The sequence below is a fragment of the Pyrus communis genome, chromosome 2 (assembly GCF_041283825.1).
Source record: "Pyrus communis isolate YQ-2024b chromosome 2, ASM4128382v1, whole genome shotgun sequence".
NCBI lineage: Eukaryota > Viridiplantae > Streptophyta > Magnoliopsida > Rosales > Rosaceae > Pyrus > Pyrus communis.
The window spans coordinates 18,688,019-18,802,053 of NC_142566.1; the positions used below are offsets into that span (position 1 = coordinate 18,688,019).

A 114,035-nucleotide genomic window follows, 5' to 3' on the forward strand; every position below is an offset into this window, starting at 1 on the left:
CGTTCCTGACCCGTAACCAGTGTCCAGGCTCCGCCGCGAGAAATTCGAAGACGACCCGGCCGATTTCTCGCTCACTGATCTTTGCTTCTTTAGGATATACGGGTCCGTCTCCGATTTCCGAAACAATGACTCCCGCTCGAAGAAATCGGATAGATCCAACCCGCAACAGAAGATCCGATTCTCGTCGACGAAGAAGATGGGGTTCCCCGCCAAACAGGGGTTGCAAGGAATGTAGCAATGTTTGAAAATTGGTATCAAAAGCGGGGCTCTCTTCAAAGCGGTTCTCGCGACCCGCAAGGCCTTTTCCGGGTCGGACGGTCTCGGACCCCAGGACTTAGACCAAAGGGTGTTCCTAGCGATTTGAAACGAAATCGCAGCGATCGGGAGGTCGAGCGAGGCCTTGAGACCGAGGCGGGCACCGGCGGCGCGCCAGTCCGGGAAACCCGGGCCCACCGGCAACCCAGCTGAGAGAATGGCTTTGAGGTCGGGAGGGAATACGAATCCGAACTCAGCTTCTGCCCGGGCGAACTCGGATTCGGACAGACCCGGCTGGACCTGGAAACCGGAGCTTTTGAGGTGGGATATGACGTTGTCAGCTAAAGAGGCGAAGGAGAGAAGGCCATTCCGTACGGGAAGGGTGGATTTTGAGGCGGTTGTCGGGGTTGGTGGGCCTGCAGCGGCTCGGGCGGAGAGGCGGCGGAGGCCGGCTACGTGAGCCGGGTTGAGGCCGGTCATTCGCCGGTCGACGTCGACCATTGTGAATCGGACGGAATCGGATGGGATTTGGAATGCAGGTGGCGTGTTTGTGAAATGGTCCGAGTGAAGTGACAGAAGGGGAAAGTGTGCGGGAGAAGGTGCCGACCGTCGAGTGGGGAGTGCTTTTGGGGGTAGAGAAGATGGAAGGACTTGGTTGTGAAAAGCAAGATTGGATATTTATAGCCGCTCTAATGTGGACCCCATTCAGATTTTGGTCTTGTTTTATTTTAATATTTTCATCTTTCCAGCCTAGGCGTTACTAAATTTACTAATTAATTTCCCTTGGATTTTTTTTATAATGACTAACCCACTAAATTTACCAATGTATTTGGTTATTTGATTGACCACATTAATTGACCATGATCCGATAGAGCATGACCTATGAAGTTAGACATGCTTGTGAATCGGTAAAGATCTGTTTATAATTGTATCTAAAGTTCGGCGTTTGTTTTTCTTTTATATTAATTCAAATGATTGAAGTTTCACCGTAAAATTAATTAGTAATATAAAGAGTAGTTTAAAATCATATAAGAGTATGCAAGGTCCTTCATCTCATCAATGTAAGATTCATTCTCAACATTCCTCCTCACGCGTGACAAATTTTTTAGCCTAACACGTGAACAACACAACTCGGGTGAGGTGGAGCACATGTGTCATTTGGGCTTCACATGTGGGACAACCTACTCTAATAGCATGAAGAAAGTTGAGTTTTCCACCATAAAACCAATTAGTAAAATGGCGCTCTTATAAGCCCATACCAAGTTCCTCCCCTCATCAATGGGGAATTCATTCTCAACATTAATATTGCTCGTAAAATACGAATTATGAAATTAGCTTCCTAGAGTACAGGTCTATGCAGATCGGAGGCACATTGTGTTGAATGTAAGGTCTAGATGAGACATCAAATATAAACGGTTTTCAATTTTATGTACTTTTTTATTCTTAAAACCACAAGCTCAATATACTTTGTTGTTAAAATATCAAACATGAAATATTGCTTTATTTTGAGGGGTAATATTTATGTTTTTTTCCGATTAAGTATAACTTTCTTTTTTGGGTTCAATAAAAAAATTTCTGTCGAGATTTTCTTTAAAAAAAAAAAAAAAAAAAAACGCATGAAATGTTGCTTAGATGAAATATTCTTCTGTATATGATTCTAATCATCAAATCCCGTAAATTGTTTGATAAAAGAATTGATGTTTTTTTAGAAATATATAATTTTACCAACTTATTGAGCAACGGCTAAAAGTTAGAAAGTGTGGTATTTGGGGATTTGATTGTGCTGTGCTGTGAGGCTGTCTCTTTTCTAAAGGGATTTTAGTGCAACAAATTCCTTGACCTAATTATTAAACAAAAAAAGCTTTGTTTGTGCTAATTGGTGTTTTTTTTTCACAATCGATATTATCTTCACTAAAAAAAAGGCGGTGGCATGAGTCTCACAATGAGCTAATATAATGTAGTTTAAATTTGTCTTTGATGAGAATAAAACCTAAGACTTGATGCCTTTTGGGATATCACTAGATTGTCCATAAAAAAGAAATATCATTAGACTGTAATATTAAGTGGTTACTAATTAGTGTTTTAACAAATAAATAAAAAACAGAAGACTTGATGCCTTCTTTCTTTTGCTATATATGAAAAAGTGGCTCATAAATAATGATGCGTTTTGGGTTTGATTTCTTGGCCAAAAAGATAAAAGGGAAGGAAACCATCATCATGATCAAACCACGACATTGCTGTACACTAGACGTTCAATTGCTTTCTAAATATTTTATTTAGGAAAACAAAGCAATTTTTTTTTATTTTTTTCTTTTAGCTGCGAAAATATTAAGATCCCTAATCATTGGTCATCAGAATAATAAGACCAACAAGGAGATTGATGTTCCTCAATGTGAGAGCATGCTTAATTGGATCATGAGAACCGGAAAGAAGATTATCTTAAAAGTCGAATTCTTTGTCATTTCATATTTTTAGCATAATTAATGTTTTATATGTTAACACGGAAATTAAAATTAAACTGTAAAATATCAGAGAGTCAATGAAGAATCTCCCTTTAAAAGAGTCTTCTTAGCATTTCTCATTAGACCGTCATTGCCCTGACAAGTATCTGAGTCCCCTCCAAATAAAGCTCTCTCCTTATCAGTTTCGGTAATGTTACAAGTTAAGATTTCGTCAGTTGATTAAGTTAGGGTTTTTTTTTATTTTTTTTTTATGGGAAAATGAAATAGTTTTAAAATAAAGAATTGTCATTCAAATCTACTTATTTAAGAGTATTCACTTTTGTATATGAGAAATTGAATACTAAGTTATACATTACTGAATGAGTTCGTGTAAGAAGAAGTACATCATTGGTTCAGTTAGGAATCTTAGGATCCTATTTTGTACGCTTTGTTTTGGTGGTTATGGTATTACCGGAAATTCTACTATACTTCCATCTGTGACATGCACAAATGCACTTGATGTAAGAATCATTGAATTTGCAACCAAGGTCCAATAGTTAAGCATTCAACTACCACAAAAGTCATTGTATAGTATACACGAGTGTGTACCAAAAACTCTCATGGTATTATTACTCATGTTTACATATGTCTCTAGCAACAAAATCAACAAAAATGCTACTTTTATTGTATATTTGTACTATATTTTTAATAAATATAAGACTCACATATATTGATACAAATATGTGGTAAGTGTCGCATTATTTTGGAATCAAATAGCCGCTCACCAAAAAATAGAATCCAAATTGTGGTACCATGCAGAGGATTTACATTCAGAAAGTCAGAAACAGTGGCCATGGGTGCTTCCTGGCAAGCAGGCCAAAGCCTGCATATTCAAATTCGGAAGTCTGGTTTTTCTACCATTGGATGTTGGATTTACATTCTCTCCCACTAATAATAAATTATTACATAGTTGAATATTTTCCATGGCATTAAGGACATGTAAGTCATGTTTGATCCGGTTAATTGCTTGATATAAGATAGGTGACTAAAAAAAAAAATTTGTACCCCTCTTCAAGAAACTATAGGAATAAGACAGATATAGGGATGAATTATTTCGAGTTGTCATCGTTTGGTACACCAAAATCTTGTCTAAATAATTTATTTTATTTATTTTGGCCAAAGCATTTTACTCTCACGTTAATAGAAAAGTTTGAATCTTGCTTTGTTTTTTCCTCTACATTGATCAAACAATAAAACGAAATTAAATACCACAAACCTAATTACTTAATCCTGCCAAAGTACACTACTGGGTCGATGTGCTTTTGGGAGAGCTAAAAGCTATTCTTAAGGCGTAAAACCTTCATTTGACAATTGGTTGTTTGGAAAAAAATTTAAAACTACTTTGGATAAAAAGTAGAAGCATTTGAAATGGTTTTTGAGAAGCACCTTAGAGGTGCTTCCTCCTAGAAATGTTGATTAAGGAAAAACACAAGGACTTTGAGCTGTGTAAAACTTTTTACAAAAAGTCCAAAATGCGTATAGAATTTCATAAAATGACAAAAGTATCTTCAGACTCTATCTCACTCTCTTCTGGGGGCAAACGTCGACCAGATCTCCAACGGCAACCGTCCTTCACCCCCTACATCTCGTCCCCGACCTCCCAAGCCTCCTTCCCGTGGAATTCGTTTCCACCCCATATTCCCAAGCCTCTTTCCCGTCGAATTCGTCTCGACCCCCTATATTAGGTGGTTTGAGAGGGATAGGTCGGATATCCTTAAAACAAATTATACAAGTATCCAGACCTTGAGAACATCCAAGAATAAACTTTTCAGCATGAACAATCTCATATTAATGGACAGGCATAAGTAATGTAAAGAAGAAATTGTTGGGTTCTAAAAAATAGACTTATTATCAAAAGCACTTTTGTATGGTGTAAAAACATGTATTTGGTTGTTAGCCGAACATAAATTGTTTTATAAAAGCGCTACATAAATTGTTTTATAGCACTCCTAAATGAAAACGACTACTTTCTCAAGTTGAGCACATAATGGAAACACTAATATTTGACCTAGACAACAAGAAAACATACTAATTTAAACGGCTACTTTTCTCAGGAGAAGGCTAGCTAGGGTTATTGTTCTTTCTTTGGGCAGCTTAATTAAATAATTCACCTCACCATCTCAGAATCTCAGAACATGTGAGATTGGCCTTGAATTTCGTTTATTTCAATAAGATAATTTTGATTTTTGAATTTTGTCACCATTTTATATTACTCAGGTCGATCAGTGTATATGCATGTGGCGAGTCAATGGTTTGATGGTGGCTGCAGTAGACTTATATAATCTCACACTGTAATTTAATCAAATCATATAATATAAATAATATAAAATGACGACATAATACACACACATATATATATATATATATATATATATATATGTGTGTGTTGTTGCGACTGTAGAAAACCATGCGGGTACGTAAACGGTAGACCCGATAAAAGAAATTTAACATGATGAAGCAAATATCAACTTGCAGCGTCTTAGTTTGGAAGTAACTTCGACGCCACTCATACGCGAGACTCTTGACTTTTTGGACGTGTTAAATAAAGCTGCTTTGCATGGGCCACACGCCATGCGATGCCAAGTTACTAAGCAATAAACGCCTCCAAATTAGTATATAAACATGCAGCCCTTTATACAAAGGGATTTCGATTTTGATAAAAATGAAAATTAGTTGTAGGACTCATTTCATGGCTAACTTCAACGAAATGAATCGTTTATTTGGTAAGTTTCGATTGATAGATCATCCTTACAAAAATTTAATTTAATCCGAAACAATTTGTCTATTTAATTATCACGGCGAAATTTTATTGTTTCACGTAAAACAATTTCTTTAAATTTAATTAGATGTATAAAATATTTCATTTAGCTTATATTGTGTAAGGATGATCTATGATGTCTAACTTGGAAAATAAACGGTTTAGATCGTTGAAGTTTGATGTGATTGAGCCTCACAACTAATTCCCATTATTAAAAAAAAAAAATAGCGATCCTTCCCTTAAAAGCCTCCTATAAACATGAATATACATACATACATTTGTATACGGATATTTGCATACTTAAAAAATTTGTATCCAAAACATTTGAAGAGCATGAATGTCAAGTGTGTAATTATAAATAATTGGGTTACTCATAATATTTAATTTATCGTGTGTAGAGTATGAATCTTACATCAAAAAAAAAAAGGACCTTGCATGTGTTTATGAGTTGCTAAATTACTCTCTATATTACCAATTATGGATAAGAATTCATCTGCTCGAATAGATCGATTTCAGTTTTGACTAGTTTTTAACTGAAATCCCTTTGATCGAGAAACTTGGCAGAATAATTCACAACTGAAAGTCTTTCAAGCCATACCGAACAACTTTAGATTGGTGTGTGAATTTCAAGGGGATGCTTAAGACTTCAGAGAGTCGAGCTACATATTTCTATCATCGAACTACAAATGCAATAATTCTCTCTATACATATGGCATTCAAAAGCTTGAAATTTGTGTACATTAGCATTGGAACACAATTATTGTCCAATGATAAGAGCCATTCAAATGTTTACCATTTTTTTTCAAAGCTAAAAGCAACTTGATTGACCTTCAATTTCGCGGCCAAAAAGTCTTCAACCATACCTATAATTGGCTTGAGATTGGCACTGAATCTGCAGGGGCTGTAATTAATATTAAGGGTAAAATGGGTATATGCCATGTCAGTTGTCCACCTCAGCATTATTACTTGTGATGAAGTTTATGTGAGCTAGTTGTAGGAATTGGATCCTCTCCGAGGCAAAGCCTCGGGATCCTCCTGACAAGACAACACGGACCGTTGAATTTTGATCCAACGGCTACAAACAAGGAGATCCATCTAAAGTTATAATAATTGTAACCGTTGGATCAAAATCCAACGACCCGTATTGTCCGGTCAAGAGAACCCCGAGGCATTGCCTCGGAGAAAATCCAATTCCCTAGTTGTAATTGTAATTTATACAGCTAATGAAATCGTTTCTACCCGTTCTCTCTCTAGCTAGTTCTTCACCTTTCATCAATTCATCTTTCTTGAATTCTTCTGATGTAGTTAACACTTATTTGTTGAACTATATATTTCTATATAAATATATACACACTAACTCTGACACTGAAGTTTGAATCTGGTTGTGTCTAATGAACCAAACTTTTCAATGTTTAGCTCAAGGTTCTGAAAAATGTTAGGCGCTAATCGGGCGGCGGGCTGGCGCCTAGTGCCTAGGCAGTTAGGCAGGGTCTAGGCAGACGTCTAGGCAGATTTAGGTAAATTTGTTATATATCTTGTAAATAAGTGCATATTGACACTTACAAAAAATTATAGTTGTATGAAATCCATAGATAAGATAATCAAGGTTCTAAAAACGTTAGGCGCTAGTTGGGTAACAGACTGGGATCTAGCACCTAGGTTGGAGCCTAGGCGGATTTAATTAAATTTTACTATATATTATATAAATAAACATCAAATAATACTTATATTATTTTTTTAAGGAAATAACGCAATATTTATATAATGTGAGAGTTTAATTTAAAATGAATATGGTGGAGTCTTAAAATAGAAAACAGAATAAAGAAGGAAAATAAAAGTTACAAAGGATAAATAAACAATCTATAAAAATGATAAATGGATAAATAAACAACAAAAAGAAAGTTGAGGTCATGAAGTGAAAAATAAGGGAAAATGGGTAATCAAATGACAAAAGAAATGTGGGTTTAGAAAGATTAGAAAAAGAATAAAATGGTGGGGTGTAGATTCTGTTCGGTCGGTTTAGAAAACCAAGGTATACAAACGAAAAGTCAGCAAAATTAATCGACATCTTTTGCAAATACCCCATTTAGGTAAAGAAGGCGGCTTCGTCTTCCCGCCTTCTTCAGCGAGTTGTTGCTGCTCTGCAACTCTTTTTTTTGCAAATTTCGGTTTCCACATAAACCCGCCTAACCCGACACAACTCCGCCTAGCCCCACCTAGCGCCGCCTAATCCCACCTAACTTCGTCTAGCTGCCGTCTAATTAGCTATCCATTTTTGGGTCTGATTATAGGCAAATCGCATCAATTGACGACTAACGCCTAGACCGTTTTTTAGAACACTGGTTTAGCTAGGTCCTTCTTTTTAATCATATATGCTGCACAAAAATCAGCTAAATATCACAAATAGTTAAGGTTCTACCATAAAATTAAGGGAGTTTTAACGAAAAGCCCGTTGTACTGTTCACTTTAACGAAAAACCATATTTTTACACTAAAAATTCAATCATGATATTATTCACTTTACCCTTTATTTTGTCCTTATCGTTAAAACTCAAAGTTTTCAAACCATTTTCATTAGTTTTCCTTAAAATTAATTGAGAATATAGAGAGTAGCCCTACTTCTATAAGCTCATGACAAGTTTCCTTTTTTCTTCAATGTAGGATTTATACTCTCAACATGTTGACAAACTTTCGATCCTCACATGTAGACAACACAAATTAAATAGGTAACATTGAGCACGTGTGGCTGTTGGGCATCACACGTGCGCCAATTTGGCTATGATACGTACATAAAAGATGTTGAGGTTCTATCATAAAATAAATTGACAATAACTAATGTCACATCCTGGCCCGGGGTGGATCACTTCCCGGGCCCGCTCCACCACCGTAGTACGATATTGTCTGCTTTGGGCCCCAACTACGCCCTCACGGTTTTGTTTCTAGGAACTCAAACGAGAACTTCCCGATGGGTCACCCATCCTGGGAGTGCTCTCGCGCGCTACTCGCTTAACTTCGGAGTTCCCATGGAACCCGAAGCCAGTGAGCTTCCAAAAGGCCTCGTGCTAGGTAGGGATGAGAATATACATATAAGGATCACTCCCTTGGGCGATGTGGGATGTCACAACTAAAGCAGTTCAAGTCCTTATAATCACATGTAAAATTCTTTTAATGTGGGATACTCTCTACAAATATAAGAAATCGTTGAGCTAATTGACTTTTTTAAACTGACGATTAATTGCGGGATCCACTCCGCATCAAATTTTAACAATCTGAACCGTTTACTTTGTAAATCTCAATTCATTGATCATCCTTGCAAACTTTCAATTCAATCTAAAACAATGTGTCCACTTAATTATCACGATGAAATTTCAATGTTTCTTATAACATACTGTTCGTCAATTTCTTTGAACTCAATTATATCCTCATATATTTCCGATTTAACTAAAAATTTGCAAGAATGATCTATAATGTGCAACTTAAATAATAGACGATTTGAACTTTGTTGAAATTCAATATAGTGTAGGCCCCACACGAGATCTCCATTTTTTCTCTTAAAGACTCTCTCGAGAAAATATCCTCATCTATGAATCTTACCCCCAAAAGGATTCCAATTTAACTTACTATAGGAAAGATCAATCAAGAGGAACCTAAAACATGGATGGTCATTCCAATACATTGTGGGGTGGCCCCAACAACGACGTCCACGAATTTTATACTATACATCCATACATACATATTGAGAATTTGTTGTACATGTAGATATAAACATTGGACCAACAAGGATCTCAAAAAAGCGAGGCAGGTCGGTATTGGCTTAAGATTTATGGGAGTTAGAGATAAGGACCATGAAGCATGGTCTCTTAACGTACATGAATTTAATACAAATTAAAGTTGAATTTAGATTTGTAGGGCTTTTGAAGAGAGGTCCTCGATCGATCGCATGGCATGGACCAAACATATAGCTTGGTCAGCAAACCATATGAGAAATTACAGAGATGTCTAGGTCTTGTCTTCGATGGTAAACTGAACGTGGATGTAAGATGCCACTTTGCATGGAAGCCATTGGAGTATGCCACTGTCATGTACGTAGAATAGAAGACATGGTGAGGTCCATGCATACACTGATAAAGCACTTCTGAATCACCGATATCAACCCAGTGGACGTATCGATTTAGTGGGCAACTTTGCTTATTTGTCTTCCTCAATCCCGCATTATGTTCCCTTAAACATTGATTAGTCAAGCTATCAATTCTCTTGCCTTGTCTGTAATCTTTATTTGTTGTGAAAAGCTAGTTTTCGATATGTATACACACATTTGTACATATTAATAAATCAAATGAAAGATACATTTGCTTGATATAAAATCGATAATCTGTTTAAAATATTAGCATACGAAATAATAACGTTGTTTTGTCACTACTACTAATTAAGGCATCCCTATCTACCAACAGGGACTGATGGAGACTAGTATGGAATCAAAGCCAGCCGTTCTAAAAGTTTACCAAATATTTTGGAAATTTGGTTTATTAGATTCATGTTCTTTAAGTTTTTTAATACAACCTAAATTTTGTTTTTAATACAACAAGGTTAATTAGGAGATTAGACTAAGTCACATAAGGACACTAATAATGTAATATCAAATTCCTTATTTATAAAGTTGAATCTAAAACCTTACTTATGAGTAGAAATAAATATTACTAAACTAACCTAAAAGTTGTATGAGGTAAAATACTTGGCTTGAACTCTAAGGGTAATTAAGATCAAAGTTATTTGGTTAGTTCCTTCCGCTTGCAAATTTTTGAAGTGAACTCTTGGGGTTTGGTTCGACGTTAAACTCCGTCAGCGAGCTTTCCGTTCTCCAAGCGCTTGGGGGTACATGGTATGCCTTCTAGGGTGCCCAATTCTTTGCCTTTCTCCTTGTGCGTTTGAAGTCAAAGTTAATACTGATGGTGTGGCTCGTGGCTTTCCAGGCAATGTTGGATTTGGTGGTAATTTATGAGACTATTTGTCATTGTCTAGGGTGCTTTGCGGGATCTTTCGGTATTGTTACTGCTTTAGAGATGGAGCTTAAGGCTATTATTCATGCTGATAGAATGGCTACGAAGAAGTTGACATTCTCTTTGGATTGAGTGTGATTCTGCTTTAGTAGTGCATATTCTTTCCAATAGATCTATCAGGTGCCTTGGCGTTTATTAGTTGAATGGTCTAACTGTTGCACCATTCTCTCTTCTATGCAGATTCGAGGTTCTCATATATATCGTGAAGGTAATTAGGTGGCTGATTGTTTAGCAAATTTGGGGTAAATAATGTTTGGATTATTCATTAGTGGGATTCTTTTCCTCCGTCTGCAACTGAAGCTTTTGTTCATGATCTTCGGGGCTTTCGAACTTCCGCTTCTCTTAGGTGTTGTTTTAGTGGTTTTCTCATTCTCTAGTATTGAGTGTCCTTGTTGGTTTGAGCCTGGGTAATTCTTTTCAGCTCTATCATTTTCATTTTTTGTTATGTTTAATGGCTTTTTGATATTGTGTTAACGTTAGGTTTCTTGTCTCCCTAACTTATTGTACTTTTAATTTTATTTTAAGATGAACGTTAGCTTGGAAGTGTGGGGTTAACTGTCCCTATTTGCCTAATTCTAGATATATGGTCATTTTCTAGTTTCTAGTGGATGAACATGCATGGCATTGATGCTTGGCCCCATCTAGGGAATCCTAGAAATTCTCTTCTTTTCGTAATCTTTAAGTTTTTTAATACAGCTTTGAACTTTTTATTAGTGACAAAATTAAGATAAGTGGAAGTTAATTACATGCATGAAACACTAAAGTGTCAGTATCAATATTTACATAAAATTAACCAATCTATCAAAGTAAACAACTAGTTTTGTCTTCACTCTGCTGGCTGCTTCATCCCCCTTCATTATCATCCTCATCTTGTTTAAAATTATCTAACAACAAGTATATCTAGATGTGTCACTTAATTAATTAATTAGTTAAATGAAGATCTGTGACCGTGTGACATCACTATGATGTCGAAGATGCATGGAGAGGTGAGAGGAGAGGATGGGAGTTTTAAGATTCGATTTCAAATAACTGGGACAGAAGGAAACAAAGGGAATATTTTTGCACACCACACTTAAGTGATGTTGATGCTCATTACTTTATTTGTCACTGTTAGATATTCAAGATCTATGTGGATAGACACAAATCTTAAAATTTAAATTCATCTAATGATGATATAAATAGAGTGATGAGGATTGTCACAACTTGAAGATTGTGAGAAAATTGCACTTGAAAACTAAAGAAGATTTGCAGTGGTTCGTTGTGATTGGGATGATGATATAATATAATATCAAGGCCATTAAAAGATGGGAATGCATTCTCAGAAGAATAAAATCATTTTGTAGGGCAGTGACTGGCCTACGATTAATCTTATTTTATACACTGTTGGATTGAAGATTCAAAATAATTTATAGGTTGATCCAAGAAAGATACACCATCCCATGTGCTTCTCTTAATTATTAAGTTTAAACATATTTTATGGTTAATTTGGAACAACTAAACAGTAATTGTACCTAATTAAGGTTTCTAGGAAGAATGGGGTCATATATTTAAGCCTTGCGCGGGTGGGATTAAGGAGGAAAAAATAAATGAATGGGATTTGTGTTCATTTTCTTCGTTTTAGGTAGAAAGTGGGAAAGGCTTAAGCATATAATATTTGATAAATGAAGAAACCTGAAAGAGGTCATTGATTGTTGTCGGATCCTTTTACTTAAAGTTTGTACTAGACGATTAGGGTTCGGATTAATGAGAATATTGAAACTGAAGGTTATGTTTTCAGTAATATTTTCGATGTGTGAGGATGTTAATTTTGATATGATTCAAATAAATTTCACTTTACCAAAACTTTGGAGTTGATTGGCCAATCGATGACACAATATACTATATCGTTTTGGAAAAGGTTATTTTTCATGCTCATCAAATACAGATTTGTTAAAAAAAAAACCATCAGCGCATATGTCTAGTCTTCGAGGATGAATTTTAGACATGTATTTCGCTCGGCACATTCTTAGTTCGATTCATGGCGCTAGTGAAATCACACGACGGTGACTAAAGGAAGGCTGAAATGTCTTTGTGGATCTCCTAACCCCCAAAAGAGCGGACTACCTTGACGAAACCACCAATTGGCCCATTATTTTAAAAAAGTACAGATTTGTTCTTTCGGCTAATTAGTATTTTAAAATGAGACAAAGGGTACCCTATTCCTAATTGTATTTTTGATATTCCCCAAACCATCAGCATTAACCAAATTGCAAATCTACCTACATCAGTAGCTTAGATGCGAGTGGTGGGGATTTGAATGGAAATTACTTTCACATCAAATTATCATTCCACCACAAAGTTTAAAGGGAGTTTATGATTAGATTAGAGGCTCCCTCATGTGTCGGTAAGAATTCTTCTAGTTTTATATCACAACTTTCTCTCCTAACATCAAGTTGCTGGGAAGGTATTTAAGTAAAGGTAGGGTTTGATCGAAGATAAAAGGTAAAGTTGATGTGAATATATGGGGTCGAAAGAGATGGAATTAGCATCACTTTCACAGAGTGATGGGTACGTGCGTGTGATATGGATGGAATAAAGGGGAAAGGCAGATGGAGGTTTAACTTAAATCTGATCTCTGTGATGGCTACGCTTTAACCTAACAGAAACCCAGAACAATTCCGTGTAGCTCACGGGATGCAGGAAAAAAGATTAAAGTGCTTACAAAGGAAGACGGTGGATGCTTCTATACCATGCAACTTGAACTTTGCCTTTGTCTTCATTCATCTTTACAATCTTTCCTTTGTTCCCATTACAACATTAAAATCTCCGATGGAAATTTGATATAGAAGAAAGTTGAGGCTCTAACATACATAATACAGGAATAGTTCAACTACTTATAAGTACATGCAAAAGTTTATTATTTTTTCGATGTGGGATTTACTCTCAATATGCCCCTTCATGCACGTGTGACAAATTTTCAAGCCTAACACATGAACAACACAAATTGGGTGACGTGAAGTATGTCTGATCGTTGGTCTTCACACATGGGACAACCTTACTCTGATACCATGAAGAAAATTAGATTCACCATAAAACCTATAACAATATAAGGAGTAACCGAACTACTTATAAGCACATGCAAAGATCTCTCTTTTCTCTGATGTGGGATTACTCTCCACATCAGAGGTCCTCAATGATTTAGAAAATTACGAATTCATGCATGCTTTAATTAATAAAAGTTATGTACGAGGCGAGTTGTTTAGACATCTATGCTTTAACAAATGCGTACAGAAGCATTGTCTGATAAGGAAGTTGGTCCCGATATTTTCCTCATTTCCAAAAAAAGGTTTTTCATTTAGAAGTCTTTAACACCATTTTATTAACAAACACTTCGAACTCAATACTTTAATAAACAGTTTTGCTGACCTTTTACAAATAACCAAAAAGAGAATACGTGTAATATAACCCATCATTTTGTTAGTTACAAAAGTGTTCTTCCATGAAAGAGTTCACAAGCAGGATTGGCTTCATAAAGAAACATGATGCACCTTCGAATTCAATGCCTGCCTTTACTTGTTGAATACCAACCACCGCAATAGTTTTTGGGTAAATTTCAACGTCACTGGTAAAATTCAAGCACGAGAAGAATGCTCATCATCCATCAGGCTATTCGACAAGATCGATCGGGATCGGGAGCATAACTTCAAATTCTCTAGATTCTAATGTGATTTCTCAAAAATATTGTCTGTCGACAATATCTTGCTTCCGAAGAAACATCTCACTTTGCATAAATGTGTTGAACGGTAGTTCCATCCAGCTCTATTTTTCCCTTTTCAACACGGATATAAAAATAACAAAACCACGCATCAAATCCATGTTCAAAATTGGATTAGCACAGATATGCCTGCAATCTTGAACAAATCATGAATTAGACAATGCAAACTCAACCAAAATTTTGGCCCAAGATACCTAATTGAGCCAATTTTTTTATTTCTAGAACCGAAAAATTACAAACCCAAATCAGAACATAGTCCAACCGTTATATCCATTGCCCTCATTTTTTTTTAAACTTCAACGATCCGAACTGTTTATTTTATAAGTCTCTATTCATTGATCATCATTGCAAAAATTCAATTCAATCGCTAACCATTTTGCCTATTTAATTATCACAATAAAATTTCATTATTTCTTATAAAACAAAATATTCATCAATCTTTTTGAACTCAATTAGATGTCTTAAATATTTCCGATTTGGATAATATTTTGTAAAAATAATCTATGAAGTGCAGCTTGAAAAATAAAAAAGTGCAAATCATTGAAGTTCGATATAGTATAGGCCTCACGACTAATTCCCAGTTCAAACAATAAAAAAAGTGCAAATCATTGAGGTTCGATATAGTATAAGCCTCACGACTAATTCCCAGTTCAAACAATCTTCCTTTTAAGGACTTTCTATGTATATCAGCCTATTTATAAACATTACCAATATGTAGGCATCGTGTCAATCATTAAATTCGATAACTCCAGATTTTCAACCTAAGTTACAGGAAGAAGTGGATGTCAATTTTCAAATCTTGTCCAAGTCGAAGATAGAAACTGGATTAGTCATAAAGGCAACTTACCTCTTCTAATTCTCACAAAAAGTAGCAAAGAGAAAAAGTTCGATTCTTGACGAATCCATGTTCTACCTTCAACTCAGTACAAAATTTGGACGCTGACATCCATTTCTTCATGGAGCATACAATGAATCCAATCCAATCCAAGACACCAAACGAGATCAAACATTCGTTTCGTGCCATTATATTAAGGAAGAACTTCAAACAGGTAATGTGATTAGCCTTATAGAACAAACATAAACCACATCATCCATTTAATATATTATTTCATATACAAACAAGTTTCGGATATCATCTCACAGATGGAACCACAAACGTAGGAATCAAAGTAGTGACCAGTGCTACCTTATAGAACTACAAGTACAGAAACACTCGAGCACAAGTATAAGAAGCACCCCGATCACCTTGTTCAATATATCCATCAATATCTTGAACGGCTCCTAACCCTGTAAGGTCAGCTCTCGAAATCAATCCCCAGGAGTACAAATAGCCCAGGCAACAAAAGCAAAAGGAACACAGTGGAGTCACCTTGGCGAGCGGGAATAAGTTCGTGAACGATTACGAGTTCGGGAGGGGGAGCGAGATCGAGAATGAGACCGAGACCGAGACCGGGAACGGGAATAACGCCTTCGCGAACTCTTGCTTCTGCTCGGACTTCTACTACGTCGGTGTCTTCTGCCATTAACACATCTTCACAGTCATGGGAAAGACTATAATTACAGCATAGTGGTACGCATAAATTTTTGACCCGCCAGACAAGACTATAACATGATTTGGTTATCAGACTTATTAAATTCACATTGCAGCCAGCACCTATTATATAAAAAGAAAATTCAACTACCTTGGAGGAGAGCGGCTGTAGCTCCTACTGCGACTACGACGCCTAGATCGACTTAATCGGCTTGTTTCTGCAAGTTTTTCCAGCCTCTGGCGCTCCTGCTCTCGCTTTTTAGCTATTTCAGCAGCTGTATCTTTCTTAACTGAAGAAGCAAGTTGTCATATTATATACCACGAGTCAGGCACTGATAACAAAATTCAAAAAACGATCAGATGTTTAACGTAAGAAATGCATTAAGTTGTCGGACATACTCTGTTTGTTCAGCTGCTTACTCATAATCCTTTTAAGTCGTTCTTGAGGAGTTTCTTTCTTCTCCACTGGTTGCTGCTTCAATGGCCCAACAGAAGTACTTCCCTTAGTTAACTTAGCTATAGCCGAAGATGTGCTGTGAGTTGAGAAAAAATACACTTTAAAAAGTGACAAATATATAGTTTTAAGGATACAGAAGAACCGGGTGATAAAAGCAGAGATGAAAACAATAAGCACAATGATTAACAAAGTCTTCAATCATTAAGTTTCCTCAAAGATAAAACGTGAAAAAAAAAAAACAAAAGATCTTCTGATCCGGGCTTCGTGAGATACCTTGCTGGTGGTTTCACCACTTTAGTGCCTTTATCCTTCTCAAGGGATGCCCCAGATGCAGGATCAACATGCAGAGCCTCAAGTATGAGACCAGTTGAAGGCCTGCAGGAAAGAAGCAGCATTAGGAATAACAATTTCGGGGAACAAAATGGGCTTCAGAAATGAAGCCTCCTTCCCTCTTCCTCTTGGCAGTTAGATAACCCTAAGCCTGAACTATTCTAAACCACAATATTTTGCCTCAGGTAACAAAATGGGTGAAAAGCTGCAGCAGAGTAAAGAGTGTCCAATGAATCTTTGCAAGAATAAAAGGTCGAGTGCTCCGACCGGTTTAACATATCGGTCTGTGAGGGAGGAGATGACGGTGGAGAGAACCCTTCACGCTTAGATCCATCCTTGTCTCCAGATCCCCCGAATTCAGTAATATATTCTATTTTAGCATTTGTTTGTTTGCTTCGATGACCATCATCAGAATGTCGTCCGCGAGGATATCTCCGTGAGTATGATGGTGAATATGATCGAGATCTTGATCTGCACACGCAAATAACAAGAGGCATCAAGCAAAGTCGTTATGTGAAAAAATATAGATATGCACAGCAATGATATAAATATTGTACCTTCTTGAGCGAGGGTAAGCTTCATATGTTGGACTTCGTCTAGTTTCACTGCATACACAGAGTGTGCAATCGTATCATAAGTGTTATGGGAAGCAAAATACCACCATTTGGCAATGGGAAGACAATTAGTTTTGGAAAATAAATTTTGCATTTTTTACCGGTATGGGTCATGGTGGAGCACCCTACTTCCAGTTACACGTGCAGCTTCTCTTTCTCTCTCCCTTTCTATCTGAGAGGCCTTCCTTCTTTCCTTGCGACTCAGCTTCCTCTACAGAGTTTTTTGCAAAATCAAATAATGCATTATGACTACTAGAACAGAAAGCACATGTAACCCACAATTGTGAGAACTTACAATTGCAGGATCGCCTTTGATCACTTCTTTTTGCCTTTTCTCCTCCTCCTTAGCTTTCTTATCCATGTAAACAAGCCAACCATATCTTTTTACACCAAACTCTTTTGCTATTTTATCCATTCCTTCATCACTGCTGTCATCACTGTTGAAATCATCATCATCCTCATCTTCATCATCATCTTCATCGTTATCATCAGGGTCCGAAAACTGGGCCTCATCTTTTCCATCCCCTTCATAAGAGTACCCCACCTGCGAATAAGAGCCCTTAACAGCAGAAGGTTGTTGCACCTGAGACCTGCTACACGTGCATCAAAACACAAGATATGATGCCACAAGCAAGACTATCGTAGTATCCTTGACCTTATCACTATCGAACAAATTTATTTAATGCACTATACGAGAAGACCTGCACATGGAAATATGCAAAAGTAAAAGTCAAACCTCTTAGGAGCAAAAGGAGCGGTAAACTTGGCCTCTATCTCTTGATCCACATGTAGCAAACCCTCATCATCGGTAACTGTTAACGTAAGAAGCTTAAACCGTGAAAATCTTAAACTAAAACCCAATATCGCATTTAACATTTCAAACATCAAAGATTGATAATTTTTGTCTTCCAATGGTAACATTTTGCATTATTTTAGCCTTTATAGATACAGAAAAACAATGTATAACCTATGAACTTGAGACCGTGATATAGCTAATTAACATAAGCATGGTCAGTAATCTACAATGTAATCCACAGTTAAATGAATACACACGATAAGAAATTAAAATAAAGTACCGACATCCTCTACGATGATGCTTAATTAAATCCCGATAACGCTCAAAATTAACAAACTCTTCTAATTCCTCCTCTTCTTCGGACTTTTCTTGAGCACGCAAGTGCCGGGTATCTCGAATAAAATCGAGCAGAGCTCGGCCATCAAATCTGCATTTCACATTACCAATACACAATTCAAGCTAAAAAAACTTCACAAATTTAATATAAAATCGACAGTAAAACGAAAAAAGAATTGAAATTTATACCTATCGATCAGAACATCCTGCTTCCCATTCCAAGGAATCCTGAAAGGAATTGAATTCGAACAAAACGACGTCGTGAATATACATACAATACACATATGCAAACTGGAGCTGAAAGAAGAAGGAGAGTTGAGGGAAAGAGGCATTACAGGCCTTGCTGGTCCTCGGCGGCTTGGTAGAGGCCGTCGTCGCGGTACAAACGGCAGCGGGAGCCGACGACCTGGATCGACTGCTGGGGGTCGCCGCGGCGCTTGGCCAGGAAAACGGCACGTCGTTGAGCTCGCTTTCGAGCGGCGTCCATCATGTCGTGGACCTTCCGCTCCGACCTCCTAGCTTCGTGCCACATCTTTCCACCGGATTCGATTCGATTCGCGTCGACTGGTTCAGTTGCGAACCTGACAGGAGCCCTAACCCTTTTGGTAGTTGTTGCACTTTGCCTCCTCTGTCACCGACTTATGCCATGAGAACGATGAGCAGAATTTACAGGACTTTGGTTTTTTGGGTTTTTTCAAGCCCACATGTTTTGATATTTTGGGTCTTCGGCCCACATTTACTCGAGCCCAAGACTGTCATACTTTTGCATCTCTACTTTTGGAGAATTTGAACAAGGATTTTATGCAGGGGCGCAAGTTGGATTGCGAATTCCAATTTTTTCATGAAAAATTAGGTTTGGAATTTGAAAACTTTTGAAAAAATTGTACGGATTACCATAGTGTGGCCAACATGTTTTGTCTGATTGCAGCTCTAGTGGAACTTAGGTTACAATAATGAACGAAGGAAGACAGAAACCACTTGTATCGTAAATTCGACCAGTTGGTGGGTTAGGTAGACGTATCGCTCCATCACGCCTTCAAACCTTACAACCTCTATACAAGACAGCTAATTTGGCTCACATTATTATGTCTTGACTCATAACTATCCGACTAATAGTCCATTGTTTGGCAACTGGTCTAATCTTCCTATGCCTAATTTCCAACATCAATGATGACCCAATTTTCATAACAATCTTCGATCAACAAGGAAGAAAAATTACATGTAACGAAGTGCATATGGGGCTGAGCCATAAATTTAACTAAAAAAGGACACCTTAAAGAGTTCAAGCTCCTTTTTGGTGAGGAGGCCACCTCGGCTTCGTATTGGAGCCCTTTGATTTTATACAAGGCCCAAAAATTAATGTGTAACGTTATATATATTTTACTGATTGAAAAATGAAAATTACGGCTCGTCCCTTTTTTCCAAGACTTCTTCACGTGATGCTTTCTCTTCAGGCTTCTTCATGTGTTGTGCAGCAGCACCCTTCCCCCAAAAATTTCCTCTTTTTTCCGAGTTTTAGTGTGTTTGTTAAAAGTTTAGGGAAGAGATTGGTTACACTCATCATTAGCGTCAAGACATATCTATAATTTTGAGTTGGAAAGATTTATGTGTGACACCTAACTGACAGTTGCTACTTGTATTTACGTAGGAATTTACAGATTACACAGTAACGAGGACTGCAGGTAGAAAGGCTCGAATCTTAATGGAACGATACACAAAGCAGGAACCTTACCGACTGAGTCAACTATCGTTAGCTTTTCTTTCAATTTTCTGTTTGGGAGAAAGGGAAGAATTATTTTTCAAAAAGCAAGAAGAAAATTTTTTGAATGACATTAAAAATATATATATTATTTAATTACTTATTAAAAATAACTCTTTTAAATTTCTACTTTAAGCGCCACTTAGTACTACGGTCTATGTATTTCTTTTCACTTGTAAGTGACATGCTTTAAATTTGATTTTTGCTCAAAGCGAATTTGAATCAAATTATTATAGCTAGCTTATTGTGGTTTAACCCATTTTTTCACTAATTTCTCTTAATGTAGATAATATTAAATGTATTTAAAAAATTCCTCTTAAGAATCATTTCTTATAGGGATGGCTCTGCCTCTGCCCCAATTCGTCTCTTTTGCGACATAATATACCTATTAACAAACCAATGAGTTAGTCCTCCAAAAGCAAATAACAAGGCGCCACCCTATGTCATCAAATTTGTTACTTGGTTTTTGTCGTTAAGTACCCAGATACATGAAAAGTCACACGTTAATGATTCAAGTCAAATATTAGCTTGGGATCCCAGGACCGAATGATGGGTGCCTGCCTCCTCTTTTTTTCCGGGAAACAAACTTAAATTAAGGTATCAAAAAGCACTTCCATTGATAGCTTTTGGCTTTAGAATTTAGGTGATGCTGCACGGATCATTATAAGTAGAAACCCCACGAAGCAGAAACCAATTGATGTGTCCTTTAAACTGCTGCTTTTGCTCAAAATCTATAAACCAATATGTATTGAAATGAACTTTTTTTATTTTTCAAATGTGCTGGCTTGATTTTCCGCCGACTAGAAACTGCTGCGCTGACCAATGACTACTAATTAGAAAGTGCTTTTGGGTTAAATTTCAAAAGACATGGGACACCTGACATGATAAACGGCACTTTGCATAATTCCCATGTCACTATTTCCTCAGCTTTTAGTTTTAGGGCTTGGAAGGGTCGAGACATGGGACTCCAAAGTCATAACCATCAAACACACAGCTGCAAATTTCCAATTATAAAATATCATAATTCATACAATATTTGATGTAATGCATAACATATGACATATCATATATCATATATGGTATGTAAAAGTAGGCAGCAACTTGTAATATACTGCTATTGTAACATTTTATATTAATGGTAAAATAATTTGTAGACAAAAATTTACACATGTTTTATATTATTAATACAAAACGTTACAGTAAAAACGTACTTATATCATATACGTACTCCTAAAAATAAGAACTTTGGCATATAGCAAATCGGCATCCACCTTCTCTTCTTGGTCAAAGAATTAATGAAAGAAAATTGCATGGATTCACCCCTCTATCATATATGACATTAATTTGTCCAAACTCTCCGGAACTTATGCGACTTATTGGAAATTAAGCCGCCAGAGACCCATGCACGCAACCTCTTGCAGGTTGCTGGGTACGTGAAGTAATTGGCATGTATTATAGCTTAACAGTGATCAGTTGGTAATTTATACAGAGGTTTGCGTATTGGATTGTTTGATTAAAGAATATGTTATAATTAAGCTTTAGCAAACTCAATCGTGAAATTGTGAATTAAAATATTATGGCGTGTTCTATCTGTCAACCAACTATATATATAATACAAATTAAGCCTGCTCGTGTACTTAATTACTCTCATAATTAATTATGTATTATCACAATACCATAGTTCCTACCCAAAATAAAATAATAATTAATTGTGTACTATTTTAATTTCTTTACATGCAAACGTAGGTATAAAATAATTGAAGTTTGAGCAACCCTGGTTAGTTGTGACCCACTCCATTAACATGAAAATGAAATAAAACTAAACGGCAAGTTGAACTAATTGAAAATGAAACAAAACTAAACTGATTATCAAGTTACTTAATTAATGTCATAAATGAATGCACCAATTGAAGCATATTCCCTTCTATTACGTACCGTGTGTGTCAAGTTACGTAATTGTGCATCCAACCCTATCTCAAGCTGTTAGTGCATATCCTTTGTATTGGCATTTTCCTAACAAGTTGAGACTTGATGTTAGGATCAACTTTACTCAAGCTCTAGAAGATCAAGTCCAATCAATGGTCGTTGTTCTACGGTTTCTATGTCACAATCTCAAGTTTAGGGCGGTAATTAAGTAAGACTTAGAGATGTACATGCATTCTTAGACGGTTTGGAAGCATGAAAATGTTTTTCTGCGTGTGCAGGATTGAAGTGTCATTTCATCCTATGGTGTTTTGGAAGCTAATTTGGTCTAATTAAATTAAGCTAACTGGTCTAATTAAATTAAGCTAACTCAGTTATTTTATATAATCATATTAACGTTTCTTTTAAGGCTTATAATTTTGGCCTGGATTAATATGAGTGGCAGGTGCAGGTCCTTATTAGTTTTAGATGTAAGGCTTTGAAAAGAAAGCCCCTCAGCCTTGAAGGGTTGGTGCTACGGTTTACACATGAAACATTATCTATAGGCCAGCTTGTTGCCCAGAAAGTTGTACACAGAATAGAGAGAATCACTTATACTTTAGAGAGAAAATATTCTATGCTTGTAAACCGTTTTTGATGAGTGAGTTCATGTGCATATATCATGTTCTTAGAAGATATGTTCTGTGTTTGAGATTTTTCCAGGGTTTCATCACAATTCCATATCTTGAGATTATGTGTGGAAGATCCTGTGGAGAAGAGTCGTGAAGCGAGATTGTCATAGTGGCGAAAGACAAAGTAGCAGTTGTGCAACTCCTGGGAGTCTTGGGGTGTCCTTGTGTGCTAGGCTAAGGTTGCGTCATGGTGCTTGCATAAGTCTATTACATGAGTCTTCTAAAGTTACTTTTCTAATAGTGGATTTGTTTCATTGGTTGTGTGCCCGAGGATGTTTCTCCATATATTGATGTTTTACCTCGCAAAACCCTTGTATCCTATGATTTAGTTTATGCACTTTATTTATCTGTGTAATAAGATTGATATTTGCTTTCAGTCCTGATGTCTGATTATTATTTGCATCGCTTGTTACACTTGTTAATCAAACTTATTTTCTATTTCTACTGTATACATAATTAACGTGATTAATAATTCAAATTTATGAAAATTAGATTAAGCTTATTCACCCCTCCTCTAGGCTTTGTGTTACAACCTATTGTCTTCACAAGCTCAATCCACTTGCAGCTTTTCAACAATTTTAGCTTCACTAGTTATGAGAGCCTTTCAGTGTAATACTGTGATTACCTACTTCAATTCCAAGACAGCCAACTTTGTGTTGGTAAATCTAACATCACCCTTTTCTTTAAATACAATAATCCAATTTTGTATAAGTTTGTCATATGAGTAACTTCATTTTAAGTATTGTTAATTGATTCTTGCATACTTAATCATTTGAGGCCAACATAATTTTTTTAGTATACGATATACCTAGAATGGGCTCCATATATTTTCTCCAAACCCATAAATCCTAAACATGTAAGTGATTTTCACACTCTCGTTTTTTTTTCTGGTGCGCTTATTTTTTTAATTTATTTTGTAGATTTTTTTTTTTTTATTCATTCAATTATACGACTAAAAACAATGACATAAGTGCAAAAAGAGAAAGAAAAAAAAGAGTGCGAACCATTTCCCCTTAAAGCATAATCACACATTAATCCGTCACTTCTTCATGCATATCATATATTTACCTTAATTAAAACTAAAATACAAGGTGGTGGGTGTACCCGTTTAACCACTTTTACTCATGTGAAGCATCAAAGACGAGAAGTTTCCAAACCCTTTCCTCTCCAAACATTTTCCCCAGAACCAAACAGAAAATAAATATTACCAAAACACTCGAACAAGGATAAAAAATGAGAAGTTTCCAAAACCTAGTGAAGAAGCAACAATGGGAACAGGTCATCATGACGAGGACTAACCAAAGCAAAGTCTCTACTGGGCCACACCATCCACCTCCCCCCCCCCCCCCTATTAAACCCTCTTCCTTCATAACAAACCAAAAAACGCCAACCAAGCCATAAGCGCTCCAAAGAGCCCCCAGCGCGCGAGGTCCTCCGACCTCCGCCGCACATCCCCCCACCCACAACGCCCGGGGTGGTGGCTGCGCCCATGTCTGAACCCCACCTGCCGCCTCCTCCTCCACCGCTCTACAAGCAGCGGTCGTGGTCCCCGGACGCATACCGCGACGAGGCATGGCACCGCCGCAAGAAAATCAACGGCAGATCGAACCTCCAGCGGAGCAAAAGCGTCACTGACGAAGACCTCGACGAGTTGAAAGCCTGCATCGAGCTAGGGTTCGGGTTTGACTCGCCCGAGTCCGATAAGCGACTCGCTGACACTTTTCCCGCGTTGGGACTTTACTACGCGGTTAACAAGAATTACTGTGACTCGGTTTCTAATAAGTCTACGGCAACTCCAACGACGTCGTTTTCCCCGACGCCGTCCGAGTGCGACTCGGTGACCTCCCCCATCGGCAGCCCCCATACCATTATCGGACCAGGTATGTATATATATTTTCACGTGATTTTAAAAACAGACAGGGTTTTGTTTCTTCTTCATTTATTCATCATGTTTATGATTCAAGTTCCTTACTTTCTGTTTGTTTCTCGGGAAAATGTAATGTTGGGTGCAGGAGATACGCCGCAGACGGTGAAGACGCGGCTGAGGCAGTGGGCCCAGGTCGTTGCTTGCACGGTGAGACAGGGTTCGTGAAATCAATGTAACCAAACCAGAGTTAAAATTGTAACCAAAACATCAACGTCAAACTTCGTCAATGATTGTTGTTTATGATTCCAATTTCCCCCTACCCCACCGACTTTGCTTGCATGGATTAAAAATAAGGCCAAATGGGATTAATGGTCACAATCTTTCTAATACACTATCACAGGACCATTAATCTGATTTGGCCTAAAAATAAAAACTGGAGGGATTAAAATTTTGAAAAGTAGTTGTTTAGAGTTATGTGAACCAACTTGTACTAGGATGGATTGACTTTTTGCTTTTGGTTTTTCTTTGGCTGGAAATTTGGCAATGTTCTCATTCTATTTGTCTGCTCTCTCTCTTTTTTTTTTTTTTTTTTCCTTTTTTTCTTTTCTCATTTAGTTGAATTAATTAATCAGTCTGTCTGTCTGAATGTTTATGTCCGACACTTTGATTCTGTAATTTGAATGTAACAAATTATAATATACAATGCACTACAACATGATGTCTTCTTTTTCTTTTTGTTTGTTTGTTTTTTTAAAACAATGCATGCTTAGCTCTAGCTCGCATAGAACTTTCCAAGAATATTCCTCGTCTTAATTTTTGATACTCCGGTTTAGATGATGAATATATAAATCTTTTAACAAAAGCCGTAGAATTTTCATTACCAAGAACAACAAGTATAATAGGTATGGGTACATATTTTTCAGTAACAAATTTTTTGATTTGGAGATAATTCGCAAAAAATATAAATGAATTAAACCCCTATACGGCTACCGCAAAAGACCATTATAACCAAGAGTGTTCTAGAATAGATTTGTCACAAAAGACGATAGACGTGACAAACTTTAACACCGAGACCCTCACACAAAGCTACTGCAAAAAGCAACGCTACCAAAGATAGTCGAGGCAACACAAAACTGCTTATACCCTTCACTTTAAAGTGATTTTGAAAATGAGTCGCAACATTTTAAAATTCTCATATTGCATCAGAAGATATTGAAATTGTATCCGCTTATCTTTTTTAGTCTAATTGAATGTTTGATCCTTCAATAAATTGATGAAGCGATGAGCATGAGACTAACATATGAGCTGAAGCGATATGTAAACTACATTTGCACCATATTTATAAATAAATAAAAATGCATCAATTTAATGGATCCTCATGACCCATTTTGACCAATAAAGGTCTAAATTGATTACAATTTCAAAATTTTATAGTGTAATGTGAGAAAATTGGATCCTCATAGCCTATTTTGAAAATTGGATATTAGTCCCATAAAGCGTGGGAACACTTCGTGGTCTTTACCTGAAATGAAAAAAAAAAAAAAAAAAAAAAAAAAGCGCGTTCCATTCCTAAGGGATATAAAATATAATTAGCCCTAAAATAAATGTTAAATTACATGACACTGTTAACCACAAGGAATGTTTTGTCTTTTACTTTTGCACGGTAAACTAAGGAAACTGAACAGGAAAGAGGAGGGCGGCTAGAGTCATGCTTTTTCTTGAAGAGGAAGGCAGTGAAGCTAACTGTATAAGATTCTGTTCACATGTTATACTGTAATCTTAAGGAAAACAATTGAAAATGGCTTAAAAATTTTGAGTTTTAATGATAAGGACAAAATAAAGGGTAAAGTAAATAATATCAGGTTTGACTTTTTAGTGTAAAAATATAATTTTTCGTTAAAGTAAACAGTACCGTGAGCTTTTCGTTAAAACTCCCTTAATCTTAATCCATTAAGGTTTAAGATTACCTATTAACAAAACATTTTAGTTGGGTCGGTGATATAGTGCATGGATACTTTAGCTTGCTTATCGTGGGTGTTACAGTAATTTACTCGATAATGCTTAAATCGGCAGATTACTTTAAAAAGCCATTCAACTTCAACAATGTCAATGAATATGTGGTTTTTAGCCTATTTAATTAAAAGCATTTGTTTTTGCAATCAACTTCTCGTTTGAATTTCCTCCCGTAATTTAAATAAATTTAAGAGTAAATGATCTTATTTTTCTTTTAAATATATAAACTGAGATTGAAGTGTTAATCTCAATCGAAATGGTGTGTATGCTGCGTTGGTCTTTTGTTATGACTATTGAATTTAGGCGGTGGATTTAAATTAAAGTGAAGAAAACAGGTTGGCTCCAACAAGCACTACCAAAAACACTAAGCATATGGCCTTTATCGTTGCCAAGATTATTAAAACTTTAAAAACATGCTCATGCCTATGACTTTTTATATGATGTATGCATACTGATTTAAAGACATATTCTCCTGTAGCTGAAAATGGTACCAATTTTTTTACATGATTTTTGACACACTTTTTTGTGAGTCCACTCCGTAATATATTTTTAATGATCCGAATTGTCTATCTTTTAGAACATCATTCATAGATCATCCTTGCAAAAAATTAGATCAATCCAAAATGATTAAGACATTCATTTGTGGTGAAAAAAAAGGCTTTTTAGCCAAAGTGGTCTCTGAGATTTGCATAACTCCTCACTTTGGTCCATGACATTTAAAATAGATAGAGTTGGTCCCTGAGTTTGTCCACAATCAATCACTTTGGTCATTCGCTGAAAAATCTCCATAAAATAAGAATAAAATGATAAAAATACCCTGTCAAATCATTTTGGCCTATTGTTTATTAAATTGAGGGTAATTTTGTCATTTTGATCATTATTTAACATAATTTTTCACTCAAGGACCAAAATGATTGATAGTGGACAATCTCAGAGACCAAAATGAGGAGTTATGCAAATCTCAATGACCATTTTGGTTACAAAGCCAAAAAAAAAAAGAAAAATACGGCTCTACAAACAAACCCTAAACTCTTAATCCGTTTGTCATATGAATTCGGTTTGAGTGACTTTTGGTAGACATGATATCTGAGGGAATACCTAACAAATATATGGTTCGGATCGTTGAAATACATTACGAAGTGGGATCTACAAAAATGTGTGTCAAAAGTAGTGTAAAAAATATATATTTTGTGGCATAACTTTTGACACACGTTTTGGTATACCGAAAAATCACACGAATCCGAAACCATATGACCGTTGGATCAAAGGTTTAGGCTTTCTTTGTAGAACCGTATTCGTCCATTTTCTTCACTACAAATGAATTTCTTAATGATTTTGTATTTGTCTAATTTTTTGCATGCATGATTGATGTTCTAAAAGATAGACGGTCTAAACTGTTAAAATACATTATAAAGTGAGCTCTGTAAAAAATTATGTAAAATAGTGTCACGAATCTGCCCATATATATCCTTACATGTCTTAAATTTACTAAGTGAATGTGATATTATTTTAATCCACTACATTCCAAGTTTTGTTCCGTTAGTATTAAAAACCTCACATAAATACTACCCTACAAAAGAAAATGGCATCTAAAATTCCAAATCATTACTTGTAATTATCATGGTGGTGGTCCATTCATTAAAATTTCCAACCAATTTGCCATTGGTGTGGGCCGACCTGGGCCCAGAGTTGTGATCTGTTACAAGATGTCTGCAGACCCAATATCGAAATATGTAGTTGGTTGTCATGATTTTGCCTACTTCTCAAGTCTCTGCAACACAATGACGTTGTACACTAACACTTGGGCACAGCATCTTGATCGGTTCCTGACACGCTGTGGCGATTGCAGTGATCGTTTTGAACACATGCATTTGATTATTAGATCATATATATGATTGCCCATGGTCATCTGAGTTTCTGGCTCAGGTGACAAGAAAAGGTCTAGGGTTGGATTCTTATATTCGATGTTAATAAGTTTATCCTCTGCCGAAAAAACTACCATTCCCACCTTTATTGCAGTATTACTGTGTTCTTAATTTTTTTTTTTTTTTTTCCTTTCTTCTGATTTATGTTTTTTTTATGTAATAAATGAGAAGGGGCACAAACATTGACGCAAGTGTTGGTGTCAAAACTTGGATAGTGCCTGACTAAGTTCAACATGTTATTTGTTCCAGGTGTTGCTATCGGTCTCAATGCCACGAGATGACTTGAGAAAAACAGAAAATAGACGTGTGGTTATGTAGGATCACATAGGTTTGCACTAAGGTTAGACTTCTTAACCAAAATGAATGTACACCTAATGAGACTCTAGTTCGGTTAAGTTCTTTCTTATGCCTAAAGTGAATGAAGACTTGAAATCCAGTGTGAAATATGTGTTTGTCTAAGTTTGTTGATGAAAACTGATTGTATTCATTCATGATTGAGTCAAGATTACAAACATTCATAAGCAACGCAGGCTGATAAGCCAATTTACATAGTGAAAAGTAAATAGACTTCAAAATGTAAAGAAAGCAGTAAAACTCTAGCAAGATTCAAGTCATGAAGGGCAGGATAATGCTAGAGGAGTCCGTCAATATTGCTAGTATCGGGCTGACCTGGAGGGAAGACATAGCTTCAAAGAGGTGATCTAGGTTCGTAGAAATGTTCGTCAGCTAAACCATACTATGTGCTGTAAAGCAGTAAGAGTTTTAGATCTCATGAATCATAGGTTGGATTCACTTTGAAGAAAATTGGGATTGTAGTTGAAGAGCTAAGAGATTTGCTGAAGAGCAATTGGGTTGTGCTGAAAAAAAAAAATTTGGTTGATTGAAGAATCATTTGAATTTTGTAATCGTAGAGATGGATTTGACAAAGGTTTTGAGATTGAAAGCCTCTGGTTCTATTTGGTGAAGGTCCTCGATCATATCGATGAGCTGGAGCAGGGATAAATCAATTATTTGATACTGAAAATAACTACAATTTGTGGTTGGTGGCCTTCTTCTAAGATTCATGGCGGTCGCATGCTGCTATGGTGCCGTAAACTTGTCTGGTGACGTGTTCCTAGTCATTTAAGGAAGTGCAAAATTCTCATGCTTGGTTGTCTACGTGGTAGATGCGCTCCGGGAAGAGATGAACCCGAGCTCTAGAGGGGTTGTTGTGTGCTGGGAAGTAGTTATCTCGAGCCCCAACAAGCTAGACTGAATTGGGAAGTGAATGGATGAGTGTTCCACGCCTTTCTGTACATGAAAATAGATTGGTACTATAATAAAATTTGTTTTTATTTTTGGCCCAAACAACAAATGTAACTACTCTCAGTCACTTAAGAAGCACAAATATTTTTAGGTCGGAGAGCAACAGTCCTAACCAGAACAACTCAACTCATTAATATTCATTCTTCATAAATCATGTATACAGTCCACTAGCTCACTTGCATATGTTCTTTTATCTTATATCACTATGGCCCATGGGTAATAATGTTCTCTTGACAGTTACTTTATATCATCATGTTAATCAAAATTATAAAGTGTGATGTATAATGTAATTTCGATAATTTGACAATGCATGCATGACTCTCTTCGATTGAATTTTCCTACCAATTTCACATTGGTATTGTATTATTTACAAATCAACGGTACAGATTCAAAGTTGTGCAAGAAATTTAAATATCCTTGTATAAAATATCTCAAGTTGTTATAAAATAACCCTTATTGCTAATTGTAGAGGCTTAAATCATTTTCCAAAGCTTTCAAAGTTGGTGTGAGTTGACATTCCCTTCCCGTCTTAGTTCTTATTTTATTCCTTTGGTTGGAACCATTACATGGTACCAAAATGTATTTCATCAAAATTTCAAATAGTTGATCAGTACATCCTTGACAATTATGTTATTCCTATATCACATGCGGCCCACCTAATTTCTATCTGATTTTCCTCCATGTCTAAGCCGATTTTTAGAACAGAATATCACATTCGAACATAAATTTCTTCTAAAAAGTTTCAAATAGTCTATAAAGTTGAACTTCTTGACCATTTTAATTGTTAGGATAACTATCTTTGAATTTTCATCCCAATTGTTGGCTCCCTTATGGACTGATTCGGATTGCCTCTTTTCTCTCCTTGTCGTTTTATTGAACGTTTTGTTCAAAGACGCATCTAACTTTGTGTTTTTGAAATTTCGTACATGGCTTACAGTTGCAGCTGTCTACTAGAATTCATTCAAATAGTTAATTGTTTTTTTTTTATTTCAAGGAAATGCAACATTTTTTTTTTACACTTAATTAATAAGTGATTTTTTTTTTTGTAGGATATTACTATATTATACCTCAAGGCACGTCGGTCTCCACATGACCGTTTCAATAGTCATAGGTTTCATGGTCTGTTCTTGATTTTGGCCTTTTTCTTGTTATCATCTCCACATAGACTTCATTTCCATCTACAAGAATGATGTTGGATTGGGATTCAAGTAGACAAAAAATAGTCTACAGTCCTCTAAAGGTATTCTTCAAATAAGCTTATTTGAGGAATCTCTTGTAGGGCTAACTCTACAATGTATCTCAATAATTTCTATCATCTATAATTTATATCTCAAAGGTTATTCCTATAAAAAAAAAATCACCCAGCTTTGAAACTACTATTGAATTAAACGGAATGGGACTTGGTGTTTCTTTGAAGAATCGTATTCATTCATTTTCTTCACGACAATTGATGTTTTAATAGTTTATGATTTATCTAATTATTTACAAGAATGATCTATATGAATGACTAATTAAACTATAGATGGTTCAAATCGATGAAAAAAATTATAGAATGTGTACCACAAAGTATAACTTGAGGGATCCCCAAATAGAATTGGACTGTTGGCCCTTTATGCAATTATACATATTAGCCTTTACTTTGTTCCTAATTTATGTGTATTATTTGGTCCTCTCTTTGACTGCTTGGGTATGAAATTTCAAAGCCGCAGGTTCATGCAAGTCCTGGAAATTTTCTATGGAACAGTATATTTAATCAGAGAAACGGTAGGAAGACTGGCATCACCCATTTAATTACTGTGTCAACAAAAACCTTACGATGACCCTGTTCGACAAGCACATGCAAATTTAAAGTATTTGTCGCTGAAAACGACTTCCATAATTCCACTAGAATTATATTAGTGCGTTTGCAACTTTCAAACGTTCGATTCACTGATGCGAGAGAGGCCACTTTCATTGAATTGTGAGGACCAAATAATTCATGTACACGTACTTCGAGTGCAGAAGACAAAATCTGTTCAGATTATGCAAATTTTCAAACAAGATTAGTTAGGCCTCATGTACAAGTTTATATGCCTCATGAAACGATCAAGCCGCTTTTGGGGATTTGGAGGGGGAGGCATGGCACTTTAGGCCTATACGTGGCTCTCTCCAAGGGCGTCCAACTATCGTGTGACCTGTGCGGTGACACTAGATATATATCAACAATCTGTGATAAAATTATATATGCTAATAAATAATAAATGCGAATAGGAAATTAACAGAGTATGAACAAAACAAAAATATAAAACAGACAACTTGAAGATCGGGGCTTGCGTACCGCAATGTCCTTGAAATAGAAATTTCGTCCCTACTCAGTGCTTGTAGTTCTATGGACGTCTGCTTCACCAGAATTCAACGATCAAATTAGAATTCCAGCATTGAAAAACTTAACTTCTAGCGAATTTATGTGTGATTCTCTCAGTAAGAAGGTTTAGGAATGTAGAAGAAGAATTTGATAATTTCTGTGTTCTAAATGCCATACAGATGAATGTATATATAGTGGGATTATGCCTGTTCGCAATAGAGGGGTGTTGTGCTCTCTGCGTTTTTCCATTGGCTTCAAACTTCATCTGAAAAGATGAGTCTGTTAAAAAATAATTTAATTAAATTCGAAATTAATTAATTAAAGAATTTAATTTTCAGGGCCTTCTTTTGATAATTAATTATTAATTAATTAGTACACCCCAAAGCCCAACCCCAAGGTTGAGCCCAATTTCATTCTCAAATGTCCATTACTCCAATCACTATCTATAAGAGGCAAAACCTTATAAAGTGAGGAAACCTTTTAGGAATGGCCAATGCGGGACAATGAAATTTCTATTCAAAATTTCCAACAGACACCACTTGCATACCCTCGAGCCGATTCTAGGAATCTACACATGAAAATAATATAGGAAAAAAAAAAAAAAAACCAGTTGTCAACTGAAGCACCATGCTTATGACAGTTTGATTAACAACACGCTGATCAAATTGGTAACAGTTGGTTACTCGAAAAGTTCGGACGTTGATATAGAGAAATTTTTAGAAACCTAATATGGGAAGGACTCTCCCACTGTATTTTCGCAATTTAAATCCTATTATTCTTGCTTTCTTTGTGCTTTTGATAAATCTTCGAAAGTACTTAAAAGGGATATTGTTTGACTCAAACCCAAAATAAGCTTTACCAATTAGGTGTAAACGCAACAAAGATATAATGAAGTGTCAACACAAGGAAAAACACAGCATGCTTTTCCCACATGTCATTGTTTAGGGGGAAAAAAAAAAGAGAGAAGAAAAGATAGAGGATGGAAGAAATTTGAGAGGTAGATGAACAATGAGACAAGTGAAACCGAAAAGAAGTTGAGCACACATCCGCATGCTATTGTTAGCCTGCCTTTGATTCAATAAAGATTTTTCAGCTCCTGGAAAACGAAAGTTGGCCTGTTTCTTCATTTCTAATTAAGTTGTGACAGAGACAAAATTTTGTTGTTATTCGCAGGATTTTTATCAACCTTCCTTCATGAGAAAATTCTAATTGCAGTACTCATACTTTTCGTCGAAGAAATCTTGTGGTGATTTTCGTTGTTATTGATTGATACTGGAAATAAATTGAAAAGTTGAAACTTGTTCTTAATTAGAATTATCAAATGTTTTCACCAATTTTAAAAATTGGACTTATCCTAAATATTTTGGTTCTTGTAATCATGTAACTTAACTTGTATAGCATACTATGCAATCCTATATATACTCCTAAAGGAGAAGAGAAATACGATAAAGTATATTTCTCCATAGTGTATATGTATGTACGTACCTTCGGTTCCATCCTAGTTATTAAAAATAGAATGAGAGAAAGAAAATATACATCACAGCTAAATACAACAAAGTTACGCTACTACAATTAAGCTAGCCATGATTAGGTACTGAACTTACACAATAAGACCATCCTTGAATCTACGTGAGTCAAACCTTGGAGACGTACTATCACTGGACCAACAATTAGTTATTATATGTATATATAGTTACTTTAAATTTTAATTCCACAATCATTCCAAAAAGGATGTATCCATTGCATTTTAACTTGGTAATGAAGTTATTTAGCTATTGATAAGGTTGTTTGCATTCAGAAAACACTCAAATCAATTTGAGACAGATGAACCTGATAAAGATAAGTGTCTATCTATCTAATCATGATAAAATTCCTTACTCATAGTGACATGTCGGCATTTATTTAACTTAAGAAAGAAGATGTCTCACTAATACTCCAATAACTAATTATCAAATTGCATGGTGACAAATAAACGGGAAAGAAGAAAGACAAATTCAATAGGTACCCAATATATTAGTCTAAAACTAGAAATTTTTAACTGATTGGGAAGACTAGTAACTAACAAATTAAGGGAAGCGATCATGACCTATATTTAAACTAATAGGTGGAGAGCTTATATGAGATAATAATTTATAAAGGGATGTGCTATTCACACACCTCATTTTACTTCTCACACACCCTTGATAATTTCTGTTCATTGATATTCTTCAATTCATCTGATTCAATGACCGAAAATTAAAAAGGTGTGTGAGAAGTAAAATGAGATGTGTAAATATCACACCCCAAAACATTAGCAATGATAGAGTTATAAGCAGAATTTATTCAACAAGCATCAAACATGATGATGAAAACAAATACGAGAGTGCATGAAGAGGAGGAGTTGTGAAAATTTATTTTCTTAGTCAAGATGATAATATGTACGTATTTATCATATATACTCTCAGCCCTTATATCTATCATGTTTTGATGACAATCCGTGACAGCAGTTTTCTTAGACAATTTTTTACATACATTTTTGTGAGGCTCACTTTATAATGTATTTCAACGATATGAACCGTTTATCTTTTAGATATTCTCTCAAATATCATATCTACTAAAAATCACCCAAATTTAAAATCATATGACCGTTGGATTAAAGGATTATGATTTCTTTGTAAAACCATATTCGTCTATTTTCTTCACTATAAATGAATGTCTTAATCTTAATAGTTTTAGATTTGTTTAATTTTTTACAAAAATGATCATTGAAAACATTTCAGAGTGGGCTTAGAAAAACGTGTGTAAAAAATTATTCAAAAAATAGTGTCATAAATCTGCCTCCTTATGTTTTATGTGTATTATTAAAGTCAAAGTAATAAGTCTATGTTGTTAAATAATATTTCGTGCATGATGATTGACCAAATTTTTTTCGTAGTATAGATTATTACCGAGTATATTTTTTTCTTTGAAAAAAATCAAGATTAATGAAAAAAGAAATAAGTAACGAAGAAAGGAAGCAATTAATCAAGGGTTGCTTAGCAAATAAATAAATAAAAATTAATCAAAGTCTAAAAGTAGTAGGTGAGGAAAGAAAAGGCTCTTGGGGAGGCCAATAATTATTTTAATGTTAGAACTTGCTCTTCTTGCAGGTCCTTCTAAGCTACATGCTTCTTTCTTCTTCCACAGCCTACCCATATAAAAAAGCGGAAAATGTTGAAAGCCACGCGTACGGAAGTTGATTGATACAAGAAGGAAGACCCACACTTTTAGAAATGTAGTAGAAGCTTCCTTTAAAGAACCGATCAAAGAACTCCCACCCATTTCCCATTAGAAAATTTAAATCCCACCTCTCTCAGTCTCTCTTTCATCATTTTCTTCAAGAAAGAAAAAGCTTGTCGTTTGTCCCTTTGTCCCAATATCGATCTCATCTTTCAAACACGACTAAAGTGGGGCTTGTGTGGTGGGTTTTGTTTAATGTATGAACTTGTTACCAAAATTGCCATGTTTTAGGACTTTTTATTTAACAAAAACAATTTTTTTTATAACGAGTTAACAAAAATACAACCCATTTTATAACTGATTAATAATGAATTAACTCGGTTGCAAGTAAGATAACTAAGGCTCATTCGAACAATAAAATTTTCAGGCGTGCAGTGTCATATTTAATCAGATTGTAATTTGACACACTAAACTTAATGTGACATGACAAATAAAATGCAATCCAACATTAAATATTTCATGCGTGTTGTGCATGCAACCAAAGTTCTAAAAGATGTTAAGTGCTAATCGAGTGACGAACTGAGACCTAGCACCTAGACAAGAGGCTAGACGGATTTAATTAAATTGATATAACATATAAATTGTTGCCTATGTACACTCTGAAAAATTATACTTGTATTGAACAAAGTGAAAGAAAAATATGCAATAACTATGCAAAAAAATAATAAGTAACACGACACAGCATGTTAAAAAATTTACTTACTTTACTCATTAACCACCTGTTATTTTAAAAGAAAAAATCAATTAAAATAAATAAATACCATACATTTTGCAACAGAAGTCACTATAAACCATTACATATGAACATTCAAACAACTTAGATTCTGCCACTTAGTACTACGTTATAGTGATATTTTTTTTTTACTTTGAAATGAGAAGTCCATAGGAAGAGGTCAAAAACGAATTTGGACTATATTATTACTAGTCAATTATAAGACTAAACCCTACACCCTCCACTTTAGTATAGGTAATATCGTTTAAAGAAAAAACAAACTTGGATTATTTCCCTATGACGTTTCTATTATCTTAAAGAATAGACGCTAATTTCGACAAAATAGTTTAGCTTTGTTCCTATTTTTTATAAGGTTCATGGTACTTTAGAGCTTCAACTTTTCAAGTATCGCATGCCAAACTGCACACAATTAACTTATTTATTTATTTATTAAGATACGATATTTCATTAGTTGAAAGAGGTACATTATAGAGACATATTCATGAACAATTAAAATGGTCTCTACAAACTAGATTTAAAATATTACAAGAATCATGACTAATTGCAAAGCAATAAGCGATTTCAAGCGCTTCATTGAAAGCCGAGCTCATCGAAAACTGCAAGATTACAAGGGTTAACGAAATCGTTAATTTTCCTATTACACGAAGATCATGTGACAACAAACTCTCAAATTGTATTGGAATAGGAATTATGAGGCCCAAAAGTCTAACCGTATATCTATCAAACAGCACCCCTTTCATGCATAGATCTCAACTGAAAATCTAGAAAAAACACTTCTACTAAATAGAGAAATCAAAACTATCAAACTCCTAGTGAGAATCTGGAAACTATTAAACATAATCAAAATTAAAAGGACAAAAATAGTATCACCCCCCTTATCCTCCCGCTACACCAAAGAGAATGTGTCCTGCTAGCTAAATCCCAACCCGACGCAAACCTGACTGATTCCACACTCTGTGGATCCAAACTCATATTAAAAAGTGCAAATTGGAGTTAAAATTTTGTGTTTGATGTGTGCGTGCCCCAAAAGGCGATAATTATTGACGGATACAACGTTTCATGACGACAATTGGATTAAAAAAAACAAAAGTAAGTGGAAGACATGAGAAGAAAGAGACCAAGAAGATTTTTTAGAAGGGTTGCCGCCGTAGGCCGAAAGCAAGGGCCGGCGGCGAAGAATGATCACCTTTGCTTTTCTCTCTAGACGGCTAAGGTTTATGGCTATTGCAATTAACCTTTAAGTATCTTTAAAAGAATCAGTATAATTTTTTTCTTACAAGAATGACACATAAAGCTTAAAAGAATAAATCATATCAATGAATGAGATTAGAAAAAGGCTGAGTAGGATTGAAGTTATCTCGGAGTATCCGTTTGTTTAAATTTAAAGTAAATGTCTTGTAAAATGTCTAAATTATATGTAATGAGAAAATTTGATGTTTCTTAACGGATCACTAATAAATTTTACGGGTTAACAAAAATATGACTCATATTTTAGCTCAGATCTCACTGGTTAATGAAAACACGATATGTTTGGTTAACTACGAGTTCACTCTATTTGAACAAGACAACTAATGCTCATTTGGAAATTAAAATTTTCAAGTAGGAAGCGCGAAAATTAGTTAGATTCGTAGTCTGGCACACACTAAACCCAATATGAAAAAAGACAGCTAAAACGTAATCCAAACATTAATTTTCATGAATGTTGAGCATGTAGTCGGAATTCACGGTTTGACAAGATAAGTCTGTAACCCGGATAAAAATATAGGAACAAGACTTTGCTGCTGAAATTTCAGCAGGAGGTCCTGCTTACACTCAATTTCAGATGAACACGTGTTCAAATTTTAATTAAAATAATTAAAACTTGTATACTTGTCCACTCGAAATTAGATGTAAGCAAGAATTCCTTCTGAAATATTCAGCAGCGAAGTTAATTCCAAAATCTACCCAAAAAAAGAAAAATAATTAATTACCATTCATATTTTATATATTTCATTATGTTGTTTCTAAGAATTTCTAGAACCCACGTCGCTTTCAACTTTTGTCCTATATAATAGGCATGTCCACGAACGCGCAAGAAAGAAGCTGCGTTTCTCTTTTTGTTTTTGTGTCTTGAGGAAGGGATTGAAAGAAGAGAGTTATGGTCTTGGTTTTTCTTCCACCTCAAAACCACCACAACCACCGCCATGGTACCTGGTAGGGGCAAAGCTCGAACCAACACTGTTCTCTCTCGCTTCTTTCTCTCAGGATTTTACTGCTGGGGTTGGGACTTCCTCACTGCCCTTCTCCTTTTTAGTAGCCCTACCACCTCCTCCTAAATCCTAACTAACCCATAATTTAGTTCAATCCCAAAACCAGAATAAGGGTGGGTTTTTAGCTCAGTTACATAGTGTTAAAGCCAAAGTTTTTTTCTTTATTTTTTTGTTAATCGGGTTTTTTCCATCGGAAAAAATGGCGCAAAGGTCCGTTCCGGCGCCGTTTCTGACGAAGACGTATCTACTGGTGGATGATCCGAGCTTGGACGACGTGATATCATGGAATGAAAGTGGGACGACGTTTGTGGTTTGGAAGACTCTGGATTTTGCAAGGGACTTGTTGCCTAAATATTTCAAACACAACAATTTCTCAAGCTTCGTCCGCCAGCTCAATACCTATGTAAGTTTTTTCGCAATTATATATATATTTTTTTTGTGTATTTTTATATAGAAGATTGTTGTTAGCATTTTAAAATTTTAATTAAGCATTCTAAATTTATTTATTTATAAATTAATAATAAAAATGCACTTAAATTTTTAGAATACTAATAACAATTTTACTTATATTTATCTTTAGTTTTTAATAGTTCATAAATTAGTTTTATGTTTTTGTAAAAACAAATTAGAGGACAAAACTAAAGACCGTTGAATGATTTCCATAGAGATTCTGGTTTTCTTTTCCTTTTTTTTTTCTTCAATGGTTGGTGAAGATTGCTTGAAAATAAATAAAAGAGGCTTTGATGTCAACCAAAAAAAAAAAAAAACAACCCTTGTTTTTTTTCTTCAATGGTTGGTGAAAATTGCTTGAAAATAAATAAAAGAGGCTTTGACGTCAACCGAAAAAAAAAAAAAAAAGAGGCTTTGATTTGATGGATCCATGTGAACACATAAAAAAAAAGCCACATAAAAGAAAATAAGCATTGTCGAAAATGTTCCCAATGGTCAATAAAATAATTTTTTTTGTGGTAATTCTTTTTTTAAAATGTTTTAATAAACTAAAATAATAATGAGCCTATTTCCCTGGAAACTTCCAATTAATAATTTTTTTTTACAGAAGAAATTTTTATAGTTTAATTTTTGTTTTCAACCGAAAAAAAGTTGGTGTGTATTAAAAGTATATATATTAATGAAAGATGACGACACGGTGGAAGCATCGAGATCGCAGCCCATTTTAGAATTCTACATTGTCCGCGGACCGAAGGAGCCCATATCTACTGTACCCATTATTCCTGTGCCCACCCTGTGACACTTTTTCATGGATTTAACCTTAGTCGTGAGAGAAATACTAGATAGACTAAATTAGTAATCGAAATTTTAAAGATTATATAGTATGAAATCTAATGATTGAATTATTGCTTAAATATTGATAAACCTATTTACTTCTTATTGATGACACATTATTTAATTTACAAACTTTGTTTATAAATTTAATCTCTTAGAATTACTTTAAAAAAAAATTATAAAATAAAAAAGTGGATCTGGTTAGGGTATTTTTCGTCGACAGGTGTCAACTGCTTAATGCCGGCAGAGGGTGGGCAGAGGGTTTTTGCGCGCAGCAGATCTGCACCCGGCCTGTACCCAATAGATAAGTTTGCAGTCCGGTCCCCCTGCCTCCAATTTTCCAAATCGGACAGCGGAAAATTGAACTTTCTAGAAATTACTCAATTATTCCATAAATGATATGTTAATTATTAATAACGAAATAATTAATCGATTTTTTCGGTTGTTTTAATTTCAGGGATTTCGAAAGACCGTGCCGGACAAATGGGAGTTCGCGAACGAGAATTTCCAGCGAGGGCAGAAGGAGCTCCTGTCCGAGATCCGCCGCCGAAAACCGGTGACATCAACGGCGGCCCAGGCAGCGCTAGGTGAAAAATCTGGAGGGCCATCGACACCGTCGAACTCAGGGGAGGAGCTGGCGTCGACGTCGACGTCGTTGCCGGACTCGAAGAATCCGGGGTCGGTGGAGACGGCGACGCTGAGCCAGGTGGCGGATTTATCGGACGAGAACAAGAAGCTGAAGCGGGAGAACGAGAATCTGAACTCGGAGCTGGCGCAGACAAAGAAGCAGTGCGACGAGCTGGTGGGGTTTCTGGTGGAGTACGTGAAGATGGGGCCCGAACAGATCAACCGCATCATTGGGCGTGGAAGCTATGGGCCCACCCGCGATGATTTTGAACCGGACGATCGTGGTCTTGCTCTTGATATGGACGGTGGTGATGATGACGAAGAAGAGAAGGAAGGACTGAAGCTGTTTGGGGTTTGGGTGAAGGGGGACGAGAAAATGAAGGGGAAGAAAACGGGGCGAGATGAGAAATTCGGTGTTTGTGGTGTCGGTGGTGTTCCCCGCGCGAAGAGGATGAAGGGCGGCGTGGATTTTCACGCGCCGATGATGAGGAGCGGGAAGGTGTGTAACTAGGCTAGCCGAGCAAGTCCGAGCCAAGCGGAGCTAGCGGGAAACTGGGAGGTTTACATGGTAACTACTGTGCACCTGCCCGCATGCAGTTTGAAAAATTTGTAGAAATGTAAGTTTTTATTTTGCATAAAATATGGATAAATACCGAAAAAAAAAAAAAAAAAAAAAAAAACATAGTAGTTCCATAAAATGCAATGGATAGACAAAAATTATGGCGGTGTTATTATGTAGTTGTAATAAGGAATTGGGTTTTTGAACCTTGTTTGTACAATGCTGGAAAATGGGAATTAAAAGTGTCTTTGCTTTTTCATCCTTTTGAGAAACTTTATTATTTGCTATTTTACATGTTGGGGAAGCCTTTCTATGATCAATTTTTTTTTTTTTTTTTAAGAAGTACGCTATTCATTAATTCATAAAAGATAACGTACATTATCGGAGGAAAGTATGCTTACATGGGCTTGATAAAACCTTGTTGGAATTTTCAACCCGATTAAAGGTAAAATAATGTCTTGCACATGAGTTACCTATCCTTTAGAACAAATGTGAAAATAAAATTGAATAGAGGCATCCTCAAAGAAAACATCAGTTATGAAATTCGGTGGTTCCTCAAACCACATTATCTCCTGCTGACATCCAATGCATGCCCCTTACAAGTTTATGAGCTACATTATTTGCTTCACGTCAAGTCAAATTGAAGTTCTTCTAGGAGATGTCTCTTATAAAAGTTTTGATGTCATTAATAAGGGACCCAAGGAAAGAGGTATCATCCCCGTGATTCTTCATGGTTGCCAGTGTCAGACTCGAATCGCCTTCAAAGATTATTCGGCAACCATCCTCAAAATGGTCCTGGATAAATAGTACTGCCCTTCATGCAGCCACAAGCTCGGCATGCAGCGGCAATGAGACTGCGTCTCATCCTTCTGATAAAGCCTCCATAAATTCTCCATTGTTGTTGCGGCACACTACTCCAACTCCACCACGTCTTAATGCTTCATGACATGCTCCATTGAAGTTACACTTGACCCAACCCTTAATGGGTTTACTCCATCTATGTGGTGTCCTGACTGTGGCAGTCTTGCGGGGCTGATGCCAGCTATGGTATGTAGCTAGCCATTCCTCAACACTCAAAATTATTTCTCTAGGTGGCTTTTGTTTACCGTTCCATAAAAAGGTCATTTTTGGCCTTCCAAATCCCTTATAAAATCTTAAGTACTAAATCAAAGGATCAATAAATACATTAGTATCGCTAGTTAGTACTGCGGTTGAGTGATATTCTCTTCAGTTGTAAGTGGGAAATCATATGTTCAATTCTTGTCATTGGTGAATTCAAATCAAATTATTATGGCTGGTTTATTGTAAAATTTAACTTCCATTCTCTTAGTGTAGATAATATCATATGTATTTGTTTGGGCCCGAAATAACGCTTTGGGCCGAGCCTAGAGTTATTCTCAGTCCAGAAAAGGATACTGGGAATATTCTGTCATGGGCCGAACCCAGTGGAGTTTGGTCGAATCCTATCAGGAGATGGTTTTATCTGGATAAGGGTTAGGTGATCAAATCCCAGTACAATAAGGATTCTCGAAAATTAAGGATGCTTTGGGTCAGAAAAGATGTCGAGAATCAAGGGATGAATTTGGATGATTAAAGAGTTTGGTTCAGAGTCTTATAGGAGTTAGGATTGGTCGAGACCTGAAGAAAATGGATCGAGGAATTCTACCTCGTCCATGGAGGAGATCATTACTATAAGTAGAGAAGGGAGTGCATCATTCAAAACCCCCTCAAATTCAACACATAACTGCCATGCGCAAACCTCGCAAACACCTTGAAAAATTTATTGTCTTTTTTCCCACCAACACATCTTCAGTTTGGATAAATAGCATTGTGAAAGCAATCGGCAACATCTTCAGTTTGGATAAACAACACTGGAGTTGTAGAATCAGCCGACCGAGGAGCACCTTCAGTTTGGATAAACAACATTGCTTCGAGACCCACTGGTTATTATCTAAGTCTCGATCAACAAGGATTTACGAGTCCTCGTTGGAAGAGGTCATCTCATTAGCCTTCTCGGCAAAGTGAGGTGTTACCAGTTACTGTATTCGGCACACTAAAAGTCGAATCTGATATTGAACTTTGCAGAACTAGCAGCTTTCCCTTCAGGCTCTAAAACCGAAGGTCGAGACGTGTTCCTTCCTCGACTGCAGTCACAAGATTAATAAGTCAGCAGCGCCCAAAGCCACATCAACACATATTTTATTTTTTGACTGAACTCAGCCGCCGAGTTGGCACACCTCTCATTCGATCGAAGGACGTAGTTATCTTATTAATTACTCGGCTTGCGCGCCACGTATGTAGTTTTTAGGGTCAATATTTTGCTATGCCCTTCAGTGCTTAAGCTACAAAGTTCATGACCATTGAAACACAGTGAATAAAAAAGAAAACAACTATGGGCAAGTCGACCACCAGTTTAGCACCTATATTTCAGAGTCAAGTACAAATTAACGCGTTGCAGGCACATAATCATCCTGTTGCTGTGATGCCTGAAGCTACAATTGGGCCGCGCCGGGAAAAGGAAGTTAATCTCGGCGGTTAAAGTCATGATGCCATAGTCTTCGCCTAGACTACCAAGACGACAAAAGATGTTTTTATTGAAGGTCTGGTAGAGGATTTCAATGACGACGATGAAATCTCTGGTTCACCACCTAAATCTTTCCTCCGGCGACAATTGGAAGAGCAATCTCAGCACTAAAACATACCTTTGAAATTTAAAAATCCTCACTGAAACATACCGTTGAAATTTAGTGATGAGGTGCTAATGAGTGTTTCCTTGAGTTATGACAACTTGGTAGCAATGTACTACCAAATGACAAGACTTGTCGTTTTGTATTTTAGGTTCAAATTTCGTGAATGATACATTTGATACTAGTTTTTTCACCTACCCTTTAATATAAATATATCTTTGTATATAAAAAAAGTATCGTCTTAAGTTCGTAGCTAGGAGTAATATTTTATTTATATGTGTGCTTATGGCTATATTCTTGACTTCTTTGTTTTTTTTCATCATAAGCAATAGTTATAACTCATTGATACAAAAAATATGATTACAACACAAATACGAGGGTGCCAACTAAGTACAACTTCTCTAGTAATCAAATCCTTGATCTGGAAAGAATAAGCACACAACCAAACTTAATTAATCCTTCATATCGCAACCACAAAAAACAACGAAACTCATAAGAACCGCCGCTATTGATTTCCACAATAAATTAGTGGTGGTAGTTCTAAACCTAGGAACAGAAAAGCCATCACTTAGAAGTAAGCCCACACAAATCGATAGGCGACAAAAACATACATAAAACATAAATAAGCCGAGAAGAAAATTATCGTCAACTTTTCTCCACAACGACAAAGCAGGGCACGCTGGTCCCGAACATTTGCAATGAAACTAGATCTGCATCGATCATGAGCCAGTAAGGTGTATTGTTATATATTTGTTCATGGAAGGCGACTTGATTATAGATTTGGCTATGGGTCTAACACCAGCAGAACAATCCCCAATTTTGTTGAAAATCGACATCTTTCATTCCTCCTATGCAAATGTGGGAAGTCTGAGGGAGGAAGGGTAGTCTTTTCGATGACAGATTAAGAATTCGTTGTTGGTGAGGTCGTCGAGGCCGAAGAAGAATTTGAAATTTTCTTCGGGGGAGTGAGCTGGGTTGGGGCGTGAGGCTAGTTGCAAGCCCATTACTTTAGAGGAATCAAAATTGAAACTTTCTGGCCTTAGATTGGCGGAGTAGACTTGTAGCCAGAGTTGAAAGACCCATAGTGGGCTGTTATGATACTGGTTAATTTTCCCGATAGTAGCATCGGCGAGACAGTGCGTGAGGTTGGCGAGGATGGTAGGGCCTCGACCACTGGCATATTCTCGGCAAGGCATTTGTTCGACTTGGTACAAAAAATGAACTTATTATACCAGTAGAACAAGAAAGCTTCGTGTTCTCTTTTCTTGAGGCCTTCTTTTTCTCGGCCGACGAAGTGATTGATAAGCATGCTGTAATTAAAGAAATTTTTGTGCAGCTTGTTCACTTCGTCTTTCGGTACTTCATCTTGAGTGTTTTTCTTCAAAACCTTGGCATTGTATTTTTCGAAGACGTTTGAAGGTCTAAGTTGAATTGATACCGAGAAATGACGATATCAATTGGAATACCAGATAGAGGTGTGCTAATGATGGCTGTTATATCATGGACATTTGGTCCGATGGGGCCGAGAGGGAGTACCATAGTGTTGGTGACCGAGCATTAGAAGTTCAGAGCAGCTTTCAGGAGTTCTCGATCCATGTTAATTTTGATGGTCGAGAGCTTGATAGGATTGAAGATGCTGAGTGATTTTCAGGCCCCACCGAAGTGAGGTTCTAATCGGCTAACCTAAATAGCCTAGGCCACAAGGATCAAGGGCCAGGTTCCTTGTGGTTTGGTCAACTCTCATTTCTACTAGTCATGTCCCTAAGTGAGATGGCTTAAGCAATGGGCCTTCAACATTTCAGTGATGATTTCTGGAACCTCGTCTTTGAACAAAGGACCTAGGATTTGGTGAGTGGCAACCACGTCTCCTTCAAAGCGTAGTGGTTTGATAGCATTGTGGTCAATGAAATTACGACACTTGTCTCATTCCTCGATGAGCTTGGTGATGAAGATATTGGCAGCCATTGAAGCAAGAGTTTGGAGGTTGTTGTTTGGGTTTTAAAAGTTGGTCTTTTCTGGGTTTCGAAAGCTCAAGAGCAAAACGACAAGAGTTTTGAGAATTTTGGAAACGTGAAGTTGGAATGAGGTTGGAAGTGATATTTATAAGCAACTGGAAAAGAAGATCGACGGCTTCAATTCAAAAGTTGAGGGATAAATCCAGCCGAAATATTTTGCAATCATTACAAAATATTTAAAATCCAGGCGAAGAGATCGAAAAACACGCTAATTGAGGTTGCACAATTGCTTGTGACGGTGAACTTTAAAGCATGATCATTATAAAGAGATGTTTCGCGCGTCGGGCGTGAGGCGTGTGTGTTGTTGAATCCAGGCAGTCGTGACGAGAAAACATCACTCGTCAAACAGTTGTGATTATCAAAGACAGGCATGTAGTAGGAGATTGTGCATGATAAATGCATTTGAGTGGATAAAGAATATTCGTTTTTCAAGGATCTTTTGAGCGACCACAAAGTATAGGTTGAAGGTTTATTTCTCGATTAATAATGGATCACTTCTTCAAGGTCGAAGTTCGGCCAGTTATTGTAGGCCGAAGACCTGAAAAGCGATGGGGCAATGTTTGGGTTCGAAATAACGCTTTGGGCTGAGCCTAGAGTTATTCTCGATCCATAAATAGATACTGGAATATTCTGTCATGGGTCAAGCCTATTGGAGTTCGGCTGAATCCTATCAGGAGATGGTTTTATCTGGATATGGGTTAGGTGATGAAATCCCAGTACAATGAGGATTCTCGAAAATTAAGGATGCTTTGAGTCATAAAAGATGCCGAGAATCAAAGGATGAATTTGGGTGATTAAAGAGTTTGATTCAAAGTCCTATAAGAGTTAGGATTAGTCTAGACATGATGAGATTGAGTTGAGGAATTCTAATCCAAGTGGAAATCTACCTCGACAATGGATGAGATCATTACTATAAATAGAGAGGGGAGTGCATCATTCAAAACACCCTCCAATTCAACACACAACTTCCCTGCGTAAACCTCTCAAACACCTTGAGATTTTTATTTTCGTTTTTCTCGCCAATACATCTTCAGTTTGGATCAACAACACTGTGAAGGCAACCGACAACATCTTCAGTTTGGATAAACAACATTGAAGCAGTAGAATCAACAGACCCTAGAGCACCTTCAGTTTGGATAAACATCACTACTTCAAGACCGATTGCTTATTTATCCAAGTCTCGATCAACAAGGATTTCCGAGTCCTCGTTGGAAGAGGTCATCTCATTAGCCTTATCGACGAAGTGAGGTGTTACCAGTTACTGTATTCGGCACACTGAAAGTCGAATTTGATATTGAACTTCGCAAAACTAGCAGCCTTGTCTTCAGGCTATAGAACCCAAAGGTTGAGACATGTTCCTTCCTTAGCCGCAGTCGCAAGATCAAGAAGTCAGCAGTGCGCCTAATGCCACATCAACACATATTTTTGACTTTCTGGCCGAACTCAGTTGACAAGTTGGCACACCCTGCATTCGACTGAAGGACATAGTTAGCTTATTAATTACTTGGTTTGCGCGCCACGTAGGCTAGGTAGTTTTTAAGGTCAACAGTATTAAAACAATATACATTTGGATCAGAAGTTCTTTACTTGTGCGATACTCACAATACGGGCTTTTACACTTGTCAAGTTTGAGGTGGTTTTGAAAATGGGCTATGAGATTTCAATTTTCTAACATTGCATCATGAGAATGTCAAAATTATTTCAATCGATTCAACTTTATGCATTATGTTTGTTTGAACGTCTAAGATTCCGCTATATTGATGGTGTTCCATGTACGAGGTGTTGCTAGGCTAACTTATAAGCCACACTTTGACAATTTAGATCAAATTGTGCGATTAATAGTTACTATGGAATACAAAGCATCGATTTAGGAGAAACTGAAACTCCATGGGGAGGGTTTGTTATATCATATTAGCCCATAAGATAACATGTGTAACCCCGTGGGTTAAAACTTTAAAATTTATAGATTATTAAAGAATGATTTTAGCCTCTTTTTTATTTTTTTGCATCTTTTCCAAAAATAAAATTTATGTAGATTATCTTAATTTATTTTGTATGAACATTTTAACTAAAAAATATTTAAAATTCGATAACTCTGACATGATCTTTTGGCATCTTGAAAAATTTAGAAATGGGAAGAAATCATTTTAGAAGTGGGTAGAAAGAAAAATAGAAGAACTGTATGAGGACAATGTTTGTTTGTGTGGATGTTTAAACAAATACATAGATATTTAACTATTTAAAGACTTTTTAGTATGAAATTTGAGTTAAGTTTGGACCGTCAATTTTTTTTTTTTTTTTTTTACTATTGAATTTTCTTATATTCAATCACAGACGTTGCTTAAATGTAACTATATAAAAAAGTTGGATATGAACTGTTGGATCTACCAGCTTCCCTTAATGTTGGTTGTTGGATGTACAAAAGAGCAGTTGGGCTTCGACGACAACGCTGCAATGCTGGGTATCAATTGCAATCAGCTTGTCACTTGCGGCAAGTGGGGCATGTGAAGGAAGCCTTGCTTCCTTTTTTTTTAATCCCATGTGCAGTAACAGAGTTAGAAATTTGTGAGAGAGCCTCTCACATATATAGGCAGTTTAAACATAGAACATGAGAAATTGAAGTATTTGCTTAAAAATTGAAAGATCCTAAATCAATGTTTGTGTGGAGGTCATGTGGAAACAGTGGAGCATGTCCTGCGGGATTGTCAAGTAGCTAGAGCGGTGTGGTTTCGAGGATTGGGCTTATGTGTGGATGCTGGGCACGGTGTCAATCTCATGAATTGGTTAGCCCATCTCTGTTTACAGGGCTATGCGTCGGGTTTTGAACTTTGTTTAACGTTGATCTGGTCATTATGGCACAACCGGAATGAAGTGTTATGGAATGGTAAGCCTTTAAATCCTTTTGAGATTGTGCTTCAAGCTGAAGGGTGGTTGCAGGAATTTCATAGATGTAACAAGACGAATGCAAAGCAGGGAAGACATGAATAGCAGAAGTGGAGTAAACCTGAGGAGGGATGGGTCAAATGCAACTTTGATGGAGCATGGATTCCAAGCCAAAAGCGAGGTGGATTTGGAGTGGTGATACGCAATCAGGTGGGGGATTTTCTCGGTGCTGCAGCAGGTCCTTTTGAAAGGATCACGTCGGCATTGCATGCCGAGTTTATGGCAGCTAGGCAACCTCTGCTGCTGGTCAACATGCTCTACTCGACCGATGTGCACGTACAATTCGAAGGTGATGCGGTTATAGCGGTGTCAGCGATGAAGGACCAAGGTGTTGACAGTTCAGTTTTTGGCCCCATTATAAATGATTTGCGGTGTTTTCTTAGGAAGTGGTCAAGTTCCAAGTTGAGTCATGTCCAACGGGAAGGAAATTCAGTGGCGCATCGCCTTGCTCGGTTTGGAGTTACTTGTGCCCAGGCGGTGGTTGTTGGGTTCGAGAAACCTCCGGATTTGATTAGCGATATTATTTTTGAGGAAGGATTGTAGGTTTGATTGTTCATTTGAGGTCTTCTGTTGTGTGGGACACTCTTTTCCTTCGATCGGGTTGAAATCCCCAGCAAAGTTTTTATCGAGGCCCATTATGCACACTATTCTTAGTTTGTACGTATTCTGAATTGTTAAATGAATATCATATTTTTGCTCAATAAAAAAAAATAGATAGAATTAAAAATATTGCACAAACCTAGAAACTCAAATATGAGGAATATAAGTTAAAGTCAAAGAAAAGTTGATAGAATAAGGAAGGAAGGTGAAGATTGCACCATAATAAGAGGGATAAAGAGAAAAATGAGTAATGGCTTGAATAGAAAAGAGTTTGCATTTGGAAAATACTTGAATTTTAAGGGTATTAGATTGATATACAACACCATTGATTTATTATAGTAGCAAGAAGAAAAAAAGACAGCATGGGTCAGAGACCATTCTGATCCATAAATGACTTCGTCATCGCCGACACATGGTCTCAACATGTCTCATACTCATAACGTCATCAATTTAATTGAGGATCAAATAGTGATACAACTTGCTGATATAGATTAATATGATTTCATACTACCTAACTCATCTTGAAAATAATAATATGAAAAGTGAGAAATGTAATTAGCCCGAATAATAAAGATGAGCCGATGGGGTTGAAGCCCGTAGTAAAAATGCAAGCTGGGTTTGAAGTATATGAACCCGTAGGGTACTTGTAACCCAGCCAAGGCCCGAGACTTAAAAGAGATTGTTGGATATTTGGTTAGAGTTAGAAATTTATAGGGTAAATTGTGTTCGTTTTGTTATGATTTGGAACATTTTTTTAGGATGATGTTGGACTTTATTACCCTATATTTTAAATAATTTTAAGTATAATGATGAGTTAATATTATATTATATATTTCATCATATTCTTAGTATAATTTGATAATTATTTTGATAGAATTTTGATACTTTGCTTTATATTCTTAATATAAGACATTCGACTTCCTCCAGAGCAAAACATGAACAAACGGATGAATTTTGGAGTGATTCAAATTGAAGGACGTTCGTGTGTCTCTTGGCTTGTTGGTGTCAAAATTTGGGATTTTTTTACCAAGCGGTTATTTTCTGGCGATTAAATAAAGGAGCAGTGCGTGTTGCTGGAAAATGACGTTTCTGGGCTTAAACTGTGTTTTTGGAGTCCAAGATGACTTCAGATGAGTTCATGGCTTTCTGGAGAAGTGTTCAAAATAGTCCAAGCTTTAAATCCAGGTATTTTGGGCCAGTTTTGGAGCTGATTTGGGTTCAAAACGTGGCTGTGCAGATTTTTAGGCGAATTTACCAAGTCAATTTAGGATTATGTTTTCTATTTTATTTCAAGTTTTTAGGTTTCCTAGTCTTATTCTAAGACCTTTTACTTGGAGGATTTTATTTAGAGTAGTATAAATAAGCCTAAGACTTAGGGCTTTCTCTTCTACGTATGCAACTTTTGGGAGAAGATTTTGGCTAGAGCTTAGAGATTTCAAGACTTGTACTTTCAGGTGTTTTCATTCTTTTTCTAGTTTAATACAATTATGTTGATTTTAATTATGAATATGCGTAACTAATCATTTTTGCTAGGGTGAGGCCATGATCCTTAACAAGAATATGTAGTTTCTTTTTAATTTTTTTATGAATTTATGCGTGCAAGTTTTGGATTGTTAATCACTGTACTTTAAACTATCTATTTGTCTTAGTGATTTGCGACTGTTAGGATATTTAGAAAAGTAATTTGATGTAATTTTGACGGAGGGTTGACCCTAAAATTGGCTAAGACTTCTTGTGGTTAATATGTGTAACCTCTTAGGATGAACGACATGTTTTAAGGGTTATATGGTTTTTCAAAGGGTTTTCATAAAACTTAATGAGTCTTGCATGTTCACATTCGATCTGGACACAACGGACGGATTGCATGTTAGATATACGTTCTATGTTGGAGGTTCCAAGTAGAATATAATCTAGGAAAACCTAACCTTCAAAATATGCATGTATGGTTCGTAAGTAATTTAGAAGAGTTACATAGGATTGTTAGGGTGACGGTGGAACCCTAGTACTTTCTCACTTTGAATTCTAAAATTTGTTTCCTTTATCCTTCTTTAAAGTTGTGGTTTTTAAGTAATAATTAAATTCGTTTTTCTTATTTTAGGTCATTAAATCACCTCTTCCAAAAACTTTGTTTTAATTAGTTAGTTGAGAATTGATTTCGCTTTGATCTTTTTAAATTGATCATTGTGGAGAACGACTTTACTTGAGTCAATTATACTACAATAACCTTATTTCTCTTGCAAGTATTTTATGTGTTTTTAACCCTTTTGCGTAGGTGGTAAAAATCCTATCATATAACAACTGTGGTATAATTGTACAAGCATCATACCTAATTATTTGTAGAAAAAATATTATGAATGGTTAGTAGGACGTGATATATTAGTAGCGCACTGTTTAGTTAGAAATTAAGTTATTGCTCATTTTCATTCGCTCTATAACTTTAATTTCATTATCCAAACTGTTTATTTTTGGGTCATAAATCAAGGATCATTCTGGTAAAGATTCACCTAACCATAAATCATTTAGCTATTTGATTGTCGTCTTCAACAAATTTGTTTTTTTTTACAACACTGTTTGCTTATTCATGTAGTTAATCGGATAACTAATATTTTTTATTTAAGTGAAATTTTTACAAATATGATCATATTTCAAAATGACCAATTCACATCATCATTAGGATTATTGTGAAGCAGATCAGTTAGCTTAACGTAGTTATTGACTTAATGATAAATTAACTTACTAACCAGTTAGCGCTTTTGTATATAGAATATACAAATTATCTTTTACTCTTGAAGTTTAAAGATTTATGAAACAGTTTTTATTGTTATATATGGTTTAGGAATGTGAATAATTTGTTCTTCTTAATTGACTTTCATATATTTTAGATTGATTTCATATTAGGAAGCTGGTTGCACTGTGAGCTACCAACATGTGGAGTACTAAACATTACAAGTCTCTCATCGTAGCTGAACCTAACCACAGATGCACCAAACTTCCTGCTTGAGCTCATCCAGAGCAATCCAACAGCCCTAGTCCTTATCCTTGACCTGCCTCTAAGAAAAGACCTAGTCATCCACCCTGACTGCCTCCAAACATTTTATCAAGACAACCAATTCGACACACCCTGGCTGAATCTTAAGAAACATGCTGATGTTAAACCCTACTTCTCTTCCTTGCTATACATCCGAAGCATAGTGTCTCCAACGGCGATTTGGTTCGGATAGAAGTGGAGGCTAGCGGGTAGGGAAAAGGCTTGGAGGAGATTATAGAAAACAATGCGAGTCTTGTTCGAATCTTAGAGACTATGATCTCAATTTTGGAAAGATGTAACAAAAATGGTGATGAAAGGTTTTCTGGATTTTCACAGAGATTGCAAAGAGAGAATGTTCCTCACATAATTGCTCGCACTCGTTCACACCTCACACCAAACGTGTGTGAGAGGGTATATTACAATTAAAGAGAGAGAGAAAGAGAGAAAGAGAGAGAGAGATTCTCACTTTCCATTACAATCAAATCCAACCATTCATGTAATCTACCCTATAAGATAGTTACAAGTGTCAACACAAAATCACTAACTTTAAGATTACATCTTAACTGCACATTTGGAATGTGATCCAACGACTTACATTAAAACTGGAAAACTAAGACTTAATCAAATACATATCTAGCACAAACACTTATATTCCAACACTCTCTTCTAAGTTTTGTGCTGAGATTACTCCAAGTGCCTTCCTCATGTAGTCAAATCGATCTTTGGCCAATGCTTTGGTAAAAATATCTGCTACTTGCTCCTCAATCTTGCAATACAACAGATCAATTTCTCCATCTTGTAAAGCATCTCGAGTGAAATGAAACCTTCTGTTTATATGCCTTGTTTTGTGATGATGCACTGATTCTTGGTTATAGCTATAGTCGAAGTATTGTCACATAGGATCTGTGTTGGTTCAACTCATTCTTCACCAAAATCTGAGAGTACAAACCTCAACCAGATTACTTGGGCAATGGCTTCTGCTGCTTTTGCAGTTAAGAGAGTAACACTACTGTGCTTGATTGATGCTCAAGAAAATACTCCAGAACCAAGACTAAATGCATATCCAGAGGTACTCTTCATGTCATCCTCACTCCTTGACCAGTCACTATCATAATAACCGATTAGCAATGCTTCTTTCCCCTTTTCATAGGCTATTCCATAGTCAAGTGCACATTGAATGTACCTAAGCACCCTTTTGGCTGTTCCCATATGTTTTTTGGTAGGTTATGCATGAATCTGGCTAACAGACTTGCTGCAAACATGATATCTGGTCTTGTAGCAATTAAATAGAAGAGACTCCCAACAATCTGTTTATACAAACTCTCATCAGCTTATTCACTTCCATCAACTTTATACAGTTTTTCATTCATTGCAAGAGGAGTAGCAACAGCCTTGCAATCCTTGAGAACAAATTTATCCAATAAAGTCTTTGCATATTTCTTTTGGTGCAAGAAAATGCAAGATTCAGTTTGTAGAACATCTAATCCTAGGAAGTGATGCAGCAATCTAAGGTCAGTCATTTCATATTGTATCATCATCTCAGTTTTGAACTTCATCATATCATCTTGTGAACTCCATGTGTATATGATATCATCTACATACAATGACACAATGAGTATTCCACTTTTAGAGGTCTTGATATATAGTGTTGCCTTACTAGGACTTCTATGAAAACCAGCCTTAGTGAAATATGAGTTGATGTCTTCATGCCAAGCTCTTAGAGCTTGTTTAAGGCCATACAATACCTTGTTGGGCTTGTAAACTTTATCTTCCTTGTTTTTAATCCCAAAACCAGGAGGTTGATCAACGTATACCTCATCATATAATACTCCATTCAGAAATGTTGACTTCGCATCCAAAACAGTTTACACCCTTTCTGTGCAACAAGTGCAACAAGTGTCCTAATTGTATCAAGCCTTGTAACTGAGGCAAATGTCTCATTGAAATCTACCCCTAGTTTCGGAGAATAGCCCTTTGCAACCAACCTTGCTTTGTTTTTCTGCACTAACCCTTCAAAATTTAATTTGGTTTTGTAAACCTATTTGACACTAATCACTGGTTTATCAGATGATCTACTAACCAACTCCAAGTATTATTCTTCTCTATCATTGTAATTTAATTCTCCATTGCTCTCAACCATGCTTCATCCTTGGCAGCATTTTCAAAAGTTTCAGGCTCAATAATGCACAAGTTGCAATTCTCATACACTTCTGCAATACTTTTATACTTAAGTGGAGTATGATCAAAATCTTGTGAACTAGGACCTCCACTTTGTTATGTAGCATCTATCTCAATTTGTGATTCTTCAAATCATGCATTTCTGATATCACAGCTTGAGCTAAACTTGATTCACATGTCTTTCTTTCCTTCTCAATGGACATTTCAACAAGTAGAATTGAAATACTTCTTTCTTCTTGTGCACTCCAATCCCAACATGTTTTTTCATTAAACAATACATCCCTGGAGATAATAACTTTTCCAGATTCAATATTGTATAGCTTATAGCCTTTCACAACTTCCATATCCTAGTAATACACATCTTGTGCTATATAAATCAAGTTTCTGCCTCTATTGTTCTGGAACATGTGCATAGCACAGTCAACCAAACATGCTTAAGTGCTTAATCTTTGGCTTTTTTCCATTGTAGGCTTCAAAAGGGTTTTTCTTATCCAAAGCTTTAGTTGGACTTATGTTTAAAACATTCACAGTAGTGTTAGCTACTTCAGCCCAAAACTCAAGTGGTATTTCTTTTCAAACATCATACACTTGGCCATTTCCACAATGGTCCTGTTCTTTCTTCAGCTACCCCATTCTGTTGTGGTGAATAAGCTACTGTGAGTTGTCTCTCCATTCCTATTTCTTCACAAAACCTGTTGAACTCCATGGATGTATACTCTTCCCCTCTGTCACTTCTCAATTTCTTCAACTTATAACCACTTTGCAATTTAACAGTAGCTTTAAACTTCTTAAATACATTGAACACTTCATATTTATGTCTCAAGAAGTAAACCCAACACATCCAAGTACAATAATCAATAGAGGTAAGAAAGGACCTATTTTTAGCTTTTGTAACAGTTTGCATTGGTCCACAAACATTATTGTGTACTAATTCCAGTGGGATAGTAACTCTACTTATTAGCTCTCTTGGAAAAGTATCTCTGCAATGTTTCCCAAGAATGCAGCCCTCACACACTTCCTTGGTGTTCTTGATCTTTGGTAAGCTAAGTACCATTTCTTGCTCCTGAAGTAACTTCAAACTATTCACATTTAAGTGTCCCATTCTTTTATGCCAGATCAATGTTGACTTACTCAGATCTTCCCTCAAAGCAAAGTGTAAGTCAGTCTGCAGCTTCAAAGGAAAACTTCTGTTTCTTTTCATTGGTACTTTAGCAACCAAATTGGAAATAGTGAGGTCATCATAAATCTTAACCTTGTTGTCACCACAAATAAAAAAATATCCATGCTCCATCATCTGCCTTACATTGAGTAGATTCTCTAGAAACTAGCATAATTTCGCTGATCTATCTTCTTGCTATTTTAGTGTCAACCGTTATGCTTCCTTTTCCAATAACATCAACTATTTATCCTGTGCCCATTTATACCTTTGCAGTTATGCTTCTATCAATATCAACTAGTACACCTTCTTTGCCAGTCATGTGGTTATTACAACCACTATCCACATACCACATACCTTCAATGGAATTCATATTAACTGCATTACTGGCATAAAACATAGTTAGAGTAGAGGATACCTGAGTTGCATAATTCAGCCGCTAAACATTTTTCTTGTTGTTGTAGTCCTTTGCAATATGACCAATTTTCCCACAACTGTGACATTTAGGTTTGCCTTTAAGAAAACATTCACCATAATGATACTTATCACAATACCTACAAGGATTTCTACCACCATTAGCAGTTGTAATTTGCTTCCCAGATTGATAAGTAAGCTTTTGAGCCCACTTTTTGAATTTTGGTTTCCAATTTTATGGTATCGATTGTTTTGATTTCCAGAATAATTGGTATGGTTGGGGTTCACACTGAGACTAGCAAAAGCTTTTTCAGTTTTGTTCTCATTATGCCTCTCCAGCCTTTGTGCAAAGCTCTTCAATAAGGCAACAACTTCTTGAACCTCAATCACATTTATATCCTTTGAATGCCCAATCACAGAACATATAGGATCATATGCAGAAGGCAAGCTAATTAACATTTTCTGCACAATTCTTTCTAGCCAATTCCTCTATAGCTTCTCATTTGATTAACTAGATCAAACAGTTTTGTAAGATACAGTGGCGGAGCCAGTAATTTAAGACAATGGGGGTCAAAAAATAGCTTTCAAAAATCGATATACTGTCATTTATAATTGTCCACGACGTGTTCTCATATTTTGGAAACGTTGTATTGCAACATCATTATTAATAGAATCATATACCTCTTTCTCAATGTACACAACCAAACTATTATTCAACCATTGATCACCCATCCTATTACGATGTGAATTCTTCACAATTTTCATCACCGAAAAAGCTCTTTCAACTAAAGCAGTTGCAACAGGTTAAATCAATGCTCATTTCACTAGCAAGTACATCAAGGGATACTGTCTATCCTTTTTTGTGTCCACCAACTTTTGTGCAAGGCTATTAATTCCTTTCAACGCAGAAAATTCATTATGCAAACGCATATCAAAAATATAATTCTTCAATTCATCTTCAAGAAGTGTGAGCTCCATATTAGAAAAATCTTTTGGATAAAATTGAGCAAGTCGAACTAACTTTTCAATGTCAAAAGATGAGAATAAGTCATCTGGGCTTAAGCATGCTACACAAAAAAGCAACTCTATACTTGTCTCATTAAAATGACTGTTCAACTCTTGAAGTTGCTTATCAATAACATCAATAAAGAGATCAACATGGTAGTGATAAAGGTTTGTCAAATTTTCAACTCTACGCCGTGACCTCCCTCGAGCTACAAAGATATCATTCATATCAGGAATATCAATATCATGCTTGCTACAAAAAGAAGAAACTTTATCAAGCCAATCATCCCATCCATTATCCCTCATTGCTTGTAGTTGTTGCTTACATGCTTTGACTAAAGCCATAGTGCTCACTATATCGAGATCTTTCTTTTGCAATGCATGTGACAACAAATTTGTGATTCCCAATATTTCTTTCATCAGAAAAAGACTAGAGACAAAATCAAAAGATTGCAAAAGATTTAACAAAATATCCGCTTCACCTATTTGATCAAGACTTACACCATCATCTACAATCATCTCAAGCACCTCAATTACAGAAGAGAACATATTAATCAAGCTTACCAAGGTACCATAGTGTGAGCCCCAACGTGTATCACTTGCACGTTTAAGACTAGTTTCTTGGTTCAAGCCTTGCCCACTTGGAAGCTTATAATTTTGAATAGCTTCCATAACTTTGGCTTGTTGTCTTTCTCTAACAATATCTTGACGTTTACATGATACTCTGACAATAGTAACAACATTATTAACCAAGCAGAAAAAGAGCCAATTTGAATATGATTTTTCGCCACGGCTACAAGAGCAAGTTGAAGTTGATGTGCAAAACAATGAAGATAAAATGCACTTTCATTTTCTTTCAAAATAAATGTCTTAAGGCCATTAAACTCACCTTGCATATTGCTAGCCCCATCATAACCTTGTCCATGCAATCTAGATATGCTTAATCCATTTATAGAGAATAACTGATCAATTGCCTCTTTAAGTGAAAAAGCAGTGGTATTAGGAACATGCTTTATGCCCATAAATCTTTCAACTACTTGTCCGTTGGTATTCACATAGTGAAGTACAACTGCCATTTGCTCATTGACTGATATATCACGCGATTCATCAACCAAAACAGAAAAGAAGGCATCATCACCAATATCAAACATGATACCATTGGTGGTTTCACATGTTGCTGCATACACAAGATATTTTTGAATTTCAGGTGATATTAACTTGAGATTTTCAGGAGCATTTTTAAACACCACATCTTTAATACCCTCATTATGATTTGCAAGAAACTTCAAAAGCTCAAGAAAATTACCCTTATTGCTTGAATCTTCACTTTCATCATGACTGTGAAAAGCAAAACCTTGTCGCAATAAAAAGCAAATGCAATCAAGTGATGCATTCAAACGAGTGCGATAATCAATACGTGCTTGATCTGACTGCTTGTGGACAATTGTTTTAATATGTTGATTTTGATTCATTAAAGCTTCACAATGAAGTAAAGCTTGGTTGTGAGCACTATTAGGAGCTCCAACATGAACTCGAAATCGACATTTTTTCTTCCAATTATGAAACCCTTTGCTAGTAAAATTGTCATTACCCGCTTGCTCTAGAATGTCTAGCTTGAAGAGATAACAACTTCGACAAAAAACAACATTTTTTGATATGCTATACTCCAACCAAGTAGGAAAGTCATCGAACCATTTCGGATTAAAACGGCGTTGTATTCTTGCAAATGACGTATATGGAAATTGATGGGTTCGAGGTTGAACCAATTCCCTTTGTAAATAAGCTCTTCAGACTTGATCTCTAATATTTGGATCATATTCTAATATCCGGAGTCAAAGCCTAGGATCTCTGGAAGATTTGTCATTATACTTTCTATGTTATTTTCATTTGAACTTTCAGAAATATCCGTTGTAGAGGGTGAGAGGTTATCTTCGGTTGATTTTCTCTTAAAATACCTCTCCATAACTATTTTAAATAATACCAAAAAGAGTTAACAACATAATATAAATTTGATCAAATTAACAGAAGTAGAGTTCACATAATCACAGACCAAGACAACCCCCACAAACCTTAAGATAAACCCCACAATTAATCTACATAATCAGTTTGCAGTATTAATCTGCAGCATCATCTGCAACATCACTCTGCATAATCAGTTTCCTACATGCCATGTTGACTTCAAGTACTATATCAATTGAGCATAATTTATGGATTCTTTCAGGTTAGTGTTTTTAGTTGTTTATGAAATATATTAAGTCTAATACCCAGACCTCCTCCTTCCTTAATCCATTCTATTATGCAATTCAGATTTCATTTTACATGTGATTGAATTTGTTTTATTCCTTTGTTTTCCATTTGATTGCCTTATCTTTTTCCTGCTACAACTTCATCATCGTATGTTAAAATCTTATATTGTTATCATTCATTTTGGTTTAGAATTACAATACAGGAATTAACATGAGTGAATTGATTCAATTTTTCTTATGTTGGTTTCAAATTTCCCACCCTTCTTTCACTCAGATTCTCCCCTCTCCAAATTTAAAAACTCAAACAAATAAATAATGAAATTTTAGATTAGAGAAACTTACTAGAGGAAGGACGTAGAGCTGAAAGAATGCAACCTGGAGAACAAGAGAGATCGTTAGGCCGTAAGAACGCACCTGGAGAACAAGAGAGATCGCTGGGTTCTGGTGTGGACTAGGTTATGGGAAAAGTCACTTTTCTAGTAGCGTGAGAAATGGGTTCTGGGAAAAGTCACTTTTCTGATAGAAGAGGGCGGGACTAGAAAATTGAAAGTTTATTAAAGGGGTCAAATATTTTTTAAAAGGGATAACTTATAAATCTATTGGGGTCAAGGAAGCCCAATGCCCCCGCATTGGCTCCGCCATTGGTAAGATAAACAGACAAGGACTCATCATCTCTCATTTCGGTATATTCATCCTTATACTCCAGAATTCATAGTTCTCACCATTGAAAATCAGAACTCTCAGCTTACCACCTCCAAATCCTACTATGTTAGACACAGATCACGCAAGCAATTTCTTCGAGTGTCAGACCATTTTGTTCACAGATTCAAACGCCTAGTATCAAGCGATCGAACATGGCTCTAAGGCCATGTTAGAATCTTAGAGACTATGATCTCAATTTTGGAAAGATGTAACGAAAATGATGATGACATGTTTTTTGGATTTTCACAGAGATTGTAGAGAGAGAATGTTCCTCACAGAATTGCTTGCATTCATTCATACCTCACACCAAACATGTGTGAGAGGGTATGTTACCGTTAGAGAGAGAGAGAGAGAGAGAGAGAGATAATTCCATTACAATCAAATCCAACCATCCATGTAATCTACCCTGTAAGATAGTTACAAGTGTCAACACAAATCACTAACTCTAAGATTACATCTTAGCTGCACATTTGGACTGTGTTCCAACAAACCAATTTTCCAAGACTATTTGGGGCTGATGCTGCAGATAAAGTATTAAGTGCCATTAGATAAGTTTATAGGGTATGATTATTGCTGGAATGTGTGCTAATCTGACCACTGTAACAGATGATAAATAATTGTACAAAAGTTGAGGATAAGTAAGGCAAGTCAATTTCAAATCAACTTTATGCATAAGGCAAGTCAATTATGAGTTCTAGTAATGTTGATAGAATAAACTAATCCAATTCAAAACGAATATTGCCACACTATATGTCGTTTGTTAAAAAAAAAAAAATTTAAACGCATATTGTGAAACATTATATAGAGTATCATTTTTGGAGGAAAAAAAGACAAACTTATTTTATGTTTTGATATGATTTAATAAATAAAAATAAAATCTCGGGTAAATTATATTTTGCATATAGTTTGGTTGAAGCCTTTTGATTTTTTTTTTTTTTTGGCTAAAATGACCTAATTTCAGCCCAGGACTGCTGAAGTTTGTAGTATGACATCTATTTCTCATTACTCTGTATCGTTGATATTTGGTCGATATCTTAATATATGATTTATATGTTATCGATAATTACTCTTAATTAGTTTAGCAATCAAAATTTAATTTTTTTTCACTTTATCAAAAGTCCATTAAACATTGACACTTTATTATCGTGAAGTTTCAAATTTGTTACGTAGCAAAGTATAAGTAGTTCATAACTCGTAAAACTTGTTATGTAGGAAACAAGACAAAAATCTCATAATTTTTTTGGATTCCTTCAAAGCTTTGATAACAATGATGAGGTGAGAGACATGGTTTATCTTGTGCAAGACCTCCGTGCGTGAATGATCTTTTTAATATCAAACAGATTACGTAATGAATGTTGCATGAACACGATGTTTTATATTTCGCACGACATGAACCAAAGTTTCTCATCTCAACTTTTATGGAAGTATTTCTTTTGTTCATACTTTGACCTACTGTAAAACCTTATACATGTGAGGTGGTAAATTCACTGCGGTCCCAACCCTCCTTGCTAGAACACCTTCGAGTTTTCTAGCACTACCATAAACCGTAGAGATTGACATCTCGAGTTTATTAGGGACTGTCCAGCTCGAGTAGCCCCTATATTCTACTACTTTCCACGTCCGCATCACCGACTTAAGGCCCCATGTGGTTTGGTAGAGGCCATGGTCACCGTCCGATGAGACTTGTCGAAGACCGCTAGACTGTCCAATCTGCTACGGGCGGCCAACGTATTCTGCATGGAACTGCCCTTAGACAAACGAAATCGATAATTATAGTGCTATTTTTTTTTCATGATTAATAAACATCGATATTTTAAGCAAATTAAAAAGACACTCATTACATCTGATTGGCCAAAAAAAAAAAAAAAAAAAGGAAAAAAAAAAAATGTTATGTATAGGTATTTCATCACGTTTTGCCAAACTCTTTTCTCTGAATTGATATTTTACGAACGTCCACTTGTTGCGGATGGAAATGAGTTTTTTTGCGTATATATTTCTTCGATTTCTGTTGTTTTCATGGAACTGTACGGACGCTTTTGTTGATATAGCTAGTGTAGTAATGATTCTTAAACAAGTTGGATAACAACATATACGAAACCGCAGATAATTTTGGGTGGAACAAAGAGTTTCAGTGCTTTGGCTCGATTGATCTAATGTTGACCAGACCTTTTTTAAGTGCTCGCTAATTGATGTGTATGCGCGCGCGCGCGTGTGTAAAAATGAATATCGTTTTCTTATTCACATTGTGACTAAAAATTTGCTGTTATTTTTGTGGTCTAGGGTTATCAATTTCCAAATTTTTTTACAAGTAGCTTTATATCATTTAGCGGAGGAAGAGGTTATGTATTATGATCTATTCCCCTTTCCTTAAGTCTAGAATATAGTGTGTTGAGAAATGTCCAAAGTATAGATAATTAAGAGCCTAAGAAATGAGGAAAGAAAACTAATTTGTATTCTTTATTGGGTCACTATCAAATTTTGTGGGTTAACAAAATTTCAACCCGTGTTTTAACAGGTCAATAGTAAATTCATTCAATGTGAACGAGATAACCAAGACTTAAACGATCCAGATATTAAAAATTTTATGCATGTCGTGGCATCTCATCCAGATTTGTAATATGACAAGATAAGTATGTGATTAGAATCAAGTTAATTAAAATACGACTCATTTTAACTGGTTAACAATGAGTGAACACTTGGTGTGAATAAGACAACTAAGGTTACCATGCGTCATTATGTTAGTCAGATTCACAATCTAACTCATTGAAATTTATGTAAAAAAGACAACTGATGCGTAATTCGGACATTAAAATTTTCATGCGTGGTATACATAATGTAACCAAGATTCTTGATTTAACAAGATAAGTACGTAACATGGACATAAATGTATCAAAAAAGAAATAAAAATTAACTACCCTCAATATTTAATATTTTGTTATAAGGAAGAAAGTATTTTGTTGCTCAAAGTTTCAAGAATGTACGTTGTTCTCTTCAATATACTGTGGCTTCTTCATTTAACTATTTCTACTTTTTTCGGCTCATTAGCCTCATCTCACCAGAATTTTTTTGGCTGGGTCTCTGCCGGATTCAAAATCTAATATCGTTGGACCTAAAATATGAGTGGGAAAAAGAGTATCATCGGCTGTGACTTGATATAAAGTACATATTGAAAAAAAATATATATTAAAGAAACATCTATCGCCCACAATTCCAAACTAGGGATTGATATGGAAAAATGGGTGAAATGCAAACTTCACCCTATATTGACGATATTTACCAATTCACTACGTAAATTTTGCCGAAACCTATTGTAGATTTCGAACTTTAGATTCCTTTTTTTTTTTTTTCCTCTAATTTCGACTAAATCTGAATGAGTTGATATACCCAACCATTGTAAATTTTCGTCGAAGGCAACCAATATGGATATCGGTATATGCATCAATATTTCCATAAATTTGCATATTGACATTTCCAATCGATATTTTAAACACTACCTACTGCTCAACTAGATCTTAAGTGACAATTGTTGTTCAAGTCTGAGGTGGTGGTTTTATGATTTGTGCGCTTGGCAAGGATTATGCGGATGAAACTCAATGTTTGTTAGAGGTGACTCATAGTAGAGATTTGCCGACAATTGCAAGATCATCAAAGGGCGGTGCGCTCTTTAGGTCGTTGTAGTGGTCCGAGAGATTCAAAATCATGTTTTCTTCTTGTTGCAAAGTCTTCAGGTGATGGTACAATGTTTATCTTGTGTTTCTTGGCGGTATTACGTCTGAATCGTAGGGTTTAGGCTTTGTGAGCTTATCTTTCCTATTGGTTAGGTGCGGGTCTCTTATCAGTGAAATAGGAATCGTACCTGTGAAGAGTTTATTTTGTCTTGTGTCATATATATATATATATATATATATATATATATATATATATATTTTTAATTGGTTTGTGGTTTCATTGTTTGTTTGCCTAACAAAGGACTATAAGAACATCTTCGTAATGACTCATAGCAGGGCTTCTTTGCTGAATGAGCGTCTTCTTTTGTAAGTTCATTAGAAAGTGATGCAAAGTTTTGTCCTCGTGATTGTTATCTTTTGCTTGGTTAAATATGTTACTCATTTATTCGATTAATGAAATACTTATTACCTTTAATTAAAAAAATAGTAATTAACAACTCTAAAGGTTTTTTTTTTTTTTTTTTTCTTTTTTTTTTTTTTTTTGTTTTTGGCTAAATAAGCAATTGGCAACCGTTTTGAGAGGTAAAATTGTGGGTTGGTTTGGACACTGGAAAGTTGTGCAACCAGGTCGGGCAATCAGACATTGGCCCTGGCAGGCTAGCCACTGTCCACTGAAATCGGGTGGCAAAGAATAGTCGAATAACTCACAAATTGTCACTACCTGCCTACAACTCCGATATAAATAAGCATAGCCATATTCATTGGACACAATGTCCTTAATCATTTACTGCCTTTAGCTATATCGATCAAAGAGAGCAACATGTATATTGTTTTTCCTCTTTACAATTTTCTTCTCATTGCTCTTTTTCCATTCATCTTATTACTTGCAAAACAAGTGAGATCACGGAAACCTAGAGCCAATCTACCTCCAGGTTCAATGGGTTGGCCCTATGTAGGTGAAACCATGCAACTATACTCTCAAAACCCTAATGTCTTTTTTTCCTCTAGGCACAACACGTAAGTAATTAAATCCACTGCATACGCTTATCAAGACGGGATGAACTTAATTTTTTTTTAATTAAATTTATGTTAATTAATGTTAGGTACGGAGAAGTTTTCAAGACTCACATACTTGGCAGTCCTTGTGTGATGCTGTCTAGCCCAGAGGCTGTGCGGTTTGTGCTGGTGACTCAGGCACACTTGTTTAAACCCACATACCCTCAAAGTAAAGAAAGATTAATTGGTCCCTCAGCACTTTTCTTCCACCAAGATGACTACCATGCACAGATTAGAAGATTAGTCCAAGGATCTTTGTCCTTGGATGTTATCAGAAGCTCGGTGCCAGATATTGAAGTCATTGCCATTTCTACCTTAGACTCGTGGTCTGGAAAAGTTGTTAACACCTTTTATGAGTTAAAGAAGGTTGGTCAAGGTTTATCATTTTATTTATAAATATGTATGTATATTTTAATTTTTTTAGTAATTTACTTCATTGTTTGAATATATATATATATATGTGTGTGTGTGTGTACTTTTGTGTCGTGTGTGTCTGTGTGTGTGTATGTATGTATGTGTGTGTGTGTGTGTACTTTTGTGTTGATGCATACGTATAGTTTGTGTCTGTAACATCAACTTGAAAATGGCATAATTTTACATGAAATTTAATATGCATGCATAAGTTACATTTATGCATGTGCAACGATAAACTATCCCCTCGTACAGTGAAAGTTTTAGTTTACATATAAAACAGTCGATTTTTTTTTTTTTTTTACTGCAAAAGTTTATAAACAATTCTCTTTTCGGTTCTTTTAAACTAATTTTAGAACCTCCAAACCAACAAGCTTTTGTTTACTACTAGAGATTTTTTAGGGTAGTGGCATGTGGTATTACTAAAGGAAAACTAACGAAAAATAAAAAAAGCCTTCCCTTTTAATGAAAAGCCCATTTTAAAGGTATAGTGAATAGTACCAGGGAAATGTATAAATGTGGTTTTTCATTAAAAGTGAACAGTACCGGGAGTGTTTTGTTAAACCTCCCTATTACTAATTCAATCATGCTATGTAACTGATCTTTTTTTTTTTTTTTTTTAATGTGTAGTTATAAACTTATTCTGACTATGAGTTTTTAAACTTTTTTAATTACTGTGTTATAAGTATTACTCGATGATGCTTGAACTAATTGGACTCTTCAATATCTCTAGGTATTTAGTTACTGATCATCTTCATAATCATGGCATGCAGTTCACCTTCGATGTTGCTGTCTTGTTTATCTTTGGTCACTTGAACAATCACTACAAAGAGATGCTCAAGAAAAACTACTATACTCTAGACAAAGGCTACAATTCTTTCCCTACAAAACTCCCAGGCACCTTGTACAATAAATCGGTTTTGGTAAGCATAATAATGTGCCAATAATTACCAATTTACTTACCGTGATCAGTTCGATCAGAAGGTACTTATCAAACTAAGTAACTCTCGTTTTTTTAATGTTCAATTCTTGTACAATATCTTTGTGCGACTGCATGGGAATCTAAATTCATTTGTAAAGGCAAGGAGGAGACTGAGCTTAATTCTCGGTGAGATAATAAAAGAGAGAAAAGAAAAGAGTTTGGTGCGTAAAGATCTATTGGGCAGACTATTGGACTTCAAAGATCAGAAGGGAGAAACACTAACACACGATCAAATCGTTGACAACATCATTGGAGTAACGTTTGCTGCTCAGGACACCACAGCCAGTCTCTTAACTTGGATGATCAAATACATTCACGATGACTCAAAGCTTCGAGAAGCTATCCAGGTCAGAATTTATAACTTTAATAATGTTGTTTAGATATACAAAACTATCGCATTTGCTAATACTGTCTCTAGTGAAGGTGGATTCGATCATTATACGTAACACACACTTATATTATAGAGTGTCAGCAAGTGCGTCATTTTTGTCTATTTAAAAAGTATTACGTACTCTTGTTAATAGGCCTCATTTTGCATCAATATTAATTAGAACCAAATGTTACGGTACGTTAATGAGAAGTTATCATATACAGATAGAACAGAAGACAATTTTTGAATCAAATGAAGGAGGAAGTCATTCGCTGAGTTGGTCGCAGACTAGAAATATGCCCCTTACCAGCAGGGTAAGTACAGTTTGACAAGCTCATATATACTTTTCAAGAAAATCTTAGGTATATATAGCATTTTTACCGTGGTACAGTGGAATGTTTTGGGTGTTATCACAACAACGCTACATAGTGGTTGTGATCTATGCACTGGCAGAGCTACACCCACGACTAAGGTGGGCTGTAACTTAGGGAGATTTAGTTTGAAGTTTTGCTAATAGTATATGTATTATACTTATGTATAGCCCACCTAATTACGTTACTTTATGGTAATTATTTTATCTAGTCCACCAAAGAAAATATTGACTCTGCCCTTGGATCTACGTGTTACATATATTTTAATACTTTTACTTTAGGTTATAATATTTACAAAATAAAATTGCGTAGAACATAAGAAAATTAATAACATCACATACTGATATTACGATCACATCAAAAGATATGTCATTGATGCTAGCTGATGAATACTAGAAACCAATAATAAATTGATCACATGTCGCGCGTCGTGGTTTGTGGGCGATGTCTATCACTGATTTTCACTTAATTATACATTTCACATTATTGAACATAAAACATTAAATACAACCTTAGTTCCTACTTTCTCAAATAAATTCTTCTTCTAAAATGCATCAAAGTGAACGAGACACTAAACTGGGATTTGTTTCGTAGGCTATAAAGGAGAGCTTGAGGATGGCAAGCATCGTCTCCTTCACCTTTAGGGAAGCTGTCGAAGATGTTGAATACAAAGGTAGGCTTAATGATGTCATTACTTTCCTAACGAAACTTAAAAGCAACACGTACGCCCTTAATTTGTATTTACATCTCTCGTCACCTCAGAGGTGTAGAGATAGAGGAGTGGTATCCTCATTACAGGTAAGTTCTTCTCGGAGCCATGACAAGGAAAATAGTAGTAGCTAGCTAACTTTACTGTTGGAGATTGATAGCACAAACACAAATGACATCGCCTGGAAAGAGAAAGATCCAACTCAATTATTGACTTTGTATAGTAGTACATTTTCTAGTGACCTATATTTACAAGAACCCCACTCTAACAAAAGGCAAAAACTCAGTCCCTGTCAAACCCTAGCAGGCACATTATTAATTGTCAATTCCCCTGCTGTAATTCCGAAGAGAAACTTAAATCAACAAGTTCACTTACAGGAAAAGAATGAAAATTAAGAAAGAAACCCTAGTTATGAAAATGTGAAGTTAACTTAATTAGTTGCCTGCTTTTTGTCATGTCCAACAGGATACTTGATCCCAAAGGGATGGAAGGTACTGCCTTTGTTCCGGAACATCCATCATAATCCTGAATTTTTTGTTGATCCGCATAAATTCAATCCATCAAGATTTGAGGTATATGTGGGCATTGTTTGAACGTAAATTAAAGAAAATCTAATGAGATTCTAACTAATTAGTTCTGTTTAATTTGTTGCATCAAAGCTCGGAGTAAAACCCAACACATTCATGCCATTTGGAAATGGACTTCATATATGTCCAGGAAATGAAGTTGCCAAGCTGGAGATGCTTATTTTCATCCACCATCTTGTTAACAAATTTAGGTAAGAATGTATCGAGATATATATATATATATATATATATATATATATATATTATAAATCAGAGAGGTCAAAAACTCAAATTTTGATATTGGTAGTGTTTAATCTGCTGCAGATGGGAAGTGGTGAGGTCGAGTGGTGGGGTTCATTACGACCCATTTCCAATACCTCAGCAAGGACTTCCAGCCAAGTTTTGGAAAGATTCAAGCCAGTTAAGGACCACTAGGCCAGGCTAGCAGGGAGGAATGAAAAACTGATGGAGTATATGTATACATGCATGTAGTAGTGATAACTGATCATCTTGTTACCTCAGTGAATATATATATATATATATATATATATATATATATATAGCCATTGATTTTTCTTTTCTGTTCTCTGTAGTGTCTACCACTTCACAGAGAGAGTCCAACAAAAATACATAAATGTAAGCTCTTACGATTACTCAAGTGGTGATAATGTGTGGGGAAACGAATCATTCTCATTCATTTCCCTTTTATTGTAAACAAAAAATAGAGTTAAAAAAAAAAAAAAAATATATATATATATATATATATATATATCTCTCTCTCTCTCTCTCTCTCTCTAAAGAAGCTTTAATTTCTTCTTAATAGATGATGGTGGGCACGAATTAATCTATGTCTGGCTCGGGTAAGCTATAAACTAACCAAAAATAAGGGAGAAATATAACCACTCATATATAGGCTTAAGCCTAAACCATACAAAAAGAAAAACAGAAGACTATTAACTACATTGTAAAATATGAAGAATTGGTACAGAGGAGGAGGAAGATGATAGAGAGAAACAAAAGAAATTCTAGAGAGAGAGTTTAAAGAGAGAAATAGGATTTGTATTAACTAAGTAAATGAATATTACACACACTGTTTTTATAAGAGAAATCCTAACTACTTTTAACCAAATACTAACAATCTTACTAACTATATTCCTAACTGTATTACACTTGTACCCTTAATACTTCCCCTCAATCTCAACTGGGGAAACCCAGTTTGAGATTGGAAGAACATTTGCAATCATTGTTATTAAACCATAAAACAGAACACAGATTTGAACCATCTGTAATCTTACAATCCCACTTCATCCAATTTGAGACATCTGCTTGATCTTCATAGCTGCAATAATGGAACCCTTAAAGGATATGGGCATCTCTGTAGCACTTTGACTGAGCACCACCTAGAGCTCCTACCATGGCAATAGCTGCAGTAATAGTTATATGAAGACCAATTGGCTGATGTTGAAGAGATTCTGCATGAACATATGGCCCTCCCTTGCTTTTGAAGGTCAACATTAGCAGTCAGTCCTGGTCCACCACCCTGATCTCGACTTCTATCAGTGCCTTTGTCATTTTCAGCAAAATCCACTTGTAATTGTCGGCCATTGATCTCATAACCCTAAAGATTATGACAAGCACTTAGAGTAGTCTCTCTATCAATAACTAGTCTGAAAGATACAACAGGACCAACCTCCTGGCATATTTCTACAAGTTGTTCCTCATTCTCATCCTTAGTTTCTTCACACAACCATACACCAGAGAGTAAGCGCATATAGTCAAACCATATCACCAAAGCCTTGAATCAAACAAGTGTACCCCATGACCTCTTTGTAGCTGTTAACCAAAAAACTTTTGTCTGTTAGTCCAAATTTCTTCCACCGCCTTACAAATAAAAACATCATGTATTCCTCTACCTCTATCAGGAGTTTTACACAAGAACAACCTTCTTAAAGTAGTTGTAGCACATCCTCATGCCAGTATAACAACTCCTCATGGGACTACCCTTCGTGGGATTTACCGTCAACAATTTCATTTAACATTGGCATCGGCCTTTAAAACAAAAAATTAACAAACTATAGTGTGGCATCTGCCTTAACTATGGTACCACGGGATCACCCTTTGTGAATTTTACCAAAAAACAACTACTCTTAATAGTGGCATCGGCCTTCACAATTTCAACAACAGAAAATCAACATCTATGTAGGATTACCCTTCGTGGGATTTACCGTTTACAACTTCTTCAAAAGTCATCGTATAACTGGATTTACTGTAGATTCATGCTAACAACTCAGTTGGTTAGACTCAACATTATAGGCTAAAATAAGGGAAAATTACTACACAAACTCCTTAATAGAATTGCAAAAACTCAGTGAAGCAGAGAGACAAGAATTGGATACTGCAAAACTTCCTGAGTAATTCGACAATGAACACAAGAATCCAAGAATCCATGCCCATTTCACCAAACATATCAAGATTTGCAGAAAATTCAAACCCAATAAAGAGACTAAGCAGAATTTCAGTAACAATCTAAGGCAACAATCTTGAACAAATATACTTCCAACAGACAACACTTGCCACAACCAAGGAGTAGAACTGTAATTCTTAACCAGCAATTAAAGACTTGAACCCAGAAAAGATCCATTCTAATTGTTCAAGAATTTAGAGAAAATGGACTGAAAACATAACCTTCAAATGAAACGTTTAAGCTAGAACTTTCTTTAAACACCTGGACTGCATTAAGCATTGATGCCAAGGCCATTCCTCAACATTTGTTCTCTGAGGATTCAGCCCATGCTAAGAATCAGATTCAAGAAAACCCGGAAGGAAATTACATGGATATTTCTAGCATTCGAAACAAGAAACAGAGAAAGAACAATCTAGGCTTTTTCTACAAATGGCAGAGGCAACGCAGCCAATATACTTGACTACCCAGAGAGACCCACTTCACCTTCACCCTTCTTTTCATTATCCAGAGTCTTTGTAGTTTTTCAAGATTGGTCTCAGAGACTTGGCTGTGAGGTGAACTCTTCACCTTTTTAGAGGACTCTGAGACCAAATAAGGAGAGCTCTTGTCGATAAAGTCTGCATCTTGTTTCAAACGAGTGGCTATCTTGTTCTGGAATTGCAAACGAAAAATTAAAGTGTTGCAGGAGAGTTTGGGTTTCTTCAGAACCTTTGATTGTTCGCTTGAAGCCGATGCATATGTCAAATTCATCAAGATCAATGGTGAAATCTCAATTCATGTCGCATAAAAATCAACCCAAGAACAATCGCAGAAGCATCTAAAATCTAATGAAAATTTGAGGGGAAACTAAACTAGAGAAGGAAAATAAAAAAAAATGCAAACTACTAAGAAGTGGAACCATCAGAATCCATGGCATGAACCTGGCTCTAATACCATGTTAACTACATTGTAAAGTATGAAGAATTGGTACAGAGGAAGAAGAAGATGATAGAAAGAAACAAAAAAAATTCTAGAGAGAGAGTTTAAAAAGAGAAATAAGATTTGTATTAACTAAGTAAATGAATATTACACACTGTTTTTATATGAGAAATCCTAACTACTTTTAACCAAATACTAACAACCTTACTAACTATATTCCTAACTGTATTTCTAACTGTATTACACTTGTACCCTTAATATGTTAACAGAAATGCAGAAAACACAGAGATGCAGAAAGAGCATGTATCGAAGAAGAAAAGAGAGAAGGGAATGAGAGAGAGAGAGAGAAAGTAATTGATTACATTGATACTGAATTGATCTTTACAACTATGAGAATACAGTTTATATAGCCATCATGACTAACTTGCAGCCTAAACTATTTAACTAACTAATTTTGGTAACAACTCTAACAACCTTTGGATATTGTCAACATCCCCCCTCAATCTCAACTGGCATTGCCCAGTTTGAGATTGAAGGAGACCATCCATCAATCAACTTCTTACAATCACAGAAATCAAGAAACATAACCTTCTTCGGCAATCGGCCTTTAATGAAGAAAGGGAACAAAAACTGCACTCCAGCAATCGGCCCTAATGGAGTTGCACACAATAACAACAAACAAAACTTGTCAAGAACGTTACTCCTGCTATCGGCCTTTAAGGAATAACATCCAATATCTGAGACAAAATTTTTCACTCTGGCTATCGGCCTTATAGAGGAAACAAATTGCATTCAACATACTCTTGGCAATCGGCCTTATGGAGTGCACAAATCTCAAACAAGAACTAGTCAAACAGTAGAAAGGAATGGTTATCGGTCTTTGTATTCCTTCAACAATCTCACAAAAAATGGCTATCGGCCTTATCAAACAAACTAGCATACAAGAAACGTCATCGAAGAAGAAAATTTTCAGTGCAGAATTGAGTAACAAAACCTGAGACTTGAGTGGATGATCAGAAAACCCCATCACAGAAGCTTTAACAAATCAGCTACCAAAAAACCTCGACGAATAGAAAGAAACCCTCAACGATCACAGCAAAAGAACAGCCCCGAAGATCGAAACAATTATTCAAACCCAGAAAAGATTATCAAAAGTGAGAATATTTCATGCCTTCTTCATTGAGACAATTAAACAAACAGATGAAGTGCATAAAGAAAGACGAAACCTAAAACTGCAGTACGTCATTTGAGCAGCAATCCAGAACTAACAAATTGAATCCCCAAGGCCATTTTCAAGAATCAAAATTACCAACTAAGGAATTAAACCCAATTCACAATCCATTGTGCTGATCAAAGATTGAACAACCAAGAATGGCTTCGTGCCCATAACAATCTTTAACTACTCAATTAGAAATGGCTTTGTGCCCCCAACAATCTTTGACTATTCTTCTACTGATCATAAAAATAAGAAATCTACCCAAATCGTATAAGAACATACATGTTTTAACTTCGAAAAATCTTTACAAAACACAGAGATCAAGAAGAACTTGGAAACTTTCACCTGAGTCAGCACCAGAAAAACGAGACAAGCAAACTTGCCATACCTGAAATCACCATTAACGAAGCAGCAGCAGAACTGGAAACGTAGCAGACATTCAACTCTCACAGTAGAATCACTGGCTCGATACCATGTTAATAGAAATGCAGAAAACACAGAGATGCAAAAAGAGCATGTATCGAAGAAGAAAAAAGAGAAGGGAATAAGAGAGAGAGAGAGAGAGAGAGAGAGAAAGTAATTGATTACATTGATATTGAATTGATCTTTACAACTATGAGAATATAATTTATATAGCCATCATGAATAACTTGCAGCCTAAGCTATTTAACTAACTAATTTTGGTAACAACTCTAACAACCTTTGGATATTGTCAACAAAGACCACATTTTGTGTCGGGGTGCAGATCTTCTTTTCTGCTCTTAATGTTTCTGCACTCTTGTTTCTTCTTCTCTCATATTTCTTTCTTCTTTCTTCTTTCCTGAAGTTTTTCCTCTTCCTCTTCTTCTTTCTGTTTGTTTTTGTCTCTTCCTTATTATTTTGTACTCTAATTTTTCTTGTTCCTAAATTTTGATTTAGGAATATAGGAATTAGAGGTTGTGTTTAAATATGATGTCTAATCTAGGAATTTCAAATATTTACGGATTTACATATATTCCTAATCATTTTGACTGCGAGGAAAAGCCCAATACATGAGATCTTACATAGATACTAATGTCTTCTTCCATTTTAGGGGCTATGAATTTGAACAATTTGGCAAATGTGGTCATCTTTTTTCAAATCCTGAATTCGTGCATGATGGACTAGTAATTCTTTTGAAAATTAAATTTGTTAGCATCTATAGTTTGTTTGGGGTTGCCTTGCTTTTGTATTATATATGAAGCGTTTTTTAACCTTGTTATAAACAAATAGAAAATTTCATTAAGGTAAAGTTTAGGTCCCTTTGGACACATACTATACAAAGAAGACGAGGAGAAGTTTTAATCTTGTAATTTATGTGACAATCTTTTCGCAAGAAGCACAAATTAAAAGTAGTTCTTAAAGCATTTTAGACAAAATTCATTGATCTCTGTCAAACAAATTACTTGTAGTTTCTCTTAAGAGGTTTTTATATATTTGGATTTTGATTCTTTACTTAGATTAAGAGGTATTTAGTATTGCTTTTTGTTATTTAAAAACAAATTTTGCATCAATGTTGAGATTACTTTTGTTTATTTTGAGATAAAGAATTTTAAAATTTTCTATAACCATGATATTTTTATTAATTTAATTTATATTACAAGATGAAAATTCGAACTTCGACACAAATAAACGTAAAAAAAGAATGATATTAAGCCGATTAGAACTGGACTACTGAAACCTGGCCCAGCTACAATTAGGCGCGTAAAAAATAAAATTTCTGGCCCAATTAGTCAAGAGTATCAAAACACCCAAAAGACCATCAAATTCCTTCCAAATTTGATTTGCATTGCAAACCAAGGCCTTCTCAGAGCTTCTGGGCGAAGAAAGATCAAATTCCTCCAGAGAAGGACACTTTCTTCAACCTTCATACTTCACGCGTCGCTCAATGGTATGCTTCTCGATGCAATTTCCAGCTCAAATTTTCAATCTTTCAACATCTTTAGCTCATTGTTTGGTTAATCTTATTTGGGAAAACTGCATACTTTTAACGATTTAATTTGATCGATTGATGGAGTTTGAAAAATATGTATCTGGGTTTTTGAATTTGATGAATTTTGGATGGTGGGTAGGGTTTTGATTGACTTGGTTTGTTTGAATTTGGTAATGGGTTGATAGGCAAGCCTTTACAGAGGGGCATCTAGGAAGGAGAAACCCAGAGGGCGACATCATGGGTTAACTCAACAAAAGAGGCAAGAGATTAAGGAGGCATTCGAGTTATTCGACACCGATGGCTCGGGTACTGCAAATTTAGTGTTTTGATTAAGATTTTTTTGAAGGGTTTGATGTTGTTGGCTTATATTGTCTGTATAAGAATGTTTGATTAAATTCGTGGTTCTTTTATTTTGACCATGTTGTATTGTTTAGGCACTATTGATGCCAAGGAGCTGAATGTTGCCATGAGGTATGAGTTCTTAACTTATGCTTTGTGATTAGCCTGTCATGTAAATGCCTACAGCTGAAAATGTGTTTTTTTTTCGGTGACAGGGCTCTCGGTTTTGAGATGACCGAAGAGGTAACGTAACTTATCCGCCTGTGTACATTCACTTGTTAACCTCGTGTTTTTAGGGTCCCTTTTTGAGTGTGATGAAGAGTGAGAGAGCCTTACCTATGATACTGTAATGCATATGAGTACAGTTTTCCAAAGGGATGTGCTGTCCACACACCCTATTTTACTTCTCACACGCCCCTTGGTAATTTCTGTTCGTTGATCTTCTTCAATTCATCCGATCCAACGTCCGAAAATTAAAAAGGTGTGTGAGAAGTAAAATAAGGTGTGTGGATATCACACCCCATTTCCAAAAACTATATTGTATATGCTTTGTCTCTAAATTCGCTCTTCTTGGGTCCACATAAAACCTGGTAGTGAGGCTGAGTAACATTTTCCAAGAGGAAAATTAGATGAGCTGTTGGTTTCCTTACTCTAAAATCCTTGGGAGAGGTGGGGGGGAGATTCTCTAGTTACTGGTCTTCTATTCTTTGTTGATTTCTACGCCGTACTTGTTTTCTTTTTCATGTTTCTTGTGTTCTCTGGAACCTCACTAGTGAACAAACTCATTATTTAGATTTCTTGAGAATCATAGTAGTTCTCTTTCTACTTGGTATTCTATGTTTGGTGCGGTGAATGAACATGTTGTTTCTCTGCAGCAAATTAATCAAATGATTGCAGATGTTGACAAGGATGGCAGTGGTGCTATCGACTTTGATGAGTTTGCTCACATGATGACAGCCAAAATTGGAGAACGAGACACAAAGGAGGAACTCATGAAAGCATTCCAGCTCATCGACCTAGATCGCAATGTATTGTTTTGCTTATTAAACGTTAAATTTGTTTCAGTTTGGAGTGGTTCAACTTCAAATACTTGTTTTGTTTCAATCTATCAATACCTAATTCCATTCTTTCGGCATTTGAATTCAGGGCAAGATATCTGCAGCAGACATTAAGAACATTGCAAAGGATCTGGGTGAGAACTTCACTGACAGAGAGATCCAGGAGATGATTGAGGAAGCAGACCGAGATCGTACGTGCTTAAATATATAATCCGTCCTTATTTTGATGCCCTCAACTTTTTCTTCTACGTGCTTTGAAATCATTGAGCATAATTTCGCTAATAGCAGAAGTTATGACTTGAAATATACAGGTGATGGAGAAGTTAACGCTGATGAGTTTATCAGGATGATGAAGAGAACAGCATACGGTTATTAGAACTTGAAAGGTTTTAGCCTTCTGCGTGATATCGAGGTCCTGATCCCGTGCAGAATTATTTTGTGATGTATTTATAACTTTAAACAAAAGCCTTCGTTTCGCTTTGACATTGTTTTGTAGAAATCTTGGACATAACTATGCCTAGTATTGTGGTGTGGTGGTGGTACGTCTGTAAAATGTTGAATATTTGCTCACGAAAAATGCAATGATGATTGATGGTATTACTACTATTATTTTGGTTACGATGGAAGGGATCGAAGTTTTGACCTCACCGTAATCGTAACTCATTTCCCCTTTCTTACTCGCCACTTGCGCTAACCTCGAGTCTCAAATTTAACAAGGAAGAGAACAGTGTTGCATGACATTTTTGGAGCGTGAATAACAGTTTCTAACCTTTACATTCCATTGGAAAATTGTCGAATTATTATGGGGCTCATGTTATATCTCGTTTCTGTGATCAGAACAAAAACTTTAGTCGGTTCAAACAAAGAAATGCCTTTGCATATGTGGGGTTGAGCCAATTGAGCGAGAGAAGGCACCTCATGTACATGTCTTCTTGCATTCGAGTTCAATTACTTTTCTCAATATATTAAAGTAGGGTAACCCAGATGATCAAATATAAACCTCAACGGCTAGCTTTGGCTCGAATCTCTGAACTTTAATGGAGTAATGAGTTTCTTCCTCCGACACTCCAATACTCTGTCTTCTTCCCCGTTGATTCTCTCTCTTGTCAGACACAAACATTCTTCAATCAATTCGAGAACACCCCGCTTCCTCCGTCTGCTAAACCTCTGCAAAACCTGCGAGGACTCGAGGCCTCTCACCTCCCTTCTCATCGTACAAGGACTTGTTAAGGATGTTTTTCTGGTGGAGCAATTCGTCAGGTCCTGTTTTCATCTGGGTTCTTCACATTTAGCTCTCTCTCTATTCCAACAAATCCAAAGGCCAAGTCTTGGCCTGCAGAACCTCGTAATCCGGTACCTTAGCAATCACGGCTTATACCATGAGCTCTTGCATGTCTACCTCCATTCCGGGGCTTCCGGTTGCCCTTCTGATGACTTTACGTTTCCATTCGTCATCAAGGCGTGCGCGGCGCTGGCTGCGATTAGGACTGGGAAAGAGGTTCATGGAGTCGTGATAAGAACTGGGTTTGAGCGAAACCTTGTTATACAGACTGCATTGGTTGATTTCTATGCGAAAACCGGTTGTATGGGGATGGCACGTCAACTGATTGATAGAATTCCTCAACCAGACTTGGTTGCTTGGAATGCACTCATTGCTGGTTATTCGTTGAACGGATTGAATTGGGAAGCGTTTGATGTTTTTGAGGAGATTCTCGTTATGGATTTGAAGCCAAATTTGAGCACTCTGGCCACTGTTATTCCTGTTTGCACTCGCTTGGGGTGTATGCATACCGGTAAGTCCCTACATTGCTTTGCTATCAAATCTGGTTACTTGTCGAATAATTTTTTGGTTCCTGCTTTGATTTCAATGTATGCCGGGGATGAGGATTTGTGCGGTGCTAGAAACTTGTTTGATTCTGTACCGGAAAAGAATGTTGTTGTTTGGAATGCTATGATTTCTGCATACACACAAATGCAGAGGGCCATCTCAGCTTTTGAGATGTTCCGTTGTATGCTTCGGGTTGACTTGCAGCCTAATTTCGTCACTTTCGTGTCCGTTATTCCCTCATGTGAGAATTCCAGTAGCCTTTCTTTCGGCGAGTCCCTTCATGCTTGTGTTAATAAACATGGATCAGAAAATCAACTGCCAGTCCTAACAGCCCTTGTATCAATGTATGCCAAGCTTGGAGACACTGATTCATCCCGGTATCTTTTCGAGCCAATGCCCAGTAAAAACCTTCTTTTGTGGAACTCAATGATTTCTGGGTACGTGTACAACGGGCTATGGAATTTAAGTCTCGGTGTATTTCGTGAAATGCAATTTTCAGGGTCTGTTCCAGATGCAGTCTCCATCGTTAGTGTTCTTTCTGCGTGCTCCAAACTTGAGGCGGATTTAGTGGGGAAGTCTGTGCATGCATTTAGTATTAGGAAGGGTTTCCTCTCAAATCTCAATCTGTCAAATGCCCTGTTGGCATTTTACTCTGATTGTCATCGCCTCTCCTATTCAATTACTTTGTTGCGTGAAATGCCTACAAAAAATTCCATAACATGGAACACGTTAATATCCTGTTGTGTGCACCACTGCGAGATGGAAAAGTCGGTTGCCTTTTACTACCAGATGCAGAAAGAGGGCTTCCAGTTGGACTTAGTCACCCTGATAAGCATACTCCCTAGTCTCAGTGAGAAGAAAAGCTTAGGGCAAGGAATGGCTATTCATTGTTACACTATAAAATACGGGTTCTCTGCCGACATTTCTCTGGCAAATTCACTTATTAGCATGTACTGCAACTGTGGAGACCTTGATGCCGGGAGGTTACTTTTCAAAGTCATGCCAACGAGGAGTGTGGTGTCTTGGAATGCTCTGATGACTGGCTTCCGAAACCACGATTTACAGAATGAGGTTTGGGTCTTGTTTGGTGAAATGATAAAGGATGATGAGAGACCAAATTATGTAACTTTGCTAAATTTATTGCCAGCATGCCGCACACAATTGCAGGGTAAGTCTATCCATGCTGTCGCCTTCAGAACCGGAATTGTACAAGAAACCCCTCTCCTTACATCACTTATGTTCATGTATGCTAGATTTGAGAACATTAACTCTTGCCTGTTACAGTTCCAAACGGGAAACATGAAGGATATTTCGTTGTGGAATGCGTTTTTGTCTGTGCAGATACAAACTAAAAATAGCGAAATTGCAGTTTCATTTTTCCGCGGATTGCTTCGGATGGGATTGGAACCCGACAATGTGACAGTTCTGAGTTTAGTTTCTGCTTGTGTTCAACTCAATAGCCTCAATCTTGCAGATTGTGTAACGGCGTACATAATACGAAAAGGCCTTGACAAAGATCTGGTTATCAGCAGTGCCCTAATCAATATGCTTGCAACATGCGGAAACATATTGAGTGCAAGGAAGCTGTTTGAAGGGCTGGTTGAAAAGGATTCCGTGTCTTGGAATGTGATGATTAATGGATACGGTCTGCACGGGGACGGTGAAGGTGCCCTAGATCTTTTCTTGAAGATGAAGCTTTCCGGAGTAAAACCTAATGGGATTACATATTCAAGTATTCTATCAGCCTGCAGCCATTGCGGCTTGGTCGAGCAAGGCCGGTTGGTATTCAACTCTATGGCGGAACATGGGATATCACCCGAAATCGAGCATTATGCCTGCATGGTGGATCTTCTCGGAAGAACAGGTAACCTGACTGAGGCTTATGGCATTGTTAGGGCACTGCCCTTTAAACCTTCAACAAGTATGCTTGAATCTTTGTTGGGGGCCTGTAGAATCCATGAGGATGTTGAACTTGGCGAAAGAATTGGTAGGATGCTTTCGGAATCGGACCCGGAAAACTCGAGGTCACATGTGATGCTTTACAATGTGTATGCAGCAGCTGGGAGGTGGGGAGATGCTGAGAGAGTGAGGTCTGAGATGGAAGAAAGACAACTGAGAAAAGTACCTGGATTTAGTCTTGTCATGGGAAATGGATTCAATGATAAGGAAGTGTATTGATGTGTTCGCTTAGTAGTACTAAAACAAGGAATGCAAAAAGAAAGCATCTCTCTTTAGTGTACCCAAATGAAAAATTATCTGCTTTCACTCTCAATATACCTTAAAATTCGAGAGTTTTCCATTTCAATCTAAACGTTACGTACCAAACAAGTGTTTAGAGTGTCTTGCGTTTGTATAACATAAAGATTGAACTCCTGTCTACTTTACAATTCCAATTGTTAGAAAACATTACTTTTGTCTACCTCACCCTCCGGTTGTGGTCACTCTTTCCCTTTAACGAGATAAGTCTACATAGTTATTGTCGTTCTCTCACGCTGAGGAGAGTCTTTGTAAACTATATGGCCTATGGCTCAAAACTCATCTTTGAGAGGCAAAATTTTTTTTTTTTTGTTTTTTTATTTTAAATACGTGAGTTATCCCACCATTCATTAATGACAGAATAATCTCCTTCCCCATGCAGCCTAATTACAACATAATGCGGCCTCGTAATTTAGCTCTCGGGTTTGAGAAGCACGGTCTTTGGCTAATGCATTTACGTATTCATGCAATAACGGAACGTTGAGTACAATAAACTTTTCATTGTTATCGAAATACAATTGGTATATCACGTGTTTTTATAGAAATGATGAGAAATTTTATTTTTTAAGTTATTAATTTTTTAACACACATATTACACCATTTGTATAATACTACATTATGTACCATTCCGTACCGATTACATTGAAAAATCTATCGTGGAGTACCACGGTGACACGCTGACAGCCTTCATTTCATATTAGCCAAAGGTTTCTCTTCGAAGTTTTTCTCTTCTCTTTAGACGAACGTATCTTCGAAAGTTCGAATTATCATCGGTAAGGACAGAAGAAAATTCCAAAAACTAATTTTATATCCTTTCAGGCTACGTGGCAAGCTCTCACTGAACCCAAGGTGGAAGCTCGTGGGAGAAAGGCTGCGCTGTCAACCTCTCGTGGTGCCACGCCAACGTACTTACGTGGCAGTGTAAACTCGAGCTGGACAACCAGTGGGCACCCACCTCCCTATCGGAATGGTGAAAACCCTCCCCGAAACTACTAGAACATTTTCCAATCGTGAGCACGGGTGACCGACACGTGGATCCCGACACTCTCTCTCTTCTCACTTCGATCCGCCTTTAAGACCGTCTCTCTCTCCCCGTTGTCCTCCACGTTCTTCGCTCAATGGTTTTTCTCCTCCTCGTTTTCTTGGAAGGAACTGAAAACTTCTCTTGATTTTCGTGTATTTTTCCGAAACTATCCCTGGAGCGAAGGCTGATTGGACCAAAATGCCTTCCCGTATGAGTCGGATACAGCAGGAGCAGGAGCACTGCATCATGGTCGCCGCCCTCAAGCACGTCATCTCCGGTGGAAGCAGCAGCGGGCCTACCCCTGAGCACCTGCAGCCAATGACTGCCGTCTACAATGCCACGTGTACGCAATCGGCAGCCGGCCAACGGGCACAACGGGAGGACATGCTGGCCTTCTTACTAGACGGGGACACGTGTCGCCTGTGCGGGATACCCGGGTGTCTCGGGTGCAACTACTTCCCGCCAACGTTGCCGAACCGAAACAAGAAGCCGCAGCTGAGTTTAGGAACCGGGTTTGTCGGGATGAATGGGGCGACTACGAGGAAGAGCAAGAACAAGTACAGGGGCGTGAGGCAGAGGCCGTGGGGGAAATGGGCGGCGGAGATTCGCGACCCACTGCGGGCGGCGAGGGTGTGGCTCGGGACGTTCGAGACGGCGGAGGAAGCGGCCAGGGCTTACGACAAGGCCGCCGTCGAGTTCCGCGGGAATCGGGCAAAGCTGAATTTCCCATTGAACCCGGACGTCAACATTGTCACGAGTAACAACAGTTCTAGTAGTGGAACTGGTGTTAATGCCGGTACTAATCCAGGATTCGCTAATAAGCAAAAAGCAAAACAAAATTAACAAAATGGACGTCATGGAGGAGGAGGAGGAGGCTTGATCAGGTCAAAGTCAACCTGGCGACTCAACCAGAGAATATGGAATTGGCGGCGGCGGGGCGACGGCAGAAAGCAGCGTTGGTCATGAAGAGGATGATCAGTTCTTGTTGTGGGACAAAGACTTCCTCCAAGATGGTGAAGCTGATGACCTATTGGCTGCCCACAAACTAGTGTTTGTGCCCTTTTTGCTTTGCGCGACAGTTTTGGACAAGTTTTTTAATGTGTTGGGAACATAGCCTATTACACCACATGTCTTAATATAATTGGTTATAAATTTTATTTTAAAATTTCTAACTAATTATATTATTACACTTGACGTATTGGATCATGTATGAAGCACAAGGAAAAATCACTCACATTTTTGGTGTCAAAACCACTTGAAATTTTGAACTTTTTTTTTTCTGTCACACTTCGAAATTTTGATGCATTTCAATTTTCAATAAAAAAATGAGTCGACCAAATGGTCAAAGTTCGAATGGTACGGCAATATGTTACTGTACGGCATTCCTCGTACTGAACCACTAGCAATGTGGCCACAAGTTTGAACCAAAGACAAGAACTTGATTGTAACCGAAATCATACCCTTCCACACTCCAGCATTATTCTACAACTCTCATCACGTGATAATTAAGTCCGTGTGTGACAATCACCGTTTAAACAACACTTCTCCATTGTTGTTTTTCACGTTAAACTCATCCCTAAGTGCGAAAATATAACGAACGCCTACTTCAAACTCAACCGCAGAAGCAGGAATCGTTTATCACAACTTAAATTACATACAAATACAGATCAAGTGAAGTCAAAAAGAAGGGGGAAACAAGCATCCCCCGACGGCCACATTGACCATTTACCAGATATTGCAAAAAGAATGTTACCTGGATTATGACGGTGATTGTTTTTTAGTACATCAAATTCTCCAATAAATTGACAGTTCGGTATGCAGCCAACAAAGATTTCAGACATCGAAACCCGATCAACGGACCACAACTGAAAATAATATCACAAAGTTCCCTTGTCAACACCATCCCCTTTTTCTCCCTAGTGGAGCACCAGGCAGGCCCATAGTTTCCTATCATATCACCTGCTGCCCGTTTCTGCAAACCTTCGTCGGGAAAACCAGCATACCCTATCACCTATATATCTCTCAACAAAATCTCAATCTCAATGCTAGACGCTGCAACTGCCGGTGCAATAGATGCTGCAAAAAAAGCAACCCAAAATCTTTTATTCCTGAACAACTGTCAACGTGCACTCTTTTTCTCGAACCCAACAGGTGGCAGCTCGTTTTATGTGGCTCCTCATGACGCTGTTGAACTCCCACTTGAGGTCTGTTTAGCCACGTATATTTGCTTCATCTTAGTACCTGGAAAGTTTTTCTCTGCACCCAGAGACTGATTTCTTCCTTGGTAACCCATTCGTCGGTGGGACCATTCGCCCCCAGAGCTATTTTTCTGCGAAGCATTACCTCTCTGATGGTAAGACGAATGGCCATAGTGCTGGTTTGGGATATTACTCTTGTGCATAGAAGACTGAGACTTGGCGTTACTAGCGTTATGTCCACTAGCACTCGTACCGAGATTCTGATCAACATCAGTCTTGGCATTATCTACTGTGCTACTCACAGATGAGCTCTTAGTGACAACATTCTGTGTTGAAGCCCCAGTGCTGCCGGAGCTTGTAGGTTCTACTAAACCCAGTTCATCTGGAAATCGCGTGGAAGTGGCTTCAGTCACCACAGGAAAATTACGACTGCCATCAATGGATGTAGAAGTCCGGGACTCAGGGAACCTGTTGGCCGGCAGCGATTGGTCAGAAGGACCATGGCTAAATTTAGAAGGAAGTATGCCATCTGTCTGTTGCTGCATAGGCATCGATAGAGGAACAGACTGAAGAGATGATGCAGGAACATGGGGCCACCGTGCTTGAGCTGACATATCAGGAGAAGGCTGGGGACAACAATTTTTACAAACTTGTTAGTTGTTATTCCAGAAAAAAAGAGTATGGTAACTGTTCGCCACCAAAAAGAAATACATTAAAAATTTAACATATTTATCATCCTGCACCCGCCATAGATTCATGTATCCATAACAAATTCTGAAAGGAACCAAATCTACTACTCAAAGCATTCCACTTCCCACTCTCTTCAGAGAGAACTATTCCCCAAAGCGCACTATGTTGCAAAACCTAAAACTACTAAGCGGAAGGGGATATATTAGGTCAACAGGCTGAAATATTACCTGGAAAGGAGAAACATCGAACATGGCCAAAGGTGAAGCCATGGGAAGGAGCGGTGACCCAGGGGCCAAATGCTGGATCGGAGCAGGCATATTGGTAGGGTTGCGCTGTGCAGAAACCATATTTATATTGTTCATCTCCCCCTCGCCAACACCCATGGTGGAAGATGCAGGGTTGTGCTTCCAATCAGGCTGCTTTCCTGATGGGATATAGGCAGTACCCATGAAACTCAAGCCAACTTGCCCAAATTGTCCAACAGGTGCAAAATGGTTATAAACAACCATGTGTGGAGGGCCTTGAACACCTGGTATACCTCCAGCTGGACCGATAAAGGGACCAGTAAAACCTGCAGGAGGGCCATAGAATGAATCTACTCCGGAATGGCATTGCTGCCACGTCCCAAGTGGTGCTGAAACTGGCGCACTAGTCTTCTGGGATTGTGCTTGGGTGGTAGATGCAGATTCATCATGCGGTCCAAAAGCAAAAACAGGACCCCCCATCATGGGATTCATCTCATAAAAGGGAAAATGGGAAGGCGGGCCAGCAGGAAAATGTGGAAGCATTTGGCCTGAAGAATTCGGAGGTCTTGGTAAGGGTGGCCACAACGAAATTGGCGGGGTCTCAACAGATAGATCTGCTGGTAGCGAAACACTAAGGGCCTCTTCAGCCCTTGATTGACTGGCAAATTGTTGATCATCAGCTCCACCTGCGAAAGATTAAAAACTCTAATATTAGAAGAATCATCAAAAGAAAAGGCAACACTCACTGCTAAAACAAAAAATCCATTCACACCTGCTGTTATCCCGTCTATATCAGCACCTTGAACATTATTGGGAAGGGCGGCCAAAACAAAATTGGTTATAAAAAAATTATTCTGACCTGGTAAATGTGGCATTAATGAGATTGCTGGGGTCTCCACAGATAGATCTGCTGGAAGGGAAACACTTGGAGACTGTTTAGTCCTTGATTGACTGGCTAATTTCTTATCACCGGCTCCAGCTACCAGAGATTAAAAATCATTCTAATAAGATAATAAACATTATAGGAGAATAGGAAAGTTTGCCACTACACCAGAAAACACACAAGTATTCACCTGCTGTTATCCCATCAATATCAGCAGATCCAAAAGTCTTGGTATCTGCAACCGAACCATTCCCGGCAATTTCATCACTGCTGATGGCTGCAACAGCAACAGCTGAAGCAGCTGCTTCAGCTTCTGATTCACAATCTTCCAAATAAACACAAGACTCGGCAGTGTGTTTCTCTTTCTCAAAGAGAAGGCCACAATCATTTTCAGCTGCAGAAAGATTGTGGGAGAGTTGCATGTCTGACCGAGATGGCCCTGGTGGACCAAGTCCATGTGAAATAGAGCGGCTGCTAGGAGGAAGTATTGTTGGAGACGTGACTGCACCTGAATATAGGAAAATAAAATCATCAGAAAATGACAAATGCAACTTTTAGCAAACTCTCGAGGTTTTTAGCATGCTCACCAAATTGGATTTTCTCGCCAGCAAGCAGAGAATTGATTGGATTTGCAGCAGAAGAAAATGGGTTCTCCTTCGCCAACAGTGATGAAGATGGCATGCTGGATTCACAAACTGAGCTAGTAATTTCTCCAACAGAACCATGAGACACAAATTGCCCAGGCTTCATAGCCTCATCAAGTTGGGTCTGTGTCAATGACATAACCTGCCGGATGAAGTCAATCAGTTAGGCAGTATACAGACGAAGGGGGCAGGGGGAAGAAAGAATTATGTCATATTATGTTGCTTCATCAGTACAATCAAGCATATATACGCCTGCGTGTCAAAAAAGTGCAATAATGGAACACACATGAGGTAAATTAAACCATAAGTAGCACGAGAACAGTGAACAACTCATTGGTACAAGAATGGAACACAAATGAGTTTTCCTTGATACCAAGAAAAATAAAATTTTGTTTCATAACCAGAACAAAAAAAAAAATGCTTGGGTGAAAATAACAGCACCCAATATGAGTCATGAAAACAACATGGTGAAGAAACAAAGAAAGAATAAAACAGTAACCTTACCAAATCTATTCAGAACCAAAATGAAAAACCTATGATAAAACAAAAGGCCAAGATCTACAACATAATTGGTTTGCACACCTGTTGATTGATCCGTGAATTACCCCATGAGCCCAAAGATGCTTGAACAGCATCCAGGACCTTACTCTTGTTGTCAACAATTGAGCCGCACCCAAGATTTTTCGGACTACCTGATACTACAGGAAGGGAGCTTGTGTTCAGTGACCTGTTGATAAAAAGATGATTAGGAATCTATGTATTAAGTTACTGGCTTTAAATGGTTTTTCAAAACGAGCAAATACCCGATTGTGTGGGATCTAATATCAGCTTGGGGATCACTTTTAACAGCAGGAGTGCCAATTGGAGCCAACGGTTGAGACACAACATTAGTGTTAAAACCAGCTGATGCTTCCATATCCAATCCACGTCCCTCTGAGGCAACGAAATCAGAGTGACTGCAGTTTCCTGCTTCTCCATTTGCCAGTGCACAATTTTTACCTGAGCTGGCAGAGGCAGTACTACTTTTTGAAGTAGAGCGAGGTTTTCGTGGAACCTGCTAACATGAGTACATAAAAGCAATTAAGCAATACTATTTAAATCAATGCAAGGCAAAATACAAAATGAAACTACAAGCATTCCAACCTTCGAAGCCCGAGACTTTGCCTTGATTTCCTTTTCTCTCTGTTCCCGCCGATCATTCAGCATTTGCCTCTTTGACCTCACTTCAATGAAATCGTCTTCATCACTAGGAGCCTCTATGCCAGGTTGCTCAAAGACACGCACAAAACCACTTTGCAGAGGAGCATAAACATCTTCTTCAGAATGAATATTTCTTTTAAGATTTCCCTCTCCAGATAGCGGGACATTCTGACTCTTTGTCGAAGCATCTTTTCCAGCTCTCTTTTCAGCCTTGCTCCCAGAATCTATTTCTTGTGAATTACGTGGACCTGGGCTCACACCCTCTGAATCTAACATCAGTTGTGATGGTTTATTTGACAAGACAATTCTCCTAGGCCCACTTCTTACAGAAGGCCCAAAACCCCTTCCAGAGACGTATTTCTCGTCCAGTCCAACATGGTTGGAAGATACAGACCCTGTAGATTGCCTCTTATCAGCACTTACTCGAACTCGAAACTCAGTTCGCTGCATATTGCGTCGAGGTCTCCTGTGAAACCCACTAGATTCTAAATGAGAAGGCTCAGCAACTGGAAATGATCGTGAGCCAGAATTTTTAACTGTAACCACATACTTTCTTCCTCTGCCACCAGATGTTGGGCCATGATTCCTTGGCCCACTAAAATCTTTGTCTTTAATAACTGATTGAGATGGCGCTGCTCCAGTTTGAGCCTGACCTTGAGATTCCCGAGTACCAAAAAAACCACCAAAGTTTTTCCCAACCGAGTTATTGTGTCTATGGTCTTCCGCCTGAAAAACGGACTCAGACCTTGAGCTGCTATCACCAACATGGGTTACAGCAGGTCCCCGCTGCACCATGACAGAGGTTTCAGCAGTTTCTCCGGCGGGCATTGAATTTATCTTTTCTGATACATTATCTTGTGATGCATCCAAGTGCCTCGAAGTTACTCCAGGTTGATTATTCACCAAACTCAACATAGCATCATTTTTCATATTTTGAGAAATTCCTTGACCAGTTTGAATAGGCAGAGGACCTCCTGGGCTCTGATTCAAAGAAAACCCGATCGGAAGATTGGGCTGAACAAAAGACATTGACTGAGGACCCGTAGGCAGTACTCCCTGGGAGATAGGAGAGGTATACCTTAGCTGACCAAACTGGAAGAGCGGCTGTGACGGGTGCAAGTGAGCGAGAGACGGACCAACCTGAGGATGCAGAGGAAGAGGCATCTGTATAGAACCAATTTGTATAGCTGGGACTGGAGATGGTATCAGAGATGGACCAGAAAACAGCCCAAACTGAAGCTTCACAGGTCCCTCTGTCTGATTCGGAACAGAAGATACTGTAGGCATGACAGCCTGACTGGACAACAAATGGGAGGTAAAGCTAACTGAAGATGTAACTGGATGCTGAGAAGATGGACCAGAACTACTAGAAGCATCCACATGTTCCACGCGTTCAGTTGCAGCTGACATATGAGAGACATTACTAGGCTGAATAACTAAATTCTGCATTGCCTTCTCAGTTTCTTGGAACATTCTGGAAGAACTACCTACATTCACTTGGGAGGACCCATCCATAGGTTGAAGGGTCGGTTCATCAGTACAAATTCCATCAAATGGCCCCTGTCCTTCAACAGTTCCAGATGAAACCTTAGGCACCACAAGTGCACCTTCTTCATTCCTTGAACTTCTCTCAAACTCATCATTTGGCATTCCAACTTCAACACCTTCATTGAAGCCTAGGACCAAATTGTCCATGTCAGGGGATCCCTTCTCCTCTAAATGCACGTCATCGAACTCCTGGGTTAGATCAATATTTTCATCATCTACTTCATGCACTTCATCTTCCTCCTCATATCCATCTTCATCTTCATCATATTCTTCTTGCTCCTGAAGATGCCCATTGTTCTCAACAGCCCATTCTTCATCATAGATAGAATTAGAAGCATTCATCACATTCTCTTGTCCAGGATTGGTAGGTAATACAAGAGGTTCATTCTCTTGCCCAGACAAGGGAACCTGTTCGCGGTCTCCTGGAGCAGATAACACTGAAGAATCTCTAGACTCATCCAAGTCATCATGAGAAAGATGAGTTGGAGAACTAGGGGGGCTAGACACAGAAAGAGATGATTGCGAGTCACACCTTGGGGTGGTGTTACTGTCCAGTTTCTGTTTCTCACTCCCCGTGTTTTCTTGTTTGACATTAATTATTTGAGGTTGTCCAATATTCTCAGGACGATTGGTATCATACCCTGTCTGCACAGTAGGTTCACTTCTAGCTGCATGATTGTACTGGATCTCATTGTCTAGAAAAGCTGAGGGGCCAGGACGGTTAATTTCACCCCTATAGGAGGTTTTGTGCATGGAAGCCAGTGATGGCGGTGGAAGAACACGAGGCTGCCTCATGGAATACCGTGACCTATTAAAGGAATAAGGCCCATCTGCATCAGAATTTGGATACGATTGTTCACGGTAAGGAGAATAAGGATTGCCACGGACACGTCCCTGCCCCCATCCAGCATCACTAAACTTTTCAACAAGGTTATCATGGAATTCAGACTCAATCTCCATGTTTCTGCTATAATGATCCCCATCGCCAGAAAGGTTCCACCTCTGCCCCCTTAAATGAGTGATATCATCCATGTGAGGTTCAGAAATCCCCCCCTTGTGGTAAGTGCTAGAAGTCATGAATCCACTACCTCCATAGAACTCTTCCCTTAAAGGAGCTCTCCCACCAACAGATGAATCTCGCCTGGGACTATGACGGCCATTATCCAGGTCTTGTAGAAGTAAACTTGAGTTGTTCCCATTCTCATACACATCTCTTCTCCATGAATTAACGGGTTTTCCCCCGTCTACAAAAGGAGAACTATCTCTAGAATAATGAGACCTAGAACCCATCTCAAAGGACCTGTTCAAACTTGAATCAGAAGATGCAGAGGCTGTGATCCTCTCCACCATTCTTTCACCATCCTCCCAGTCACCCATGTCTGCTGCCCTGGAGGCATCTTTTTCTTTCTCCATCCTAGACATTTTCTCATCTGCATCAGCCAAAGAATTACCACCAGTCTTTCCTGTTTCAGCCTTCCTCTTGGCAATCCTTTCCTCCAATTCTAAAAGCTTCTGCTTAGCAGCATGCTTCCTCCTTTCTTCCTCCAAAAACAACCTCCGTTTCTCCTCTTCCCTGGCTAACCTCTGCTCTTCAGCTCTTCGCATGGCATCAAGTTGTTCTTGTTCTGCTCTCCACGCTGATTCCCTAGCTTCTTCTTCCATCCTTCTCTGCCTTTCTTCTTGCTCCCTAGCCATCCGTGTTCTCTCCTCTTCTTCTCTTCGAGCTAGCTCCACAGCTCTTTCTTGTTCCTCGATGATCTGCTGTCGCTCCTGTTCTTGCATTTTCTGAACTCTCTCAAGTTCAGCCTCAAAAGATTCCCTAACAGGGTCATGAAAATCAGTTTGTTTAATCACATCTTTCTTCTTCTTAACCACTCCAAAAAGGCTGGCAGAGAAGGGATCCCGGCTGTCAAAACCAGTACCTCCAAAGTCTTTCATGAAAGGATCATCTACATAAGGTTTTTCACTCTTCGAGAATGGGCGCTTCTCCCTACCAAAATTGAGCAGTGGATCATTGACAGGAAGCCCTTTACCACCTACAGAGTATGAGGGTTTGGATGCTGAGCTACTCTGTAAAGCATCACCCCTGTATCTATTTTGTTGTTCACTGCCATACCGGTCACGTTTATTCCATTCAGGCCCTCTGCTTGTATATGAGTCTGTATAATTGTTCCAAGGCTGTCTCCCTCCTTGTCTATACCCATCCCTCCTTACAAAATCATCATGGGCATTTTCTTGAACAGATGTCAGACTATACTTATTATCCTTGCTTGTTTCTCTGTTTAAACTCGATGGCCTTACACCGAAACCACTCCTGTCATTTCCAACTTGACCACTATTTCCATCTTTCGGAAACGTGGTATTTCTCCATGAGTTCCCTTCCCTTCCTTCTCTACTAGGTGTTCTTACATCTCTGCTGTATGGGTCCACCTTAGGGACTTCACTGGAAGAAACCTTTCCAGCTTCACTGTCACGCAGACCCCACCTCTCCGTAGGGTTATGAACTGGCTTGTGTGGTAGAACACTTATTCTGGGCATATCAAAATCTCTATCCCAATAAGCTTCAGTTTTTGAGTACCCGTGATCTCTGCCCCGATCTGTAAAACCATGACTTGTATCACGCTCATCATCCGCCCAATCTGATCTTGGGTTCAACCGTACTAGTGGCAATGGACCTGGAAAATACTCATCCTGCTTCTTTACTTGCTCTGATGCTCGATCACCACCCAAACCCTTACTTTCACTGCCATTCTCATTCTGTCCACCATGACGAGAAATCTGCAATTGAGGCCGCATGTCAACAAGCGAACTAGAATGACTACTATCCCTCTGCTTATTTAACAATTCATCACGGACAGCTTGCCTCTGTTTCTGATTCAAACCGTCCTTCGACTTTTGTGAAGGCCCTGACGAAGAAGGTAAAGCAGCCTGCAAAGAAGGGAAATCCTCCCCCCTCAAGAGCAGTGCTTTCTCAGCCAATTGATATGCAGGAGTAGGGAGAGATCCCACCGAGCCAGGCCGAGCTGAAGGTGGCATATATACACTGCTCCCCACACTGTTCCCCCTACTCACCCCATCAACACCATGCAAAGTCTGGTCATTTGCATCATCAGCTCCTCCATGATCCCCACCCCCTTCTTTCTCTTGCAATGCAACGGCAGTAGGCTTCGTCCAACCCACACCAGACGAAGTAGGCCTCGCCCCACTACCTGCAGCCCCTCCGCCTGCAGGACCACCACCTGAGCCCAACGAATCAAATCTCTCATGCTCTTTGCGCAACGAAGGCAGATTCAAGGGGGGTGGAACAGAAAGCTTCGACCCAGCAGCTTTGTTCGCACTGCGAGGCCTGGAAAGGACCACCATTCCTCCGCTGCCATGACTACCGGGCCTCCCCCTGTTCGTCCCGTAAACACTATGATGCGGTGGATGGTGATGATGGTGAGAAGGCTGCCCATAGGATTTGTTCAGATTCACAGACACAAACTTGGCACCGACGCCGGGATTAGCCATCTCAGGCGTCCGACCCCCACTACGATCAAATTAGCGGGCTCTGATTTCGGCCAACGCATCAAAAACCCTAACCCTAGCTTTCTTCTCCCGCCCGCCCAAATATCGAAAATCAGAGATTGCTCCCCCTCCGCGGATCTCACAGAAAAGGATCAATTAATCAGAAAACCAAACCCTAGAGCCACTCCCTAACCCTGCCCAATCAAAACGTCAATCATCACATAATTGCTCCATTAATTAACCTAATTAACTCGTAATGCTTGTAAACAACACCAAATTCAAGTGCGATTATTGTTCGATTAGGGTTTCGCAGTGACGGAATTTAAGGAGATCAAAAGGAAAGAGGAAGGGGGAGTAGGATAAGGAGCTTACCTCCGGGAGCGCAAGATAGAGAACGGCGGGGTTAACGTGCGCCGCGGAGAAAACACGAGTGCGAAAGCGTAAGATAGAAGAAGCCCTACTGTCACCGGAAACAGAAAAAGAAGCGGAGGGAAGAGAGAGAGAAAAAAATCGAAAAATGAGCTAAGCACCAGAGGAGAGGAAAATAAGGAATGGTTTTTCTGTCTTCTTGTTTGCTCCCCTTTATTTTGTATTATTTATATTTTCACCCCGTAAACTTTTCTGATTTTGATTTTCACTTTCGCCTCTCTCATCAACAGATTGTGGGGTCGGTACATTTTGTGTTCCTACATTGGCTTTTTAGCTAAAATGTCTTTAAAATTGGCAATAGCTCCTCACTTTGATCTCCGAGATTTGAAATCGATAAAAATGGTTCCTGATGTTATTATCATCAATATTTTAGTTATTCTGTGAAAATTTCTCTTAAATAAAGATAAAATAATAAAAATACCCTTAAGGAAAAACAACCACAATGGTAGCTTACTTTGTGACTCCTCCATTTACCATTTTGATAAACTCCTTCGCATATATATATTTTGAAGGCATTGAATCCACATCTTCAAGTACATGTCTATATTTCTTCTTCTGCAATTTATAAAACTGAAATGTTTTTCTTGTGTACGATAAGGATAACGCAACATATCACATCAATTGAGATATTTGAATACTTATACAAGGATAAAGTGTTATATCCGCAAAACCTTCTTATGTTAAAATTTAGATGGTGAGTAAAAATAATGTTGCAGTGGTAATGGCCGCAACAATGGTGAAAGTTAGTGGTGATGCTAAAAGTAGAGTGTGCTGGTTGGGGTGTAGGGGTAGGAATGACAGTCGGGGAAGTACTGGTTGCAATAGTGGTAAAGGCAATGCTGACAATGGTGTAAGCTTAGTAGTTGCAGTGGTAGGTGGTGACTACAGTGATGATAGTGGTGGTGATGGTGGTGACGACAACGATTAATGGTGCATGTATGGTAGTGGGGTGTGTTGGTTAGAGGTGTAGGGGTAGCAGTAGTGATATGTTGATTTGCAACGGAGCATCGTGGTGATGATGGTGGCAAGGGAAGTGGCAATGTAAGGTTGGTAGTTGTAGTGGTAGTGGCAACTAAGATAATTGTGACGATGGTGGTTGTGATGATGTCGGCAACAATTACTCAGGTATGGTGGTGTTGATAGTGGGGCATGGTGATTTGAAATAAAGTTAGTAACGGTGGTATGTGCAGTGGCAACGACAACAGTGGTGACGGTGGCATAAATCTGGTAGTGGCAGTCACTTTGTTATAAAGAATGTGTGTGTGTAGAGAGAAACAACGTCGGTTTTCTAAACTAAAGAAAGTATTAGATTAATTTTGACGTAGCCTTTGTGTGCTTGTGAATTTAACCATCCAAAAACCTCCAATTATCTACAACAAATTCCAATAGTAAACTAAAAGGGTAATGCTAAGGAAATTAAATGTGTAAACTAAATTTTGGAAATTAAAGGACATGAAAGTTGATTAGTTTATTACAAGCGTTGATAAACACACTCATTCATATTGATGACACATCATTTAGTTTGCAAATTTAATTTTTAACTTTAGTCTCCCCATTACCCAACCTGAAAACAACAATTACAAATAACCAACCATTTACTTCCATTTAAGCATATTACATCACGATATCTTATCTTTATTCACATTTCAATCTCAAACCCGCAAACAAACTAAGATATAAGCATCTCCATGACCTTGAGACACTTTGGCATCGATTTCTACACTCCATTAATATTCGCCAAATCTCCGAGCCATATTCACGTTCCATCTCACCGCCAGCGTCACCCGAGTGCAAGACGTTTAACGCACGCCGTGCCACCACGAGACAGCAGCCGGCGCTGCTACGCCATACTCAGCCGGGGAAGTTGAAGAGTGCACTCCATGAGTAGCATGAGTTTCTTCACTATGCAGATCGTGGTATGCGGATTGGGTTTATAAGAGAGAGGATGAGATGGATGATCTAAAAGAGAGAGAGAGAGGGAGGGAGAGAGAGGGAGGGAGAGAGAGGAACGGGCTTATAAGAGGAGCTGAGTGGGAATAAAGAAAAATAAAAAGAGAGAGAAAGGGAGAGAGGAAAGGGTTGCGCCATGGGAAATGAACGGTAAAAAAAACAAAAAAAAAAAAAAAAAACTTGATTCTAATCCTTAAATAATTTCAACTTTAGATAAATAAACATGTGGTGTGAGAATAAATTTTAATTTTAGTCATTTGACACTATATTTATCGCTGCATTCATATTGTACATCAAATTTATTATTGTTATTATTTTTCTATAATGCCATTGTGTTAAGAGGAAATGTTTTTTTTTTTTATTTACTGTTTTAATTGGTTTGTTACCGTTTTTTCTAAGGAAAATTTATTTAAATCCATGTAACTTCATTCTACACCCAACTTAAATTTAACATGTGAATTGTCATTTTTATCCTATATATTGTATAATTACTATTAAATACATGATGAAATCAACTATAAAACTAAAATTTATTAATAAACCCACTAATCAAAATCCCATTACCGATTCTAATGACAACTGAGGGACTGAGGCTCATTCGAATTGAGGAATATGAAATAAACAGACAAAAGAACACATTCTACATAATTCATGTATTTATGTCATTATTATTACTATTGTGTGTACATGCATAAAATGGTATTTGAAGTTATTGGGTTTTGTTGCTAATTACTTTTGATTCTCGTTTTAAATTGAACTAACATATTTGAGCATCATTTGTATCTACCTTCCACACATTTTCAAATTAATTTTTATTTTACTCTTATTACATTGATACAGTGGCAGAGCCAGCATAGGTTTGTCTTTCACCCCAACAACATAAAAAACCCCATGTATATTTATTTATATATTGTATTTGACCACTATAAACAGCTAAAGAAACTAAATTATAACATTCTCCTCCTACTTCTATTTTCTTCTGTCATATTTGTCTTCCTTTTCTCTCTTCTTGTAAAAAATATTTTAGTTGAAATATCTTGGCAGTCTTCAACATTATTGCACAATTTCCTACATCCACCGTTGACAAGTCTCTACAAATGTCAATGTATGTGGCATAAACCTTCGGCATATGTTGACAGAAATTAGAGGGTGCCTACTAGATGCTTGATGAAATGGCCTAATAAAACTTTTTTGATTGATTATGATCCAATTATTTAAAAGGGAGTTTTAACGAAAAGCCCGCGGTACTGTTCACTTTAACGAAAAACCACATTTTTACACTAAAAAGTCAAACCTGATACTATTCACTTTACCATTTATTTTGTCCTTATCGTTAAAACTCAAAGTTTTCAAATTATTTTCATTAGTTTTCCTTATTTAAAAATCATGGCTACGCCACAACATGGATATGATGTATAACATCATCATTATTATTATTATTTTTTCATAGATATGATATATATAACATCATTATGCACTCTTCACAAATGTAATATTTCTTTCTAATTATAGAAAGTTTGTAATGCAAAATGAGATTTTTAGAGTATTAATGACAATTTTCTAATATTTTACTCGTATATCTCAATTAAGTATATATCTTGAGAAAAAAAAAAAATTAAAGTATAGATCTTTCATAACCGGCTAACTCTTAATACAACGATAGGTGTCCTTTTTTTTTTTTTTTTTTTTTTTTTTGAGGTGCCAATTTTGAAGCCCCCTCTCCCCGTTCACAAAAATCCCTAATATAAATTCCATATAATATGTCAATTTTCCTTTTTTTTGCTTTTCTGAGAGAATCATCGATAGTAGACGAGCAACACCAATATGGTGTTTTATTTCTTCCTCATTTTATGGAATTTTCTACGCAACTAACACAAGAATCTACAACTTTTTCTTTGGTGGCGTCATGGCATACCAAAATTGAGGTTTGGAATAGGAATCACCAAGATTATTACAAAGTAGTGTATTCCTTCATTTGCTCGTCCAGCTTATAATTTAGACTATGGATGGTGGTTGTATTCGTGGTTTCTCATTTTGATGCATTTTTTCCCTATAAAAAAAATTATTTATTTTGTGTGATTGAAGTGAGTGATGCTTCCTCCTTCTAAATCAAGCGTTTGATTTGATCGTGTGAGTTAATAGCGATGATAATGATTTTGTTGTCCTGGTTGAATAATTCTCAAGTTATCTATTCCTCCTTCTTTTCCATTTACCCTTGGTTTGCCCTGCATCATATATTATATATAATTCCTTCTGTTCTTTCTCGCTTCAATGAACTTAATCGGAAAGTGAGTGTGGAATAAGAATACACCGACCAACTTCATGATGTGCTCCTTTTTTCCAACTTTGAATCCGAATTTGTTTTGACAATGCACGTGAATCTATCTCTCTTTATATTATTCCTCAATGGATAACACCCCAACACAATATATAAGATGGTAGGTTCATGCATGCAGTATTCATCGCATTATAATTTAATACCATCTGAAGAAAAAACAATGTCAAATTTCAGCTTTTTCGGGTTTCAATATGGCACTCCAAGAAAGCCTCCAAACAAACCAGCTCCCCAAATGAGTAATATCTCCAAAGAAAGATCGAAAAGGTATAGTTTTTCAAGGCCTTCATCCCAACCAAAAGTGGAGGAAGTAAGGTACGTGTTCGATAAATTCGACACGAACAAAGACGGTAGGATCAGCAGGGAGGAGTATAAGTCGGCTCTCAAGACCCTGGACAAAGACATTGCAGAGGATGAGATTGCCAAGACATTCAAGGCCCTTGACTCTGATGGGGATGGCTTCGTTGGGTTCACGGAGTTTGTGGAAATGTTCAACATGGGAAATGATGAGGCGAGAAAGGCGGACATCGAAAGTGCGTTTCGAGTGTTCGATTTGGATGGGAATGGGAAAATAAGTGCAGAGGAGTTGTCCTTGGTGTTGAAGAAGTTGGGAGAGAATTGCAGCCTTGGGGCTTGTAGGAATATGGTGAAAGGTGTGGACTCTGATGGTGATGGTTTAATCGACATGAATGACTTTACCAAGATGATGGGAAGCTTCAAAACACCAACTGCTTAAAGATATCTCATATATATATATATATATATGTTTGCTTCTGTACTTCAATAAGCTATATAAGCTGGATGTCTGCCTTTGCTTCTAACATTACAACTTGCAAAGAGAAATAAATACATCTTTTCTCTTTTGGAGCATGTCTGACTAATAAAACTAATGAATTTTAGTGACCTCATCACAGTATGCAAGGAAAACCAAAAGTTTCCTCGTATATAGGCCAACTTAAAAGTTTTTGTGCTCCTAATTTATAAGGCCCTGTGAGGTCGTCGTACTTGCCTAAATCAGCATCTGATATAAAATAGACCTAATTAGATAAATAGTTATTATGGTGATAAGATAATAAAAGATAGGCCCCGTGATAAAAAAAATAATAATTAGGATATATACTCTTACAGTAGAATCCGTTAACAAATTTAGTCCAAAAATAATCTTTCCGTTAACAATCCGTTAGGCAAGGTGTAAAACTGTACTTCCCTCTTCTTCCTCCTCCTCTGCGTCTATAGTTCATTTCATATCAACAAGTCTTCGTCATGACCAAAACAAACAAAAAAACAAGTCTTCGTCAAGAAAACAATTGAATTTCTGATAATCCTTATCAGACGTACCATTGAGAATACAATTGAATTGTTCATCAATGACATGAACCCGGTTTGTATAGTGGGTACGAATCGTGCCTCACCATATCACAATTCACCAAAGACTTCACCAAATCATCACTCCCTGCTTCCCCTCCTCCACCTACAAGCCGGCTTTCTTTCATTGCTTTATTTTTATAACAGGGAAGAAGTTGAATTCTTCTCCACACCCTTCTCTGCAACACTCTTGTCCTCCAACCCCGATTTCGGTACCAATTCGGAGCTTCCATTCCCGGCCGCCAACGGCGTTTTTGGGCGGTGATTCCCTTCTGATTGGCCGTAAAAGCTGTCGAATTATCAGGATTGTGGGTGCTGTCCCTCTGATTTTTCAAAAGGGTTGTCGGTTCGGGTGGAGTAGTACTATACATGGGTGTAATTAGAGGTTTTGGCTGAACGTTTGAGGCCTGATTCGGGTTCAAAATTGTGGGTTGTGTTTGGTTTGCCAAAACAGGCGGTTGTTTATTCAGTGGCAGAGAGAGGAGGACGAAGGTGGTCAATTCAAAGTAAATTTTTACCCCTGGATTTAACGGATAATTTTGGATTAAATTTGTAAATGGATTCTATGAGGGTTTAAATCCTAGTTTTTTTTTTTTACCACGGACTATCTTTCAAACTACCTTATCACCATGAGAACCGTTTATCCGATTAGGCTTATAAAATATCATAACTTTGACAAGTGTTCGTGCTTGTTTTGCCAGTTTTCATGTTTAAAGTATGATTGATCATCTTATGAATAAATCAATTAAAAAGTAGGACGCTGTAAAATAGCTTAACTATATGGCATCTTATGGAAGTCAAAATATAAAAAAATTATGAGATTGTTGTAAAACAGTGGATGTCCACTCAAATAAATTAAATAATGGGCAAGTTGTCATTCCACTGTCTGCCGAAGCTTGCTTTCTACGACTCCTATTTTCTATATAAATACAAACTCCACACAACATCAAAGGAAGAAGTTCACGGAAGAGGAAGAGAGAAAAGAGAGGAAGAGGACAGGAGATAATAGAGAGAGTTAGTTTTGTACTCCTATTATTCTAAAGTATAATAAAAGTACCACTACTGCCCCGAGGATGTATTCCAATCACACTGACTGTAGAGGAACTTCGTAAATTTTATGGCTTGTTTATTTATTCCACTGCACCCACCGTCGATTTTACAACACGTTATCAGCACGAAAAACTTTTGTGTCAGTGGAAAGCACAACGTCACAAATCAGGTTCATCTCCGTCAGCTAAAATCTCCCAGATAAGAAAATCTTTCATTTCATCTTCAAATTTTATGTACTACTAATTTTCTTGAAGCAATTATATATCTTATTATATGACTTCCATTATTTGTTTGTCTTTCCCACCGCGCGCGCCTCACCGAATTCTGGTGAGAATTGAAATTTACAACGACCTGTAGTCGTCACGAGATAAGAAAACTCATACCTGACAACTGGTTTCCAGAGATCCAGAAGAATCTCATCAGACTTGGAAACCCAGAACGCGTCGTTTTCGACGGATCTTGAGAACTCCTATGAATACTCGGTTGTCTGAAATGGTGATGGCAGGACTGACTCCACATAGGCCTCCATCTCTTACGCTTCTGTCAAACTCCGCTGTCATCTATATCCCTATAGGGAGGTTCTTGCTTCGCGATGCCATGTTCTCTAGGCCATGCAAGAACAACGACAGTGTTTGGTAGCTTTTTTGGATTGAATTGTCTCTATGTGAGCTCCACAACAACCCAGTTGGCCCTGGGTTTAAGACTGGTAGAACTAGAAATAGACAAAAAAGAAAAAGGAAGGAAGGATTATGGAATGGTGTTTCAGGCAGCGTGTGAAAAATGATTAGAAAGGTGGAATTTTGGTGTATGATGCTGACACAAAAGAAGAAAAGGACAAAGGTTTCTGATGATGCATCCACACCATATATAAAAGAAAAAATAAATAAATAAATAAATAAATGAAAAAGGAAGGTTATGGGTTGGTGCAAGGCACCATGTGAATGAATAATAAAAATAATTTAAAAAAAAAAAACAAGGGTAAAGGTTTTTGGATGGTGTTACACCATCTGAAAAGAAAGAAGGAAAAATATATATTTGTTTATGTGAATGGTGTTGGCTTAAAATCCTTTCACAAGTTCTATTTACTTTAAAGCAATTTATTTACCATAGACGGTTTTACCGCCTATTGCTTTAAGTTTTGACTTATGTGAATAGTGCTGAATTAAAACTCATGTCACAAGTTTTATTTACTTAAATGCAAGTTATTCACTGTGGCTAAAATTACCGCATATTGCTTTAATTTATTTATTGTATTTATTTTTTGTTACGATGAGTATATATAGGACCCGAAGTTCCTTGATCAGATCAGAACATGTTGTTTCTTGATCCTCATCATATAAAAATGATTAGACCTGAAGTTCCATTATACAAAAAAATTGGACATGAAGTTCCTTGATCCTCAAGATCAGGACATGAAGTTCCTTGATGAGTACCGTAAGTTTGAAGTGTCGCAGTGCCTCAACTTAATTGCAATAAAAGCCATAAGAGTCTCAGTCTACAGACTATTAAATAAGGACCAGAAGTTCCTCATGTCCATACTCAAAATGGTTTAGTAGAAGCCTTTATTAAGCAGATGAAATTGATTATCCGCGCTCTACTCATGAAAACAAAATTGCCAGTTTTTACATGGGTACATGTTATTTTGCATGATGCATTATTAATTCGGTTGAGACATGTTACTAACCATCAATACTTCTCAGCACAACTCGTGTTTGGGCACTAACCAAACAATACACATTTACGAGTTTTTTATTGTGTTATCTATGTGCCTATTGCACTGCCACAATATACTAAAATGGGGCATCAACGCAAACTGGGAATTTATGTTGGATTCATTATCTATCATTCAATATTTAAAACCCTTGACTGGGGATATGTTTACCGCATGGTTTACGGACTGTCATTTTGATAAGACAATTTTCCCACTGTTAGGGGAAGAAAATAACATCGTTATAGAAGAATGATGAGAAAATATCATTCCAAAAGAATGATGAGAAAAGACCGTTCCAGAAGAATGAAGAGAATTTGTCTTATTTTAATTCACAAAGCAATCAACATGAAAATGAAGTAAAAATAATTAAATGATGCAATGATGTATCAATCAAATGCCAGATGCATTTAATGATGCAATGAAAATGATGAAATCATGTATACTTACTGGAAATGTGCCTACAAGAATTGATGTCCTTGTTTGATAAAATAATGAAGCAGTAACTGATTTATCTGTTGCACGCCTGAAGCGTGGCAGACCTTCAGACTCAAAAGGTTTAGTCATTTGAAAGAAGAAGAATACGACATTACTGAACTATTGCATTCCCGAAGCATAAATGTTGCATGCCAGAAACATGATAGTCGCCGCATAGATATACGTCCCATAAAGGACAATCCGCGAACATGGGAATGTTGGTGTCTCATGTATGAAGCATGATAGACATATAGGTTCCAATGGCTCAACTCCCAGAAGTGGAGATTACAATCCAAGCTCTATAACGCTCAAGAAAAGGTTATGATCTGTATTCTTTAAATTATGACTATCCTGGAAGAGATAGTGTAATGCCTTTAAAGAGGCAATACATATCCAAAGAAATGAAAAGCTTTTATGCATGCACATGCACATGAGAATATGGGATCTCGAATTGATGATAACCAATGGTAATTTTGGTTTTTATAAGTAGCTACTAAAGTCATTAATGAGCTGTGTTGATATTAAGTCCTGTTCTTTTTCGTCAATGAAACCAAAAATTATTGGCCAAAATGGAGAAAGACAACTCTATTACAATTTTGTAAGAAAGAGGAAAAATGGACCTATATACTTGAATACAATACAAATAGCCAAAAGATGTTGGACCAAGGAGGTTACATATGTGCATTTGTAATACAGTGAAATACACTCACATGATATGACACAAGGTTACTAATTGAAACCTGAAATTATACTTTGTAAACGAGTTCATATGAATGGAGAATTATATACGAAGGGTTGTGAGTCGCCCACATCATATCCTCATAAGTAAATCCCTCAAGTATACATGGAAGCAAATTGCTCTGTATAAATTTCAAAGAAAAATGTGTCATGAAGTGTAGAAAATCCCTAAAGGATTCAAATTGCTTGAAGTAAGCTCTGAAAAGGTAAAGCATAAATTATGTACTCAATACCAATTAATGGTATAAATTCTGAGTACTATCATTATGATATTTCTGAAATATACTAAAATCTCTTGCAAGAGTTGATGATATTAAATTGAAACTCCTAAAGAGTCTAGAAAAATTATAAAGTGTTGAAGGAAATATTGTCTCGAGCTGCAGATCAAACAATATGCCAACACAAATCTTATCCATGATGTTTATGATATTAAAGTATCATATGGATGAGTTGAACAATCAAGAGGTTAATTAATATTTAGACACTAAGAAAAATCATTCATCATTATGAGGGAACTGATGAATTGATATTTGGTCAAGAAGTACCACATCTTAGTGAAGTATATGCTTTATTGTATTTAGCACAATACATAGAATGAAAAAAAAAATCTTATCTATTAATATATCTGAGAAATTACAGATATGTGCATACACATGAGTTAAAACAAACAAACAGGATCCCTTCACAAAGGTTGCTCATATGAAGCCTCATTACTCGGCAGTACCCCAGAAAGGGGAGGCACTGAAGATTGATCATGTGACGCCCTAGTACTTGGCAAAACACCAGAAGGGGAAGACATCAGTTGCCTTCGAAATCTAGCCACGAATCTCTAGTGATCACTTTGAATCCGACTTTCGGATTCCAACAGCTGGTCGAGATTTCTTTTCAAGTTCGTGGAGTAATTATCTGCAAGCACGTATAACTCTCTATTCTCATGCTTGAGCCCTCTGATATCTTGTTTAAGACTTGTCACCTCAACCATCAATGATTCAACTTGTTGAGTTTGAGCAAGTAGGCGTTGGCCCATATTGGAAACAAAGCTAGCACACTGAACACTGAGAGCCAATAAATCTTGAACGACTGACTCATCATACCGTTTTGAAAGGATTTTGTTATCATTTGGAGTGAGAAAATTCATAACTACCACTATAGCAGTTATGTTATTCTTCATCATAGAGTCCTCAATCGTAAGATGACCATTAGAAGATAAAAAGGACGAGTGCCGTATATTATCCTGACGCTGCTCATCTGTATCACTTCTAAGACTCAAATCTAAACAAATGCTAGATGGGTAAGCCATTTTCAGAAATGATGAAAGAAAAATGAGGTCAAATAAAATCTCAGAAATGCAAGAAGGGGAAAATTTCTACAAGCAGCAACTTTCTGAGCGTACTCTTGAACACAATTGATGTCTCTATAAAGGAAGAGGCAACATGGCCACTTGTTCAAAGATCGAAGAGGCACGACACTTGAATTTTAGAAGCCAGATTTTCCTGAATAAAGTTCGTTGGCATTTTTTCAGACGCAATCTCAGCTTTTCGGATACACGTGCAACTTTGTCAAAGATCTCTAACAAAGTTGAAAATGCGTAAATTTTACTGTTCTAATTACACCACAGTTGCTGATAAGAGTAAAGGCACATCACCACTATTTGTTATTGGGAAATTTCTATATATTTCAACCTTCATTCTTCATAACAAGGCAGACATGCAAGAATACCTAACTTTTCCTCATCTCCGAGAATGCATCTTCAACAAAGTATCTCGAAATACTCAGTTTTCTTCCTCTCCGAGAATACCTCTTCAAAACAAGTCACACCAGAGTAAGAGTATCTCATATCATTAAGGTTGAAAGCAAGGGTATCTCATATCATGCTCTCTCCCTGTCATTTCCTTTGTTCTTGTTCTTATCTGCAAGACAAGAAGAAAAAGAGCAATCAGTCACCACTTCGAATCAAGCTCCCGATCTAGAACTGATTGCCCGGAACCTTTGCATGGTTACTTACCTTACATTGCTCCTGAGTATTCATCTTCAACTGTTAATATGATGGTGACTATTTACACTGAAGCTGTCAATCATGATGAGTCGTTGCGAAGTGATATTCTGAAAAATCATTCAAATGCAAGGGTTGCATTCCACTCCTACATCAGGGGACAAATACTACAAGAAAATATGTCACACCTGCTTGGGGAAAACTAAGGAAAATACCATTTCTGCAAGAGGAACAAATAAGGCAAGTGAAAATGATACATTGAAGCATGTGGAGACAAGCACAACAAAACACGTGCCGATTCATCCTCGACGAAGCAGAAGATCACTTATCACGTAGAATTGCTCGTGATCCCATTTCATTCAAAAAAAGTCCCAAGGCCCTTAAAGAAATCACAAGTCTGATTCAAGATCAAGTGTCTACCACCCTTGAATCAAATTCAGCTTCAAATAAAATGAGTAAATTCAAACCTTTGGAGGAAGTCTAGCAGAAGGACCTCCAGCCCAATTCAAGAACAAGCATGTGGAAAGTCAACAAGAACAACATATATGGTACTACTCATCAAGGGGAGTATCCAAAAACAGATCAAGATTTTAACTAGTCAATTGAAGACTTGTGAACATCCAAGAGGGAGTGTTGTAGAATAGTGGATGTCCACTCAAATAAATTAAATAATGTGCAAGTTGCCCTTCCACTGTTTCCTGCTCCATACGACTCCTATTTTCTATATAAATACAAACTCAACACAACATCAAAGGAAGAAGTTCACGGAAGAGGAAGAGAGAAAATAGAGGAAGAGGAGATGAGATAATAGAGAGAGTTATTTTTGTACTCCTATTATTCTAAAATATAATGAAAGCACCACTGCTACCCCGAGGACGTACTCCAGTCACACTAACTATAGAGGAACCTCGTAAATTTTGTGTCTTGTTTATTTATTCCACTACACCCACCGTCAATTTTACAACAGAGATTTGTTAGTTTGTTAGATTTTTTTTAGACACGAAAATTAACTTCATGTCATTGGATTTGATCTTGACTACTCACAACCAATGAGTCCAACCAACTCATTGGTGGAACCAAATCATGAATGACCCATTAATTAATAAGCAAATGAAAGGAACAAGAGTATAGAATTTAAATTAAACCTTGGTAAAAGAAAAACTATTCATTTAGTGTGTCGTCTCTGCCCAAAACTTTTCCAGAAAATTCAAAAGATTCATGCGACTTCTTCCACATAGCATCTCTAGCATCTAGAATTTTTCCAAATCAACAACGGCGAGCTATCGTGGATGCGTACTTGCTTCCACACAAAACTAGCAACGAAATTTGTTCAAAATTTAGGGGTGAGGAAACCTAAACCAGCAAGGGCAAAAACTTTACACATAGGCTTCGACGTGAAAGCTTTCTCTAAATTGACGGTGGCGGTCTGCATACTTAGGGTTGATGAACCAATGACAATGACGAGAAATTTGGGGTTGTGGATTTGACTTTAACAACGGCAGAAAGCCTAGTAAGTACAGTTATTATTTGTGTTTAGTTTGTTAAATTAATTTAGTGTTCATGGTTAATTATGCATGCTTGTTGATGAAATTTGTCTAAATTCATAAAGCTTTGTTTAGGATTAATGTAAGTTTATGAAGACTTGTTGACAAGTCGTGTTTAAGGATTATGTTGTTGATGAATTGGATTGAGTTGGAGTTATATTGTTGACTTGGGTTTAGTTGTGTTGATGAAAAGTTGTTGAAACTTATGAATGCTTATACTGTAATATGTATCAATGGTGCGGTACTAGCTACACAAGAAAATGAATCATATCGAGGCCGGTGAATAATCTATCACAAGCAACTTTGGTTCTATGGTTAATGAGAGAAATTTGAATGATGACAAAAGGCGGCATTTAGGGCTTCATGTTTTGGCCATTTACAGAATGTTGACAAATTGACTTTTAGTGGTCAGTTGGCATATGAATTATCATTGCGTAGGGTGGCAGATCATGATCAGGTGAAAGACTTGGACGCTCTAAGCTATTTAATAGACTGTGAAGTGACAATGTTCAGCATTAAAGACTTACCCAAAATTGAATTTTCCAACCCATACTTTGAACTCAATCTCAAAAGGAGGAATGAAAAAGTAGATGTTACTGCTAAAACCTGAAGCAGTGCAACACCACCAACCACCACATTCCAAAGCTAGACACCGGTCGCGAGGATAACAAGAGTTTCTGGACAAGGGTCAAGGTGCCTTATATTCACAGTGAAGGTATGTAGATCTACTTTAAAAAAAAAAAAAAAAATCTTTTTAGCTAAAATAGTCCCTGAGATTTGCATAACACATCACTTTGTACTTGAGATTGAAAATCAATAGAAATGATCCCTGAGATTGTCCAACATCCATTATGTTGTTCCTTCCGTTAAAACCTCCGTTAAGTGTCCCGGAGCTCTTGGCCATAAGTTTGGGCAATTTGCACAGCTTCGTAACTCAATTGTTTCTTAACCAAATTTGATCCATAATATATCAAAACGAAGATAGAAAAGTGTAGAACAAGATTAGACTATTTGGAAGCCCAATGACTGCCAAAGATGGCCGGAAAATAGCCTGAAAGGTGAATGGTTCGTGGGAAAACTGGAAAACTCGCTGGAAACTAGGTAAACTTTAAATGTTCATAATTTTTTCAATATTCAATGAAATCAAGTGATTCAAAAATGAAAATCATAAATCATACTTCTCAACAAGACAAAGAGAATGGTACATTTCTCGATGGCTAATTCACCGTGGTTTGGCCAGAAAACGGCTCGAAACTGGCTAACTCGAGACCAACACAACCACTTTTGAGCTGTTGGTGATTTAGCCATCGAGAAAGGTACCATTCTCTTCATCTCATCAAGAAGTATGATTTTCATTTTTGAATCATTCGATTTCGTTGAGTATTGAAGAAGTTATGAACGTTTAAAATTTACCCAATTTTCGGCGAGTTTTCTAGTTTTCCCGTGGACCAGTTACCTTTCTGACTATTCTCTGGCCATCTCCGATAACCATTGGGCTTCCAAATAGGTATAATCTTGTTATACACTTTTCTGTCTTCATTTTGATATATTATGGTTTGAATTTGGTTAAGAAACTCTTGAGTTATGAAGCTTTGAAAATTGCCCAAACTTTCGGTCAAGAACTCCGGGACACTTAACAGAGTTTTTAACGGAAGAAATGATGGATGGTGGACAATCTCAGGGACCATTTCTATTGATTTTCAATCTGATGGACCAAAGTGATGTGTTATGCAAATCTCAGGGACCATTTTGGCTAAATAGCCTTAAAAAAAAATTAAAATCAGACCGGGCTATACTCGTGAATTATAGGTCTTTAGGACTAGCTCTACCGACAAACTCAGTTGATTCAGATCTTCGTTCGCACGGATAGTCCACATATTTCGTCCGTATGGGAGAAACACTCAAACAAACAATAATAATAATGACCTAAATATTATGCATAATTAACCAATCTCATCCCACGTATTGTTTACGAGTTCCATCATCTACTTCTTGAAGATAATATTGTAGTGTGGATGATAGACAATCAATGGCCTCAAAAGTTTTGTTTTACTATAAGATGAGTCATCAGTGTATATGAAACTTACATTTATTTTCAAACAACGAATTCCGCACGTGGAGAGGTAGATCAATAGGAAGAGAGAGACTAAATCAAACTCAAACTCAAAACCACTTGAAAACCAACTATTAAAGAAGTGGGGATCAGAAATTGAACTCAAAACCACTTGCAAACAGAGGTTATGTACCATGTTAGACAACTAATAGTCATATTAACTTAAGTTATACAAAATTGAGTCAATAATATATACCAGATTTATCGTATTTCTTACACTCTTCACAAGTACATGATAATTTCATGTGAAACAAAGGAAAGAAACTGATGTGAGCAGGTGATTGGAATGGTAATGTATTAGATTCAAGTGTTTTTGTGTTGGGAGTAGTAGTTTTGTTTTTTCAAAAAATTATTTGGGAAGTGTTATTGGCACTCCAAAAATCTCATTTTACACTCCTCACAAGTGTATTTTTCTTTCCAAATATAGAAAGTTTGGAGTGTAGAATGAGATTTTTGGAGTGCCAATAACAATTCCCAGTTATTTTTTTACTATTATTAAAGAAGGGGGAAGGGTTCAAAACTATTACAATAATTTTGAGAAGGGAGAGTTTCGAATCAGGATATTGGACCACATGGGGAGTGGGAATTTGCATGGGGGCCAATATCCTAGTGGATAGCTAGGGAATTGGGTTTCCATCCATGCATCCTGGGTTTGAAACTTTTGCCTCCCTTAAATTATTGTATTAGTTTTAAACACTCTCTCTCCCCTTAATAATAATAGAATTTAAAATTTAAAAAAAAAAAAAAAAAAAAAAAAAGGGAAGGAGGGAATTCAAAACTATTACATTAACTTAAGAGAGGAATATTTTCGAAATTGGAACGCATGGATAGAAATTAGCACTCTATTCACAAGGATATTAAACTACTATAATAGAGTAATAGTGTTACTTAAAGTGATAGCGTTGAGTTTGAAGTCGCATCGCATGTATCACTACGAGACAGTAGCATACTTAGAGGGGATTTTGAAAGATATTTAAATAAAAGAACTGAAATAGATGAAATAGACAATAGCACTGATGTGCATCAAGATCAAACATTGAGACATTTCAATTCAACAGTCGTGTTCCAATTACCCCAACTACTGTATAGTTCCTCATATTCTCAACATATATTAGATGCACAAAAATCTCCGGACAAGTATAGATGGCTCTTGAAGGAAAATTTTGATCAACTTTTACCAATATCATTGATATTGTCCTCAATTATTGTGAAGTTTATTGCAAACGGTCTCGATAATATTATAAGTGAAATCTCTCGTATAAAAATTTATGTTTGTGAAAAAGATCAAACCGTGTTCAATTGAAATCCAATCTACAACCAAAAAAAAAAAAAAAAAAAAAAAAAAAATTTACAAACATCATTCACCCAATAGGTCATAGAGCTTTATATATATTCGCTGCCTTCCTAAATTAGGGAAGAAAATCCTCTTTGGATCCACATTATGGGGATCTTAGGGATCCTCACATCCTAACCGTTCATCGTATATCGTGCGGCCAGTTTTCGTCAGATACTATTTGTATTTAATTTTAAATAAAAAAATCAAATGATTTCTAACCGCACAATTCACCATGAATGGCTGAGATGTGGGGATCGTAAAATGGATCCGGATGGGATCCAATTCCCTAAATTAGTATGTATAAAACAACTTTGTACATATCTGTTAAGCAATATATGTTTATTTTTGGTTCTTCAACTTTATTATATAATTGTCCACTCCAATATTCCCTCGAGAAATCTTTGAGGTCTAGGGTGGATCTATTGTAAATGTTATCTTTGTCCGTTGATTTTTAAATATTATTTTAATTAATTCGGCCTCCTCACTAATTCAGAAAATATGGACACTCACGATTGAAGTGAAAAAATACTTTTTTTTTTCTCTCAACTAGCCAATCTAATTGATGAAAAGTTGAATTACTCAGTAGACAAATCTCTTGATTCTTCAGATTTGCGGAGATAATTTCCCTATATAATTGCCTAGCATTTTATTTAATTACAGTTGGCCATGTTGATCCCATGCGTGATTACAAGAATAGAGTTAACACACGACCTTAAATAAATAACTATAAACTATAGAAATTTATGTATCTATGTAAACAGAATTGGAAGAGAGAGAGAGAGAGAGAGAGAGAGAGAGAGATTGGCAAAGATTCTGGTTGAAGAAAAAAATGATTCTCATTAACTGTAATTGCAGATTACAAGGGATATATATATGCATCCATAAAATATCTATTCTATTGCTGAATCAACATCAATACATAACTAATTGTAACAACCTTAGCTTAATAGCTAAGCTAAGTACTAATCTAGTGCTTAATGCTCATGATAATCTAGTGGTCCTTCACTATCTTTAATACATCCCCTCAAGCTGAAGGAAGGGGATTGAACTAAGAGCTTAGATCTTAATTGTACAAATATGTCTGCAAGTAGTGATTTGGTAAATATATCAACAATTTGAAGTAAGGAAGCCACATGGTGAATGTTGATATGACCCAGAAGAATTTTTTCCCTAATGTAGTGATAGTCAATCTCTACATGTTTTGTTCTTGCATGAAAAACTGGGTTGAAAGCTAAAGCAATGGCACTTTTGTTGTCATCGAAAATACTTGGTGTTTTGAGAAGAGGAAATGAGATATCCTGCAGAATTTTACAAACCTAACTAAGTTCTGTAGCAGTATGAGCTAGTGATATGTACTCTACTTCAGTAAAGGATTAAGCGACTGTACTTTGTTTCTTGGCATTCCAAAAGATGAGATTCGGTCCCAGAAACACACAATATCCGCTAGTGGATCTTCTGTCCACAAGGCATTTTGCCCAATCAGCATCAGTCAATGCTGTGAGAACTTGTTGGCCTTTAGTAAGCCATAAACCCGAGTCAATAGTGCCCTTCAAGTACCGGAGAATTCTCTTCACAACCTACAAGTGAATAGTTCTAGGACTATGCATGTATTGGCAGACTTGATTAACTACAAACGCTAAATCAAGTCTCGTCTAAGTGAGATATTGGAGAGCACCAACAATGGATCGATAAGATGAGGGATCAGGGAAAGGGGTACCAGATTGATCCAGTTTTGTTGAACTAACTGGAGTCGTACATGGTTTGACCCCAAGCATATCAGTCTTCTTAAGGAAATTCAGAGCATATTTGGATTGATTGAGAAACAACCCTTTGCCAGACTTGTGAACTTTAATGCCAAGAAAATAATGGATATCTCCTAAGTCTTTGACTAGGAATAAAGCTTGAAGCTTGGAAATAATGGATTGACGTACTGTAGTGGAACTCCCAGTTATTATAATGTCATCAACATAAACCAATAGGAAAGTGATGTGAGAATTTTTCTTGAGGAAGAGACTTGTATCCAAGGATGAAGATGAGAAACCTAAGGAAACAATGACACTGTAAAAAGCTTCATACCAAGCTCTGAGAGCTTGCTTAAGGCCATAGAGAGACCTTTTGAGTTTACAAACATGTTGAGGTTTAGACTGATCCACAAAACCTGGAGGTTGAATCATATATACATCATTTTTAAGATAACCATGCAGAAAAGCATTACTCACATCCAATAGACAAAAGAATTATAATGGTTGTTGGTTAGTTACTAGGCTAAAGGTCTCGGAAAAATCAAGGCCTTCTTGTTGGTGGAACCCTTTAGCCACCAACCGAGCCTTATACCTCTCGATGGATCCATCAGCTTTGTGTTTTATTTTAAACACCCATTTGCATCCTACTAGATTGTAACTTGGATGTGAATATACTAACTCCCAAGTACCCATAGCTTGGAGTGCTTGAAATTCATCTGCCACTGCTTTCACCCAATTGGGATTCTTAAAAGCTTGATGAAAAGTGGTAGGTGTATGAGGGATGGTGGTTGTCAACAGAGGGTGGAAGAAGGTGCTTAGTGGCTATAAAAACTTTGGGTTTAGTTATACTAGCTTTAGCTCTTGTAATCATGGGATGTTGATTGACTAGAATAGATGAAGTAGGCTGTGCAATTGGTGAAGGAAATGAATTATTTGTGGTTGTATGTTCTGGTACTAATATAGGAGATGGTGAAGCAATTGGTGAAGTAGCAGGGATGGGTGAAGTGGAAGGAATGGAGGTAGGGTTAGGAATAGGTATAGTGAAAGAAATGGGATTAGAGAATGTAGTAAAGATAGGAAGAGAAGGAGAAGGCAGGGATGAAAACTATGATTGTTTAAAAGGAAATGAAGTTTCATCAAACACCACATGCCTCGAAATATAAAGTTTGTTAGTGACAGAATCTAGACACCTATACCCACTGTGATTTAACCTATATCGCAAGAAAACACAGAACTTACTCTTTGGAACCAATTTACTGGAACAGTAGAGTTGTAAACATGGTAGCATGCACACCTAAATGTCTTCAAAGTGTGATACTTAGGAGTAGCTTTGAATAACAATTCCCAAGGGCTAACAGAAGAAGACTGAGGAGGCAGCCTATTAATCAAATAAACCAGTTTAAAATGCTTCTATCCAGTACTAAGATGGTAAGCCACTATGAGAAAGCAACGTTCTGCCTATTTCAAAACATGCCTATGTTTTCTTTCTGCACATCCATTTTGCTCAGGAGTGTGGGGGCAGCTTAATTGATGAGTGATTCCATGAGTATTAAAGAAACATTGCAAAGTGGCTCTTAAGAACTCACCCCCTAAATCGAACCTTAAACATTGAACCTTACTGTCAAAAAATGTTTGAACTTTCATAACAAAATTCTGAATAACAGAACACACATTTGATTTATAATGCAATGGATATAACCAGCTGTACTTAGTGAAATCATCAACTAGAATTAGGTAATATTTGTATCCAGTACAAAAAGGTGTGGGAGAAGGATCCCATACATCAACATGAACAAGAGTAAATGGTCGAGTTGAAGTACAAGGCAATGTAGGAAATGGCAATTTAGAGGTCTTCCCAAGTTGACAATCTGAACAAAAAGACTTCTGAGAAACTGAACTAACAATAGACAATTGACATTTATTCACTACTTTATTTAAAACTAGACTAGAAGGATGTCCCAATCTTCTAAGCCATGTATTGATATCATCTTTGGCTATCATTAAAGCATGAGGCGAGATTGCAATACCAGAAATACCATTGGAAGCATTGCAGTAAAAAGGGCACAAACCACCTTCACTGGGGCCCTGGAAAAGCATCATCCCAGTTCTTAGATCCTTGATGTAGAATCCAAAATGATCAAAAGTCAGTGAACACCAATTGTCATAGACAAATTTATATATTGACAGGAGATTATGAGAAGCTTGAGGCACTAATAACATATCATGAAGTCTTGAGGCACTAATAACACATCATGAAGCTTAAACACAACATTAGGAGTGCGAATTAAAGCATGGCCAGTATAAGAAATACATAGACCTTTGCCATCACCAACATAGAGTTGTTATGTGCCATTGTAGGGTATTGCAGAATTCAGATAAGCTAGATCAGGAGTAACATGATGTGTAGCGCCAATGTTAGTAATCTAGTAGCTTGGAGAATGTGAACCAGTCATAGCATTCAAACCCATAAGAGAAGGATTCTGAGTAGCAAACTATGAGAGACGACCACAATAGAGAGTATAATGGCCATATTGATTACAAAGTTGACATGGCATGAAACGACCAGAGAGAAATGAGGGTTGTCCAGACTGAAAACTTCTAGAATTTTGGCCAGAATTTGTTCCAGAAAATAAGGAACAAGAAGGATCAGGGCCAAGAATACCTTCAGAGTTATTATTTGGGCGATGGTCACTAAAATTGCAATTCGGATTGAAACGATTGCAATTCTGATAGTGATTGCGGTTCTGATTCTAGTATCTAGCTTTAAAATTACCTCGGAAGGAGTTGGAATTAGAAGATCCTTGCTAAGCAGCATAAGCATGAAATGGTGCAGATGTAGAGGATGAAGATGCTCGAGTTTTGCATTTCTGATCAGAGATATCTCCTTACTAAGTAGAAGTCCAGGAAGTTTATCACTATTAACAGACTTAGTCTTTGTTTCATTCGAATCAACAAAAGATTCATACTCATCTAGGAGTCCAGCAAGAATATAAGCCACAAGATCCGAATCAAAGATTGGTTCTCCGTCAACAGAAAGTTTATCAGAGATGTCTTTAATAGAGTTAAGATAATCGGTCATGAAAGCATCACATTTCTGAATGGTTTAGATTTTAGATCGGAGACTATGAAAATGAGTGTGCGAAGCTCCGGCGAAGCAGTGTTCAAGAGATTGCCACAAAGAACGAGAATCTTCCATTCCAATAGTCAAAGGAAAAAGATCTTCAGCCAAAGTGGAGTTGATCCAGATTGTCAAGATTTGATCTCGTTCACACCA

At 37.1% G+C, this 114,035-nt stretch overlaps 9 protein-coding genes and 2 pseudogenes across 20 annotated transcripts in view; 7 read left to right on the plus strand and 4 right to left on the minus strand.

Moving 5' to 3' along the window:
• The window catches only part of LOC137749014 (uncharacterized), a 1,722-nt gene extending 805 nt beyond the window's left edge, over positions 1-917 (minus strand). Inside the window, exon 1 of the mRNA XM_068489193.2 lies at positions 1-917. This exon is cut by the window's left edge and continues 805 nt beyond it. Coding sequence (XP_068345294.2) covers positions 1-756 — 756 coding nt within the window. The 5' untranslated portion in view covers positions 757-917.
• A 14,406-nt stretch (positions 918-15,323) lies between these two features.
• On the minus strand, positions 15,324-19,872 carry LOC137746825 (uncharacterized). 6 transcript variants are annotated; one of them, XM_088685374.1, is made up of 13 exons: positions 18,724-19,872; positions 18,578-18,616; positions 18,337-18,479; positions 17,993-18,068; positions 17,552-17,846; positions 17,358-17,467; positions 17,200-17,247; positions 16,910-17,113; positions 16,586-16,687; positions 16,255-16,388; positions 16,007-16,145; positions 15,694-15,837; positions 15,324-15,611 (listed from the first exon to the last, which is right to left on the minus strand). In XM_088685374.1, the coding sequence occupies exons 1-13, from the start codon at positions 18,918-18,920 to the stop codon at positions 15,587-15,589; spliced, it is 1,656 nt and encodes a 551-aa protein (XP_088541500.1). In that variant the 5' UTR covers positions 18,921-19,872; the 3' UTR covers positions 15,324-15,586. The 6 variants fall into 6 exon arrangements, with proteins under 6 accessions (XP_088541500.1, XP_088541495.1, XP_068342940.2 ...); XM_088685369.1 differs by having other exon boundaries at positions 15,694-15,840; XM_068486839.2 differs by having other exon boundaries at positions 15,694-15,855.
• Positions 19,873-24,110: 4,238 nt separating this feature from the next.
• Positions 24,111-24,917, plus strand: LOC137747511 (uncharacterized). Its single transcript, XM_068487637.2, has 2 exons — positions 24,111-24,621; positions 24,754-24,917. Exons 1-2 carry the CDS (start codon positions 24,231-24,233, stop codon positions 24,831-24,833), a joined length of 471 nt encoding a protein of 156 aa, XP_068343738.2. The 5' UTR covers positions 24,111-24,230; the 3' UTR covers positions 24,834-24,917.
• A 13,334-nt stretch (positions 24,918-38,251) lies between these two features.
• On the plus strand, positions 38,252-41,164 carry LOC137747623 (heat shock factor protein HSF24). Its single transcript, XM_068487764.2, has 2 exons — positions 38,252-38,838; positions 40,177-41,164. The coding sequence occupies exons 1-2, from the start codon at positions 38,635-38,637 to the stop codon at positions 40,855-40,857; spliced, it is 885 nt and encodes a 294-aa protein (XP_068343865.2). The 5' UTR covers positions 38,252-38,634; the 3' UTR covers positions 40,858-41,164.
• A 15,368-nt stretch (positions 41,165-56,532) lies between these two features.
• On the minus strand, positions 56,533-58,503 carry LOC137747847 (uncharacterized; annotated as a pseudogene).
• Positions 58,504-64,320: 5,817 nt separating this feature from the next.
• LOC137747608 (abscisic acid 8'-hydroxylase 4-like) lies at positions 64,321-68,709 on the plus strand. Of its 3 annotated transcripts, none has more exons than XM_088685386.1 (9): positions 64,321-64,564; positions 64,651-64,969; positions 65,788-65,937; positions 66,095-66,343; positions 66,591-66,680; positions 67,332-67,410; positions 67,912-68,018; positions 68,106-68,224; positions 68,337-68,709. In XM_088685386.1, the coding sequence occupies exons 1-9, from the start codon at positions 64,368-64,370 to the stop codon at positions 68,455-68,457; spliced, it is 1,431 nt and encodes a 476-aa protein (XP_088541512.1). In that variant the 5' UTR covers positions 64,321-64,367; the 3' UTR covers positions 68,458-68,709. The 3 variants fall into 3 exon arrangements, with proteins under 3 accessions (XP_088541512.1, XP_088541514.1, XP_088541522.1); XM_088685388.1 differs by having other exon boundaries at positions 68,320-68,458; XM_088685396.1 differs by having other exon boundaries at positions 64,351-64,369.
• Positions 68,710-74,380: 5,671 nt separating this feature from the next.
• On the plus strand, positions 74,381-76,564 carry LOC137747555 (putative calcium-binding protein CML20). The gene is made up of 7 exons (XM_068487685.2): positions 74,381-74,519; positions 74,747-74,867; positions 74,996-75,032; positions 75,116-75,143; positions 75,776-75,928; positions 76,047-76,149; positions 76,270-76,564. Exons 1-7 carry the CDS (start codon positions 74,517-74,519, stop codon positions 76,332-76,334), a joined length of 510 nt encoding a protein of 169 aa, XP_068343786.2. The 5' UTR covers positions 74,381-74,516; the 3' UTR covers positions 76,335-76,564.
• Positions 76,565-76,870: 306 nt separating this feature from the next.
• LOC137747846 (pentatricopeptide repeat-containing protein At5g27110-like) lies at positions 76,871-80,362 on the plus strand. 2 transcript variants are annotated; one of them, XR_015956446.1, is made up of 2 exons: positions 76,871-80,077; positions 80,289-80,362. XR_015956446.1 is itself a non-coding variant. In XM_088685412.1 (2 exons), the coding sequence occupies exons 1-2, from the start codon at positions 77,004-77,006 to the stop codon at positions 79,819-79,821; spliced, it is 2,730 nt and encodes a 909-aa protein (XP_088541538.1). In that variant the 5' UTR covers positions 76,871-77,003; the 3' UTR covers positions 79,822-79,956. The 2 variants fall into 2 exon arrangements, 1 of the variants encoding a protein (XP_088541538.1); XM_088685412.1 differs by lacking the exon at positions 80,289-80,362 and having other exon boundaries at positions 76,871-79,650; positions 79,739-79,956.
• Positions 80,363-81,169: 807 nt separating this feature from the next.
• Positions 81,170-82,264, plus strand: LOC137747844 (ethylene-responsive transcription factor ERF109-like; annotated as a pseudogene).
• A 393-nt stretch (positions 82,265-82,657) lies between these two features.
• Positions 82,658-92,500, minus strand: LOC137748457 (uncharacterized). Of its 4 annotated transcripts, none has more exons than XR_015956458.1 (9): positions 92,354-92,500; positions 86,870-92,175; positions 86,530-86,780; positions 86,309-86,453; positions 85,670-85,868; positions 85,273-85,590; positions 85,059-85,200; positions 84,182-84,885; positions 82,658-83,890 (listed from the first exon to the last, which is right to left on the minus strand). XR_015956458.1 is itself a non-coding variant. In XM_068488610.2 (9 exons), the coding sequence occupies exons 2-9, from the start codon at positions 91,982-91,984 to the stop codon at positions 83,243-83,245; spliced, it is 7,500 nt and encodes a 2,499-aa protein (XP_068344711.2). In that variant the 5' UTR covers positions 91,985-92,175; positions 92,354-92,500; the 3' UTR covers positions 82,658-83,242. The 4 variants fall into 4 exon arrangements, 2 of the variants coding, with proteins under 2 accessions (XP_068344711.2, XP_068344709.2); XM_068488610.2 differs by having other exon boundaries at positions 85,059-85,178; XM_068488608.2 differs by having other exon boundaries at positions 85,059-85,178; positions 86,530-86,783.
• A 4,310-nt stretch (positions 92,501-96,810) lies between these two features.
• Positions 96,811-97,565, plus strand: LOC137746520 (calmodulin-like protein 30). Its single transcript, XM_068486543.2, has one exon. The coding sequence runs from the start codon at positions 96,811-96,813 to the stop codon at positions 97,429-97,431; it is 621 nt and encodes a 206-aa protein (XP_068342644.2). The 3' UTR covers positions 97,432-97,565.
• The last annotated feature ends 16,470 nt before the right edge of the window (positions 97,566-114,035 follow it).

Coding starts and splice junctions, on each gene's coding strand:
- LOC137746825 (XM_068486838.2), bottom strand. CDS start 18,920: ATGTGGCACGAAGCTAGGAGGTCGGAGCGGAAGGTCCACGACATGATG. Junction 16,146..16,254: donor TAAGCAGCTGAACAAACAGA/GTATGTCCGACA, acceptor TTGCTTCTTCAG/TTAAGAAAGATACAGCTGCT. Junction 15,856..16,006: donor TACAGCCGCTCTCCTCCAAG/GTAGTTGAATTT, acceptor ATGACTGTGAAG/ATGTGTTAATGGCAGAAGAC.
- LOC137747511 (XM_068487637.2), top strand. CDS start 24,231: ATGTCTGAACCCCACCTGCCGCCTCCTCCTCCACCGCTCTACAAGCAG. Junction 24,622..24,753: donor CCATACCATTATCGGACCAG/GTATGTATATAT, acceptor TGTTGGGTGCAG/GAGATACGCCGCAGACGGTG.
- LOC137747623 (XM_068487764.2), top strand. CDS start 38,635: ATGGCGCAAAGGTCCGTTCCGGCGCCGTTTCTGACGAAGACGTATCTA. Junction 38,839..40,176: donor TCCGCCAGCTCAATACCTAT/GTAAGTTTTTTC, acceptor TTTTAATTTCAG/GGATTTCGAAAGACCGTGCC.
- LOC137747608 (XM_088685386.1), top strand. CDS start 64,368: ATGTATATTGTTTTTCCTCTTTACAATTTTCTTCTCATTGCTCTTTTT. Junction 64,565..64,650: donor TTTTCCTCTAGGCACAACAC/GTAAGTAATTAA, acceptor AATTAATGTTAG/GTACGGAGAAGTTTTCAAGA. Junction 67,411..67,911: donor CGAAGATGTTGAATACAAAG/GTAGGCTTAATG, acceptor CATGTCCAACAG/GATACTTGATCCCAAAGGGA.
- LOC137747555 (XM_068487685.2), top strand. Junction 75,929..76,046: donor TCATCGACCTAGATCGCAAT/GTATTGTTTTGC, acceptor ATTTGAATTCAG/GGCAAGATATCTGCAGCAGA. Junction 76,150..76,269: donor TGAGGAAGCAGACCGAGATC/GTACGTGCTTAA, acceptor TGAAATATACAG/GTGATGGAGAAGTTAACGCT.
- LOC137747846 (XM_088685412.1), top strand. CDS start 77,004: ATGAGTTTCTTCCTCCGACACTCCAATACTCTGTCTTCTTCCCCGTTG. Junction 79,651..79,738: donor GGATCTTCTCGGAAGAACAG/GTAACCTGACTG, acceptor GGGGGCCTGTAG/AATCCATGAGGATGTTGAAC.
- LOC137748457 (XM_068488608.2), bottom strand. CDS start 91,984: ATGGCTAATCCCGGCGTCGGTGCCAAGTTTGTGTCTGTGAATCTGAAC. Junction 85,591..85,669: donor TGGCGAGAAAATCCAATTTG/GTGAGCATGCTA, acceptor TCCTATATTCAG/GTGCAGTCACGTCTCCAACA. Junction 84,886..85,058: donor ATTAATGCCACATTTACCAG/GTCAGAATAATT, acceptor AATCTTTCGCAG/GTGGAGCTGATGATCAACAA.
- LOC137746520 (XM_068486543.2), top strand. CDS start 96,811: ATGCAGTATTCATCGCATTATAATTTAATACCATCTGAAGAAAAAACA.